General features: G+C 44.9%; 1 protein-coding gene across 1 annotated transcript; it reads right to left on the bottom strand.

The window, feature by feature from the left end:
- Positions 1-18,642: 18,642 nt before the first annotated feature.
- Positions 18,643-124,835, bottom strand: ALDH6B2 (aldehyde dehydrogenase 6B2). The gene is made up of 19 exons (XM_086510364.1): positions 124,588-124,835; positions 91,950-92,047; positions 78,536-78,610; positions 78,190-78,351; positions 78,039-78,117; positions 41,761-41,915; positions 41,610-41,673; positions 41,153-41,232; positions 40,999-41,064; positions 21,916-21,966; positions 21,679-21,830; positions 20,555-20,645; positions 20,328-20,408; positions 20,080-20,157; positions 19,971-20,006; positions 19,833-19,876; positions 19,666-19,744; positions 19,506-19,596; positions 18,643-19,108 (listed from the first exon to the last, which is right to left on the bottom strand). Exons 1-19 carry the CDS (start codon positions 124,667-124,669, stop codon positions 18,999-19,001), a joined length of 1,674 nt encoding a protein of 557 aa, XP_086366490.1. The 5' UTR covers positions 124,670-124,835; the 3' UTR covers positions 18,643-18,998.
- Positions 124,836-134,262: the final 9,427 nt, after the last annotated feature.

Below are 134,262 nucleotides of genomic sequence, written 5' to 3'. Positions count from 1 at the left end.
CTGAGTCCGAAAAAGCATGTAAGTTTGGCGGCAATGATCCCCCCTTGGGTTAAAACAAGCCAAGATGTAAAGTTCCACTAAGGTAGCGAAAAATCCTCTTGAAAACCTACCAATGCTTAGACCCTGGGCTATGCATAAATCTGCTGACATGTGAGACCGCAAACTGAATATTCGGTCTTGTGTTTCATACATAAATGAGGTAGCCAATAGCAATTTGGTAAAGAGTGACATCAGTAGGATCACTAGCATCATGTAGACTTAATTTCAAACACATTTCCATGGGAGTGGCAATAGGCTTGCAATCCTCGAGTCCAAACTTACATAGCAATGTCTCTATGTAACTTTTTTGACACAAGGCAATACCACCATCGCACTGCTTCAACTGTAGACCCAAGTCATGATGCAACAGCCCCAAATCTTTCATCTTGAAAGTTGCATTCAAATCAGCCTTAAATTCAGCAATATGTTTCTCATTTGGTCCAGTGATCAACAAATCATCGACATAAAGAACCACGATGAGAAATACATCACCCTCACGCTTTACATACAATGTGCTTTCTGTTGGACTGTTAACGAAAGCCTTGTTTAACCAAATGAGTGTCAGCTTTGTCATACCAAGCACGAGGAAATTGCTTCAACCCATACAAAGCCTTCTTACATCTGCACACTTTGTCCTCTTGTCCTTTCTTGACAAAACCGCGAGGCTACGTTACATAAACTTCCTCAAATATGTCACCATTCAAGAAAGCAGTAACAATGTCTAATTGATGTACATCCCAACCAAATTGAGATGCCAATGCACATAGAAAACGCACAGTAGTCATAGGACAAGTGGGAGCAAAAGTCTCTTCATAATCTATGCCTTTTTGTTGTGCATAACCCTTTGCAACAAGTCGAGCCTTATGGCGATCGATCTCACCATCTAGCTTGCGTTTCAACTTATAAACCCACTTCGTACCAATGGCCTTTTTGCCAGAGGCAAATCACATAAAGTCCATGTGTCATTTTCTATAAGTGCATCATATTCTGATTGCATGGCAGCCATCCAATTTTTTGAATTTTGTGCTTCATCAAAAGATAGAGGTTCCTCAACATCATGTAAGCTAGACACAGCCAAAGCATAACAATCTGATGCATAAGATGCATGGCGAGAGCCTGAACAAGTACGACTAGACAAAGGGTGCATCCAATTTATTGCCACGCAATGTATGCACCAGCCATTTTGGCATACCTCTAGCTTGCTCATTTTCAGCCCTTTCCTCATCAAGTACATCATGTACATCTGCATTAGTAATAGGCTGATCTGTAACATTTTCAGAAACCCCCATAGGCTGTACATTTGCCTCGTTGGAATTTACATTCGAACTTCCACCACTGAAAAGAGGCAACAAAGTGTCATAAATGTCATGTGAGCTTACATTACTGTCTCTAGTACATGGCAGCAAGGGCTAAACAAAATCTTCCACAAACACTACATCCTGTGAAACCAGAATACGCTTTGTTTGCGGATGATACAACCTTTAACCTTTGCTTTCAGCACTATAACCAACAAAGATACATTTGACAACCTTATCATCCAATTTTCTACGATGTGTTTGTGGCACCAAAGCATATGCCAAACAACCAAAAACATGCATGTGCTCAATAGAAAGCTTTCTATCATGCCATGATTCATATGGAGTAATAGACTGCAAAGCTTTCGTAGGACACCTGTTAAGTACATAAGTGGCACACATGATGGCCTCAAGCCAAAAAAGAATGCGGCAAAGCTTGACTTTTGACCATACATCGTGCCATTTTCGTAAGTGACCTGTTTTTCGTCTCAGCAACACCATTTTGCTGAGGTGTATAAGGCATTGTACATTGGTGTTTTATACCACGACTAGCCAGAAATGCATTAAATTCATGAGACATATACTCCCCCCCTCGATCGGAACAAAGGGTGCCCATAGTACATTTTGAGACATTTTCAGCCATAGCCAGAAATTATTTGAAGCACATAAAAACTTCGAACTTCGCTTTAAGCGAAAATACCCATGCATGCCTGGAGTAATCATCAATGAAAGTCATGAAGTACAGGTAATTGCCCAAGGACGGAGTTTGCATGGGCCCACAAACATTGCTACGCACAAGCTGCAACTTGAATGTGGCCCTAACTGAACCATCCTTTGGAAACTTAGAACGCTACATTTTACCCAAAATACAGCCTTCACAAACATGTTTGATAGGTGCTTCAAGAGGCGGCAAAGAAGCAACCATATCAGATTTTTGCAAACGTAGTAAACTGGCAAAATTCAGATGACCAAAACGTGCATGCCAAAGTTTTGCATTTGAAATAGCCCTTGAATCTGCAACTGCATTTGCAAAATTTTGTCCACACTTGTAATACAAAGTGAGCTTATACATCTCACGGCACAAAAGCCCAGATGCAACAATTTCATCACCAAAACTGAGATCATGAACTGTACATTTGTCATCCACAAATTTAACTACAAGTCCAAGTCTAGCAAGTGCAAATACAGACAAAAGATTCTTCTTTGATCCTAGGTATATAAAGTGCATCAACAAGTGTGAAGGAACTACCATTTGCAACAATAAGCACAATCTTTCCAACTCCCTGAACCGGATAAGAGGCATTGTTGGCACAAGTGACTGAATTCCCATGAGGGACAGACTCGAGAGAGGTGAACAAATCACGATGTGAGGTAATGTGCTTTGTAGCACCACTGTCAAAATACCACACATGTGAATCTGCAGCAAACTGACATGCATGCATCATGGACATTAGGATTATAAGTCCACTCTACACTAAAAGCCCATTCTGCATCAACATCAGCATCAAAGTCTCCTTTGATAGAAGACTCAACAATGGCTGCATTTGTAGTGGAAGCAGCATTTGCAGTGGAACCACCCTCTTTCTTCTTAGCCTCTTTGGCCTTCAACTTAGGACATTGCGTGATCAAGTGATCATTAGCTTTACAATAATGGCAACGCATCTTCTTTTTACCCTTATCACCATAATTTCCAGACGAATTGCTGCCAATAGAAGCATTAGGAACAGAAGTTTTTCCACTCACAGCAAAACCATAAGAAGTGGTTGCATTGTTGTTACCACCCTTTCTTTGAGAAGCAATAAAAGCATGTTCAACTGCACGCTGCCTAGTCTTGTTTTTTTTGGAAAGTGACTCTTGCAACAGCAATGTGCATAATGCATCAAACTTGACAACTTTAGGATTTCCTTGGGTCATAAGTCTCCAAGTACTAGTAAAAGTCTGGTAAGAATCTGGTAAGGCATCAAGAATAGTCTGCACGAGGGAACTGTCTGAAATGACTTCACCTGCAAAAATAAGTTGCTCATTGATATCCTTGACACCAGCAAGGAAAGTGTCCATATCATCTTCCTCATGCATAATCTTCGATTCTAGCTCTTTACGCAGCAAAGCAATTTTAGCCTCCTTGCGGCTTGCATAAAGACCTGCTACAATATCCCAAGCCTGTTTTGCAGATTTTGATGAACGAATGTGAGGAACAATGGTACGCTTCACAGACAACGCAATCAATGCATGAGCCTGCGCATTCTTTACATCCCAACGAGATTGTTCTGCCGTAGGCAAAACAACTCTAATAGCAGCAATCCTTGCAGCAAGACCTATAACATCCTCAACATCACCTGCATCCTCAGAACCAGGACGTACATCAATGCCTTGCACAATATTCCAGACGCCCTTTGACACAAGAACATGTTGCATCATGTAAGCCCACATAGGGTAATTGTCCCCATCTAACCTGTCCTGAGCAGCAAACATCTTGAACACATCTGTGTTGTTGTCAGCCATGGTAAATGTTGCTCCTAATGTGAAAACTGCCCGTAAAGAGGAGAAACGAAGCGAGAACAACACGTGCTATATAGCACAAACCGTAGAAGACTGTGAGACACCTGTTATGCAGAAAACGGCACTGACAGAAATTCTACACAAAATGACAAAATTGCCTGTGCAGACCTGCCTGTAGTGGAAACGGAGGCTGAAATGAGCCCAAATCAGAAAAATGAGCAGACTGAGCTCTACAAGTTTCCCCAAAATATTTGTCGACTTGCGAACGTTTTCCAAAGCTCACAGAAATCGGAGAAAGTGAGCAGGCATGTGTTGGGCTGCTAGCGACTAAGCCTGGGAGGATGCAACCTGCTCTGATACCAATTGTTGGAATTAGGGTTGCAGAGAAACACACACAGCTTGGAGAAGATGAAGGAAGCTCAAGGCACACAACTGAGAATGTATTACTTGGTGTGCAATGGAAAGATAGATAGCCCTAGAGTGATGGGTGTATATACAATGCACGGGGGAAAAAACCTCCTAAAGAGGGAAAAAATGCCTCGACGGTCCTAGTACTACCACATGTATATGGTAACAATATCGTTGTTGTATTCACAAAGATTCACTCTCCCAATGTTTCTTGGAGCTATAGATGTTCTTTGGTAAAGATTGGTTTTTTCAAAATTTCTTAAGAGATGGATGTTATTGACAAGTTGTTATGATTCTGTCCGCCCTCTTGAGCGATTAACTGGGAAAGCTATAAAAAACGTTGTGTGGGTGTGGTCTAGCATCATCATGTAAATAGAGATAGTTGGACTTGTTTATACTTGCTTGTTGTTGTTGTGGTTAGGGGTTAGTAATGTGTGGATGAATGAATTGCACATTGAAACTTAAAGAGGTTTGTGAAGCAATCTCACATTTTGTCACAATTGCCGTCATGGTCGCCACCCAATAACTTACTTTGGAATAGCTTAGTGTAGAAATAATGCTCATATGGTGGATGTGGATTTTTTTTTTTTTATAGCATTCAAATATTTTCTATACCACTTGATAACAGCAAGCATTCAACTAGATAATGAATACACTACCTTTGGTTAGATGGTACTTTGTTAAGAAATTTTTCATACTCCCTCCATGATCTTGACAATATTGCTCAAATGGTCACCGTGTATAGTCCATGGGTAACTGTTGACACGTGAGATCACTTGTATGCGTATAGGGAATAGCTAGACTTGTACAATGCTACTTGATTGTTGTTCTACGTTGGTGGTTGATTAATTATGTGACATAATTGAAAAGTAAAAGGTGTTTTCAAAAAAGCAAGAGGAAGAAGATATTTCGACCCTCATCTTGTGTCGTCTCCATCTTCTTCTCTCACTGAAGTTTCTATTTATGGTTATGCAATTGTCTTCGTGTTTAGATTTGATTACACTTTTAAAATGATGTTATGAATCTCTTATTCAACTATGTGATGGATGATGATCGTCTATTTCTTCCAAAATTCGTTACAATTGTATTAGAGATTAAGCTAGTTTCTCCTTCGATGAAGTGGCCCAATATAAGAAACTTTTGTTAAGAAATTGTTTGTGCTCCTTGTGTGATTTTGGCAATATTGTGAGGATGGTCACCAAGTATAATTTATAGGTAATTGTCAACACATAAGATCGCTTCTATGCGATTTGAAATAGTACAATGGTACTTTATAGTTGTCATATGTTAGTAATTAATTAATTGTGTGTCATATTAAAAACAAAAAGTGCTTTTCAAAAAGCAAGAAGAAGTCAATTTTGCGATCAAGAATCTATCATCGAGTGTAAACTTTGTGAAAGTTAAGTGCTCACTTTTTAAGTTTAAATATTTTGCATGGTTTTTATAGCATGTAGGCTAAATTGGGTTTAAAAAAATGAGAGAAGCCTATTGAATTAAGCCAAAGCTCTAAAAAGAGAAGTCTAGGGAAATCTTGTATGTAGAGGATCAGAGAAGTAGGTTGCCGCGTATGTAAGATAGCCCTTTAAAAGAACAATCATAATTTGAGCTCTGATTGTCAGAATTCTACAACCGAAAATTCAAAAGAAATCTCTATTTAAGCTCTATGCATTCATGGCATCAATATTATGTATTCATAATGTCTAGTATTATTCGCATTAGCATCTTTGATAGCCATTTATTCTCACCGGTCTTGGAGAAGAAGATGAAGAAGTTATTGTTCATGCATGAACCACCCCTGGAGCACGATAAGTAAAACTCTTCTAAAGAGAAGTATGTACATGTTTTTGAGATCATTTTATGTTTTTTTCATGCTTCTACAAGATGAAGAAAATACGTTGAAGGAGGAGGAAGATGATGCTTCTTCACTGAGACGAGTCTGTGAGTTTATGTTTCTGATTCGAGGAGGCCAAATTTGTTGGCGTGATTAGAGAAGGCCATTATGTTGGCATGATGAAAAGCTATCTTCTTGTCAAGATATTGTATCATGATTGTATTTAGCTTCATTGTAAGCTTTCGTAACACAAAAGTCCTATTGTGGGAGGGTCGACCATTCTGACCCTCATGTTGTGGTTCTAGGCAAAATGTCTCCTATATAGACTATAACATGCTTCGTGTGAGGACATGGGTCCAAGCACAGCCTAGCAAGGGGTTTACGAACTCACATGGATTGGGAGAAGGGGTCTTGTGTAGCATGGCTACATAAAAGTAGAGTGGGAGAAGAATTCTAGGCCAATTCCCTTTGTCTTCAAAATGGTATCAGTGCCAATAAAAATTTTAAGGAGAGGATCATGGATATTCACTTTCCAAAAGAGGAAAAAAGGTCCACTTTTGCATATGCATGAAGGGAAACTAAGGGTTGAGGAGCAAAGTCAGCAAGAGAGAGTGGTGGACAGCCAATGAGTATCCGCGGGCATGAGGTGCTACAGTCCGGAGCGAGGCGTGCCTACAAAATACATTGAAAAAACCTGCTACTAGCAATAAATCAATAGATCTACATGCATGAAAAATTGCACATATGCATAATTGAGAACAATGCACGATCTGAGAGAGAGAGAGAGAGAGAGAGAGAGAGAGAGAGAGAGAGAGAGAGAGAGAGAGAGAGAGAGAGAGAGAACAGAAGAAGAGCATGTGCAGGTGCACCTCCTAGAGGAGAGTGCTACATTGGCACGGCGAGATAGGAGAGATGAGAGGAGAGAAAATGAACATAGACACTAGGTGCAATCTCCCCCCATGCAAGAGTGAGCATTTTCTTTGCACTTATTTATTTATAGGTTTTTTGAATGCTCAAAATGAATACAATGTCCGTCTGGACATAATAACAACGATAGCTCATAAAGAGCACTTAAATAATGAAATACTCATAAATGTGCTATTTTGTCGCATAGTCCATAGTTCACTTATGCTTTTTCCATCTGTCAACTGCAATAAATAACTATATAACAATTTTCATTACATACCTCTCCGTTAGGAAGCAATGGTCCTCAGTTGCAAAGATAGCAATCTTCAAACCATACTTGTCAAAAACAATGGTTAACCTTTTGTGTCAAAAATATCATATATCGAAGAAAAATTCATAAACTTAAACAATTGAACATGCTTATGCCTACCGTCATCCACACACTGCATATTCTAGTGACCCATACCACTAGAATAACCAGTCTGTGTATATCCTAAGGTATTAAGATATCATTTGTCACACTCATCATTCAGTAATCAATTCTCATAAATTTCAAATCCAATATCATAAACTTATCGCAACAGGAGATCATCATATAGAAAATTCAATCCCAATCCAAATCCAATGCAAATTCGAATTCAAATTTCTTCCATTATATACTCGAGTAACAAAATCATACTGAGAATAGTGATGGCTAACCATTGCAGCATGATTTTGTGATCGGTGTTGCCTAAATCATCAAATTGACACCAATTGAACGTGTTGTCTAAATCAACAATATACTCTTATGCTGCCTAAACAGACGAATTTGCACTAATATTGTTTAAACTAGTAAATATGTTGTTTGTTGGTTGTGTTGTGAATCTACACAATTAATTGTTGTTGCCTAAATCAACAAATCTACACCGAGTGTCAGGCCTAGGGTAAGATCGAGCAAGATTTGGTCTAGGAATGTGGAAAACATTAGTGTTCTTATAAAGATACAACCACTTTTGTTTTCAAGGACAAAAACGCTTCTCCAAGGGGGGAGTAATGTCAGTCCTACGGTAAGACCGGACATGCCAAGGGCCAGGACAAAGCAATGCGATCAAGGGGCCCCTATTATTAACAAGGCAGGCCCTATATAGGGCATGCATGGGTGGAGAGTTGCAAGCTCTAGTCCCCTCATGCTTATACTGGGAGAAGCATATACACATTTCCAAATCGGCAAATCTGCGTGCATGTGACGAATGGAATAGACAAAGCTTAAAAAAGAAGAAAAAATTACTACTTGTTTGACACCACATCGGAGTATAGGTGAGTAGCAAAATACTTACAATTGTTGTTCACTAACCTCAACTCATGTAAGTAGCTGCATAGCTTAATGTCAAATGGCCTCAATAGCAATTCCATTTCAATGTAAGTACAACCATGATGTTAGAAATTGCTGATTTGATCGCTCATAAGAGAATGTAGGTACATAAAAGAGATTTGTCTTTCCGATGGTATTCTTTTTTGTTGCAAAACTGTTTGGGTTTGCCCTGTTAGGTATAACTTCAAAGAGAGTCATTTAAAATACATTTAAAAAATCGAGCATTTATCAAGTGAAAATATTAAACTGGAGGATTTTTTTGTATAAAAATTATCCTCCTCATTTGAGCTTAGTGATCCAATTAAAAACGATCTGCTAGATGTACATGGTTGGGATAATCTTTAAACCAACATAACTAGAGATTCTAGGGGTTACAACCAATAAAAGAAGATAATGACGTAAGGCAGGCATATGGAAGTCTTTTGAGGTATGAGAATATTCTGTAAGAATGCAAACTACGATCTAATATTTCAAGTATGAAAAGAGGGAGCATTAATATTTAGTTAGTAAAGAAAAAAAAGGATGAGAGATAGAACAATCATTGTATGAGTGTATGGCTTAAAATTATACCTTTGTGTAGTTCCTTGTTTGTAGCTATCTTAGAATATGCATTGTTCAAATAAGGTTAAGCATGGAGAAATATACAAGTTTTGATGATGACTTTGAGTTAACTCATGTATTTAACTTTATGTACAAATGTGTTTCTCAAAGACAAGGCATTGGATATTATTTCTTTATCCAAGGATTTGACATAAAAATAAAAATAAAAGAGATATAAAATTGCGGAATGGCAATTTACAAAGATGGGCAACCAATGTATATTGGGCTTGTGTTAAAGTGGTACTGATGAGTACAAACAAGAATTCCAAACGAAAGTCTAATCATGGTGCAAAGCTAATCCACAAATTATTTGAGCACAAGATTAAATACACAAATATATGATGTTGAATGATCACATGTTTGAATATATAAAAATGAAGGTTCAAGATGCAAAGGGTTTGGTGTCAAATATTGGCATAAAAGTCAGTACCCTTAATAACCCTAGTCATTCAAGTGGAATATTAGAAATGGTATCAAAGCAGGTTAAGTAGGGATCACTGATTTATAAAAAAGTAAAAGATATGCATGGCTTGCAAAAAATGTAGAATATTAGCTAAAGCCCCATAGCAAAGTGATGTTCTCCATTAAAACCAAGTTCTTAGTGCATTGGGCAACAAACAAATCCTCACAATGAAGTGATATAATTAAAAGCATTGATGCAAAACATTTTGCTGTAAGAAAACCTCAGCATCAAAGAATACACTCCCATAAGGACAAGAGTTTGAATATCGTGAACCTCAGTTATATTAAAAAAAAAACTTGGATTTCAATTTCCACACCTGTTAAATAATCTCTATACTCCAATTTTGTTATAGCACACGGAACATAGCCCAAGGAGTATGAATTGAGAGGGAACCTCAACTATTACTGCTATAGATATAAACAAAAAAACGAATGCCATGATGATACTCCCAACATAAACGACTTGGAAGTTGTTCCTTCTATTTTATCTTGCAAGAGGGACGACCATGGGCCACAATATGCACATGATCTCCTTGATCAATTCACCTTCATGCTTGGGGTTTGGAAGGTGCCATAGTTGGAGTGGATGGAAACACCAAATGCACCCAACACCATCTTTCCCATCCTATCGCATAAGTAGGTCAACTTCCCCATCATACCCATTTCATTATCTTATGTTAATCATGATTACTCCGATCTTTGTTAGCATCTCTTGTGTGATTTTCACCATCGTGTTGATCGTCGCGTTCATTTTTGCTATCAAGTCAACCATCATCACTACATATGTGTTGTTTTGTCTTCTTGAAACTTTGAATGTGAGCTACGGGGTAAAGTATCTTCAGAAAGCTATGTGAGGGATATAGATGATTCCATCATCTGATTATCCTTGAGTTTGGTCTTTTAGGTGCTTGTCGTGCTGTAATATTATATAAATTTAATGTTGTAGGGTATGCATTGAGGAGTAACATGTATGTCACTGCTGCACAAAATAAATAAATAAATTTATAATGCTCTAAAACAACCAAGACGTAGGTGCAGGGTTAAGGGTTCATTGAGTTGTTGTAAGGGATGATGAGGGAACTTTCGTTGTGTGTGTGTGTGAACGTGGGTTGGACGGTTTATGTATTTGGTGGTCACTCTCAATTTGTCGAGAAAAAGTGACAAAGTGGGCCACACATGTAGACCTTGAGGTGAAGAAAGGAAGGTGTAACTTCTAGGTATCTCATGGTTGCATGTGTGTAGTGTGTGTGTGTGTGTGTACTATGGCCACAAGAAATGTAAACCCAAAAGAACGCCGCACTTTTCAATTGAAGAAGTGGGTGATGGGTGGTTGGGCTTCAAGGGGCTCTTGATTTGCATGCACCACTATTTTAATCACTGAAGTATTTGTGATGGATTGTATGATTAGCTTGCTCACGTGGTGGTTGTTTGTTGCCATTGAGCGTGAGCCCAAACAAGTGCTATGTCAGAATCGTCACCTCACCTGCAATAGTTGGAAACTTGGATGGTAGGTAGCTGCTTGTTGAGAAGGGTGGTTGGGGTGAGTCAGTAATTAGCGCCAGTGTTAGAGAGAGAGAGAGAGAGAGAGAGAGAGAGAGAGAGAGAGAGAGAGAGAGAGAGAGAGAGAGAGAGAGAGAGAGAGAGAGAGAGAGAGAGAGATTTAGTGGTCGACAACTTTTAATGCCACTGCATGTGGATGGGGAGGGGATATGAAAAAAGCCGCCAAAAGGGTGGGCTGGTACCCCATGGTCCTCCAGTTTGCATGCATGCATGGATGGTGCATGCAGGGTAGGAGCTGGCATTCTTGCATGACAAGGAAGAAAAACAATTGCGATCAGGAGAGTGGTGTTGTGAGTGTTGCTTCTTGTTGCACCTATAATTGCTAATCATGGCTATGACGGATGGTGGCTGTGTATTGCCACCCTTGGTCTTGTTGCTGCTGCTAAAAAATGATTGTTAGCCATACGTTGCAGATGAGGTTGCTCCACAACTACCTTTTGAGGGTCTGGTGATGGTGTTGAGGGCTTCATCAGTTGAGGCTGTTCTTGTAGTTCCTGACGCCTCGGTGCTCATTGGTTGTGCATGGATTATGGTCTAATTAACATTGAAAGTAAGGGTTTGATTAAGTTCTCTGCCTCTCAACAAGTTATGCTTGGAAGGTTCTTAATAGTCCTTGTAGTCGTTCTCACGAGGTGACAGTCTCATGGGGGTATTTGCTCTTGGGTAAGAGGTCTAGAGTTCAAGATTTGTCAGACATATCTTTGAGGACACTCTAATTCATTTTCTCCTTCCTAATTGAGCTCAGATATGTTTTTCAAGGGTCTCTTGGGATTTGTCATTTGACATTGAACTCCTCTAGGTATAATTCTTCTTCTTCTCCTGAAACAATTGGGTCTCTCTCTAAACCCATCTCTCACTACTCAAATCCAAGCTACTATATTACCAAAATCTCACTTCCTCATAATTATGTTACTCAATTTTATAACTATATCTAACTACGGCTTGCTTAATTGTAAGTAATCAATTCTATAATCCATATGTATAGTTTACAATCATGGTATGAGCATCATTATAATAATCACTGAATACTTTTCATGAAATAGTTACACTAATTTCACCACATATAGAGAAGAAAGTAGATTTTAATTAACCACAAAGGCCTTGGCTATCTCATGCAATTACTATTCATCTACAAACATAAGTTTTATCAGTTAAGAGTATTTGCAGACAGAAAGAAAGAAAAAAATTATCCAAGGTCGATAGTTTTTGGAACGTAGCCTTTAACTCTAATACCATTGCTATAGTCGGGGGCAAGGCGTGCTTGCAAAATACATAAAAACAACCAGCTACTAGCAATAGATCAACAAATCTACATACTTGGCAATTTGCACATACGCATAATTGAGACCAATGGACGATCTGATAGAGATAGAGAGAGGGCAGAAGAAGAGCACGTGCAGGTGCACCTTGTAGAGCGGAGTGCTATACCGACACGATGAGAGAGGAGAGAAGATGAACGCGACACTGGGTGCAATCTCCCCCCCATGCAAGAGTGAGCATTTTCCTCTTGCATGCATTTATTTATAGATTTCTTGAATGCTCAAAATGAATACAGACTGTCTGTTCGGACATAATAATGACCATAGCTCAGAAAGAGCATTTAAATAATGAAATGTCCATAAATGTGCTATCATGTCGCATAGTCCATAGTTCACTTATGCTTTTGCCACTTTGTCAGTTGTAATAAATAACTATATATCAATTTCCATTACATGAGGCCTTGCACACAAGAAAGGACGGAGCTCGACCTACACAATATGAATTGCAAAGGGCATCAATAGGGGTGCCTTAGGCCTGCGAGCAATACCAACATACAAATGTTGCTAGTAGGGGTGCCCTTGGCTGCTACAATCTCTCTCTCTCTCTCTCTCTCTCTCTCTCTCTCTCTCTCTCTCTCTCTCTCGGTTTCTATGTGCAATGCAACCATGGTTGGGAACTCATAATTCATATTAACTTGTGTTATTTGGTGCTCAATGGGTGCCAAGGGCCACCACAAGGGGCCTATCCCACATAAGGTTGAGGGTTTTAGAGCCTGAAGAGGCTTGAAGATTAAGAATTCAAACCAAATCAAGGAGTGCAAAAGGCTTTACATAAATGGTTTCGCTTGCAGATTTTGTAGAATTATCAAGTGGAGGGCTTGAGAATTTGGCAAATTCAAAGGGCATACAAATTCTTGAAGGGCTTCAAAGCACTTCGACATTCAAACCATACAACTTGCATATGCACAATCAAAGATCCATTATGGTCCAATCAAAGTAAAACAAAAGGGATCAACAAGATTGGGCATAACTCAATGAGTTCCAAATTTAGAATTCAACTCAAGGCAATTGTAATCCACAGGTGCAAGCAAGCAACAACGGATTCAACCAAGGGTAGTAATGCCCTGAGAAAATTGAGGATTTGACACAAAGATCGGATGCACATGCAAAACTTGTAGCGACAAATGGCTTTTCGACTTGCATCTAGGAGGTCGATTTTCTACTACTACAATTGTTGATGAAACATGCAAGGCATGCAGCTGCATCAAACGTAAATATTCATGCAAGAAGACTTTTATAACACTTCCAAAATTACGTACGACATTATAGCTAGGATGCCATATGCTAGATTAAGGTAAGTCAATTTTTTTCTAGCAGTTTACATGTGTGGCATGGCACAAGATCTTCCAGAAGGCCATAAATTTGATTTCAAATATCACTCTCTTAATTGCCAACTAGTGCAAGACCCTCCTGATGTGTCTATGAGGCATGCCGACGATGATCCACCATTGGCTAGTGATCTTGGGTTGGTTGATAAGCACGATTTTGATCGCTTGTTGACTTGCCAAACCACATCAAAGCATAATTTTGCATTACTGAATGCTAATGTCACTGCATGAACTACACTATTGAATTAGTTTATGGCAATATGGTTGCACAGAGTGCACCACCACCAATTCCATTTTTTAGTGGGCAAGGGCAAGGGGGTCTAAGAGTTTCTGGGCAAGGGCCTCGGCCTCAAGGAGTTTCCCCTGCACCTACTGTTGATGCACCACCTGAAAATGTGCTTCCCTTTTCTTCATAGATGTTAGCAATAAGCTTAAAATCATATCAGTACAAATTTACACAGAGGAAGAGCGTGAACAAAATAAGGGTTCCATAAATACCTTCTCCATAAGTGGAAGGATATTCACAGGCTCACGCATACACCCAGAGAGGAAAAAGGGTTAGAGACAAGTCCCTCTCTCAAGCACAAGGGCTACAAGTGGTGGATGAGTCTCAAGAGGTCTCATAAGCCGAACACTTAGGCATCTTTTGAGACTGCATTTTGTAAGAAATTCCTTTCGGAGAAGAGCAAAGATTGGAATTGGAATGCCTGGTGTGTGATGGACAATCTCACACTTACTTTTAGTACATAGCCAATTATCAGGAGATTGTACTTAATTTGGAAGGTATTGATGAGTTTCATAAGGTGTGAAGCTTATCCATGGGCCTGATGTAGAGTATGAGGCTAAGGTTAAAAGCCACCATGATAAACTTTTGATCGAACCTATTTAGCATGCCCATATCTATGTGATATTGTGCATAAAAAGCGAGCAAAAATTGTAAGAATAAGACCCTAGCACAAGCATTTGCCAATTGCTTGTATCTAAGAAGAAGAAGAAGAAAAAAAATTACTCCTTTGAGAGAATCCTCCAAGAGAGCCAAGGGCCTCAATGAACTCAAATGAAGAGTTTGAGAGAGCCAAGAAAGAGAAGGTCTGCTTTAATTGTCTTGGCAAGCATGAAAGGAAGAATTGTCCACAATGAAAATCCCAAGAAGCAAATATAAGAAGAAGGGAAAATGCAAGGCCTTGGACATAGTGTAGTTAGTGCCCTTAAACTCCTCTTCCAAGTACTCTTAGGTGGAGATTTCTCACATGAGGATCTCCATGAGTGTTGCTTTACTGCATTGTGGCAACCTTCTTTGGGACCTGATGGGCTTGTGTGTCTGCATGGAATTATTCATGGCACACGTGTGTATTGATTGATGATGGTGCCACACACAATTTCTTGAATTATAAGCTAGTTAAGAAGCTTAACCTACCACCATGTTTGTCCTTGATGAATGGGCCATAGGTAACATGGGTGGTCTTCTTCTACCACATCTAGCTTTGCTTTGACTTTGGGTTCTCTCATCTTTGTCCTTGTGAAAGCATTTGAATGATGGATGATTATCTTTCCATAATGAGAGCAAGGGAACCGAGGAAAACCTCTTCTTCCTCATTTGATGTAGCAATACTAGAGGTTGATACCTTAGTTGTCTTCTTGCTCTTGAGGATCTTCTCTTCTTGCTTCAAACTATTGATGACATCCTCAAGTTGTGGAATAGCCTCCTTTTGCATAAGAACAATGACTAGTGACATTAAATTCAAAAGAGAGCCAAAGAAAGCAGAGCCAAATCTTATAATTCTTGGATTTGGCCCCAAAAGGCTTCTCCATCTTTTGCCAAGATTCAAAGCGCATACTTTGATATGTATGCCATAATATGTATCTATCATGGTGACTTCCTACAAATTTTGTTGTAAAAAGAGGTAGATACGTCCATCATCTCATAGGGTAAGACCTTCGCTCCTCACGATGGACATCACTAATGGGTATCCCAAAGCTCAAAGGATTTGTGTTTCATACTTGTTAGGTAAAGAAAAGAGGCTGCCTCATGAAGAATTTTTTTTGGGATGTTTCTAAACCCATAGGGACAAGAGGCTACCTAAGCACAATTTCAATAAAGAGATGAACAAGCACTTGGAATTGTCCTCGCTGCTATGAATGAAAAATTTGTTTATCACTTGGATGCTGCCAATACGACCAGTGAGGCACAATTATAATGCTTTATAAACATCAATTGATGATGTAATTAAGCATTAAAATGTTGTTACAGTATCTAGTATGTTGCACTTTACAAAAGGGTAGAATTGCAAGGTTTAGAGGGGACATCATAGAGCATCATTGTATGAAAGGTTTTAGGAGGATGCAAATGCCATAGTTATGCAAGTCATCCTCAAAAGTCTCAGGCTACTTTACATCACGCCTAGAGAATGGGAATATATTTTTTTGACAATGGTATGTAATTTTCAACCTTTGTCTTGTTCCTTTATTCCATGTCTCATCAGATAGAATCCCAACGCATGACATAGTTTTAAATTGTCTCGCAACTTGTCAACCTTATCCAACACATGCCACCAATAGATGGCTTTCAATCACCAATAGAATCCATACATATCTTCCCAATTGTAAGATCAATCCTCCCCTCCTTCACATTTTGCAATATGTCACTACTAAAACTTTTACAGGCTTTCATGAAACATCACCTTGTTATCATCCTATGAAATATGTCATCACTATTTTTCACTTAGCGTAGAAGATTCCATTTTGCTTGCATTTTACCCCTCATAATAGTCCACTATTTTGAGCCTTGAGGAAGTTTTTTAATCTTAAGAAAGTTTCACATAAGAACAAGTGGCATCAGCCATAAGAGTGAAGAAGCATTTTGCATGCTTATAGGGGTGTATCATGTAGGCTCTTCCTTCAAGGGCCGACTTAGAAATCATTACTATAGATGCTAATCACCCATGAATGGAGAATTCATGAGCAACACTAATTTTTGGTGCCTCACCCTGCACTCACACCACGAATGTATAACCCTACACCACTCACAAGTTGATTGGATACATCACTAGTTCTCATTGTCTCAACCAACATAGAAAGTGTTACATTGTCGGGAGCTCCCTTGGAAAATTCACCTTTGTGTAATTAAAGCTTTGCCTATATCGTGGGGGTTAAGTGAAACCATTAATATTTAGCCCTCATGTATACTATATGTTGTAGATGCTCTAGATATGCATGGACATAAAAAACTTCCAAAACACATCAATATGGTTCAAATACAAGAGAGCAACATGAGGTGTAGAACACTTTACATCTTATAGAGCTAAAATTTATAGGCTTCTTGTTGACAAGCCAACCCATACAACTTTGGCGAAGGGTGGAGATCCTGCTTAATGTCTTTGCCATCACGCGCTCCTGCCATTTGTATTGGTTCCTTAAGTATCATTGTGGCTTTCTATTGAGCACGTCCCTTGGCATTAAGACTACATAGTCACTTTTTGATGGTGATTTATGTATATTTTTGGGGGGGTCTTTTTGCTACAATAGTGGGTAACACTTCTTGAAAGAGCCACGAGAGGTGCAATTCCACTAACAACATTGGATCTCCAAAGCCAAATGACATTTTGAACTTTGCTTGGTTCTCTCTTTGCTAAAAAAACTCCCTTCAAGTTTGGTAGAGCTCCACCAAAAATTTATATATTCTTGAAATCACATAAAATAATTTGCAAATTGAGGTGCAAATTAGAGTCAATTATGTATTATGGCCCCAAACTGACCTTAGCCAAGGTACAACATGGTGTCATTTATATAGTGGCCTCAAACTAGCCAAAGTTGGTCCAATTGAGATCTACTTTAAGTAAACTACTCTCCGTCCACCCACACCCTAGGTCTTTACACAATAACTTCATCCTTCCGTGGAAATAGCTACAAGAACATATGATGCTCCATGTGTGATAAGTAATGTTGCCATGGTTAGTGTGAGCCTTTAATAGATATGATTCTTACTATTGGACGGGCATATAATCATATAGCATCATTGTGATGATTAATGTGACTCTTAAAAAGGTATGATCAATAATTGGACAATTGTATGACGCTATAAAATGGTTGTGCAAATACCACTTGTATAAAATTGTACAACCCCACACTAAGCTTCTACGTGCTTCATAGAATGTCCATGTGTGAACAATAGCACATCTTGCTAGTAAGTTATAATACACATGCAACTATGCACAACTTGATTTGCAATAATAGACTAGGACGCATATATCTAGCTTCTAGTTGGAAAAGGGAGGAAGTTTTCAATCAATTTAGCAAAAAGTTACTTGGAACACCTTTGTGTCATAAAGGTGAAGTCATGGTGGCTTTGCAAGAATTCAAACTCTTATTGAGAGGGCCACACATGATGTTCAAATAGTGATATTGTGACAGCAAGATACACTAGTTTGTTGTTTGTGATGGTCCAGCATAGAGTCTCTAAGGGTAGTTTCTGTGGTATTTATTATTGATCTCTCATTTTTAGAGCTAATGGACAAATTGCTGTGTTTATGAGTGGAGTTATCATTTACGACCTTGTATAATCAAGGCCTTGTATTAGATTGGATAATGCAAGTTAAGTTGTTGGATAGTTTCTGCAGTATTTATGATTGACCTCTCATTTTTAGAGCTAATGGACCGTTTTTCTGAATAGTCTCCCTACAGAATTTCGTCAAATTGTCACGATTTTGAATTCTCTCTCATAATACTCCCGCCATTGTTATAAGATATTCTTGCCCTCTTTGTCTCAAGTTTCATCCTCTTTCACAAAACTCAACCATCCGAAGTGCTCTCCTTGTTTTCACTATAGCATGCATGGAACCCTCTAGCTTGTTCAATAAACTTCTGATATTGCAGCTCATCAGATTTACCTCCCGTGGTTCTCCCTCTCTTGTTTCAGTTCTCTCACACCTTAGATTAACAACTTTGCTATGCTTTTCAATGCCTCCCCAGTGTCATGCAAATGCCATGGCCATTTGAGTTACCCAAAATATCATGTTGGTCAAACAGCACAATCTAATGCCATATAGGTGCTTTGAGGTTTCCCTATAGTAAATCAGCATTATAAAGCTCAAGTACACCAGCATTTTGTTCAATAGTCAAGGATCATGTAATAGTACAATTCTACTAAATGTATCCAATAGTTCCACTGAATTTTTTGTTTATCCAAGTTTAAGGTCCAATGTGAGAGCATGAAACAAGTGTTTTATTATTCACAATATGCACAAACCAACTTTTTCACCTATCACAAGACAAAAATTGCCTTACATACTTCTTTATTATTCACAATATGCACAAACCATCTTTTTTCGCCGTATCACATGGCAAAAATATTGATGCTTTTATTGCCATATGTACTTCTTTCTGAAGGTTTCTTTTGTATACCTAAGCCTTCTGCGACGTAGGCATAACTGTGGTCAGCCCCTGGCTTGAGGAGCTCTTCCATTGTGCAGTCACAGTTTTGATCTGTGTGAAGAACTGAACACCAGCTTTTCCTGCGGAAAAGGGAGGGCAAAAGAATGATGAATTCAAAGATTGCCACTCTTCTATCTTGGGACTTTTGATTCAAATTCAATCTAAGTAGCAAGCTTGTGAGATATCAAAACGTTCATCTCTAGAAACTGAACAACTATCATGAAATGCTCCAAAGACAAAATCATGGACCTTTTCTCAAAATTTAATTTACAGTACCAAACTATCTCTAAAGTGGTCTAAAAAACACATCAATCTCTAATCCTTGATTGTGACTCATAACTTGACAAGCAGCCACAAAAGGATACCCCTAAATTCCCTCCCATTTCATCTATGCATGGTGCAGATACTCTTTAGCAGCCTTGAGAGGCACTCTTTAAGAAAGAGTCAATATGGCAACAATATTTTCAAACAACGTACCATAGAAATTCATGTCTCCTGCAAAAGAGCCCCTCCAACCAGTGAAAGAGAAGAAAGGCAGGGGGACAGGTATGGGTACATTGATGCCGACCTGCACGCTCAACAAATTAATTCCAAAATTGGGTTAATGTGTGGCAATGTGCAGACCAAGCTGACTTACCTGGCCCACATCAACGTCATGCTGGAAAGCCCGAGCTGCAACCCCAGAAGTAGTAAAAATGGCAGTCCCATTTCCATATCTAAAAATGAGGCACATTCAAAGAAGATCAACACTTGCTGGAGGTCGCTATTCAGTTACATGATAATATTCTCACAATATGATCAAACCTGTTCTTATTCACAATTTCAATTGCCTCTGACAGGCTTCCTGCCTGTGTAATGGGGGGGAAAGAAAAAAAAGTGAGTAATTCAAGATTTGATGAGCTAGGGGTACATACATATATTTCAAAATGCTTGAACCAGTACCTTCATGCAGAGGAGAACAGGCCCAAAAATCTCTTGCTGGAGAACAAGACCCAAAAAACTTCAGCACTGAGGTGTGGACACAAGCTTCATTACTGGCAAAGTGGTGTACCTTGTAGCACTCCATATCTGGAGTAACATCAGAGAGGATGGTTGGTCCTATGAAGTTCCCCTTGGAGTAACCAGGAACCTTTACAAAAAGACTATCAATCAGTGTTTAAAAGCACCTCTAATATATTAAACAACTTTGTTACAAATACCAAAGGTCCTCAAGTTGTGGGGTAGATACTTGTAGGTAAATTTGCTGATCAATCAGAAGACAAGAAAGACATAGTACTTAATTTTACAACAAAGTTGAACCTGTACATCTCGACCATCAAGCACCAGCCGTGCTCCACTTTCAACACCACTTTGGACTAGATTGCAAATACGATCCTTGGCCTATGGAAAGAACAGTTTCATGAGGACTTCGGTTGCGTCAGAAAACCAAGTCAGTCACTGACATGGACACAGTCGTGTCCTTGCACTGAGTCCCAACTTCAATCCTTAATAACAAACATTTTTGAATGACTCGAAGCCACTTGCACCTGTTTACTGATAACTGGGCCAACATCTGCTTGTGGTTCAGTGCCTGCTGTCACTTTCAATCTTTTTGCCCGTTCCACCAGATGCTCCTCCCTGGTAGCATGTAACAAGGTGACACTTCATGACAAAATCATCTCAAGCCAGAGACATTCTTCGCATTGACAGATCCATTGAATATGCTTTTCCCACAGAATCTTACCTTCAGTAAATACCTTATGTCTGAAGAAAGATAAAATTTGAATCTAGCCTGGGTCATACTTTACATTGGGTGAATTACTAGTCAAAAGATGAAACTTCTAGTCTGATCTAAACCAAGGTCATGTTTGTGCATGACGCTACAGTGCTCGAAATAAACCTAGGTTTAGCATAGTCCCACCTACAAATTTTAAGATTTATCTCTAAATTTTAAATCTGAAGGTGAGGAAACTACAAAAATTTTAAGAAATCTAGTGTAAAAGCCTTCAAATATAGTCAATTTACGTCTAAAATTTCAATACGTAGAGTTACCAAGGTTTTACAAAAAACTTTACTTTGAGCATCGTGCTACACCTTCCAAATACTCTTATTCAACCATAATAAAAAGAAAACATGTGTGTTCAAATACCCAACATCTGAAACAGTACTTTCACGATCTGACAGGCAGGAGTTTTACAGAACTTTGCACCTAAAGGGAAAAAAAGGCATTCTGCTAAGATGCTGCATTGGGCTGAGCCTTCTCTTTCCTTAACAGTTCCATTTTCAGAGGTAGCAGTAGCCACTTGAACCATAGATACGGCTTATAAACTCTTGAACATTTGAAGTACAACTTTCTACCGTGGGGTCAACACAATTTGTTTCTACATATGCAACTTCAGGCTCCTGCAGCTTTGGAGTGTTGATCCAAACACAAATCTCATTGACCTAGCCTGAAGGGAGTTTAAACATCCCTCCTCCTCCCCTCAAAAGCACCTATGAGGAGGTAAAATGCTGTACTTAACCAAAATTGGAACATAGTTCATGCAGATGACCTTGAGTTTCCTTCAAATAATCTTCATGAAAAATACACCCAACAAGTCCCCCATTGAAAGAAAAACATCCTCAAACTGTCTAAAGTAAAAGTCCTCTAGCTTGCAAAGCAAAACTTTACCAAGTTCGTGTATCCCCAACAAATACAGCAGTACTAATTGCCATGCATCGCTGCCCTGCTGCTCCAAATGCAGCACCCACAAGACCATTTGCAGTCAAATCAGCCTCAGCATCTGGCATCACAACAGCATGGTTCTTGGCACCCATGTTGCACTGCTCAGGGGCAATGGTAAATTATCAGCAACAACTGTAAGCCCATGGAGATTTATAAAAAAACCACAAGTAGAAGGCTCCTAACTTGAACCCGTTTTCCTGTCGAAGCAGCCCTTGAATATATATGCGAACCAGCCTGTGGCATATTAACTCTCTCTTCTCTCTCTCTCTCTCTCTCTCTCTCTCTCTCTAAGGTCTCTTGGGATAGTTCCCTACGACGTTAAAACTCTCTTCTTCTTCTTCTTCTTCTCTCTCATCCCAGAGACAGATTACAGATTTCTTTTCACTGCAGAGCTCGGCCCGCACTCATTCGACCACTATTCGCACTCTCATCGACCGAACACTGGAGCTATGGAGATCCAGACGGCCACGATTAAGGAGAGGGGCTACACAACATCGACGGAGACTACAACAGAGGATTCGAGCCATAGTCTCTCGACATCCAGAGTGCAAATGAGGATGGATTCTAGTAGTAGTATCTTTGTTCTAGTTCTTTTGTACCCAGACATGGTATTAGATTCACCATTTTGTAACAGATTGGCCTCATAGGTCATTTTGGCCTTTTAAAGACGTTAATACAACATTTCATTTCATTTCTCTCTCCTGCACCCGCTGCTCTACCTCTCTCCCGCTGCCCTGCACCCGCTGCACATGCTCTGCCTTGTGCTCTCCTGTCCCCTCTGCACACCCCCCCCACCCCCCCCCTGCGCGTTGCGTAGAGAGAGAAAGATGAAATTTTTTCAAGCGTAGAGAGAGAAAGGTAGAGAGAAAATCTGCGAGCGTAGAGAGAGAAAGAGCTTGCACACGTATAGAGAGAGAGAGAGAGAGAGAGAGAGAGAGAGAGAGAGAGAGAGAGAGAGAGAGAGAGAGAGAGAGAGAGAAGGCGTAGAGAGAGAAAATCTGCGAGCGTAGAGAGAGAAAGAGGTAGGAATTTTTTTAAAAAAAATAAATAAAAAATCTATCTCTCCCTCTCCTTTTGTGGCCTTCAATCATGAGAAAACAAAATGGCAAGGATGACGAATGCCATTCAAAAATGCAAAGAAGAAATGAGCGAGTCCATCAGCAAGATCAATCGCCACCTCCTAGGTACTATTAACGCACTCGACGAGCACGTGGCGGCACAGGAAAGCACGATACATACACTTGAGGATCGTGTATGAGGAAATCGCACTACTCAAGAAAGAGCTTGCAGGGTGCGATGTAGAATGTCCTCGAAGAGGGAGACCCTTAGTAATTGAAGAGCTTAACACGATTAAAGAACAAGTGCGGGCCATCAAAGAAGGTGGGGAGCAACAAAAAGAAATGACGACCTCGTGGGTAGATGTCATCACAAAGACCCAACAAAAAGCCAAAAAGGCCGAAAAATGGATCGAGATTGTCAAGAAAGGAAAGGGCAAGGAAATAACCCCTACCCCCACACCAACCATCATTAACTTGACACTAGAATAGGAGCAAAGGAGACGTGTGCGGACCTTACACGTAAGGATACGTGGCCTCAGAGACCAAGATAATGTGGATGAAGAGGTGAAAGAACTCATGACTTTGTTGGGGTTTAACGAGCAGACGCATACGAGGGCCTGGAGAGTGGGTAGTAAGAAAAGTGGGAGCAACGGAGAAACCTCGAAAGAAAGGGCACTCATCCTCCGTTTCCCTTCCATGGAAGCGAAGAAGGACTTCTTGAAGAAGAGACCGAATCTAAAGAAGACTGGCATCTTTCTTGGAGATGAGTTCACCCTCTTGCAGATTGCTCATATGCAAGAAGTAATGCCGGAAATTAGAGCAACAAGGGAGAGGGGGAAGATTGCTTTTTACAGGGATGGAAGGGTGGCGATATTGGAGCGATGCTCCGCATGACGGTGCGAGACCTATGGGACCGCACCAAAGATGGCAACCTCGAATTGTAATGGGTCACTTTGCCTTGATGTAGATGCCTTTGAGGATAGTTTCACAGGAAGAGACATCATTTTCTACTCTGAGACGCATCAAGCCCCTGGGCAATCCATGCCACAGGTGAGCGGATATAGGTGGGACACAGCTTGCAGACAGGAGACCAGATCGAAGCATCGAGAATGGGGTTCAGGGGGAGTGGCAGTTCTATTCAGGGAGGAGTTGCAGCCATTGATATATATAGCGTGTCACAAAGTGATGACGTGGCGGACAGCAGAAACCCTAATTTCTGCCAGAAACCCTAAAATTCCTGCAAACCCTAATTTTTGCCAAAAACCCTAAATTCCGGAAATCGCGGAGGCGGATTATTAATTTTTTTTTTTTTTTTTGGAAAATGATGAGCGACGCGAATTTTGCTTTTGCTTTTTTTTATAAAAAAAAAGAGAAAAGACTCTCTAAGAGAGAGAGAGAACTGATGCTTCTGATTTTAAAAGCTTTTGGGGCTCTGCTTTTGGGCATCCCTTGTAACCTTTAAATTAGTGGTGAGGGCCTCACTTCTCAGAGCATCTGGACGCAGAGTCTGAGAGTGAAACCCTAACCGCTCTCTTGTACTTTGATGATTGATTAATACAAAAAGAAATACCGAAAGGGGCGCCAGTCTTTGGGGCCAATATCTCTAGGCACGGAACTCCGCCGGGCCAGTGCAAATCTATTGTGATCTGTGAATTGTTTTGAAGTGGTTATTTGGTGCTGTCGCGGTTGATTCTTGGCTTGGAGTGTCCAAGTTTGTTACAGTGGTATCAGAGCACGGCCGATTTCTCTTCTACGGGAAATCCGATCCCCGAATTTTTTTTCCGCGGCACCTATGGCTTCAGGCAATGATCAGTCGACTCCCTCTGCATCTGGAGATGCGGGCTGGGATCACAACGAAGATTCTGGCAGAGAGTATGGCCCGCCTTGGCCTACTTAGGCGGAGCGGCGAGAGATAGAGCGTCGCCAGTTGATCAGCGAGGCAACAATGATGATGCTCAATTTTGCCAAGGACCCGAAGATGGCAAAATATATGAACCAGACCTCTTTGGAAGAGGTACAGATGGAGTGGCAGAGAACCACAACACCACTCCCGAAACCCGCTCTCAAGAAACCTTCTGTCTCCAAGAAATCTACGAAGAAGGAACTGGAGAACGTGGTTGATGCACGGATTGTTCAGCTTTTCAACGTGCAAAAGAAAGGCAAAAAGCACGGCAAAAAGCAGAACAAAGGTACTGACTTCCCGGGATATTTGGGTCGTCAATCGACATTCGACAAAGCAAAGAAACAGAAGAAGCGTGTTCGATTTGAAGGAGTACCCAGTTATTCTTCTTCTTCTTCTTCTGACAGTTCTTCTAGCTCCTCGGATTAGAGCGAAGAAGACAGAAAAAAGCAAAAAGCGAAGCAAGACACAAAGCTTCGGAACGGGCAAGAAAAAGGCAAAGAAGGCTACATCTCGCCCAGAGACTGACAGTTCTACTGAGGACTCGTCTACAGACAGCTCAGATTCCGATGACGGAAAGTTTTATGCGAACAAGAAGAATTTTTACAAAGCCAACCAGTATGACTTTCTCGAAGATAACAGCAAGAAAGTCCGAGAGTTTAAGGAAGGTGGCCACTCGATCAAGTTTGATACTTTTCAGGATACTCAGATGCTTCGAAGGCTTTGTCTCTTATACAACAGTTTGACATCGCTTTCGCGGGAGGACGCTATTCAGAGCACTCCAAGATTCGGAGAGCTGCCTCTTACTCTGAGGGGAATGCTCGTACTTGGTGGTCCACGCTTCTATTAAGCAAGACTGTGCCAGTTACATGGCTGAAATTCAAGAGGCTTTTTATTTCTTCTTGGTTGACTCAAGAGTTTGAGCGAGATATACGAGCTGCTTGGAACCATCTCCGGATGACCAAGAGCGATACAGTGAATTCTTATTGTGAAAGATTCTGGAGCTCTTTTCTACCCGCCTCTTCATTCAAGAAGATCTCGTTCAGAGAACAAATTGAGCGGTTTACCTTGGGTCTACCTACAGAGATCCGAGATCACTGCTTGGAACAGAAGTCAGCTTCTATTCAGGAGTTGATGAGTCATGCGAAGCGGGGCTTTGCCATTCACTCTGGCAGTCTGACCTACCCCACAGATGAGGCCATGACACAACGAGCCAAACAGACTTCTGGGAATGAAAGTAGAATGAAAAAGAGCAACCCAGAGAAAAAAAAAGGATGCACGACCCAAGCTTACTCCTGAGGAGAGAGCTCGCTTCATCAGAGAGGGGAAGTGCTTTGGATGCGGGAAACATAGACATATTTCCGAAAAGTGTCTTGATAAGGCACAGAAAGAACAGAATGATAAAGACGACGACAGGTCTGAGAGTTCGAGAGCAGCTGAGGAATGTGGCAGAAAAGGCAGATAGAAAAGCAGAACTGGTACCACATGGCGTGGGACTTGCACCGAATCAAATGAATGAAAGTACAAACTTTGCCGTTTTTTTTTTTGGGGCAAAGTGAAGGATCAAGAAGCTCTTTTGAAGGAGCCAAGGCCAACTTCTTTTCACTTGGAATTGGCGGCTCGATTTGGAACTGCGCCCGACAGACTGACGCCACTGGCGGAGGTAGTTCAACTGGCACCCGGATGGGATGTTGCCATTACACCGAGCATTGGCAAACTTCGTTTGCAATGACAGGGGTGTTCAGGGCACGTGAGTGACGTTCTACTCGGGATCCCTTGGTACCACAAGAACTACGCCGTGGTTGACTACCGGGCCGAGAAAGCGACTTTGATAAATGAAGGGCTTAGAGATTGTACTTGATGAACTTCAGTTTTCTTACTCATTCTTTTGGGAGAACTGAACCATGGATAAAAGTTGAATATGTTTTGACCTGAAGAAAAGAACGCCAAGATTTTTTTCTCCATGCTCATGCCGATTGCTTTTGAGAGGGCCTGAAGATCATACCATTGATCTGATATCTGGAAGCACACCACCGAATCGGCCACCTTATTGTGTGAGCCGAGTACAGAATGAAAAGATTATGAACTCAGTGAAAGACCTCTTGGAAAAGGGTCTTGTCCAGCTTAGTACTTCACCGTATTGCTCTCCAGTGTTGTTGATTTTGAAGAAAGACAGATCTTGGAGAATGTGCATCGATTATAGCACTCTCAACGAAATCACCATCAAGAACAGATTTCCGATTCCTAGGATCGATAATATACTCGACAGGTTACAGGGATCCTCGTGCTTTAGCAGGATTGACTTGAAGAGTGGATATCATCAGATCAGGATAGCGCCAGGAGATGTATACAAGACAGCTTTTCGGACGACTTTTGGGTTATTTGAGTTTTTGGTGATGCCTTTTGGCTTAACCAATGCTCCTGCGACATTTAACCGGATGATGGACAGGATTTTTCGAGAGTACAGGCTATTTGTTGGCACTTTCTTTGACGACATCATTGTTTTCTCGAAGAATGAGGCAGAACACAGAGATCATCTGCTTCAAGTCTTTTAGGCATTACGAGATCACACGCTAGTGATTAATGCAAAGAAAAGTGAATTTTTTCCTACCATGGATACACTTTTTGGGACACATTGTGTCAGCAACACAACAGGAGTGCAAATGGACCCGGCCAAGATAGAGACTATCCGTGATTGGCCCGATTTGAGGAATGTCCATGAAGTTAGAAGCTTCTTGGGACTATGTTCATACTACAGGCGGTTCATACGAAAGTTTGCAGAGGTTGCTTCCCCTTTGCATATCTTGACACAGAAAGGAGTACCTTTTTCGTGGGGACCCACAGAGGTGACTGCCTTTCAGACATTGAAAGAGAAATTGACTACGGGACCTATTTTGACTTTGCCGGACTTGCAGAAGTCATTCGAAGTATATTGTGATGCTTGTGGTCGTAGTCTGGGTGCGGTCTTGATGCAAGAAGGCCATGTCATAGCTTACGAGAGCCGTTTGTTCTCTAGGCCGGAGATGACAGCACAGATTTATGAGAAAGAGCTTTTGGCGGTTATCCATGCTCTTACTCAGTGGCGGCATTACCTACTCGGAGCGGATTTTACTGTCTTTACAGACCATCAGAGTTTGCGCTACTTCTTGTCACAGAAGCAGCTTTCGGAAAAGCAGATGCGGTGGGCGAACATCTTGTCACAGTTTCACTTCCAGATTGTCCATGTGCAGGGACAGAAGAATGTGGTGGCAGATGCTTTGTCTCGGAAATCGTTGGTTCTGGCTATTTCCGCGTTACATCATAGGAGCTTCGAGGATATGGTCGATCAGTATGCCACAGATACAGGTTTTGCAGATATTTTCACACGGATACGGGATGGGGAGACAGTAGCTGGATACACCCTTCGGGAAGGCTACTTGATGAAAAAGACTATGTTGTGCGTTACACAGCCGTTGAGGGAAAAGGTTATGACTGATTGCCACTGTCCACCTTTTACGGGTCACCGCGGCATTGCTACCACCATGAAAGGGGTAGAGAGAGATTTCTTTTGGCGGAGACTGAAGAAGGATGTGGAAGAGTTTGTGCGCAGTTGCTTGGTATGCCAGAAGGTCAAGTTTGACAGGCATAAAGCACAGGGATTGTTACAGCCTTTACCCATACCCACCCGCCCCTGGGAAAGTATTGAAATGGATTTCATTTTTTTTTGATCTCCTGAGAATACAGAATGATCACGATGATTTTCCGATTACATGGCACGCCTGAGACGATTGTCTCCGACAGAGACCCCAGATTTATGAGTTTGTTTTGGAAGGCAATTTGGGAGAACATTGGCACGCGGTTGCAGTTCTCGTCATCGTTCCACTTGCAGACTGACGGGCAATCTGAGATTGCCAATTCAGTGATTTTAGATTTATTGAAGTCTTGTATCTCGCATCAGAAGACTCAATGGGAAAAGAACTTACCTTTGGTGGAATTTGCCTACAATAACACGATACACTCTTCGACGGGGAAGACGCCATGAGAGATTGTTGAAACTGCTGCGAAGGTTCCATCCTTCCTGAGCACGAAAGATTAGAAATTTGAAGCGGATGAATATTCGCGAGATTTGGATACGACTTTTGCCAAGGTTCGCGAGAATTTACAGAAGTCTCAAGAACGACAGAAAAAGGCAGCGGATCGCCATCGTCGCGACTTGAAACTGAAGGAGGATGATTGGGTGCTCTTACTTTTGAGAAGGCACGCCTAAGAAAGAAGAAGGGAAAGGAGAGGCTTTTTCCAAAGCTTAGTATGTGATACTACGGACCTTTCCAGATTACTGACAAGATAAATGATGTCTCCTTCCGATTGGAACTGCCAGATACTTGGAGGATTCATAATGCGTTGCATGTGAGTCTCTTGAACCCTGTTAAGGGTGATGTGCCTGATGATGGGGAGCCTGATGAGCAACCCGAAGTGGAAGAAAACGAGGAGATCCTTGTTCCTGAACAGATTTTGGCACATAAGGATACGAAGAAAAAGGGTAAAGTCCGAAGGCGGTTCTTGGTTAAGTTCAAGAACTTTCCTGCATTTGATGCGAAGTGGATGGAGGAGGAGGACCTAGCAGATACTCCTCGGATTGTGAAACTTTACCTCGATGTTTTTGGTTTAGCATAGTCTACTCCAAACAGAACCCAGAAACTCAGCTTGGCCGAAGATCTGGTGCAGTGGGATGCACAAGAGGGGAGTCGCTCCACTCCTTTGTCAACAGATGCCTCGATTTTGATACTAAAGTCACTGATGTCTCTTTGAGCTTCAGGGATACTGAGAGCTGACAGTATTCTGCTGGATGACTTTATGAAATGGAATTCCTGATTATGATACTGATTTGTTCTTGACTTCTTGTGAGTGCAGGAACTGACAGTCGAAATGACTGCAGCATTTGGTCTGATTGATCTCGAATAGACATGGTTGCAATAGGGGTTAGTCAATCGGACATCGATGAGGTCCCGATTGGACCTAGATGTGATTGCTAGCTACATTGCCGATAAATCATGGTCTAAGATCCGAATGAATGTTGAATGTCATGTGATGTCCTGTGATGTCTGGTGATGTCCTGTGATGTCGTGTGATGTGACTGTCGATTTTGTACATGTGCTAGATGTGTGTTCCTAGTACGTAGGTACTAACAGTCAGTGTCTGCTAAGACGGTTTATGGCTTTTGTCGGTTTTGCAGGCGTAATCGCGGTCGATTACAATGCTTTCAAGAGGGGGGTATGTCACAAAGTGATGACGTGGCGGACAACAGAAACCCTAATTTCTGCCAAAAACCCTAAAATTCCTGCAAACCCTAATTTTTGCCAAAAACCCTAAATTCCGGAAATCGCGGAGGCGGAAATGATGAGCGACGCGAATTTTGCCTTTGCTTTTTTTTATAAAAAAAAAGAGAAAAGACTCTCTAAGAGAGAGAGAGAACTGATGCTTTTGATTTTAAAAGCTTTTGGGGCTTTGCTTTTGGGCATCCCTTGTAACCTTTAAATTAGTGGTGAGGGCCTCACTTCTCAGAGCATCTGGACGCAGAGTCTGAGAGTGAAACCCTAACCGCTCTCTTGTACTTTGATGATTGATTAATACAAAAAGAAATACCGAAAGGGGGCGCCAGTCTTTGGGGCCAATATCTCTAGGCACGGAACTCCGCCGGGCCAGTGCAAATCTATTGTGATCTGTGAATTGTTTTGAAGTGGTTATTTGGTGCTGTCGCGGTTGATTCTTGACTTGGAGTGTCCAAGTTTGTTACATAGCGTGCAAGGATGAACAGGCTAGGTATAGGTGGGTGAGGCTCAGGGCAGATACCTCTACATTGCTATCTGTTACTTTCCTCTAGTACGTCAGTATATGCATCACCTAGAGGACAGTCCCCCTTTACTACTTTGGATAATGACATATGGGAGTTTTCTAAGGATGGTGACATTATCATACTAGGGGACTTCAATGCTAGGAGTGCCCACCACCAGACAATATTTTATGATACTTCCGAGGAGATGCTTAGGGAGCTGGACTTTACAGAGATGGGCCTATCCAGACTATTACAAGATGAGGAGTACACTGAGTATGGCACATACTTGGTAGATATGGGAACTACACATAGATTGGCCATTTTAAATGGCCTACAAAGATTTTCAACAATTGGAAGTTTTACTTGCTTTCCACACCGACATGGTGCTAGTATAGTGGATTATGTAATGGTCGAGCTAGGTCTCATTCCATTCTTTCAGGACTTCATGGTGGGCACTAGGCCACTTGGAGTGGCGGTTGATCATGCTATCCTGTCTTTCACCCTGACGTTTCAGTTCAGCACAGCTCCATTAGGAGAGGTCCCCACACACACTCGGTATACCTTCATGAGGGAGACGGATACTGTGTATATGGATGAGATATACAGGCAGCTATGCACTCAAGAGCCGGGACGGCCACTAGCTGAACTCACTCAGATATTGACAGAGACGCTCCATGATGCAGCATCAAAGGCATACCCCCACAGTCAGCCTACACGAAGACGGTCTGGGAGCATGCCCGAGAACAGTTGGTATGATGAGGAGTGTAGAGAGACGAGGATCAAATTACAGAGGGAAGTGCTCATGGGTATTACCACACATAGATAGTCACGGATTATCTTTTGTCGCCTAGTGCGATGAAAGAAAAGGGCTTATTTATCTCAGCTAGAGCGGGATCTGTATCAGCTATTTATGAGTCAAGACCCAGGCGAAGCATGGAGGCTATTCCATGAGCATTCACCACCACCAGCGGTCACCTCCACAGAGACGTCGGGGGAATATGCCACATCCCTCTACACAGCATTAGGGCAACCACCTTTGCCGGACCCACTAGAGACATGCCCGGAGACATGTACTTTCTTTACTGCCACAGGGTAAGGAAAGCCATTGACAGGATGAAGACAAGGAGAGCACATGATCAAGATGGTCTCGTAGCAGAGCACTTCATCCATGGCAGAGATATGCTTGCAGAGCTTCTTGCTATGATGTTTAATCGAGCAATGTATGAAGCTTTCCTGAGACTTCGAGTATGTCTACGATTGTGCCTATTTTCAAGTCAAGAGATCCCATGATTCTCGGGAATTATCGCACCATCATGGTTGGTCACACATTGGCAAGGCTGTATGCATCCGTTCTTGAGCAGGAGCTGAGTAGATGGGCAGAGCGAGAAGGCATACGAGTTTCTCCACTCTTGCCCAGATTTTGACACTCAGAGCTATTATTGAGGAGGGTAGACACCATGGCAAGAGGATCTACTGTAGCTTTGTGGATTTCCGCAAAGCTTTTGACACAGTGGCGAGAGCCAGACTTATACGTAGACTACAGGACATGGGTGTGCCTATAGAGCTGATATGGGGTATTTTGGCTTTATACAGGACAGTGATGGGGCGGTACACACTACTGAGGGAATGCCTGACATGGTCCACTCCACTATTGGAATGAAGCAGGGATGCCTCCTATCTCCGACTCTTTTTGGGATGTATGTGGATGAGTTTTCAGACTTTGTAGTGCGTCAAGGAGATAGAGGGGCTCAATAAGCAGGGACATGGATTCCGTTGTTACTTTATGCTGATGATATTGTGTTGATTTCTGACTCTCCACAGGGGATGCAGCGTCACTTAGATGCTTTGCATACATTTGCTCATGACAGTGGATTGTCTGTCAACCTTGGGAAAACCAAGGTTATGGTGTTCAACCCCACACCACAGTGGGTCGGAGGTCAGCACCTACGTATGGCCAGGAGACTGTGGAGTACACAGATGCATATACCTATCTTGGGGTAGCTTTCAATGGACGAGTGTTTTCACTGAGGAGAGCATCAGAGACTAGACTGACGAGAGGATATGCAGCCTTGGGAGGACTGGAGAGGATGTGTTCGCAAGTTCAATTTCAGGAACCGCGAACAAAGCTATGGATTTTTGACACTCTAGTGACCTCAGCAATGCTCTACGGAGTTCAAATATGGGGACCCTCAATAGACCATCATGGGAGATCTGGCGACATAGATGGATGGAGATGTATGGAGAGGCCTCTAGTCTCTATGATCGCTCGGATGATTCGTGCTAAGGCCTCAATGCCGCATGAGATTATCCGAGCCCAGCTAGACACCCCCCCCCCCCCCCCCCCCCCCCCCCCCCCCCCCCCTGCCTCTCGGTTGAGGCATTGACTAGATCAACATCCTTTATCAACAGTTTATGAGATCTCCCAGAGACTGATATGCTCGGCTTGCCCTGGAGTCATCTCGACAACTAGCACTACAAGGCGATACATCATGTTGGTATGGATAGATGACAGCATGGTTTCAATCACATAGTTTCAGCATGGATAGATTGCCTCAGTTTCAATACTCCCTGTCTCTCACACGGACAGAGATCACCAGACTCATATGCCACGATCTCATTCAGCTAGATACCAAGAGCACATGGATACAGCCGACATAGGAGTTGGGAACGAAGATGGCCTTTTACAGAGAGCATCTTCACCAACTCACGGAGGACGGTTTTGTGACTAGGCCGGCATACATGGATACACACTTATCTCATGGGATACGATGCGCTATTGGGCAGATACGCACATCCTCACATCAACTCCAAGATTGGCCGATTTCGAGGGGTACTAGCAAGGGCCAGGATATGTCACCTATGTCACTTAGAACCAGAGACAGAGTTGCACTACACGTCATTGCCCAGCGTACTATGAGATATACGGCCGCTTCCACTTTCTATTCAGAGAGGGTTTCGGGCCATTTTCTAGAGTCATGAGAGACGAGGATCAAAGATGTCTCCGATTGTTTCTGCTAGAGCTACGCAGACTTAGGAAGAGCTTGCTGAGGACATCAGGGGAGAGACAGTCTCAGAGACGAATCGCATATTTCTTTACACAAGCCAGGGGAGAGGCAGAGGAGCAGTCACCACAGCAGATCTCAGAGCCCACCCACACTAGAGGTACGTTGATTGACCAAGCCATTGAGCTAGGCAGACCCAGATGCCCATGACCTCGAGGGGTCTCCCACCATCAACAAAGGCTGCAGCAGAAGATACAGATCACTCTAGCTCGACATGCAAGACGCCCAACCAGAGTACTGACCATGAAGGATGTTAATGAGATTCGACAGCGATCGATGAGAGATTTCATTTGAACCCACTAAACCCCTTCCCCCCCCCCAAAAACAAATAAATAAAAAATCTTGTTTCAATTCCAAATCAGCTTCAGATTCATTTCCTTGATGTTTTAGTGTTAGTTCTTTGTACTTTCCGTACTCAGACATGATATCAGATTCACTAACTTTTTGGTCTCATAGGTCATTTTTGGCCTTTCGAAGACGTTAATATAACATTTCATTTCATTTCATTTCTCTCTCTCTCTCTCTCTCTCTCTCTCTCTTTGCTGCTTGCCTTGCTGACGCGCTGCCTCCTGCATTACTCATGCGCTGCTCCTGCTACCACCCACGCTGCTGCTGCTCGCGCTGCTGTTCACCTGCTGCGCCACCCCCAACACCCCCCCCCCCTCCCCGCAGGTAAAGTGTCTGTCTGTCAAAAATCAGCCGAGAAATGGATAGAAGTCGCTAAGAATGGGAACGGGAAAGAAACCACATCTGTCCCCACTCCTATAATCATCAACATGACTCTAGAAGAAGAGCAACGAAGGAAAACTAGAGCTTTGCATATAAGAGTAATCGGTCTAAAAGACCGAGATGATGTGGAAGGGGAAGTTGAAGAACTTCTTCGCATGATGGGTAGTGAGGCTACTCACACAAAGGCATGGAGGGTGGGGAAGAAGACACAAGGCAATGGGGAGACTTCAAAAGGGAGAGCTTTAATCATCCGTTTCCCATCCATGGAGGCAAAGAAGGACTTCTTGAAGAAGCGTCCTACACTAAAGAAAACGGGCATATTCCTTCGAGATGACCTCACTCTCACACAGCTTGCGCATATGAGAGAGGTAATGCCAGAGATTCAAGCGGCAAGGGAGAAGGGAAAGACGGCCTTCTACAGAGATGGCCCGGGGGTGATTGTAGAGCAGCGCTCCACATGACGGTGCGAGACCCATGGGACCACACTCAAAGTTGCCACTTGGAATTGTAATGGATCTATGCGACTTGATGTGGGCGCTTTTGAGGATAGTTTCACGGGAAGAGACATCATCTTCTACTCTGAGACACATCAAGCCCCTGGCAGTCTATGCCTCACATTAGTGGATATAGATGGGAGACAGCCTGTAGACAGGAGACACGATCAGAGCACAGAGGGCAGGGATCAGGAGGAGTGGCAGTGTTATTCAAGGAGGAGTTGCAGCCATTGATACATATAGCCCGCAGGGATCTGCAAGCTAGGTACATGTGGGTGAGATTGAGAGCAGAGACAAACAAATATCTTTACATTGCTATTTGCTACTTTCCCCCGAGCACGTCAGTGTATGCACCACCCAGAGGATAGTCCCCCTTTTCTATTTTGGATGATGACATATGGGAGTTCTCTAGAGATGGTGACATCATCATTCTAGGGGATTTCAATGCTAGGACTGCCCATCATCAGACAGTATTTTATGATACTTCAAAGGAGATGCTAAGAGAGCTGGATGTTGCAGAGACAGGACTATCCAGACTATCACAAGATGGAGAACACACTGAGTATGGACGACATTCGATAGACATGGGGACTGCAGATGGATTGGCCATCTTGAATGGCCTACAGAGATTTCCCGCTACGGGGGGTTTTACATGCTTTCCACACAGACATGGAGCCAGCACAATGGATTATGTTATGGCACAGCCGAGCCTCATCTCTAGTATCCAGGATCTCACGGTTGGACCTAGAACTGTTGGTGTGGCAGTGGATCATGCTCTTGTGTCGTTGACCATCTCTTTTCAGTTTAGTGTAGCAGACAGGCTACGGACAACAGCCCCTACTCGCTACACCTCCACACTGGAGACTGACTTTGTATACATAGATGGGATCTACAGACGCCTGTGCACAGAGGAGCCAGGGCGACCTCTGGAGGAGCTTACTACTATATTGACACAGACACTACATGATGCAGCAGCAGAGGCATACCCACATACCCAGCCTGAGCAGAGACGCCGCTCGGGGAGCATGCCCCAGAACAGTTGGTATGATGAGGAATGCCGGGACACTAGAGCTAGACTTCAGAGGGAGGTGCTTTTGGGGGACATCACTCACAGACATCTCTGTACACAGTCCCTGAGCAGCCCCCCCTTCCTGACCCCCCCGATCCATGCCCACACACGTGTTTTTTTCACCGTTGAGATGGTGAGGAAGGCCATTGATAGGATGAGGATTGGGAGAGCATACGATCATGATGGCTTAGTGGCTGAGCATTTCACGCATGCCGGAGATCTACTAGCAAAGCTTCTAGCAGTTATGTTTGACCGTGCCATGTGTGAGGGCTTGCCTGATACTTGGAGCCTATCCACTATTGTACCTATCTTCAAGTTGGGAGACCCTATGGAGCCTGGGAATTATCGCACTATCATGATTGGACACACATTAGCACGGTTGTACGCATCTATTCTTGAGCAGCCAGCTGAGTAGATGGGCAGAGAGGGAGGGGATACGCGCAGTCAGACAAGCAGGGTTCAGGAGGGGTTTTTCTACTCTTGACCATATCTTGACACTCAGAGCCATCATTGAGGAGGGCAGATCGCGTGGGAGACGGATCTATTGTAGCTTTGTGGATTTCCGCAAAGCATTTGACACAGTGCCCAGAGCTAGATTTATGCGTAGATTACAGCAGATGGGAGTACCCACAGAGCTCATTTGGGGGGTCATGGCATTATACAGGTCAGTAGTGGGGCATGTACGCACCTCAGAGGGTCTATCCACACCAATTCACTCCACTATTGGGGTGAAGCAAGGCTGCCCGCTCCCTCCTACTCTATTTGGTATGTATGTGGATGAGGTTTCTGACTACATTGACAGAGATGGTGATAGAGGTGCAAAGCTGGCAGGGACATGGATTCCACTATTGTTATATGCTGATGATATTGTGTTGATCTCCGACTCTCCGGAGGGGATGCAACGTCACTTGGATGCTTTGCATAGGTTTGCTCAGGAAAGTGGTTTGTCTGTCAACCTTGATACAACCAAGGTCATGGTATTTAATACCACCCCACAGTGGATCAGGAGGTCAGCGCCAGCATTCACATACGGCCAGGAGACAGTGGAATATACAGATGCTTACACTTACCTCGGAGCATTTTCATTGAGGAGGGCAGAAGAGACTAGATTGACCAAAGCCCATGCAGCATTGGGTAGATTGGAAAGGATGTGTTCACAGGTTCAGTTTCAGGAGCCTCGGACGAAGCTCTGGCTGTTTGACACTCTGGTGGCTTCTGCATTGCTTTATGGAGCTGAGATTTGGGGACCTTCATTGGATCATCACGGGAGGACAGGCCGCAATGATGGATGGGGGGACATGGAGAAGCCTCTGGTCTCTATGATCTCGCGGCTCATTAGAGCCAAGGCTTCAGTACCACGTGCTATTGTCCTAGCAGAGCTAGCTGCCCCCCCACTAGTGGTTGAGGCGCTCACCAGATATGTCTGCCAGGGCGATACAGCATGCTGGTATGGGGAGATGACATCATGGTTTCAGGCGCATGGGTTCGGCATAAACACATTGCCTCCCTTCCAGTACTCACTGGATGCACCCTCTCTGACTCTTACACATTCCGAGATCGCCAAGCTCATCCGCCAAGACTTGACTCAGCTAGACACCAGGAGGACATGGATACAACCAGCACAGGAGCTGGGCACAAAGATGGCTTTCTACAAAGAGCATCTCCTCCAGGTTACTATGGATGGTTTTGTGACGAGACCCAGATACATGGACACCCACTTGTCTCATGGGATACGATGTGCTATTGGCCAGATACGCACATCTTCACACCAGCTGCGGATTGAGACTGGGAGATACAGCGGAGTACTAGCAGAGGCCAGGACATGCCCCCTGTGTGACATCGAGCCTGAGACAGAGTTGCACTACACATGCCACTGCTTCGTCTACTACGAGATACGAGGCCGCTTCCATTGCTTGTTCAGAGAGGGCTTTGGACCATTCTCCAGAGTCATGCGGTACGAGGATCAGAGATGCTTGGGCTTGTTTTTGCTCGAGCTGCGCAGACACAGAGAGAGCTTGATGAGAGGAGAGGCTAGCCAGTCTCAGAGACAGATCACAGACTTCTTTAGAGCTGCCATTGGACACCCAAAGGAGTTACTACCACAGTAGAGCTCGTCGCCTCACACTAGAGGCACATTGATCGACCGAGCGATTGAACTGAGGAGATCCAAACACCCACGACTGCGGAGGATTACACAGCATCGACGGAGGCTGCATTAGAGGATTCGGATCACTTTGGCCTGACATGCACGACGCCTGGTCAGACTACTGACCATGGAGGAGATTGATGAGATCCGCCAGCGACCGATGCTGGATCTCTTGTGATCTAGCTATCCCAGCTAGCTGCTTAGTTCACACCTAGCAGTTTAGGATTCCATAGTAATTTATTTTGTCATTCTGTCATTTCATTTTTGTCATCTTGTTACTTTGACTTTGTATCATATCTACCACATTGTAACTTTCTGGTCTCATAGGTCACTTTGGCCTTTTGAAGACGTTAATATAACATTTCATTTCATTTCTGTGTGTGTGTGTGTGTGTGTGTGTGTGTGTGTGTGCGCAGCCCTGCCCCCTCGCGCTCTCCCCCCCCCCCCCCCCCCTGCAGCCCCACCCTCTCTGAGACGGATATGCTAGACCCTTGAGTCTTCGAGACAGTTAGCTCTTGAGGGGGACACTTCATGCTGGTATGCACAGATGACATCATGGTTTCGGAGGCAAGGCTTCACCATGGACAGGCTGCCCCCTTTCCAATACTCTTTTCAGGCACCCACAACGTCTCTTACACGGGTGGAGATTACTAGACTCATTCGTCAGGACCTCATCCAGCTGGATACAATGAGGATATGGATAGAGCCGCCGCAGGAGTTGGGCACGAAGATGGCTTTCTATAGAGAGCATCTTCTCCACCTCACAGGAGATGGGTTTGTGATTCGACCTGACTACATGGACACACATATGTCTCATGGTTTGCGGTGTGCCATTTGTCAAATACGCACATCCTCACATCAGCTGGAGATGGAGACTGGTAGATTCAAAGGGATACTAGCAAACAACAGGATATGCTGCTTATGCCAGCTAGAGCCAGAGACAGAGCTACATCACATATGTCATTGCACAGTGTACTATGAGATACAGGGCCGTTTCCACTGCTTATTCAGAGAGGGTTTCGGGCCTCTATCTAGGGTCATGAGTTATGAGAATCAGAGATATCTTGGGCTATATCTACTTGAGTTACACAGGCATAGAGAAACTTTACTGAGGAGAGCTGAAGAGAGACAACCCCAGAGACAGATCATAGATTTCTTTACACTAGATATTGTACATCTAGAAGAACAGATGTAGGAGCAGCCAACAGTGGAGAGGTCTGCCCGCGCGCGCACGCACGCACGCGCGCACACACACACACACACACACACACACACACACACACACACACACACACACAGAGAGAGGAGAGAGAGAGAGAGAGAGAGAGAGAGAGAGAGAGAGAGAGAGAGAGAGAGAGAGAGACCCAAAGACAGATTACAGATTCTTTTTCACTAGATATGGGACAGCTACAGGAGCAGCCATCACTGCAGAGCTCGGCCCACACTCATTCGACCACTACTGGCACTCTCATCGACCGAGCACTGGAGCTACGGAAATACAGACGGCCACGATTGAGGACAGGGGCTACACAGCATCGACGGAGACTACAATAGAGGATTCGAGCCATACTCTCTCGACATCCAGAGTGCAGATGAGGATGGATTCTAGTAGTAGTATCTTTGTTCTAGTTCTTGTGTACCCAGACATGGTATTAGATTCACCATTTTGTAACAGGTTGGTCTCGTAGGTTATTTTGGCCTTTTGAAGACGTTAATATAACATTACATTTCATTTCTCACTCTCTCTCAAAATGACCTATGAAATGGAAGAAACATGTCATGTGTTGTGCATGGAGCTCAAAAGTCTCTTATTTGACCTATGCAATTTAAAGAAGACATCATATGGTCTGTATGGAGCTCCTAAGTTTCTTGAGGCTCAAGGTTGTGGAGATAAGAGTCCCAATCAAGAGTACACATCATGGTTGGAAATTGGAAAAGATGGAGAAGTACCGTGCAAGCCAAAAAGAACGAAGCTACCTTAGGAACTTATCAAGGGAGGGTCTGGGACATAGCAAACAGGCACGAGGAGTGCTGCATTGGAGAAATCAAAGAAGCTACAACTCCAGAAAGTGGAGCTAAGAGTGGAAGAAGGCCGCTATGGAGAAGGCTCAACGGCTGGAGACCTGGTGCTGGTGACCTCCAGTCCAGCAAAGATGTATGTGTATCTGTGGGATCACATTGGGGACATTGTATGCGTGATCATGGCACCTTGGTTTCCGGCAAGGCTATGTGGGTTTCCTTGCAGATCGGAGACACTTTAGTGGGCATTTTGTGTGTGTATGCCCCGACAACAGCTAGTGCTTCGGCTCGGTTCTGGGAGCAGATTGTGGATTTCTTGCGTACTGTGGACTCGTAGATTGAGGGCGGAGATGTCAATAATGTTTGAGACAACGGAGGATCGGCGAGCTGATGAGCCCCTTGCCTTCCCATCCATTGCTCAATCAGAGAGACATGCTTGAAATTGATTTCTATTTGCCGTTTCTGACGTGGATGCCTGGCATGGACCTTCCTTGACTCGTACCCCTTGGCCACTGCATTTCTCTTGGGGATGCAGTTGGACACATTTTACTTTCAGGGGATGCAGGGAAGTTCGCACAGTAAGAAACCGAGTCTTGATATCAACATGAGAATGTGTTTGAATGGCAAGGAGAAACTTTTCCCGCGGACATCTGAAATCAGGAAGCCCTCATAACTAAAGCTGCCTTGACTGATACAAAATTTAGCAAAGAACAGCAATCTTTACATCAGTTTTTCCTTATTTGCTCCTGTAAGACACACCCAATACTCGTGCAGCACCTGATGCCATCAGGAATCCAAGAGCCTATATTCAAAACTGAAGGCAGTACAGGTTGAGAAAAGGAAATAATAAAACATATCATAAGTAGATAGCCAATGGATAACTATGATCTAAATTCATATAGCATACTCTTCTGCCTTTTCATAAACAGAAACAAGAGGCTCAACAGCATGGTATGATAATGTGGATGATAGATTACCACATCTGAACCCACGAAAGAAACAGCTTTAATATCTGGGTGATCACAGATAAGGTTCACGACATCCTGAAACATATAAGCCTCCCATAAGAATCAAAGGAAACACCAGTAAGGTTTACTAGTTTCACCCCTCTGAAAGATCAAAACTACATACATGAGTCCCATGGACTATATTCAGCACACCAGGTGGCAGGCCAGCTTCTGCTGCAAGTTCTGCCAGTAGGATGGATGCTCCTGTAATAAAACACATCAATACAGACAAATTACTTATGCTGATGATTGACTTCTGATGGAGCTCACTAGCTTGATAAGGGGATATATGGGGATCCAACAAGTAATGTTCCCTATCTGCTTGAAACATTTACTAACAAAATCTACAGATTTAGAACCAAAAAAAAAAAGCTCACTGCCTTGCTGAGGCAGATAAATGGCAAGCACTGGCTTATTAAAGCAAGAACAGGCAAGTTAATCATTATGCGGGCATTGCCTCATATGTTCAATCGCATCTCTTCGGAATCCAGAGCATTTCTTGCAATGAACAGTCACATTGAGCACAAGGCAGGCAAAGTAACTGAATGCAAATGTTGACACTTGCTTAATGTAAGACTCACCTGGATCCTTTTCTGAGGGCTTAAGTATGAAGGTGTTCCCACAAGTAACAGCAATTGGGAACATCTGAAAAATTGAAATTAGGAAAACACGCAGAGAACAGAGTATAACAAGTTAAACTGCAAACTAAAGAGCCAGCGCCTTAAATCTTACCCACAAGGGAATCATGGCTGGAAAATTGAAGGGGCAGATGCCAGCACAAACACCCAGGGGTTGTCTTATACTGTATGTATCGATTCCCGTGGATACATTTTCCACAAATTCACCCATTTGCAAAGTAGACATGTTGCAAGCATGTTCCACAACCTCTGCACCAATATGAAGCTAAATTTAGTAAGAAATCTCTCTCTCTCTCTCTCTCTCTCTCTCTCTCTCTCCTTCTCGGGTGTGGGTGTGGGTGTGGGTGTGTGAGCTAATAAAAAGAGGAAAATGGTATAACCTTTCTATCACCCAAGTGTGGTAGATTGGTTATGCCATTTCCCTCTTGAATAACAAGTCTTGAGTTCAACTCTCCAGCTGGATCTCTAAGGTCTCTTGGGATAGTTTCCTACAACATTAAAATTCTTTTCTTCTTCTTCTCTCTCTCTCTCTCTCCGCACCCCCCGCCCCTCGCCCTCCCCTCGCCTCTCGCCCTCCCCCTATCTCCTCGCCCTAGCCCCTACCCCTACCCCTCCCCTCGCCCTCCCCCTATCTCCTCGCCCCTCACCCTTGAACCTACCCTCGCCCTCGCCTCTCGCCCTCCCCTATCTCCCGCCCTCGCCCTCTTCCCATCACCCTCGCCCGTGGCTTCCACCGCCTAAAGCAAACGCTAAAGCACAAATTAAATTTCTTTAAATTTCCCTGCGAAAAGCACTGCCCATCGAAAAGCAAAAAGAAAAATAAAAAAGGCCAATTCTCCTACAGGTGCTAGAACAGGAGCAGACCCAGGGCTGCGTTGGTTGTGTGGGACAGCTTCGGATTTGTGGTGTATGCAGGATAGCATTAGACAGGTTTGGGTTCAGGACATTGGGCGCAAGGCCCCTCCATTATTTTGGCTTTAAGGCTGACGCCCGCAGTGGGCTGCGGTTGTACCTTTACCCGCCGTGGAATGCTTGATGCGGGAGACAATGTATGCATAGTGTGGATGCATATGTGCGCTTAGTGGCTCTTTTCCGGACAGTGATTAAGCATGAGGAAGCTGAGTGATAAAGCCGACCCCCTAGAGGATGCCATTCAAAAGTGCAAAGAGGAAATGACGGAGACTATTACCAAGATGAACCGCAATCTATTGGGCACAATAAAAATGCTCGAAGGACGCGTCCTGATCCAAGAAAGCAAGATAAACGCACTGGAAGACCGAGTGACGACTCAGGACGAAGAGATTGCGTCACTCAAGAAAGATCTCGCCGAAGCACGATCAAGCAACACACCGGAAGAGGGTGAATTGCAACCCTCAATAATCGAAGAAATCAACACGATCAAGGAGCAAGTACGGGCCATCAAAGCGGGAGAAGAGCAACACAAAGAGATGACGACTTCTTGGGTGGATGTTCTTACAAAAACTCAACAGAAGGCGGATGAAGCCGAGAAGTGGATCGAGGTGGCCAAGAAAGGAAAAGGCAAGGAGATAACATCCACGTCCACACCCACTATCATTAATCAGACACTAGAGGAGGAGCAAAGAAGACGTGTGCGCGCTTTAAATGTGAGAATTTGCGGTCTTAAAGACAAAGGCAATGTGGACGAAGAGGTAAAAGAACTCATGGCCTTGATGGGGGTTCATGCACACAAGAGCCTGGAGGGTAGGCAACATGAAGAAAAATGGAAGCAGTGGGGAAACCTCAAAAGAAAGGGCACTCATCCTCCGTTTTCCCGCCATGGAAGCGAAGAAGTCCTTCTTGAAGAAAAGGCCAACTCTTAAAGAGACGGGCATTTTTCTCGGGGATGATCTTACCTCTCGCAGATCGCTCATATGCAGGAAGTAATGCCGGAGATTAGAGCGGCAAAGGGAAAAGGCAAGATTGCATTTGATCGAGATAGAAGAGTAGTAATACTGGAGCGACGCTCCACATGACGGTGCGAGACTTATGGCACCACACTCAAAGTGGCGGCCTGGAATTGTAATGGATCCATGCGTCTTGATGTGGGTGCTTTTGAGGATAGCTTTACTGGAAGAGACATCATCTTTTACTCTGAGACACACCACGCCTCTGGGCAATCCATGCCTCATATCAGTGGATACAGATGGGAGACAGCTTACAGACAGGAGACACGCTCAGAGCACAGAGGACGGGGCTCGGGGAGAGTGGCAGTGTTATTTAGAGAGGATTTGCAGCCATTGATACATATAGCCCGTAGGGATAAGCAGGCTAGGTACATGCGGGTGAGATTGAAAGCACAGACAGGCGGATATCTCTGCATTGCTATTTGCTACTTTCCCCCGAGTACGTCGGTCTATGCATCACCCAGAGGACAGTCCCCCTTTTCTATTTTGGATGATGACATATGGGAGTTCTCTAGAGATGGTGAAATTATCATTCTAGGGGACTTCAATGCTAGGACTGCCCATCACCAGACAATGTTTTATGATACTTCAGAGGAGATGCTAAGAGAGCTAGATGTTGTAGAGACGGGCTTGTCCAGACTATCACACGATGCGGAATATACTGAGTATGGGTGACATGTGATAGACATGGGCACCGCACATGGACTGGCCATCTTGAATGGCCTACAGAGGTTTCCTGCTTCGGGAGGCTTCACATGCTTCCCACACAGACATGGAGCCAGCACAGTGGACTATGTCATGGCACAACCGAGCCTCGTCTCTAGTATCTAGGACCTCACGGTTGGACCCCGACCTGTTGGTGTGGCAGTGGATCATGCTCTTGTATCGCTGACCATTTCTTTTCAGTTTAGTGTAGCACACAGGCTACGGGCAGCAGCCCCTACTCGCTACACCTTCACGCGGGAGACGGACTCTGTATACATAGATGGGATCTACGAACGCCTGTGCACAGAGGAGCCAGAGCGACCTCTGGAGGAGCTTACTACTATACTGACACAGACACTACATGATGCAGCAGCAGAGGCATACCCACATACCCAGCCTGAGCAGAGACGCCGTTCGGGAAGCATGCCCCAGAAAGTTGGTATGATGAGGAATGCCAGGACACTAGAGCTAGACTTCAGAGGGAGGTGCTTTTGGGGGACATCACTCATAGGCAATCACAGATTGACTTCCGACGCCTAGTGCGGCGGAAGAAGAGGGCATTTTTGGCTCGCCTAGAGCAGGATCTATACCAGCTATTCTTGAGTCAAAACTCACGTGAGGCATGGATGCTCTTTCATGAGCACTCCCCCCCCCCCCCCCCCCCCCCTACCATCACTTCTATAGAGGCCTGGGGCCAGTATGCATCATCTTTGTACACAGTTCCTGAGCAGCCCCCCCTTCGTGACCCCCTCCCCCCCGATCCATGCCCACACACATGTGTTTTCTTCACCGCTGAGATGATGAGGAAGGCCATTGACAGGATGAGGACTGGGAGAGCATATGATCATGATGGCTTAGTGGCTGAATATTTCATGCAAGCCAGAGATTTACTAGCAGAGCTTCTGGCAGTTATGTTTAACCATGCCATGTGTGAGGGCTTGGCTGATACCTGGAGCCTATCTACTATTGTACCTATCTTCAAGTCAAGAGACCCTATGGAGCCTGGGAACTATCGCACTATCATGATTGGACACACATTGGCACGGTTGTACGCATCTATTCTTGAGCAGCAACTGAGTAGATGGGAAGAGAGGGAGAGGATGAGCGCAGCCGGGCAGGCAGGTTTCATGAGGGTTTTTCTACTCTTGACCATATCTTGACACTCAGAGCCATCATTGAGGAGGGCAGATTGCATGGGAGACGGATCTATTGCAGCTTTGTGGATTTCCGTAAAGTATTTGTCACAGTGCCCAGAGCGAGATTGATGCGCAGATTACAGCAGATGGGAGTACCCACAGAGCTCATTTGGGGGTTCATGGTATTATACAGGTCAGTAGTGGGGCATGTATGCACCCCAGAGGGTCTATCCACACCGGTTTACTCCTTTATTGGGGTGAAGCAAGGCTGCCCGCTCTCTCCTACTCTATTTGGTATGTATGTAGATGAGGTTTCTGACTACATTGAGAGAGATGGTGATAGAGGTGCACAGCTGGCGGGGACATGGATTCCACTATTGTTATATGCTGATGATATTGTTTTGATCTCTGACTCTCCGGAGGGGATGCAACGTCACCTGGATGCTTTGCATAGGTTTGCCCAAGAAAGTGGTTTGTCCGTCAACCTTGGTAAAACCAAGGTCATGGTATTTAATACCACCCCACAGTGGATCAGGAGGTCAGCGCCCGCCTTCACATACGGACAAGAGAAGGTGGAATATACAGATGCTTACACTTACCTTGGAGTGGTTTTTCGTGGGCCAACATTTTCATTGAGGAGGGCAGCAGAGACTAGATTGACCAAAGCCCATGCAACATTGAGTAAATTGGAAAGGATGTGTTCACAGGTTCAGTTTCAGGAGCCTTGGACGAAGCTCTGGCTCTTTGACACTTTGGTGGCTTCTGTATTGCTATATGGAGCTGAGATTTGGGGACCTTCACTGGACCATCACGGGAGGATAGGCCGCGGTGATGGATGGGGGGACATGGAGAAGCCTCTGGTCTCTATGATCTCGCAGCTCATTAGGGCCAAGACTTCAGTACCACGTGCTATTATACGAGCAGAGCTAGTTGCCTCCCCACTAGTGGTTGAGGCGCTCACTAGATCTGTCTCCTTCATACACCGCATGTGGGAACTTCCTAGAGACAGATATGCACGCCTTGCACTTGAGTCCTCTCGAGAGTTAGCCGTGCAAGGAGGTACAACATGCTGGTATGGGGAGATTACGCCATGGTTTCAAGCGCATGGGTTCAGCATAGACAGATTGCCTCCTTTCTAGTACTCACTGGATGCGCCCTCTCTGACTCTTACACAATCCGAGATCACCAGGCTCCTTCGCCAAGACTTGACTCAGCTAGACACCAAGAGGACATGGATACAGCCAGTACAAGAGCTAGGCATGAAGATGGCTTTCTACAGAGAGCATCTCCTCCAGCTTACCGAGGACGGTTTTGTGACGAGGCCCAGATACATGGACACTCACCTGTCTCATGGGATACGATGTGCTATTGGCCAGATACACACATCTTCACACCAGTTGCGGATCGAGACTGGGAGATACTGCAGAGTACCAGCAGAGGCCAGGACATGTCCCCTGTGTGACATCGAGCCTGAGACAGAGTTGCACTACACATGCCACTACCCCGTCTACTATGAGATATGAGGCCGCTTCCATTGCTTGTTCAGAGAGGGCTTTGGACCATTCTCTAGAGTCATGCGGTACGAGGATCAGAGATGCCTGGGTTTGTTTTTGCTCGAGCTGCGCAGACACAAAGAGAGCTTGATGAGAGGAAAGACTAGCCAGTCTCAGAGACAGATCACATAATTCTTTAGAGCTGCCACTGGACACCTGGAGGAGTTACTACCGCAGCAGAGCTCGTCGCTTTACACCAGAGGCATACTGATCGACCGAGCGACTGAGTTGGGGAGATCCTGATGCCCACGACTGCGGAGGACTACACAACATCGACAGAGGCTGCATCAGAGGATCCGGGTCACTTTGGCTCGACATGCACGACGCCCGGTCAGACTACTGACCATGGAGGAGATTGATGAGATCCACCAGCCCCCGATGCTGGATCTCCTGTGATCTAGCTATCCCAGCTAGCTGTTTTAGTTGCTTAGTCCACACCCAATAGTCTAGGATTCCATAGTATTTTATTTTGTCATTTTGTCATCTTGCTACTCTGACTTTGTATCAGATCCACCACATTGTAACTTTCTGATCTCATAGGTCACTTTGGCCTTTTGAAGACGTTAATATAACATTTCATTTCATTTCATTTCTCTCTCTCGCTGCCTAACCTGAGTCCTGTGCTCTGCGCGCTGCCTTACCTAAGCTCTGCCTGCGTGCTGCCTCACCTGAGCCTTGCCTGCGCGCTGCCCCTGCTCGCGCCCCTGCTCACGCCCCTACTCACGCTACCCCTGCCCCATCGCGTAACGTAACGTAAACTGCAGGCAGTTCGTGCGCAACCCACACCTGCCAGCAAATCCCCCCCCCCCCCCCCCCCCGCGCAAGTGCAAGTTTTTCCGAAAAACAGTCTCAGACCCTTTTTTCAGCCCTGCAGAAAATTGAAAACAGAGAGCGCAAAATTCAGAATTTTACTGGGAATTTACAGGAAATTCAAAAACTGCAGAATTTACAAAAATTGCAAAATTGGCAGGTGCAAAAAGCAAATGTATGCCATGTATGCTTAATGTGGGAGCACATGTATGCATAATGTGGTGCGTGTAGGTTGGTCTCCTACTAAAGTCGCAAATTTTCTCTCGTTTTTTGGCGGCAATGAAGCATGAGGAAACAGAATGATAAGCTCGACCGCTTAGAGGATAGAGTTCAAAAGTGCAAAGAAGAAATGACCAAAACCATCAACAAAATCAACCGCAACTTATTGGGCACAATAAAAATGCTCAACGACCGCGTGTTGGCCCAAGAACGCAAGATAACTACACTGGGAGATCGTGTGACGGCCCAAGACAAAGAGATTGCGTCACTCAAGAGGGAGCTAGCTGAAGCACGATCACAAAATACACTTGAAGAAGGAGAATTGCAACCTTCAATAATAGAAGAGCTCAACATGATCAAAGAACAAATGTGAGCCATCAAAGAGGGGGAAGAGCAGCACAAAGATATGACGACCTCATGGGTGGACGTTATTACAAAGACTCAACAGAAGGCAGACGAGGCCGAGAAATGGATTGAGGTTGCCAAGAAAGGGAAAAGCAAGGAAACAACAACGTCCACACCCACCAAGGAAACCAAGGAAACAACAACGCTCCACATGACAGTGTGAGACCTATGGGACCACACTCAAAGTTGCTACATGGAATTGTAATGGATCTATGCGTCTTGATGTGGTGCTTTTGAGGAAAGTTTTAGTGGGAGAGACATCATCTTCTACTCTGAGACACACCAGGCCCCTGGGCAGTCTATGCCTTACATTAGTGGATACAGATGGGAGACCACCTGTAGATAGGAGACACGATCAGAGCACAGAGGGCGGGGCTCAGGAGGAGAGGCAGTGTTATTCAGGGAGGAGTTACAGCCATTGATACATATAGTTCGCACGGATGAGCAAGCTAGGTACATGTGGGTGAGACTGAGAGCAGAGACAGACACATATCTTTACATTGCTATTTGCTACTTCCCCCCGAGTACGTCAGTGTATGCACCACCTAGAGGACAGTCCCCCTTTTCTCTTTTGGATGATGACATCTGTGAATTCTCTAGAGATGGTGACATCATCATTTTAGGGGACTTCAATGCTGGGACTACCCATCATCAGACAGATTATTATCATACTTCAGAGGAGATGCTAAGAGAGCTGGATGTTGCAGAGACGGGCCTATCCAGACTATCACAAGATGGGGAACATACTGAGTATGGACGACACTTGATAGACATGGGGACAGCACATGGATTGGTCATCTTGAATGGCCTACAAAGATTTCCCGATGCGGGGGGTTTTACATGCTTTCCACACAGACATGGAGCCAACACAGTGGATTATGTCATGGCACAACCAAGTCTCATTCCTAGTATCCAGGATCTCACGGTTGGACCCAGACCTGTTGGTGTGGCACTGGACGATGCTCTTGTGTCGCTGACAATCTCTTTCTAGTTTAGTGTAGCACACAGACCATAGGCAGCAGCCCCTACTAACTACACCTTCACACGGGAGAAGGACTGTGTATACATAGATGGGATCTACAAACGCTTGTGTACAGAAGAGCCAGGGCGACCTCTGGAGGAGCTTACTACTATACTGACACAGACATTACATCATGCAGCAGCAGAGGCATACCCACACACCCAACCTGAGCAGAGACGCCGTTCTAGGAGCATGCCCCAGAACAGCTGGTATGATGAGGAATGCTGCGAGACTAGAGCTAAACTTCAGAGGGAGGTGCTTTTGGGGGGCATCAGTCCACAGATTGACTTCCAGCGCCTAGTGCGGCGGAAGAAGAGGGCATTTTTGGCTCGCCTAGAGTAGGACCTATACCAGCTATTCTTGAGTCAGGACTCACGTGAGGCATGCCGGCTCTTTCATGAGCACTCTACCCCCTTGCCATTACCTCTACAAAGGCTTTGGGCGAGAACGCGTCATCTCTGTACACAGTTCCTGGACAGCCGCCCTTTCCCAACCCCCCCGATCCATGCTCCCACACATGTGCTTTTTTCACCACCGCGGAGATGGTGAGGAAGGCCATCGACAGGATGAGGACTGGGAGAGAATATGATCATGATGGCTTAGTGGTTGAGCACTTCATGCATGCCAGAGATCTACTAGTAGAGCTTCTAGCGGTTATGTTTCACCGTGCCATGTGTGAGGGCTTGCCTGATACTTGGAGCCTACCTATTATTGTACCTATCTTCAAGTCAGGAGACCCTATGGAGCCTGGAAATTATCACACTATCATGATCGGACACACATTGGCACGGTTGTACGCATCCATTCTTGAGTTGCAACTAAGCAGATGGGCACAGAGAGAGAGGATACGCGTAGTCGGGCAGGTAGGGTTCAGGAGAGATTTTTCTACTCTTGACCATATCTTGACACTCAGCCATCATTGAGGAGGGCAGATCACATGGGAGACGGATCTATTGTAGCTTTGTGGACTTCCGCAAAGCATTTGACACAGTACCCAGAGCTAGATTGATGCGCAGATTACACGAGATGGGAGTACCCACAGAGCTCATTTGGGGGGTCATGGCATTATACAGGTCAGTAGTGGGGCATGTACGCACCTGAGAGGGCCTATCTACAGCGGCTCACTCAACTATTGGAGTGAAGTAGGGTTGCCGGCTCTCTCCTACTCTATTTGGTATGTATGTGGATAAGGTTTCTGACTACATTGAGAGAGATGGTGATAGAGGTGCACAACTAGCAGGGACATGGATTCCACTATTGTTATATGTTGATGATGTTGGGTTGATCTCCGACTCTCTGGAAAGGATGCAACGTCACTTGGATGCTTTGCATAGGTCCGCCCATGAAAGTGGTTTGTCTATCAACCTTGGTAAAACCAAGGTCATGGTATTTAATACCACCCAACAGTGGATCAGGAGGTCAGCGCCCGCATTTACATACGGACAGGACACAGTGGAGTACACAGATGCTTACACTTACCTTGGAGTCGTTTTCAGTGGACTAGCAGTTTCATTGAGGAGAGCAGCAGAGACTAGACTGACCACAGCCCATGCAACATTGGGTAGATTGGAGAGGATGTGTTCACATGTTCAGTTTTAGGAGCCTCGGACGAAGCTCTGACTCCTTGACACTTTGGTGGCTTCTGCATTGCTCTATGAGCTGAGATTTGGGGACCTTCATTGGACCATCACGGGAGGACAGGTCGCACTGATGAATGGGGGGACATGGAGAAGCCACTAGTCTCTATGATCGCGCGGCTCATTAGAGCCAAGGCTTTAGTACCACATGCCATTATCCGGCCAGAGCTAGCTGCCCCCCCACTAGTGGTGGAGGCACTCACCAGATCTGTCTCCTTCATACACCGCATGTGGGAACTTCCCAGAGACAGATATGCCCGCACTTGAGTCCTCTCGACAGTTAGCCATGCAGGGAGATACAACATGTTGGTATGGGGAAATGACATCATGGTTTCAGGCGCATGGGTTCAGCATATACTGATTGCCCCCCTTCCAGTACTCAATGGATGCACCCTCTCTGACTCTTACACAGTCCTAGATCACCAGGCTCATCCGCCAGGACTTGACTCAGCTAGACACCAGGAGGACACGGATACAGCCAACACAAGAGTTGGGCACGAAGATGGCTTTCTACAAAGAGCATCTTCTCCAACTTACTGCGGACGGTTTTGTGACAAGGCCCAGATACATGGACACCCACTTGTCTCATGGGATACGATGTGCTATTGGTCAGATACGCACATCTTCACACCAGTTGCGGATCGAGACTGGGAGATACAATGGAGTACCGATAGAGGCCAGACATGGAGCGTGAGACAAAGTTGCACTACACTTGCCACTGCCCTGTTTACTACGAGATATCTGGCCGCTTCCACTGCTTGTTCAGAGAGGGCTCCGGACCACTCTCCAAAGTCATGCGATACGAGGATCAAAGAACTGGGTCTGTTTTTGCTCGAGCTGCATAGACACGGAGAGAGCCCGATGAGGGAAGAGGCTAGCTAGTCTCAGAGACGGATCACAGACATCTTTAGAGCAGACACTGGACACTCGGAGGAGCTACTACCACAGGAGAGCTATCGACCGAGAGACCGAGCTAGGGAGATCCAGACGCCCATGACTGCGGAGGACTACACAGCATCGACGGAGGCTCCATCAGAGGATTCATATCACTTTGGACCGACATGCACGACACCCGGTCAGGCTATTGACCATGGAGGAGATTGATGAGATCCGCCAGTGACCGATGCTGGATCTTTTGTGATTTAGCTATCCCACCTAGCCACTTAGCTCACACCTAGCAGTTTAGGATTCCATAGTATTTTATTTTGTCATTTTTGTTACTCTGACCTTGTATTAGATCCACCACATTGTAACTTTCTGGTCTCATAGGTCACTTTGGCCTTTTGAAGACGTTAATATAGCATTTCATTTCATTTCCTCTCTCTCTCTCTCTCTCTCTCTCTCTCTCTCTCTCTCTCTCTCTCTCGTATAGACTTGATGTGGGGGCCTTTGAGGATAGCTTCAGAGACAGAGACATTGTTTTCTACTCAGAGACTCATCAGGCTCCAAGACAGTTGATGCCGCACATATTAGGATACAGATGGGAGACAGCTTGTAGGACATGCACCAGAACTGCACATGGGACTAGAGGATCAGGAGGTGTAGCAGTTCTTTTCAGAGAGGAGCTCCAACCACTATTGCGCATAGTTCGGAGAGATGATCAGGCCAGATACTTGTGGGTGAGGTTGAGGGCAGAGACTGGACGTTTCTTGTACATCGCCATATGCTATTTTCCTCCCAGCACTTCAGTATATGCTTCACCCAGAGGACAGTCTCCTTACTCTGCACTTGATGATGATATCTGGGAGTTCTCCAGAGATGGAGACATCATACTCCTGGGGGATTTCAATGCCCGTACAGGCAGCTCACAGACAGTCTTCTATGACACATCAGAGGAGATGCTTAGAGAGCTAGAGCCAGAGGAGTTGGGACTTGAGAGATGCTCACACGACAGAGAGCATACAGAGTATGGGAGATACCTGAGAGAGATGACGACTACTCACAGTTTAGCCATACTGAATGGCTTAACGACTTTCCCATTGTCTACAGGTTTTACTTGTTTTCCTCATAGACATGGGTCCAGCACCGTAGACTATGTTCTGACACATCCGAGCTTTATCTCTCACATTCAGGATTTCACAGTGGGGCCCAGGCCAGTTGGGATAGCAGTAGATCATGCACTTTTAACATTATCAGTCTCCTTTGAGTACAATACATCTCAGGCCTCACGGGGTGGTGGACATACACGCTATACTTTTACACCAGAGACTGACTCAGTCTATGCAGAGGAGATACGTAGGCTTTTATGCACATCAGAGCCAGTATACACAGTGGAGGAGATCACATCTATGCTGACAGTGACATTACATGGGGCAGCGACAGAGGCATATCCACACACTCAGCCGGGGCAGAGACGTCTTTCTGGACACATGCCTCAGAACAACTGGTATGATGAGGAGTGTAGACAGAGGAGAGCTCAGATACAGCGGGACCTTACATTGGGAGTGATCACCTATAGACAGTCTCGCATTGCTACACGACGACTAGTGCGGCGGAAGAAGTGAGCTTTCTTGGTCCAGATGGAGCAAGATTTATATCAGCTCTTCCTTAGTAGAGATTCAGGAGAGGCTTGGCGTCTATTCCATGAGAAGTCTCCCCCACCAGTGATTACTTCTACAGAGATATGGGGGCAGTATGCAACATCTTTATACACTGTACCTGGACAACCACCATTACCAGACCCACCACAGCCATGTCCGGATACGAGCACCTTCTTTACCACTGAGATGGTAAAGGAGGCCATTGACAGGATGAAGACCAGACGGGCACAGGATCATGAGGGTTTGGTAGCAGAGCACATTATACATGCTGGGGATTTGTTGGCAGAGATGCTTGCACGGCTATTCAACCGTGTCATGTGTGAGGGTCTCCCTGAGTCTTGGAGATTATCTACTATTGTACCTATCTTCAAGACAGGTGACCCCACAGTGCCGGGGAATTACCGTACTATCATGGTAGGACACACATTGGCACGGTTATATGCATCCATCCTCGAGCATAGGCTGAGCAGTTGGGCAGAGATTATGGGCATACGAGCACCTGGGCAGGCTGGTTTCAAAAGGGGTTTCTCCACACTAGATCATGTCTTTACACTCAGAGCTATCATTGAGGAGGGTCGAGCACATGGTAGACGGATATACTGCAGCTTTGTGGATTTTCGCAAAGCGTTTGACACAGTGCCGAGGGCCAGATTGATGCACCGGCTTATGGAATTGGGGGTACCCACAGAGCTGATGTGGGGGATCATGGCATTGTACAGTTCAGTGATGGGTCATGTATGCACATCAGAGGGGATATCCGACATAGTTCACTCCACCATCGGAGTGAAACAGGGATGCCCACTGTCCTCTACTTTATTTGGCATGTATGTTGATGGGGTCTCTGATTATATTGACAGAGGAGGAGATAGAGGTGCTCAGCTTGCAGGGACATGGATCCCTCTTTTATTGTATGCTGACGATATCGTGTTGATATCAGAATCGCCAGAGGGTATGCAGAGACATTTGGACGCATTGCATAGTTTTGCAGAGGATAGTGGATTGTCTGTCAACCTTGGTAAGACCAAGGTCATGGTATTTAATACCACGCCACAGTGGGTTAGGAGATCAGCACCTACTTTCACATATGGTCAGGACAGTATGGAGTACACTGATGCATACACATATCTTGGGGTGGTCTTTAGTGGACCGAGGTTCACACTGAAAATGGCAACAGACACTAGATTGACTCGTGCCTATGCAGCCCTAGGTGGTTTAGAGAGGATTTGTTCGCAAGTTCAGTTCCAGGAACCTCGAACAAAGCTCTGGCTTTTCGATACTTTGGTCGCTTCAGTTATGCACTACGCGGTTCAGGTTTGGGGACTATTGACAGTGCTGGATGGACTAATATGGAGAGACCCCTGATATCTATGATTTCTAGGCTGATTAGAGCCAAGGCCTCAGTCCCACATGACATCATACGAGCGGAGCTGGCTGCCCCACCTATGGAGGTTGAGGCACTCACCAAATCAGTATCATTTGTACACAGCTTATGGGACACCACTAGGGACAGGTATGCCAGGCTTGCTCTCGAGTCATCCAGACAGCTGGCATTACAGGGAGATACATCATGTTGGTATGCACAGATGAGCTCATGGTTTCAGAGGCATGGTTTCAGCATGGACAGGCTGCCCCCTTTCCAATATTCTCTTGATGCACCATCCTTGGCTCTTACACGGATGGAGACTACTAGACTCATTCGGCAGGATCTTATCCAGCTTGATAGCAAGAGGACATGGATAGAACCATCACGGGAGTTGGGTACGAAGAGGGTTTTCTATAGAGAACATCTTCTTCAACTCACGACAGACGGATTTGTCACACGGCCTAGTTACATGGACACACATCTATCTCATAGGTTACGATGTGCTATTGGCCAGATTCGCACATCTTCACACCAGCTTGGGATTGAGACAGGTAGATTCAAAGGCATACCAGCAAACAGTAGGATATGTCAATTATGCCATGCAAAGCCAGAGACAGAGTTTCACTACATATGTCGCTGCACAGTCTACTATGAGATACGGGGACGCTTTCATTGTCTATTCAGAGATGGTTTTGACTCGTTAGACAGAGTCATGAGATATCAGGATCAAAGATGTCTCGGATTATTCCTACTTGAGATTCAGAGACATAGAGACGCTCTATTGAATGGGCAAAGACAGAGACAGTCCCAGAGACGCATCTCAGATTTCTTCAGTCTGAGTACCACAGAGTCAGAGGGGACACCACCACCAGAGAGCTCGGTTCCCACCCATACACACATCAGCGGTACTCTCATTGATCGAGCTACAGAGTTAGGGAGATCGAGACGACCGCGACTGAGGAGGGGAGCCACGCAGCACCGGCGGAGATTGCGGCAGAGGATCCACAGGATTCTAGCACGACACCCAGAATGTCGATCGGGATAGGCTTCATGCTACTGTTATATTGTATCATGGTGACACTTATCCCCACTTTGTACCTTTATGGTGATACCATTGCTCAACCTACCAGCCACCCATAGGAGTCGGTAGCACTCCTATCAGTTCTTTGTTTGTAGTTTTCTTGTTTGTACCCAGACTTGGTACTAGACTCATCATTGTAATCAGTTGGTCTCATAGGTCATTTTGGCCTCTTGTAGACGTTAATATATCATTTCATTTCATTTCATTTCATTTCTCTCTCTCTCTCTCAGCTAAATTTGGTACACTTTTACCGGGGAGCCCCATAGTTTTGATGATTCCTTCGTTGAGAGCACATTTTTTGACACAGAGCTCTCTCTCTCTCTCTCTCTCTCTCTCTCTCTCTCTCTCTCTCTCTCTCTCTCTCTCTCTCTCTCTCTGTGTGTGTGTCTCTGTCTCTCTCTCTGTGCGTGCTGGTCTGCCTACGCGCTGCCCCCGTCCCCCTCGCGCTCTCCCCCCCTGCAGCCCCACCCCCCTTGTGCTCTCTCGCTCTCCCCCCCTGCAGCCCCACCGCCCTCGCGCTCCCTCTGCACGCCAGCCCCCCTCGCGCTCTCCCCCCCCCCCCCCCCCCCCTTCTGTGCATAGAGAGAGAGTTGGGAGGGAAATTAAAATTAAGCGTAGAGAGAGAGGGCCCCTGTGCGTAGAGAGAGAGATGCAGAGAGGGAACGTGTAGAGAGAGAAAACCTGTGCGAGTAGAGAGAGAGAGAGAGAGAGAGAGAGAGAGAGAGAGAGAGAGAGAGAGAGAGAGAGAGAGAGAGAGATAATGATGATGATGATGATGTATTTACGTCCTCGGGGGGCCTAAATGACCCATGGGACCCAAAATCTCATATATGAGACTCCCCCCTTCCCATGTGAAGGAGGGGACGTGTCATGATTCTGTGGTGATTTTGTTTGTGAGTGTGGTGTGATGTTCCAGCACTTTGGCAAGATAGATGCCTAGTGCTACTGGAGAGGGATGTGTTCTTGAGAGAAGCTCCTCAAATGTAGTACATCCTTGAATAAGTTGGGGAAAGTCGACCCGAATGTGCGCATATGCTGGACATTCAAGGGTTACATGTGCCTCATTTTCCAATGAATTCAAGTTGCATTGAGTGCATCTCCTCATGTTTGCATCAATATTCAGCCATCCTCCCGTTTCACTTTTGAGCATGTGTGATCTTGTCCGCATCAAGGTGATGGCCCGTCTCGCACGGTAGGACATGGGTGTCCTGATATGTATTTGGGTTTCCCCGGTTTTGTATTCTTCCCAGTATCGCGTGTTTATGTGCTTGCAATAGTATTCAAACTTGGACCTGTGAATTGCATTCTTCCATTTGCTGTGAAGGGCCTCAAGTAATTGGAGTTCAAAATTCAGCTCGTGCTTATGCTCGGTACCTTCATCTACATGCATGTCCACGTATGCTCCCACATTCCATTTAGAGAACCATTTCCTGATGTCCTCAACAAGGCTAGAGGTGAGAAACTTGCTTTTGTGGTTCTTTTGCGGCTTACATCCTACCTCCCATGCTATGTGAGGCAAACGGTTATTAGGCATCAACTTCACCTTCAAGAGATATCTATGCATTCTTTGCAAAGCAAGCATTTCCAACGGTCTTTGTTTAGTCCGCAATAGCATCACTGAGTATGGTGTTGTGGTTTTTATCCCCATATGTCTACATAAGAACTTTTTCTGAATTTTCTCAATGTCATTCCATGTGCTGGCCGGAATACTTGGTCCCCATACCTCTACCCCATACAATAACGTTTGGACCACACACGCATTGAAAGCCATGGACTTTATTTCCCACCTTCTAGTGACACTTTGTTTGCACATGTTTTCAAACTCGTAATACCTTGCTTGTCCTGCCTCAATTCTTGTTTTTGCACATTGCCCCCATCTATGGTTCGAAGGTATAATGATGCCCAAGTATTGAAAGCTGTTGACTGCTTGAATCTCTCGCCCATCATACGTAAGGGCGGGCTGAGCCTTTGATTTGTGTGTACAAGTCGCCATACATTTTGTTTTTGTGACATTCACTGAGAGTCCTGTAGCTTCACAGAAAGCATGTACCACATCCAAAAGTTTTTGCAAAAGAGACATGCTATGCGCTAAAAGAACCACATCATCAGCATAAATGAGGAGTAGCAAAGTAATGAGGCCTATGTTTGGTGCATCTTCATTATCTTGCATCGTTTGGCATATAAAGTCCTCAAGCTCATCTATGCATAGCCCAAATAATGTTGGGGACAAAGGACATCCTTGTTTGACGCCTATTGTGCTAAAGAACTCTTTGGAGAAGCCTGTTTGCATTTTCAGTTTACATCGAACCGCATGGTATAGGCGTGCCACCGCAACCCTCAAATGTATGGGAACCCCAATGGTCTCCATGCGGGACCATAACCCATGACGAGATACCGTATCAAACGCTTTCTTGAAGTCCACAAAACAGCAGTACATAGTTTCCCCTTTGAGTCGCGCCTCTTCCATCATAATCCGGATTGTATTCAAGTGGTCTATGGTACTATGTTTTGGTCTAAAACCTGCTTGACCGATAGCCCTCTTTCCACTATTTTCAGCCCATGTGCTAATATCTTTTTCTATCAGACTCCCAAAAAGTTTTGCCATGCAAGAGCCCACCATGATGGTGCGGTAATTCGTGGGTAGGTTACGGTCTCCTCCTTTAAACAAAGCTTTGACCCAATTCTCTTGCCAATCTTCAGGCATACCTTGGTGGATAGCTTGATTCATCATGCAGTGTATCCGTTTCTAGGAGTTGAAGTGCAAAATGTCAGAGGCTTTCCCAGTGGCTAGTTTTTTCAAACCTCGCAAAGCCGTTGCAAAAGTTATAGGTTCCTTAGTGTCAACCGGAATTTCAGCATTCATCATTATTTGAGCATCGGTGGGAGCATAGAGTGTTTGTGCATATACATACATTTCGTCCATGCTGAAATTTCACAGTATATCCTCCTTTTTTCCTTTCATGTTGCGCCATGCTTTCTTGGGTTCTTTCTTAAATCGAATCACCTCTTGCTCCCCTTTCAAAAGTTCATGCATCCTTCTCTTTTTCCTTTTCAACATTCTGTATTCCTTGGTTGCATTTTCCCACTCCTTCCTGGACTTATTGAAGCACTTTAACTTGCGTTTGGCTGCTTAACACTCTTCATCAAACCATGGGTTATGAGGGAGACCCTTCACTTGTTGGTGGTCTCTTTTAGATCGCCCCATAGTGACCTCTGCTGCCTCTTCTATTGCTTGACGAAAGGTAGCCCAATTTTCTGAAATGTTCTGGGATATGCATTGTCTATTCAATAGGCTGTCCAGAAAAGTGGCATAATCAAATTTCTTTGTGACTTGCATTCGATATGCCCAACTTGTCGCCTTTTGGATGCGTTGTGTAGGCATGTGTGGGAGGTCTAGACATACATGAATTGGAGTATGGTCCGAGTTCGGTGACCGAGCACCAATTTTAAAGTGTCCAATTAAATCCAATGCATTGTGGCTAACTAACGCATAATCATTAGTGCTTCTTCCATGGTTTGATGTATAGCATGTGTATGTTCCGGAGCTTGCAAATTTCTTGGTGCCATTCATGACTACAAGTTGCATAGAATTCATCATAGATATCAAAGCCGAACCTTGTTCATTCATGTGGTGATCGCATGAGCGTCTATCCCACATTGCATCTAATACGAGATCGCCATCTTTGTCTGCGGGATGGATTGAGTAGTCAACCAATTGAACCTGTATGTTGGCTATGCGAGCATTAAGATCCCCGAGTATCATCACTGCCCCCTGTGGTGTGTAGGTTGCAATATCTGCATATAGGTCGGCAAAAGGGTCATTCTTGGAGAGATTATGCAAATCATAGAACGAGGATTCCCGATGTGGGATGTAGCATCCCGCAATGAACATCGATCTCCTAGATGTACATATCTCAGCCCATATGTATCATTTGTGTTCATCTATCTTGCATATCTTAACCTGATTTTGCATTTCCTCCTTGTACATTATAGCAACACCCCCTTGCCCGCGCATCTTAGTACCAGGCCACCAAACCGAGTGTGTAATATATCCTCGAATACTTGGCAATCTACATGTGTCCTGTTCCCACGTTTCAAGTAGAAAAAGTATGTCTGCTTGTAGTAGAACCTCTGTCAATCCTTCCCCTTTGTGCCAAGGGAAACCTCAAGAATTCCAACTTGTGACGTGTATGTTCGTGGTCCCATGGGTTTCCCCCTGTCATGCTTCTGATGATGTTGCCCCTGTGGAGGTGGTGTTCTTTTTCATTTGTTCTTCATATGCCTGTCTTCTTTCTTTTTGTTTCGCGGGTGTCCTGTCTTCACTGATGTAAATTGGGTTGTCCCTTCGATAAATGCGAGCATTTTCGAGGGCTCTTTTACGTGCATCCAACATTGTGCATACAATTGTGCGATTGTTCTCAGGCCTCTGCTTACCCACACGGTGTGCCCCATACACCACTACATCATGCATGTCAAATGTGTTTGCAAGGAGGTCCGTGATCTCCGGATTCAACATGAGTACTTTCTCATTGTCAGATTCGGGTATGCCTCGGATCATAATATTCATACTACGTTTCTCTCGCTCATTATACTCTGTGTCATCTACATTTGCATGCGTCATGTGTCTGCGGCATGGCATTTGGAGTACTTCTTACTACATGTCATATTTCCTGTCGCATTGTCACTCATGTGTGCAAGCTTCTCATCGTGTGTAGCTAGAGTGTCTTGCACATTGGAGACTTGTTTGCTTAATGCGTCTTGCAGGGCCTGAATTTGCTCATCTTGATGTTGCATTTTCAGATTCTGTATTTGGATTGTGTGTTCTCCAATTCCTGATTCTTTAGTGCAAGATTTTTAATGTCTTCACCCTGTTTCATCACCATTTCCTGTAAGGATGAGATAAAGCCCCAAATATCTTGCATCGAGCATATCACAGATTTCTCGATTCTTGCACCTGTGTCTTTACCTATCCCTGTATTTGTACCTGTACCTATATCCATCTTGGATGGGGGTGTTTGTTTATCCTTTGCATTCGTCATGTTTCTTGTCGGTGATGATCGCACGGAAAAACCACTTCTCGAAACCCGCAAATTGACTGGTTCACTCATTCATATGGGTCGGGACCCTTGCTGCAATGTTGTGCACAGGTGTGACCCATAGCAATGCTGCGCAGTGGAGCAGGGCTGGCGAGGACAGTGGCAGGCAGGCAGAGCAGCTCATGAGGTCACGCGCGAGCAGCAGAATTTCATGGCTTGCTGGTGTGCAGGGCTGCGTGCAGGCAAAGAGAGGGAAAAAAATGCACGCGTAGAGAGAGAAAACTTGCGCGCGTAGAGGAGGAAAGAAAAAAAAGATGTGCATAATACGGAAACATATGTGCACATAGTGTGGCTCTCACCGGCGGCGATTAAGCATGAGGGCAGAATGATAAGGCCGACCCCTTAGAGGATGCTATTCAAAAGTGCAAAGAAGAAATGACGGAAACCATTAGCAAGATGAACCGCAACCTATTGGGCACAATAAAAATGTTCGAAGGACGCGTGTTGATTCAAGAAAGCAAGATAAATGCAATGGAAGATTGCGTCACTCAAGAAGGATCTCGCTAAAGCACGATCAAGAAACACACTTGAAGAGGGAGAATTGCAACCCTCAGTAATAGAAGAACTAAACACGATCAAGGAGCAAGTACGGGCCATCAACGAGGCAGAAGAGCAGCAAAAGAAATGACAACTTCTTGGGTGGATGTTATTACAAAGATTCAACAGAAGGCGGATGAAGCCGAGAAATGGATCGAGGTTGCCAAGAAAGGAAAAGTCAAGGAAATAACGTCTAAGTCCACACCCACTATTATTAATTTGATGTTATTACAAAGGCTCAACAGAAGGCGGATGAAGCCGAGAAATGGATCGAGGTTGCCTGTAACCGGCCCGTGGGGCGGTAGGCGTTGGCTTTCACTTGAAATTCTTTACTTTACACACACACACAGAGGACTTTACAAAAAGAACCTACAATAGGAATTAAAACTTGAATACACACACGGCTCGGAAGCTAGAATGCCCCGAGCAGACACCGACAACCTGTAGGCCCCAAAATTGGCGTCCCTTTCGGTATTTCTTTATACTTTGAGAGGGTAAATTTACAAAGTAGAGTACTGGGAATCCTTTGTCTATATCCAACTAGATACCACTTGATTTGGCCAAATTTCGGCACCATAACAACCCCAAAACTTGCGCGAAACCAATTCCCCTGCTGGAACTCACTTCCACTGGCATAAACCGTTTGATTCTTGCCCAAAAACATTAAATTCAACATGCTGTACTTATTGGTTTTTGCCCTGTTTTCAGCCCCTAACTATCCTCTGCCAGTGGGGCACTATTCCCAATGGTTCTGGCGTCCGTATGGCTGAAAAACAGTCAATTTGCAGCGCATACACAGCGCTGAAAACGCACTTGTACGGTGAGGTTATGTGCCTGCTTTGGAGTAGTAGTTAGCTACCCCTGTTGCTGCTCAAGGAGGCTCTTGCCTCAGCACAAAAGCATGAAACCACACAACTGTACATCAGTCAAATGAAGAGCCCTCTTGTGGGGTATCACATAACTGCACATAGGGAAAGAAAGCACTCCATAGCTCTTAACCTGTGTGACACGTTCTCAATGAAGCATCCCCCCAGCATAAATCGAGCGCCCCCTCTGCTGCCCTTGACCTGTAATGCATCTGTGAACAAATAGATGCAAACGGGGAAGATTTCCATGGCTGCCAAAACCTGCGTATCGCTGAAAACGTAGCAAAACAGCCCTGTAAACACGCATCTGATGCCTTCCAATGCTGAAAATAAGCTCCTTAGTCCTAGGTAAGGTCATGGGAAGCTCAAAAATGGAGAGAAATGGCTGAAAATCATAATTATCGGCCTCCAAAACTGCTCCAAAAAGTCAGTTACGAGTTCTCTTCTCCCAGACTTGGTAAATTGGCCAAAAAGTGCCACTTGGCACTCATACATGCAATTTCCCCGCATTGGGATTCTTGCTTAAAAATCTCTCAACTGGTGTATCAGTTGACTTTACAGCAGAGTAATAAAATATTTCCTTGGTCATACCGAAGAACACATTTCACGGCCCAAAATAGCAGTTCCCTAATTTTTAGAGATGCTTCCGTTGGGCTCTCACTAGTCTTTTGACTATCTATCCTCATTGGGACCGCATCCAAAAATGCAATGTGGCCCAACTGTCGGATCTTTTCTACTGATAGTCCCACCTTGACTTTATGCCTTTATTGAGTTCACTTCCTAGTATCCACCAACTTGCTAAGTGCGACGGGGGGACCTATATGATCTTGAACTGAGCCTAGACATCCTTTTACTTTACGAGTTCCAGTGCCGACCAACTTCCCCTCTGCGGGTGAAACTACCGTTCACATTGGCCATACAATGTCCAACCATTTGCAACTTCAAAAAGAGGGTCTCAAAAATAAAACAAAAATTATTGGAAAGAAACCAACAACTAAGGTTAGCAGTTGCCACGTCCTCGTGACATTGCCAAGCAAGGAAATAACGTCCACGTCCACACCCACTATTATTAATCTAACACTAGAGGAGGAGCAAAGAAGACGTGTGCGCGCTTCACATGTGAGAATTTGCGGCCTTAAAGACAAAGATAATGTGGACGAAGAGGTAAAAGAACTCATGGCCTTGATGGGGGTCCATGAACCGATGATGCACACAAGAGCTTGGAGAGTGGGCAACAAGAAAAATCGGAGCAATGGGGAAACCTTGAAAGAAAGGGCACTCTTTCTTCTTTTTCCCTCCGTGGAAGCGAAGGACTTTTTGAAGAAAAGACCAACTCTTAAGAAGACGGGCATCTTCTCGGGGATGATCTTACCCTCTCGCAGATCGCTCATATGCAAAAGGTAATGCCGGAGATTAGAGCGGCAAGGAAAAAAGGCAAGATTGCCCTTTACCGAGATGGAAGAGTGGTAATACTGGAGCGACGCACCACATGACGGTGCAAGACCTATGGGACCACACTCAAAGTTGCCGCCTGGAATTGTAATGGATCTATGCGCCTTGATGTGGGTGCTTTTGAGGATAGTTTTACTGGAAGAGACATCATCTTCTACTCTGAGATACATCAGGCCCTTGGGCAATCTATGCCTCACATCAATGGATACAGATGGGAGACAGCTTGCAGACAAGAGACGCAATCAGAGCACAGAGGGTGGGGCTCAGGGGGAGTGGCAGTGTTATTCAGAGAGGAGTTGCAGCCATTGATACATATAGCCCGCAGAGATGAGCAGGCTAGGTGCATGTGGGTGAAATAGAGAGTAGAGACAGGCAGATATCTTTACATCGCTATTTGCTACTTTCCCTCGAGTATGTCAGTCTATGCATCACCCAGAGGCCAGTCCCCCTTTTCTATTTTGGATGATGACATATGCCAGTTCTCTAGAGATGGTGACATTATCATTATAAGGGACTTCAATGCTAGGACTGCCCATCACCAGACAATATTTTATGATACTTCAGAGGAGATGCTGAGAGAGCTGGATGCTGTAGAGGCGGGCCTGTCCAGACTATCACAGGATGTGGAACATACTGAGTATGAACAACACTTGATAGACATGGGAACTGCATGGACTGACCATCTTGAATGGACTACAGAGATTTCCCACTACGGGAGGTTTTACATGCTTTCCACACAGACATGGAGCCAACACAGTGGATTATGTAATGGCACAGCCGAGCGTCATCTCTAGTATCCAAGATCTCACGCTTGGACCCAGACCTGTTGGGATGGTGGTGGATCATGCCCTTTTGTCGATGACCATCTCTTTTCAGTTTAATGTAGTACATAGTCCACGGGCAGCAACACCTACTTGCTACACCTTCATGCGGGAGACGGACTCTGTATATATAGATGGGATCTACAGACGGCTGTGCATTGAGGATCCAGGCCGACCTCTGGAGGAGCTTACTACTATACTGACACATACATTACATGAGGCAACAACAGAGGCATATCCACACACTCAGGCTGAGCAGAGACGCCGGCATGCCGCAGAACAGTTGGTATGATGCGGAATGCCGCAAGACTAGAGCCAGACTTCAGAGGGAGGTGCTTTTGGGGGACATCACTCACAGAGTCACAGATTGACTTCCGACGCCTAGTGCGGCGAAAGAAGAGGGCTTTTTTGGCTCGACTAGAGCAGGACCTATACCAGCTATTCTTGAGTCAGGACTCACGAGAGGAATGGCGGCTCTTTCATGAGCACTCTCCCCCCCGTCCTGCCATTACCTCTACAGAGGCCTGGGCCAGTACGCTCATCTTTGTACACAGTTCCTAGACAGCCGCCCCTTTGTGACCCTCCCAATCCATGCACACAAGCATGTGCTTTTTTCACCGCCGCTGAGATGGTGAAGAAGGCAATTGACAGGATGAGGACTGGGAGAGCATATGACCATAATGGCTTAGTGGCTGAGCATTTCATGCATGCCAGAGATCTACTACCAGAGCTTCTGGCAGTTATGTTTAACTGTGCCATGTGTGAAGGCTTGCCTGATACTTGGAGCCTATCTACTATTGTACCTATCTTCAAGTCAAGAGACCCTATCGAGCCTGGGAATTATCGCACTATCATGATTGGACACACATTGGCACGGTTGTACACATCCATTCTTGAGCAGCAACACAGTAGATGGGGTAGAGAGGAAGAGGGTACGTGCAGTCCGGCAAGCAAGGTTCAGGAGAGGCTTTTCTACTCTTGACCATATCTCGACACTCAGAACCATCATTGAGGAGGGCAGATCACATGGGAGAAGGATCTCTTGTAGCTTTGTGGACTTCCGCAAAGCATTTGACACAGTACCCAAAGCTAGATTGATACACAGATTACAGGAGATGGGAGTACCCACAGAGCTCATTTGGGGGATCATGGCATTATACAGGTCAGTAGTGGGGCATGTACGCACCTCAAAGGGTCTATCTACACTGGTTCACTCCACTATTGGGGTGAAGCAAGGTTGCCCGCTCTCTCCTACTCTATTCGGTATGTATGTGGATGAGGTTTCTGACCACATTGAGAGCGATGGTGATAAAGGTGCACAGCTGGCAGGACATGGATTCCACTATTGTTATATGCTGATGATATTGTGTCGATCTCCGATTCCCCGGAGGGGATGCAACGTCACTTGGATGCTTTGCATAGGTTTGCCCACGAAGGTGGTTTGTCTGTCAACCTTGGTAAAACCAAGGTTACGATGTTTAATACCACCCCACAGTGGATCAGGAGGTCAGCACCTACATTCACATATGGCCAGGAGACAGTGGAGTATACAGATGCTTACACTTACCTTGGAGTGGTTTATAGCGGACCAGCATTTTCATTAAGAAGGGCAGCAGAGACCAGATTGACTAGAGCCCATGCAGCATTGGGTAGATTGGAGAGGATGTGTTCGCAGGTCCAGTTTCAGGAGCCTCGGACGAAGCTCTGGCTCTCTGACATTTTGGTGGCTTCTGCATTGCTCTATGGAGCTGAGATACACGGACCTTCTTTGGATCATCACAGGAGGTCAGGTCGCACTGATGGATGGGGGGACATGGAGAAACCTCTGGTCTCTATGATCTTGCGGCTCATTAGAGCCAAGGCTTCAGGAATCAGTACCACGTGCCATTATCCGAGCAGAGCTAGAGCACCCCCCCCACTAGTGGTCGAGGCGCTCACCAGATCAGTCTCCTTCATACACTGCATATGGGAACTTCCTAGAGACAGATATGCCTGCCTTGCACTTGAGTCCTCTCGACACTTAGCCATGCAGGGAGATACAGCATGCTGGTATGGGGAGATGGCACATGGTTTCAGGCGCATGGGTTCAGCATAGACAGATTGCCACCCTTCAAGTACTCACTGGATGCACCATCTCTCACTCTTACACAGTCCCAGATCACCGGGCTCATCCGCCAAGACTTGACTCAGCTAGACACCAGGAGGACATGGATACAGCCAGCCCATGAGCTGGGCGTGAAGATGGCTTTTTACAGAGAGCATCTTCTCCAGCTTACGGAGGACGGTTTTGTGCCAAGAACCAGATACATGGACACCCACCTGTCTCATGGGATACAATGTGCTATTGTCCAGATACGCACATCTTCACACCAGCTGCGGATTGAGACTGGGAGATACAGCGGAGTACCAGCAGAGGCCAGGACATGTCCCTTGTGTGACATAAAGCTTGAGACAGAGTTGCATTACACATGCCGCTGCTCCGTCTACTACGAGATACGAGGTCGCTTCCATTGCTTGTTTAGAGAGGGTTTTGGACGGTGGACCACTCTCCAGAGTCATGGGGTACGAAGATCAGAGATGTCTGGGTTCGTTTTTGCTCGAGCTGCGCAGACACAGGGAGAGCCTGATGAGAGGAGAGGAGAGGCTAGCGAGTCTCAGAGACGGATCACAGATTTCGTTAGAGCAGGCACTGGACAACCGGAGGAGTTACTACCACAACAGAGCTCACATTTGTCTCACACCAGAGGCAATCGACCGAGCGTTTGAGCTGGGGAGATCCAGACGCCCACGACTGTGGAGGACCACACAACATCGACGGAGGCTGCATCAAAACATTCGGATCACTTTGGCCAGGCATGCACGACGCCCAGTCAGACTACTGACCATGGAGGAGATTGATGAGATCTGCCAGCGACCGATGCTGGATCTCGTGTGATTTAGCTATTTAGCTATCCCAGCCAGCTGCTTAGTTCACATCGAACGGCCTAGGTTTCCATAGTATTTTTATTTTGTTTTGTTATGTTGTTATTGTTGTTATTTTTGTTACTTTGACTTTGTATCAGATCCACCACATTGTAACTTTTTGGTCTCATAGGTCACTTTGGCCTTTTGAAGACGTTAATATAACATTTCATTTCATTTCATCTCTCTCTCTCTCTCTCTCTCTCTCTCTCTCTCTCTCTCTCTCTCTCTCTCTCTCTCTCTCTCTCTCTCCAAGAAAAAGGGCTGTAATCTGTGTACATAAGAGACCTTGGGAGATGCTCAATGGCCTATCACCCGGAGGACGTGAAAAAGAGGAGCTACAATGGGTAGGCTACGTAACCATCAAGGTGATCTGTTCAATGAATGTAAAATGAACCATTGTGGGGGTGTTGTGGGGGTGCATAATGCCATTTGATGTATCCCTCATCCTGATGGAAAAGAACTGAGCACTGATGACCGCGCCCATGTGTGAAGAAAGATGCATCCACGCTGCTCCGCTGCCCTAGAAGAGTCGACTGAAGAATTCCACTGATTGCAAAGAGTACGCAGCTTGTCGAGCCTTCCACAGGGTCCCAAGCGAGCTGCTGCGTATCGAGGTGAAAACTGTCTCTCGCTGGCAGAAATCCAATTGGTGACTTGCATTTGGGATCATCTGTAGAGTGCCCGGGTCTGTAGCCCAAGGGAGTAAGCAGGAAGACTGGATCTGTCGACAAGCCCTAAAAAAAGGTGGGTGACCCTGGAAATTGCAAACGCCATGCAGCTTCTCCCACGTCACAAACCCATCATGGATGCCCACTCTAATCAATAAACAACAAACTGCCATCCACACTGGCTGTGCATAAGGACAAACCCAGAAACAATGCCTCAAGGACTCAAGCTCTGAAGTACATCTCTGACAAGTTGGATCATGGCCGGTAACTACCGACCAAGTATCAACAGGCAATCTTGCATGTGCTATCATCCACATTAGAAAACATATCCTGCAGCTGATCTGGAGGGTCCATATGCATGACCAAAACTGTCTTTGGAAAGCATGGAGGATGTGCTAATCCTCCCATACCTCTGACTTGAGTCTGAGGTATGCGGAGGGTGTCTTGAGTCTGCAAAAGAAGCCTCCTCCCAAGGGAGACAAAGTACTCAAAAAAGGATAGAGGGGCTCCATCATTGCTCAACGAAGGCCACTACCACTCACCAGGATTCCAGTCCAATTGAACAAGTGGCTTTCCAAATTCCTTGCACAGCCTCCAAAGTGGTGCCTCCTCACTAGTGAAAATAGGGTGAACACATGACCTCTTCTGGAAAGAGCCTACCACTCTAACAGGCTGCAATGGGCAGTCAACTGCTGATCAGGTGAAACCTCACCCTGAAACTCCAGTCTGATGTGATGTCCATGATAGCTAGTCTCCGCGATGCTAAAGACGAGTCCCTAGCTGAGCAGCAATCCGGTCTCCCGAGTGAGGATCGAAGTACACCCACCATCTGTGATGAGAAGGTAAAAGAGTCTGCACCCCGATGAGGGCGTGCCAATCGGGTGGAATAGCCTCATCAATCTCTCTTATACAGGTAGCAACCCCTCTGCGGATCCCATAGGTAGCTCCAATCACCTTTGCCCCAACCAAGGAAGCATCTGATGTTGGGTTAAAGGCCCGTGTGCCCGGCTGCCCATTGTTCAGCCGCCCATGTACAGCCATTCATTTACTCATTCATAATAACTATACTCATAACTACACATTGTAGTGTGAGTACCACCCCGCCACACACTGTGTCTATCTCCTTCTTCGTGTTGGCTCTCTGTGTGTGTGCTCTCTGATCCCAACAAGTGGTATCAGAGCTTGGTAGTGAGAGCATTGAGAGCTTCATCATCATTGTTGAGTGTGTTGAAACTTGCTGCTGTTTCATTGCCGTTTTTCGGTTTCGCGCACGCGCGCATTTCTAAAGAGCAGAAGGTTTTTCTGAGCTTGGCATTGGAAGGTTCAGCACTCCGCGAGTATTTTCATCAAGCGTCCTGGAGTTTAACCCCCCTTTCGGAGCCATTCGTGCCATCAGAAATCCCATCCGAGCTACAGACTAGGAGCTGCGTTTTTCAGCTCTCTTTGGTAGTTTTCTGCTGCCAGAGCTTCCATAGCCATTACAGGTGCCATTGTTGTAGTGTCTTCCACTTACGTGAGCCCACAGCTCATTTGAGAGTGTGTAGCCTCTTCTTGGAGTGGCCTCATACACACAGAAAGAGTGGGAGTTTTGGCGACATTGTCTTCTTCGACTACAGGTACAGGTACAGGTACAGGTACGGGTACAGGTTACAGGTTACAGGGAGCTTTGGATACAGGTCTCTTCTGTGGTTACAAAACATGTATTTTGACTGTGGGACAGCCATGTATATGGTTGTGGTTTGAGTGGGAGCTTCTACTCTTCTCGGCAGTCTGTTTATGCGTGTTCTTGAGCTACAGGTTTACATCATCTATGTATGTTGATGGATGTGGATATGGCAGTTTGACAGACACTCTTTATGCATGATATTGTGGAGATTTGGTTCACTTATACATAGAGCGGGTTTGCTCTTGCTTGCAGTGTTGCGGTTTGAGTACGGATAGGTACTTGGTTGACAGTAGAGATTGGACTTCGTTGAGCTTGTGCATTGGTTATATGCTCACTTGGATCCATTTATGCTCACGGATTTGTGTAAGCTTGGTCAGCTTATGTCTCTATTGTGGTTATTCAGACATGGAGTATGTTTATGCCTCTATGACAGCTCATTGTTGATGCATTTTGTGGCACAGTTTGCCTAGGCCGGTTGAGTTACAGGTGTCACGGGTTTATGCATTTGTTTGTGGATTTCTACGTACGTTTTTTGACCATATTATGGGCTGATTTATACTCTATGCGTTTGCTCTTTGATTGAGCAGCAGGTGTTGTCAGATTTGCAACACTACTTTGTTGTGGCAGTTTGTTGGTTGGTTACAGGTTTCTCATTGTTGCATTCTTGTTGTAATGGGCACTAAAGAGGACACAGTTTTCAATATTGAGAAGTTGGATGGTGCTAACTTCTCATATTGGAAAGATCAGATTTGGGATGTCTTGGTGCAGAAGAAACAGATTCGACCTCTAAAGTTGCAGGGAGTTAAGCCAGAGAACATGGAGAGGGATGATTGGGAGGAGTTGGATGAGATGTGCACGTCTACCATTAGGCTTTCCCTTTCAAAGTCTGTTTATTACAATGTGAAAGATGCACAGGGTGGAGCTTATGAGCTATGGCAGCGGATTTGCGATATGTATGATAAGCATTCGGCTGCTTCTATGGTGTATTGGATTAAAAAGCTTATTGATTTGCGAATGGAGGAAGGTGCTTCCATGAATGCGCATTTGAATGAGTTCAATACAATTTTCAGCCAACTTGCTACGCAGGAAATTACGTTTGAGGAAAATGTAAAAGCTATGTTTTTACTTGTCACGTTGCCTGAGTCATGGGACACATTTAGGACAGCCATAAGTAACTCGGTTCCTGCGAATGAGTTGACAAGTACTAATGTGGAGTCTAGTCTTCTCACGGAAGAGATTAATCGAAAGAATAATGCACGTAGTAAGTCTTCTAGTGCAATGGTTGTCAGAGGCAGGACTATGGACAAGTATAAGTCCAACAGGGGTAAATCTAGAAGCAAGTCCCGTGCAGGCACAAGTAAAAAGGATGTGGAATGTTTTCATTGTGGTAGAAAAGGCCATTTCAAAAAGGATTGTTACAAGTGGAAAAGGGAAAATGGAGATGGTAAGAAGAAAGACCATGATGCTAAGGACAAGCCTAAATCCAATGTCAAGATTGAGGAGTTAAATGCAACACAGGGAGAGTGTAGCTCTCAAGATGACCATGTATGTGCTCCGACTAGTGCTACTAGTGAAGAGCTTGGTGATGTGTTGCTTGCATCCTATTTTGATGACGCTTTTCTTCTCACTCATGAGCGTAGTATGCCTATGGATTGGGTCATTGACAGTGGTGCTTCTTTTCACGTTACGCCTCATAGGTCGTGGTTTCATGACTACGATGCTTCGAGCACAGGTACTGTCAGGATTGCCGATGGGCGTTCTATGCAGATTCATGGCATTGGGGATATTCATTTGGCTATGCCAAACTCTACTACGTTTGTCTTGCAGCGTGTGCGTCATGTGCCAGCTCTTGCAAAAAGCTTGATTAGTGTGGGTCAGTTGGATTCACTTGGTTTCAATGTATCTTTTGGTGATGGAGGTTGGAAGATCACTAAGGGCAGCCTTGTTTTGGTTAAAGGTGCTAAGAGGAATACGTTGTATTCCCTTTGTGTAGCTAGTGTGGCTGATCACATTGTGGGGATCACTGAGCAACCTCCTGCTTCTTTATGGCATCAGCGTTTGGGGCATATGTCACTAAAAGGTTTGAAGTTGTTGGCACGTGCGGATTACATTCCCGTTTCAGATTTTGGTGGTTTTGAGTTTTGTGAGCATTGCCTTTATGGTCGACATGCTCGGTCTTCTCATAAGAAAAGTGTTCCACACAGATCTTTGGAAAAGCTAGCTTTGGTGCATAGTGATGTATGTGGGCCGATGCCCAATGCTTCTCTTGGAGGTGCTATGTACTTTGTTACGTTCATTGATGATGCTAGCAGGAAGGTATGGGCATACCCCATTCGTAAGAAGGATATGGTGTTTGATATATTTAAGCAATGGTTGGCTCTTGTTGAGAACCAATCAGGTTGTAAGTTGAAGTGCTTACGTACGGACAATGGGGGTGAATTTATGTCTCATGCTTTCACAACATTATGTGTTGAGAAGGGTATACGGCGCGAGCTTAGTGCTCCCTATACACCTCCTCAAAATGGTGTGGCAGAGCGCATGAACAGGACTATACAGGAAAAAGTCCGTAGTATGCTTTCTATGGCTGGTTTGTCAAATGGATTTTGGGCTGAAGCTGTTGCCACTTCTGTGCATTTGATAAATCGTTCACCTAGTGTTCCTTTGGGCTTCAAAGTGCCTGAAGAGGTATGGACAGGTTTGCCACCTTCGTATGGTCACCTTCGTGTTTTTGGCTGTGAAGCTTATGTACATGTACCTAAGGCAAAACGCAGCAAATTGGATCCAAAGAGCAAGAGATGTATCTTCTTGGGTTATGGTAGTTCTGGTGAGATGGGTTATCGATTGTGGGATCCTATTGACAGGAAGATTGTGCGCAGCCATGATGTTGTTTTTCATGAGGACTCTATGTATAGAGCATCACCGCGAACGGTTGAGGTTCGGCGTGTGATATTTGAGGAGGATGGTCATCGGTATGATGGTCCCATGGCTGCTCGTGGGCAGCCCATTGACCCTCAAGTGGGAGATCAGCCCTTGTTGGGAGATCATGTAGATGTGGGACAGCCAGATGCACCTCCTGCACAGTCTTTGAGGCGTTCAGAGCGGCGTGCAAGACAGCCTCAGCGTTTTGTGCCTGTGGGACAGCCAGATGCACCTCCTGCACAGTCTTTGAGGCGTTCAGAGCGGCGTGCAAGACAGCCTCAACGTTTTGTGCCTTCTATGGATTATGTATTGTTGACTGATTGAGAGGAGCCATCATGTTATGATGAGGCCATGTCTAGTGTTGACAAGCTCAAGTAGGAGCAGGCTATGCAGTCAGAGATGGATTCGTTGATCCAAAATAAAACGTGGGAGCTTACTCCTTTGCCAAAGGGTAAGAAGGCACTACCATGCAAGTGGGTTTACAAGATAAAATTGTGTTCAATGGATGCAAAGCCTAGGTACAAAGCAAGGCTTGTGGCTAAAGGATTCAAGCAACAGAAGGGCATTGATTTTGACGAGATCTTCTCCCTAGTGGTGAAGATGTCTACTTTGCGTATGTTGTTTGCCTTGGTAGCTACAGAAGACATGGAGTTGAAGCAAATGGATGTAAAGACAGCTTTCTTACATCCGGACTTGCACGAGGATTTGTACATGGAGCAACCAAGTGGGTTTGTTATTCATGGTTCAAAGAAGATGGTATGCCGGCTTCTTAAGACCTTGTATGGGCTGAAGCAATCATCTCGTGAATGGTATCGTAAGTTTGATGCATTCATGAGTTCATTGGGTTATGTACGCAGTTATGAGGACCCATGCCTCTATACTCGCAAGGCTACAGATGGTAGTCTTATTGTTTTGGTTTTGTATGTGGATGACATGCTGATCGCAGGGAAGTGTATTTCTGATGTGGATGCCTTGAAACATAGGCTACATGAGACCTTTTCCATGAAGGATCTTGGGGATGCCAGTCATATTTTGGGTATGCGGATCACTCGTGATCGTTCTCGCAAGATGCTCTTTCTTAGTCAGAAAGAGTACATTGACAGGGTGCTTGAGCGTTTTCATATGGAAGGGGGGAAGGCTATTAGTACCCCGTTGCCTCCATATGTAAAACTCAGCCATGATGACTGCCCTCAGACAGATTTGGAGACTACAGAGATGTCTCAGATTCCCTATGCGTCAGCTGTTGGTTCCTTGATGTATGCCATGGTGGCTACGCGTCCAGATCTTGCTCATGCAGTTGGTGTGGTTAGCAGGTACATGTCTAACCCGGGCAAGTGTCATTGGGATGCAGTGAGAGGTATTCTCAGATACTTGAGAGGGACTTCAGAGTTGTCCCTATGTTATGGTGAGAAGGATATGTCTGTTTGCGGATATACAGATTCAAACTATGCAGGGTCAGTGGACTCGAGGAAGTCTACTAGCGGCTATGTGTTCACAGTTGCAGGTGGACCGGTTTCGTGGGCATCACGTTTACAACCATGCGTTGCTTTGAGCACTACAGAGGCTGAATATATGGCTGCCACTGAGGCTGCCAAGGAGGCCGTATGGCTCTCACGACTAGTGGGAGATCTTGGTATGGCTTGTGATGCTCCGATTCTACATTGTGATAGCCAGAGTGCCATAGCATTGGCACGGAATCCTGTCTTCCATGCGAAGACAAAGCACATTGAGGTGAGGTATCACTTCATACGAGAGGTGCTAGAGGACAAGCGCATAGAGCTTGTCAAGGTACACACTGACGATAACCCTGCTGATCTACTCACGAAGTCGTTAGCCTCACAGCGGTTTGCACACTGCAGATTGCTGATGGGTATGGCTTGACTTCTTTTGCTGTACTTTGGCCACTTTAAAGGCACACTGCCTTTAAGTGGGAGATTGTTGGGTTAAAGACCCGTGTGCCCGGCTGCCCGTTGTTCAGCCGCCCATGTACAGCCATTCATTTACTCATTCATAATAACTATACTCATAACTACACATTGTAGTGTGAGTACCGCCCCGCCACACACTGTGTCTATCTCCTTCTTCGTGTTGGCTCTCTGTGTGTGTGCTCTCCGATCCCAACATCTGACAAAAGATGTAAAAAGCCTGCTGGTCTATACATAACTTGTGCTCTTGCACAAGGAGTATATCCACATCCCGGTCTACATGAGAACACAAATCTCTACGAAGCAAATTCTGTCTGGGACCATGATGCTAGTGTGAAGCAAGCCATTAACATTCCAAGTGACAATATGTAAATCCATGTGTCAACCAATGATGAATCTAGGACCTCAAAGGCATACATCAACCATGCCAACAGCTACAAGACTTAGAATCAATGCCGAGCTCTCTTGGCTATAACCGGCCTGGGCATGCACGTCCTGCTAGAGGCTCACAAAGGTGCCAGGCTAGGTCCAAAGCTAAGACTGACGCTAGACTGTAGCAGAACAGAGACCAAATGAGGTGCAGGACCAACCTTCGAGTACACAGCTACCCGAGCCTCGACCCACGAGCTCTTCCTTCTTCACAGCAAAGATGGTCGAGAAGGCCATCCACCGCCTACAACATCGATCATCTTCAAATCATACAAGATTACAGAGTGAGCACCTCATTTACGGAGACGCCACTATAGCCCCGTTGATTGCACATGCATTCAACAAGGCTACAGGGGAGGGCTTCCTAGAGGAGTGGACTCGGTACACCATTGTGCCAATCCACAAATCTGGAGACACCTTGACCCAGGGAATTACAGGACTATCATGATTGGCCGTACAATGGCTACACTGTACGGGGCAGTACTTGAGGCTGAGCTCAGTTCATATGGAGAGACTGAGGGCCTACGGCTCCTGGCCAGGCTAGGTTCAGGGGGACCTTGTCCACCATCGACCATATCTTTCTTCTACGTTGCCTCATTGATGGGGCAAAGGTGCTAAAGAAGAAGTTGTATTGTTGCTTTGTGGATTTTTGCAAAGTGTTTAACACAGTTTCACGGGAGAGGCTCTTTCGGGGACTTCAGAGTCTGGGGATACCATTACAGATGATATGGGCCATCTATGTTCTCTATGACAGAGTGACTGGGAGAGTTCCATGTTCAGGCGGCCTCTCAGAGTCTATTCCTAGCACCATTGGTGTTAAGCAAGGATGCCCCCTCTTCCCGACCCTCTTTGGATTCTACATCAACGAGACCTCCAACTCCATCTTACGAGCGGGAGGGGCAGGACCTAACCTAACAGGTACTCCAATCCACATTATGCTATTTGTTGATGACATTGTTTTGATTTCAGAATCACTCCAGGGCTTACGGAGTCACTTGAGCGCCTTGGATGAGTTTTGTACACATAGAGGACTGACAGCAGAACCTTGGGAAGACCAAGGTCATGATCTTCCACGCCTCCATATCAGTCCGGCGAGCAGCCACAATTAGAGCAGCAGGAGGACCAATCGAGGTGGCCACCTCCTACCTCTATCTGGGAGTCGCCTTCACCAACAGATAGGGACCCTTTTTCATGGCACAGGTTGCCACTGACAGACTCACCCGAGGATATGCAGCTTTGGCCATGCTAGAGCGGAGATGTCATCAGACACACTTCCAGGAGCCCCGCACAAAGGGGTGGCTATTTAATACATTAATCACCCCAGCCCTGATGTACGCAGTAGCAATGTGGGCACCCGGGTTGATAGACAACCAATGGGCATGGATCGAGAGACCACAGGTATATATGATCTCACGCTTGTTTTGAGGCACACAGTGCCACAGGACATCATCAAGGTAGAGCTTGCTACACCCACCCCCCCCACCCCCCCCCCCCCCCCCCCTTCAATGGTAGTGGAGGCACTCTTCTAGACGGTTTGCTTTATCCAGTTTGTCAAGTCTTGAGTCTTGTGCCATTTTAAAAGAGATGGCTTTTCTTTCTGACACTATCCTACAATAGTACCAGTGATATGAACTTTGTAGTGGAAATCCCTTGGAAGAGCTCTCCTGTGAGCTCCCTACCTTGGAGCACTACCTAGAACTGAATGTAAGTAGGCGTCGTACCCCTCTCTTGAAAAAACTTTCCTCTGAAGAGCTCTTTACATTGGAGCACTACTTAAAATTGTCCACCCAACATAGGAGTCCCATGCTTATATAATCCTGACCTGGCAGTTCACACTTGGACAGACATGACCCAAGCCTACGGTGTGCGAGGCTACACACCTATGTGGCCGTCTAGGCCTCCTCAAATCCCGTGTGACTCCACCCTTGAGCTCTGCATACACAATGTTCTCTACGCATCTATCCATGCATACTATATGTGCTCCATGGTCCCAATGCTATAGATGATGTGGCATGAGAGCACCAAAAAAGTAGAGCAAGCCTCCAACACTGAGGAAAAACATGTATAGGCGGGAGAGGCGGCGCTTATTTAGCTCTAGTACCATGTCAGAGTGCATTAGCAAAAGGGGAGAGAACACAATGGAGCAATGAGGGAACAGTTGGAGGGAAAACAATGGAGCTCAAGATTAACACTAGACCAATGCACAAATGCTAGATAAGATGGTGAAATCAGAAGCTTGAAGCAGTGGGTAACTCCCGTACCAGCAAGCTCTGCAGAAGAGCATGGAAGAGGGGCATCGATAAGTACTAGTAACGATAAGGTCTGCCAGCATAACATCCCATAAACATACCCAGAAAAGACCAAAAAATGGGGGGATTGACAAGTATGGGGCACCTACACATTCTTGAGGGGACTGTGGGAGCTAAATGAAATCTAAAAGAACCTCTGTTGCATTGCCTTAAGATGTAACTACAAGAAAGAGGACTGATTGACCAAAATGGAGTTATCAAGGGGACTGTAAAGCAGGAGAAGGTATAGACCTGGAGCTACTATAGCCAAGGATTATTTAGTTCGACAAATAGCAGAAATAATAAAATCAAATTCACAAGGAAATGAGGACATATGGAGACAAACCTAAACCACGAAAAACATCACCACGTGCATCTGCTAAAGTTTTTCCTTGCTCCATAGTAACATTTTGAGCCAGCTTGTCCTGCAATGAGATATTGAAAAGGTGACTCCAGGGAAACTGTATAAAATAGTTCTATCTTAAAGATTTACTTACCATGTCTCTCCGTATGAGCTCTTGAAATTTTAGCATGATCCGCTGTCTAGCTGTCACTGGAGTGTCCCTCCATTTTGGATATGCTTGCTTGGCGGCCTGCACTGCTGTTTCAAACTCCTGTGCTGTTGTTAAAGGTACCTTGGATACAACATCTTGTGTTGCCTGTTCAGCCCACGCAATAAATCATTGCCTCACCAAAGCAATTTGGCAATACACCTTACAAAGCCCAACACTCAAACTGCGTTTTGTGTCTAACTCTATGTCAGCCTACACAACTTGAATGGATCATCCAAAAATAGTACAGCAAAAAGGATAGGATAGACAAAAACTGAGTGTCTTAACCAACCGGATTAATGACATCAATCCATTCCTCTGCTTTAGAGTCGAGAAAACTTCCTCCTATCAGTAGCTTCACCCTGGGCTGCAGTAAACGAACCCAAAAAAGTTCAGCACAAAAGCAACAGAATATTGAAGAAAGTTGATGTTCAAACAAACAAATTTCGGTCAAACAAGTTTATTTGCAAAGTGTACAAATAAACTGTGTATACCTTCTCAATATCAAAAAGGTTATTAACAAAGAGAAAGAATAAAACACTTGCACTCAGCACATATCAAGCAACACATTGAAGAAGGAAGCTTCACAACAGAATTCAGTAAAAGATTAATTTGAACTTTAATTTAGTATCTTTTTGAAACAAAAAATACATTTGAAAAAAACATAGGACATGAGACAATGCAAAGGCATACTTCCTAAACTTCAATATCTTAAAGCACAAACAAGAGACGAAAACCCTTAAATCCTAAGCTAAGCTTAAATAAAATAAACCTCTATAGCATAAGGACGTATAATGAGGGAGATGCTATAACCTTAATTGCTTGTTCTGATAGGAAATGAATTACCATACCATTATCATGCATAGCTTAGCAAATAGCTATTGCGTCCCTACTCAAAAGCACATGAAGTACCATCAAAATTTCATTTTGATGAGTCACAAATGTCAATTAGGCATCAAAATATAACTTAAGAGGGCAAATTTTTTGAAGAGTCCGACATGCTTTTCTAGAATCAAAACGGCCAATGAATGTGGAATGGCTTTGATGAATATCACACAGAAGCAGGAGAACATAGCGCACGGGATAAGGGTATCAACCCAAGCTAATCCGCACAGCCCAAAATCATTCCCAAATAGGTGGGGTCAAACCACAAAGGGGAGAACCTGGTCTTTTCATGCGGGGGTTTTTGCCACACCCTGTACCGCAGATACTGTGTCGTGCTCTCTACAGTGGGTGCTCCTCAGTGCAATGTGCGTGACAATCCCACTCAAAACAGACTGAAAACAAAGAAACAATAGACAACAACTGAGCTCAGAGAGACACAACAGCAATAGTAGACCACAACAAATGACTCGACTATCTCAAAGAACTGATACAGATCTGGCGTGGCAGCACACTCAGCTCCAGCCCAAGACTCTCAGGTACAATGGGGTGTCGAGGCTCAGATGTGCAGGCATGGTGAATAAGTGCTCTGTGTATAGACACCCTCTAAACGACTCCGTGAAAGATGCCGATGACCAAACCGCTACTACTCATATATACAACCATAAAGAGCCACCAACGGCTCATAAATGACAGCACCTTAGTCTATCTCCACTGAGTGGTGGTGGTGACTTGGCCAGGATGTCCACTAGACCACCGTATCCCTGCCACGTGTCACTGCCCAGCGAGTACGTCCAGTGTGTACCGACCAACCAAAGACCAACTGTAAAGTCCAAACTGTACTAACTGTCCTGTGAAAGTGACATTGTAGCCTGCCACAAGACCGCTCACTGTCTCGGTGAGAGGAAGACTGAAAAACTGTAAAAGAAAACTACTAGCTACTGCATATGTACAATGGTGAGCTCCTGAATCTGTCAGCCAAGAGATAGAGTGGTGGCCATTGCTGCACCCGCAATATCAGCTTCTGGAGGTGGAGCCATCAAATCAATTGTGGGGCCTGCTGTATGTGAGCTCTCCTGTCCGTAACTGGGCCCCCTGGGAAGGGACCAACCACCTCTGCTGGGCAGATGGTAGCACCTGTCTTGTAGTGTACTGAGAACGTCGAGTAACACAGCCATGGCAATGTGCTCCAGCAATTCCGTCATACCAAGTCACATTTTGCATCTGAGGCAATGGGTGACGACTGAAACCCCTGAGGAGGATACTGTTGTTGTTGATTGTAGTACTGAACTGGAGTCTGTGAGTAAAGTCCCATAAATTGCTGAGAAGGACCCGTTGCTGCATGCTGCACTGGTGTACCTGCTCCAGTTCACCCATACCCCATACCCATCATCGTAGGCTGGGTTGTCCTATTTTCATGTAAGAGCAATTCTCTAAATCCTTGTACTTGATTTTGAAGGTCACTAATCAATTGTGACTTTAACTTCAGGGCCTGTTGGAGTGCGAAAATAGTGGCATCCCTATCGGCGATGGCGCTCTCAGCAACCGCAGAGATCCCTCCATAGCTGCGTAAGTAGTTGCATGACGTGGGTGTGTAGCCGCTAACCGCTCTGCTTCAAGCCCAATGGTGGCAATGGCTTGCCTAAACTCTTGCAATATATCTTCAGATAGCCGAAAAAGTGATGTAGAGTCCGACACTGTGGAAGGTCCTGTAACAGTGTCGGGGTGAAAGAGAGCTAGCAAGTGGTACAACTAGTGGGACTGGTGTGGCAAGTGGCACTGCTCTTGGTGGACTGGGAGCATGCCTCTCTGTCGGAGTAGACATGGTGGAAGTGGTTGCAGCAGGACTAGGCATAGGAGAAGAAGCAACTCTCACTGGGACTTGGGAGCTAGTCACTGTGGTAGGGGTAAAAATAGTAGCAGTAGAGAGAGGAACACACTGTAGAAACCACAGCTGTGACATGCATAGTGTGATCTACAGCACCTGAACTTACCATCGAATCGGTAGCGGAAGTATGCGAGGAACGTTGAGCAGGTTGCTTCACTCGAACCTGCAGGCTTTCCGAAATTGGCAGTGATACTAAAGATTCTACTGTGTCCTTCACTACCTTTGCCCTCTTTTTCTTTGGCTTCCCAGGGAGATCCATTGTCTGTTCAATATCTTTCCCTTTTGCCTTAGAGCTTTTACGCCACATATCCGCATCCACATCTATAGGACTAACAGGTATGTTAATGACCCAAGCCAACATGGGAGCTGCAAAGCATTGAAAGCTAGATTTCACAGATTGTACCTGAGCTCTGAATCTTTTTGCCCGCGACTGTAAAGAGGTAAATAGAATTTGATTAAAGGCACACGGGATGGTGTGGATGAGGCAGTATAGGCCTTCGCAGTGCGAGAATATAGTAGGCACGTCACATCTGCCCTTGCTTACTTTAGCAGCTCTGACCAAAAAGTAGTACTTGAAAATGGCCCAAAGCTTTTTATTCCTTGCATAGTCAGCATGACTCATACTAAGTAGCTCTTTGCATGCCTCGATGGTCCCATCTTTCGAAAGTTGTGAATAGGTTCCTATAGCCGGTTTTACTGCAGGAAAGGTTGTCATCCCCAAAGCGTGCCCAATGCGTGTAGCAGTTAGTGGGTGTCCTCTGACTTTGGGAAAAAACTTGAGAACCTCATGCACCATATCGATGGGAATATCAAAAGCAGATCGGCCTCTGCTACTGCTGACAGACCTAGCGTATGTAGCTGATCTTTCGATAAGACTTCTTGAAGAGACGGATGAGGCTGCTGCAGATGGAAGTTCAAAGTGAATTTGGTTTGAGTTTTGGACGAAGGAGGCCGAGGAATTTGATGGCTCAGTACCTGCGTGATTGCTTTCCTGGCTTTCCTCTTCTTTTCGTTTTTCACAGCATATTCACGTTCCTCATCTTCCTCTTCCTCTTGGCTAGAAGACTTTGAATCAGAGTCAGAAGCAGAGCCAGGGCCCGAGTCACACGCTTTGTAATTCTCATCATTGTGATCAATGGAGGACAGATCGGTGAGGCCATGGCTAGAGGTATCCACCTCCTCTTCCTCTGCAGAACTTTGGGATGTTTCAATTGGCCTCTGTCGAAACAAAGCTTTCTTCTTCCTAACTTGTTTGCTTGTACCAACCATCGTGAAGTGTGCTTGAAAATTTCAAACCTGAAAAGCGTCAGTTGGTCCGAAAAGCTAGCTGCTTGGCCAGTGTGCAGGGTGAACTCAACTCCCAGATTCAAAGATGTAGAGCTGCACTTGGAAAAAGCTTGATTACGCAGGAAGAAGAGTCAGCCGGTATCAAGGAGCAGATGCAGGAAGAAGAGGGCGATATAAATTCGAGGGAGGGTTGGTTAGGGACGAAGTTAAAATTAGATTGGGTAGGGGAGGCGAATATGTTGGGCAGGGTACGTTGAGTAGGGACGAGGGGTATGCTGGGTATGAGTGAGGGGATTGGTGAGGGGCGAGGGGGTTGGGTAAGGGCGAGTACGTGCGAGGGGAGTAAGGGGATGGTAGGGGCGAGGGGAGTAAGGGGAGGGTAGGGGCGAGGGGAGAGGGTGGGTAGGGGCAAGGGGGTGTGAGGGGAGGGTAGGGGCGAGGGAAAAGTGTGCAGGGGCGAGGGGGGAGAGGGTGGGTAGGGGCGAGGGGGTGTGAGAGGGTGGGTAAGGGCGAGGGTTTAAGGGGAGGGTAGGGGCGAGGGGGTGTGGGGGGAGGGCAGGGGCGAGGGGGTGTGAGGGGGAGGGTAGGGGCGAGGGAAAAGTGTGTAGGGGCGAGGGGGAGGGGTTGGTTAGGGAGGTGGGTTATTTTAGGGGTAGGGGCAAGGGAAAGTTGGTTCGGCTAGAGGCGAGAGGGAAAACAAGTAGAAAGCAAGCAGTTCCCAGAGGCTGATCAACAGAAAGAGTTCGGTATTGAGCTCCAGCTCCACTTAGTAAACGGAAGCAGAAAGCGGTAACAACAAAAGGAAACTTTCTAGGTAGGTAGGGAGTAGGCACTAGCGTGCCCGCAGTTACACCAACAGCTTCAGGTTCTGTTCTCCAGAGATGCCTTGTGATACAACGGCAGTAACAACAAGAGAAGGTAGAGAGAGAGAGAGAGAGAGAGAGAGAGAGAGAGTGTAGATGCTGAAGAATTAATGGCCGATCAGGACTTCCACATGGATAGAGACATAGTGTACAAAGAGGAGTGGAAACATAGAGGAAGGATATTGTGGAGCAGGAGCTTTGTTTTGGAACTGTGTGTGTGAGCACGTGTGAGAGATACGGGACAGACAGATAGAGATGCACCAGAGTAGTGCTAGGAACAATACCAAGAAAAGTCCGTTCTTTATCCGACTAGAGTTATACCACGGACATTTTGAAGAAATCCACAGGGACAGAGAGAGAGAGAGAGAGGGCAGTATAGTGAGAGCTGTAACCTGTAAGGACTAGAGATAGAGATACAGATAGACACGGATACGGAAACAGGAGGAAGATGATTATCCAATCTATGAATGGATTCAACTAATTAAAAAGAAAAAGCTGGATCGTAGTTGGAATCCAACCCGAATTATATGAATGAGATGAAATAAGATGAGAAGCAATTTGATGCATGCAACTAAGATGAGAACTTGACATAAGGTAAATCTGAGAACAGGGAAAATGGAAAGCCGAAGAGAGCCGAGGATTGAGGACGAGACACTGAGGACGGGATAGTCATAATGTTGTAGGTGGGAGTTATAACATAACCAGATTCTAAAGAGTCAGGCAAGGGAGTGATAGCACTTTATTCTTGATCCATTTACCAGTGGCAAAGGAACGCCTGCCAGAGTGACTAACTGGACAGCCCCTTGTGGCAAAATCTCTTGTACGATGAATGGCCCTTGCCAGGCTGGGACCAGCTTCTTAGCTTTCTTCAGATACTTAGCTTGATAGAGTAGCACCAGGGAACCCTACGTTATTTTTGGCTTTCGAAGATGGCGATCATGCCACGCTTTGCGACGAAGTTGCTCACCTTGGAGAGCATGTGAAGCTAACCTCCTGCTTTCTTCTAACATTGAGAGACGGGAGAGGCTTGCTGAAGCAATCCCCGCTGTGACAAGAACACTTCCCACTCTTGCTGAACCTGAGTTGAACTCATATGGTGCAATTGCTTCTAGGCCGAAAGCTAGCTGGAATTAGTGGTTGCCTTGAAGGAGGTGCGATAAGCCCAAACTGTGCCGAGGATAACCTGAGCCCAAGATGTTGGATGCAGGTGACAAGCTTTCTTGAGAAGCGCGATTAGCACTTTGTTAGTGCTTTCAGCCTGCCCATTTGCTCTAGGATAGTAAGAGCAAGACTTGCGATGAAAAATCTTGTAATTCGTGAGGAGTGTGGAGATCAGGTCGTTGACAAAATGACTACCTCGATCACTGGTGACTTTCAGAGGGCACCCAAACCTGCAAAAAATATTTTCATACAAAAATTTTGCGACAGTGGCGGCTGTACAATCGATGGTAGCCACCACTTCGGCCCATTTTGTTGCATAATCTGTTGCTACCAAGAGATACTTACGATTGCCTAGTTGAGCAGATGGAGTAACTGGACCAACAAAGTCCAAGCCCCATCTCTCAAAGGGCAACCACGCCATAAATACCTGCAGAGGGCGATTTGATTGCTTGCTAGGCTTGGGTGCACATCGCTGGCAGACATCACAAATCCTGACATGAGCAATAGCATCTCTAAATATATAGGGCCACCATAAGACTGTCTCTAAGATTTTTTGCGCCGTGATGTGACCAGGGTAGTGGCCACCTGTAGGACCACTGTGTGCATCCTCCAGAATGTGGTCTACTTCATGAGGGGAGACGCACCTGCGCAGCACACCATCTGGCCCAGATTTATAGAGTTGTCCGCCAATCAAAGAGAACGGTCTAGACTTCAGCAAGAGTCTTCTTTTTTGCAAGGGAGAAGCATTCTCAAGATATAGGCCAGTAGAGAGTAGATGTAACACATCTCCATACCATTCTGGAGTTGTGTCCACCTTAAAAAGATGACTATCAGGAAAATCATCATCAACCCCAGTATTGGGCTCACCTGTGTGTATGCGAGAGAGATGGTCGGCCATGACGTGCTGCTTGCCTAGACTAAGAACTACTTCGAAGTCGAACTCCTGGAATATCAGTAGCCATCTCCAGACTCTTCTTGCAACTTGGGGTTTATTCAGAAGATAGCGTAGCGTATGATGATCTATGATGATAGTAAAGTGAACCCCTAACAGGTAATGACGAAACTTTTGTAAAGAATACACCATAGCCAACCCTTCCCTTTCTGTGGTGCTGTAGTTGCACTCTGCTTTGGTGAGCAGGCGACTTGCATAGTGAACAGGGCGATCCAGGTTGTACTCTTTACTAAGCTGAGTAAGCACAGCCCCCACAGCTAGTTGACTGGCATCTGTATGCACATGAAAAGGGAGAGACCAATCTGGAGCCACTAAAATAGGTGCTTCAGTGAGGCGCTTTTTGAGGTATTCAAATGCTTCAGCCTCACGTTTTGACCATTTAAAGGGTATTGTAGCACTAGTGAGTCGGGTCAATGGTTGAGCCACCTGTGCATACATTCGTATGAACCTATGATGATATCCTGTGTGGCCTACAAAGCTCTGAACACCTTTCGGGTTGATGGGAGGTGGTAACTTCAAGATTGCCACGATCTTCTCTGGGTCAGGTGCTAAACCTTTGGCAGACACCACATGGCCTAGAAGTGTACCCTCAGTGACCAAAAAGTGACATTTGTTAGGATTGAGTTTTAGCCGTGCCTCTCTGCACCTGAGGAAGACAATAGAGAGCTGAGCGAGGTGCTCCTCTAGATTTTCCACTGGGGTTGAACATTGGGCACCTGAGAAAGTCGAAAAATCGTCCATGAAGATGCGAAGATGACCCGTAAGTAAAGGACAGAATATAAGATATACTGCTCGATTGAAGGAAGGTGGAGCGTTTTTCAACCCAAACGACATCCTAGTGTAGATAAAAATACCCCAGGGAGTCACAAAGGCCGTTCAAAGGCCGTTTTAAGCTGATCACCTGGATAGATGCCCAACTGATTGTATCCACTGAACCCATCCATAAAACTGTACAATATATGCCCTGCTACATCTTCGAGCACACACTCAGTGAAAGGTGTGGGGAAACCATCTAAGATAGTTACCTTGTTCAGAGCGCGGTAATCTACGCACACGGATTTTATTGGACTGCTTCTTGGGCGCTATCACCATGGGTGATAATCACTTAGAGTGCTCCACCGGTATAATGATCCCTGCCTCTTGCATTTTTTCGAGCTCTGACTTGACAGACTCTGCATACTTTGGGTTGAGCTTGTAAGCTCGGCCTAGCCCCTTCAACCAGAGGGATAGTGTGGAGACCCAATTCTGGTGGGATCCCTTCCAAATCCTTGTAGGACCGAGCAAAAACATCCTTAAAAGAGTGTATGAAAGAAACTACCTGATCAAGTAATGCGGGATGCTCCCATAACCAAGCTGCTAAGAGGACGTGCTGAGGGTTGTCAAGGTCGCCCACGTTGTAACTGTGGAGGGTACTTCAGAAGTTGAGAAATGAGCTGCCTCTTGGAGCTTCGAGACATCATGTGCTGGCGTTTGATGAATTGGAAACTCCGCATACTCTTCTTGTAACCATCCTGGTGGAAGCTCATCGAAGGGTAAATCTTCAGACAGAGACATAACAAAGTGTTTTTGAGTGAGCAGGGCGTCCGACCTGGGAGATGTTAGAGGAAGGGGGGAATCATTGGCCAGTTCATGCAGAGGAGATTTTTTCCCCCTTCGGTGATGTGTTATAGGTTCCCCGAGGCCGAGAACTTCCATAGGAGGATCATCTGAATCATAAGAATTTGGGGTTGACCCACTTACTTCTTTGACTGGTCCACTGTTTGTTGTAGGACTTGGGACATTTGTGTCCGCCTGAGGAGTTGGGAGAGAGTGTTACCGGCACATGTGAGTTTTGAATAGAGACCAAATAGCATGCCATCGAGGCGGTAGCTTCCAACCACTGCAGCAGGTCTTCGTCTGATCCGTCAGGTGGGATGGGCTGCTCAGGGTCGAGGTTGGACTGTACTGACAATGAGCTGTGATGAACCATTGGACCCATACCTCCTTCGAGCCGAATTGGTTGAATGGAAGAGCCAGGAGTATGTATCCACATGGCGTCGTTTCCCCAATCATGAAGTGCCTTGGTATGCCGCAACCATGGTCTACCAAACAGCAAAGGAAATCCTCCCTCCACTTGAGGAGGACTGACCACCACAAAATCTAAGCTAAATGTGAAGTCTTGGACCATCAGAGGCACCTTCTCTACTATGCCCACAGGGTAGACTGTCCTCTGGTCTGCCAATGTAAGAGTGAATGGAGCAGGGCGGGTAGGCTGCAGACCTAAGGCCAACATAGTAAATTCTGGCATCAGATTGATCCTAGATCCACCATCCACTATGACGCCTGAGAATTGATGCCCAAGAATAGACACAGTGAGACAAGGACTTTTGTAGTTGGTGAGGGGAGCAGCTGGATATGAAATCATGTAGGACTCCAAGGGCTACACAGGTAGGTGCCCGCCACTAGGCCCTGCACCAAGATACAGAGACTGGATGATGGAAAGGGTGTCACTTCTAAAATTTGCATCAAGTCGAAGCATGTCGTACAGTGACACTTCGTACAGTGACACTTGCTGAAAAGTGTTTTTCAAGATAGACTCTGTTGTGAGCTTGTTTCCTTTGATTAGATCTTGCTCTGGTATCTTAAGCTTCGCAAGTCCTCTACTACTTCCATGAAAGCACCATCAATATCTGATAGAAGCGAGGTAGGTTGGCTCTTGACACTACCTGTTGGTTTGTCAGCTACTAATGGAGTTTGACTCATTTGTGTAACAGGAGATGGAAAGATTGGACTGCCAGGGAGGCCGAGGCCAAGAGCAGCTCTCTGTGCCCGTGTGAGCACACCGGCCGGCTCTTCCACTTGCTTCGACCCATCTCGAGAGGCAACTACAAGAGTGGAAGGCGGGGCCTGTGGAATGGAGTTTACTGTGATGAGGTTAAGCTTTGGGAATGTAAACTCCTGCTTGTTCTGGCTTGTGCTTACAGATGTGGATGCTCGTTGTTTTGGGCAATCCTTACTATAGTGATCCTTAGCTTCAGGGCAATGTCAGCAAGGAGGGGACCCTTCTCGTAAGGGACATTTGCTCTCATAGTGTCCATACTCCCCGCACCTGTAGCACAAAATTGGCCTATTTGAGGGGCGAGGTGGTCTCAGCCCTTGCTGCATGGGACCGGATGCTGACGTGTAGAAGCTTTGGGGAACTGAAGGAGTACTAGCATGATAAAAGCTGGGGGATGTAAAGTTGTTGTGAATACCTTGCATAGGAGGTGTTGCCAGTAGAGGTGGCATCGGGTTCTGATGGCTATATGGTGACACCATGTTTGATGCAGGTGCTAGCCCTTGTTGGAGAGAAGGACCTACACTTTGTTGTATCTGCCGTGATCCCTTGATATAGTAGCAATCCTTGTCTTCATGCCAAGACTTCTCGCAGAAGTGGCAATAAGCCCGAAGGGGACAGACCTGTGGAGGATGTCCTAGAGAGCGACACGAGTTGCACCATACCATAGCCTTAGTCTCCTGTTGAGACCGAAGCTCTTCTAGCTCTCTCTTGATTTGATCCAAAGCCTCAAGATGTGGGGGTTTCTCCTGGCGAAGAGAGATATTTTTCTCCTCTTGAAGAGCGCGTTGTAGTTTTAGGGCTTCAAGTTCTCTACGTAAAGAAGTCAATGGGTCAGCACGACTTTCCGAAAACAGAGAGGGGGTCTCTATGTGAGGGGAGTTGTTGAACAGCTTCCTAGCCCCCTCTATCCTAGTAGCAGCTGCGATGAACTCCTCCAAAGTGGCGTCGGGTCGGAGACTCTCTCGGAGTTTTTGCTGAGAAGTTTGGGAAGCGCATTCTCCACCCACTTCTCAACCATGAATTCACCGGGTTGCTGGGAAAGCTTGGCAACCAGAGACTTGGTCTTAGTCATAAGCTCTGCAAAAGTCTCCTCTGGATGGAGCACAATGTTGGCCAACTCATCCAACACCTTCTCCTGGTAGTCACCTGGCCTGAAAGCTGCACAGAACTGTTGTCTTAAGGCTGTCCAAGTTGCAAAATGGTTCTTTGCAAACTGGCTGTACCATTTGTCTGCTAAGCCATCCAAGGTGGATGGAAAGAGTACCAAATAAGCATCTTCCCTGTTAAGACCACGACCCCTACAGAGAGATACAAACCTCCTTGCATGGTCGTCAGCATCTTCTGAAGAGAGTCCTTTGAATGTAGGGAACTTGATGTTTACCTTGGCCAAAACGCTAGCCAACGGCTCCATGGCCCCTTGTTGACCCTGTTGCTCAGTAGCCTGCTGTAGTAGAATAGGAGAGAGATTTACTGGAGAAGGTGATTTGGAAGATGTGGAACCGGAGGGAGAAATGGGTGATGTCGTATGTGGAGGTATGGGTGACGAGGTTGATGGACTTCTACTAGGTACCAAGGGTCGTATTCTATTGTAGTACTTCAGAGGACTCAATAGTGCGCTTCGACGCTCGACTGACCTCCTTGTATGTGTCATGCAACGACCACCAATCCAACCAAGCTTTGGGCAAGAAAACCTTGAACTGGCTGAAGACTGGTCTAGACTCTACTAGACCAGGTAAGTGACTAGACCGGGCTGGACCAAGGACGAGGACTAGACCACGGTCGAGGAGAACTAGACCAGGGACGAGGACTGATTGGACCAGGCTAGAGAGACCAAACCAATTGGACCAGGGCGAGATAGGACCAAACCAGATGGACCAGGGCGAGAGAGGACCAGACCACTACACAGTGCCAGGCAAAGTAGGCGAAGCTAGATAAACCCAACTAGCTTCAAGATGTGCACCTCACAGAGAGTGACTTCAGTTGAGGTCCCACCCTGATCGCCAAAATGAGAGCACCTGTAGCGCACATAGTGTGTCGTGCTCTCTACAGTGGGTGCTCCTCAGTGCAATGTGCGTGACAATCTCACTCAAAACAGAATGAAAACAAAGAAACAATAGACAACAACTGAGCTCACAGAGACACAACAGCAACACTAGACCACAACAAATAACTCGACTATCTCAAAGAACTGATACAGATCTGGCGGGGCAGCACACTCAGCTCCAGCCCAGGACTCTCAAGTACAATGGGGTGTCGAGGCTCAGATGTGCAGGGATGGTGAATAAGTGCTCTGTGTATAGACTCCCTCTAAACAACTACGTGAAAGATGCCGATGACCAAACCGCTACTACTCATATATACAACCATAAAGAGCCACCAACGGCTCATAAATGACAGCACCTTAGTCTATCTCCACTGAGTGGTGGTGGTGACCTCGCCACGATGTCCACTAGACCACCGTATCCCTGCCACGTGTCACTGCCCAACGAGTCCGTCTAGTGTGAACCGACCAACCAAAGACCAACTGTAAAGTCCAAACTGTACTAACTATCCTGTGAAAGTGACACTGTAGCCTGCTACACAGCCATACAAGCAAGACTGCGTACTCAGCTTCCCTCTAGCTCTCTCTCCTCTTTGGAAGCACTCTCAGCTCTCAGAGCCTTGCGTCCGTCAATGGAACCCCAAATCGGTTTCTGCCCATAATTTTCGTGCAGCTGATCTTTTGAATTGCAAACTTTTAAGCCTTCACAATCGGATACAAACAAAATGCTACTATCTTATACTTGACAGAGAGAAATCTGGTAATCATCTCTGAGATAGGATCGTCTTTTACAAGAGTGTTTCCAAATTGTCTATAACTGAGTGTAAAACGCCCATCCATACCTCCCATAAATGACGTCACATGATTTTCTTCATGTCTTCTTTGAACTAGACTATATATATCCATTCGTACACAGCACCCACGAAGGAGAGTGCGAGTTGAAGACTCATGTTAGTCATACACAATACAATATGAACCTCAGCTCCATCATTCCATAGTGACGACAAAACACTACATCCCCACTAATGTCATCAATAGCCAATAGTAGGTATAGAACTAGGAACCAATGGATGTTTCTGTATACAGACCCTTCAAAGACACCTCTGATCAAGATAGTTTGGATCTGCTAATCTGTGTAGCTTATGAGAATCCCTGTATGGTCTAGATACTCCTTTGGGTCTGCTGAGGTTGACCCCCTCTAAAGAAATCGGTGACCTGCCTCTGCGTCAATACTCTGACTGGAGTTGAACTCCGAAATAATGTCTCTCTGTGTCTGCGTATCTCCAGTAGGAAAAGCCCAAGATACCTCTGATCGAGGTAGTCCACCGCTCTAGCAAGAGGACTGAAACCCTCTTTGAATAGAGGGAGAGAAAGAGAGAGTGCCCAAGAGCAATCTCTGATCGATGTAGTCCATCACTCTAACAAGAGGACCGAAACCCTCTCTGGATGAGAGAGAGAGAGTGCCCAAGAGCAATAACGAAACTCTAAAGAATGCTCATATAATGGATAATGAGAATGAGAGGGGACATTTATATTCATAAAGGAGACCTAGAGAGGTCCAAAATGGGGGCGCCCCAAGCTCCCAACTAGGACCAAATCTGGAACTAAAAACAAGGCACCCAGCTAATAAAAGAGCCACCTCACAATAAGTGGGGCAATTGGACCAAAAATGGGTCAACTAACTAATAAAAAGTTCAAAGCAATTAAAATGGACCAAAGTGGAGTAAAATGCATTCGCAAGGCCAATTTGACCATACAACCATGCTTTTCCGATCGAAAGATTCAAAACAATTTTTCCAAAGAAGAATACATACAGGGAGCTCCATATGAGAAGGTTCAAAAGCAGGCTCCACAGAGAAAGAGCGCACGAGTGATGTAAGGCTGGACTTATCAACCCCATATCCTGAAATGTCTGTAAAAGCAATCAGAATCATTATGTAAGCAATCATAACAGCAGAGTACAAAGTTTAGACTTCGAAAATCACAAAATCACAGTGTTTTCAGGTATTGTAGATACTAGAAAAAGTTTATATATACCTTCATAAGTTCAGAATAGTCTGAACTCACGAATTATAAGAGGGAATAAAGCACTCATAAAACTATAAAAGCAAGGGACACACGAAAAGAAAAGAAAAACAAAAACAAACAAACTAACTAACTAAATCACTTTGATTGCTTCGAAACAAAACTAGATAAAACAAAACATTATTAACTTAAAAATGTTTTCAGAAAAGGTATGTGTAAAATAAGTTGACGCAACTTACTTGGCTTAAAACAAGTACTCAACTTTAAGCAAAAAAAGGATAAGACATCTTAAAAACTTAATCCTAGAAATCAAACTTCACACAACAACCTATAACGGAACACATTCTTAAGTCCTCGGGTAAGCTAAATATGAAATCGAAAAATGAATACTACTACAAACCTACGAAGAGCAAAGAACCAAACTTGACAATATGTGATCTCAACTTCACTGCTTGTCCAAATAGGAAGAATAAGATTATCACCTTTATCATGCATAGCTTGGACAACAGCTATGAAATCCCTACTCACGTCGTCAGTGCCCAAGAGTAGGTGCAGGTTTATATAGAGGTCATTCATGCTTTGAACGTACTCTACAAAACCAACGAGCTGAGTTTCTATCACCCTCCGGAGGTGATGGGCATACTCAGCCATGATAAAGGCTAGCAATTGTCAAGCTATAGTGAAAATACTAGAAGCGCTAAAGATCAAAACAACAACATACGGTGTTATTAAGTCAAACAATAAGTGGGCTTTTTAGCTCCTCACTTCTATTGAATTTACTACTGATTATCTTGAACATTCCAAAGGAAGAAACACTAAAAATAAACTTACTACGATGCAAAAATGAACGAACTTTTTTCATGATTCTTTTGAATGAGTATCCTTTTTCAACTAGTAAAGAAATAAGATGGCAAGATTGAACAACAAAAGTAGATTTACTAGAACAAAGACGAGAAAATCTAAATAGTTGAGAGCAAATGACACTGTACTTAGCTAAAAGAGAAATGTTCGAAGAAATGTGAGGCATGCGGATGATTTTTAGATTGGCATATTTTGGTTCAAGGCGCTTATCATAGATATCTACTTCTAATCCCAAGGGAGTCTGAAAAATCTTAAGGTCTAAAAAGGCACAACAATCACTATTTGTGGTACAGTTAAGTTCACAAAACTCCTTGGGATAAATCCCTCCGCCTACAGAACTCGAATTCAAGTACATAAAATCTTGAAAAGAAGGAACGTCAGGGACAAAAAGATCATCTACAAAGCGTCTTACATTGCACAACTTGTGTAAAAATATTGGGCAAGTGTTAGCAAGGACAAGACGCTCCATAAAATCAAACTCATAAGTAAAAAGATAGAAATTAGCAAGAAAAACAGCACAATTGGTACCCATAGGGATACCAATTGTTTGCTTGAAAAGAGAGTCGCCGATGGTTATATATAAATTGTCCAAAAGAAAATCTAACCAAGATATGATGTCAATGTCATCTACAATCCTGGTGAATCTCTTTCTTCCTTTGTCTACATCTACATTCTTATTTTTCAGCCATAAGAAGTCAAAGTTCAAGGCTGACTTTTCTACTAGCAATGCCTTGTACCTATCCTTCTCAAGCTTGTACGCAAAAACTTTTGAAATAAGAAACTTGACTCTAAATTTAAGGTCCTTCAAATTTAACTTCGTGTATAGCGTTGTAAAGTCAAAAGTTTGGAGACATAAAGGAGAAGATTTCTCCTTAAGGCTACTTGAAGAGTTCAAAAACTTTAAAATAGGAATCACACCTACTGAATCATTTAAAATCCAACTTGAATCGGTAGGTACGTCTGCTTCCTTTAGCATATTATTCCACAATTCATTTACGCTAGGTAAAATGGCTTTCAAACAATAACTAAGTCATTTGGAAACCTCGGTCAAAGAGGTGTTACAAGAAGCAGCTATAAATCTAGGCTTTATAGGGTTCTTGTGGAACTTCCAAACGGTATATAAAAAAGGTAATTTAGGCTGGCACTTAAAACCAAAAGACTTACAAAAGTCTTGATGTTTCAAGATAACCTCTTGCATTGAAAGATCACAATCACTGTAAGTCTGAGAATTTACTTCACCTAACAAGCATTCTAAATAGAACTTTTTGCACGTAACAACAAAGTTATTAGAGCACTTATCTACATAAGAGATTACAAAATCACGATGAAATTTCCTAAGAGCATCACGATCAGAAGAAGATAAGCTGTTCCTTCCTGAAGAAACGTTCCGAGAGCAAGATGCTAATTTCAAAGAAGCTTTCTTGAGGATTACAGACTTCCAATGGATAAAAATACCTTGAACTCTTAAAGACTCCTCAAACTTTACTACAAAACTAGAAATTCCTTTTTCTATGGCTTTGAGAAGGCAAGAGTCGTTTGAGGAAGGGAGCCTATATTTAGTACCTCTTGAGAAAAGGTCTTTCAAAGAATCCGAAGGAAGGATAGAACAATCGGCAGTAACTACATGACCCAAAGCTCCATTTACGTAAGAAGAAAAGGCAGTTTTACTACAAGGGCAATCAATACTTGAGATTGCAAGCCTCTCTTGCTTTTTAAGATTACGTCCTATGTCACTATAGTTGAAAGCTTTTTGTCCTAAAGTTTTCACATATTTGAAAGCTACGACAGGATGGTTCCATACCTTTCTCACACAAGGAGGGAGAGCATCCAAAGCTTCTTGAGATCTCAAAATAGAGCTTAATCCAATCTTGTCTAAGTCAGGGGAGGTAAAGATAGTTATCAACAAATCTTTCTTTCCAACCAAGGGATTTTTCAGACTAGGACATTTGGACTTCAGAAATTTGCCTAACAGTACTCAAAGTTGAGTACTATGAGACTCTCTTAGCTCCAAATCTTCATAAGAGTAGTTCTCAAGGGTATACAAGAGCTTAAAATAGGATCCTTATATTATACCTTTCAAATATTTTATAAGAAAAAGAACCCAATTCCATGGCTCTAGATAGGTAAATCAATCTCCGTTTGAAATCTCTATAAGCAAAAATTCTATGGTTAGAAGGGTCATCACTCTCAATTCTAGAGCTAAAAGCTAATGCTCTCCATGAAGAGAACTATATAGCATTTAGAGTAGGCTTTCATGAATATGAAGATTAACACTCCTATCTCGTATTGAGGATTACTTTGGCAGATAAATTGAGCTTTTTTTGCTTTGTCTCTTTCGTAGCTCCTTCAAATTCTAGAAAACTTTTCATTTCTAACTTCATTGTCTTCCATTGTAAGCCTACCAGCATAATCTCCAATGCGTATCAATAGCATGAAGTTGAATTCTTAGCTTCAATTATTTGACACACACTGGTATCAATTGATCTGTAAAACAACAGGTTGAGAAAAAGATCCTCCCATTAGTTAAGAAAAAGATCTTTTTTTTTTGAGAAAAAGATCCTCCCATTAGTTAAGAAAAACTACCCAGATAATACCTTTTGACGCTCGCTGCTGCCCTCGCCCTCTCCCCCTGCGCACATACTCCCCCCCCTTCTCTCGCCATCGCCCCCCCCCCCCCCCCCCCCCCCAACTGGTCTCGTGCTAACCTGTCCTGCCCTGCCTGCTACCTACCCGCTACCCGCAGTCATCACCAGCACGCAGCCTGACCAGCACCCAGCCAGCCCCACCTCGCAATCCCGCTCTCTCCGCATTGCCACTCTCCCCTCCACCCCTATTTTCTGCTCGGCTGAAGTCGTCATCTCCTTCGACGTACTCGGTTGCAGAAGGCCACCACTCGTCAACGACTCTTCGCCCTTTCTTCATGGCAGCAAACACTGATGGAGGCTCATGCTCCACCTCAGAGGGACTCTCAGGAAGCCCCCTCGCCCGACCCTGCAAAGCCCACCATCCGACTTGCTCTCTCACCGACACAGCAAGCGAGCCTTGCAACAAAGGTGGAACGCCTTCAAGCGGTTTCCTTCATCTGCAAAATTCTCGGTACCAGACCCAGTAGAGGAGAGGTGCGTGATATTCTCCAAGCCCGCCTTCTCGCAGAGGTTTGGATGTTCAATTCCTCGGACGCGGCTACTATCAGATAGAGTTCGAGACCTCCGATGGTGTCCAAGGTCATCGCAACGATGAGCCCCTTGGCCATCTGAGCAGTTCGAGCCCACTTTCGACAGTGGAGGCATGGTTTCGATCTGGCAACTGATGTTATAGTAGAGGAGGCAGACCTACCCATCTCCGTATGCTTTCCCAATTTGAGGAGGGAGTACTTGCCACTTTTGTACAGGATAGGCTCAGAGATTGGGACTGTCCTGGAGACACCTCGCATGCAACCTCTATAGCTGCCAAGGCGGCCGGCATCCCCACAGTACGTGTTCTGGTTCGGGACACCCACACTCTTTCGAAGGTCATCCTACTACCTCGGGTGAGTGGTGGTGGTTCCGTCAGAGCGTTGAGTATTCGGGCCTCTCAAATAAGTGCTTCATTTGCAGACACATGGGCCACTTGGCAAAGGCCTATCCTCACAGGAGACCTCGACCCACAACGCATGCCCAGCCTTCCAAGGCTGAGCATGCCCAGCAGCCAGACACTCAGGACACACATGCTGGTACCTCGACTGAGACCAGCGATCAGATAGCTTCACGCAGTTCCTGGGCGACTCTTCTCCTGACCTGGAGGAGGCTTGCTTTTGAGTCCACCTCCTCTTTCTTGCAGCTAGAGGCATTGAGGCTTTGGACACAACGATAGGTTTCTCCTTTCCGATGTGCGGTAGGGATTCCACAGAGTGGACCCAGCACACAGTTCTGGACTGGCTCCAAATTCAGGCTACTGAGTTCTCACACCACACACGGAACTTAGGGGGGGGTGACAGATTTGGTGCAGACACTTTGGCCTCTCGCCAAGTTCAGCGTGACGCCTCCTAATGCTTCGGGTTGCAGGCACATTGTGGTGCATTTGTTTGCAGGCACTCAGTGCCCTCCCTGTTATGTATTTGTACATGAGGATTCTTGGATAGAGAATGTAGCCCTTTGGGTTGCACGCTCGGCTTGGGCCTGGGTGGGACAGTCACACTTATCTTGCTTGTCTAGAGGTCGTTTAGATGCGGATTACTCCCAATCCAAACCGCCTCAAAGATAGCGAGGTTGGTTGCTGTGGCACCAACTGTTTTCTCTCACCGACTCCATGAGGATCATCTCATGGAATGTGCAGGGATTAGGAGGGCCCTAGTTTCACCGTCAACAGGGTCAGCTGCGTTAGGAGCTTCAGAGATGCCTTGTGGGTGGTGAGATTGACATTCTTATGCTACAGAAGTATCATTTTTGTGAGAGCCGCATTCGACGATGTGGTCAGATTTTGTGTGGTCACTATGAGACGTTTTGGTCAGCTGCATTTGGACCTGGAGGCATCCAAGTAGGGGTATGTATGACTATTGCGGACTCTTTGTAGCAGGCCATAGTGGGCAGAGGGATTATTGTGCCAAGCAGGGCTCAGTGGATCACTATGCAGGTTTAGGGTTGCCTCATGGGCTTCTTGAACATCTATGCGCCCAATGTGGCGAGTGCACGTGTAGAGTTTTAGTCTCATATTGTTGAGTCTCTGCCGCAGGCAGAGCAATGGTGCATTGGGGGTGACTTCAACATGTTGGAGGATCCCTCTGACAGGATTGGAGGTAGCCATACTATTGTGCATGGAGTTGAGTTGGCAGCTTGGGAGAGGTTTTGTACGACTCTGCGGGTTTCACATGTGTGGTAGCATTCTAGCATTGTGAGGCCCCCTGATAGTTTGGCCTTCTCTCGTTCGGCGAACCGCAGAGTGGGAGGAGTGAATCTATCTCGGATAGATCGCTTCTATACTAGTGACCACTTTTGTGACTTGGGTGGGACAGTTTGCATTCTGGCTGGTACTTCTTTTTCAGACCATGCACCAGTGATCCTCACAGTGACAGATAGACAGAGGAGGGAGAGCACGATGCTTCATTCTTGAGAGGGTTTTGCTGGACTCTACGCTTAGAGAGACAGTGGTGGCTCTTTGGACAGAGAGCTTAGCCGTGGAGGACTCTCTTGCTCTCAGGGTGGCCTTTGGATTTCAGTCGGCTTTTTCTTCAGGAGTCCATAGCCCGCCTGGCTGCAGCGAGAGAGGAGGAGCAACGCCTACGACGGGGCGTTGCTTCCTTGCAGAGGATGCAGGAGCAGCATCCAGACAATCCTTGGTTGGAGGAGCAGTTGCAGCAGGCTCGTCAAGAGCTTGCCTGCGCAGAGGAGAGGCGCCATAAGTTTGCCTTCCATCGACAGGCATCTCAGTGGACCCAAGTGGGTGATAGAGTGACAGGGGCTTTCTTTGAGGCAGTGAGACCCCGGCATACGCATACCAGGCTCAACCAGTTGAGGAGGCCTGACGGGTCAGTTGCTTCTAAGCTTGAGGACATGCGAGCAATTGCTACCGACTTTTACCATGACCTGCTTTTAGCAAAGCCTCAGTCAGACCGTCAGGATGCTTGCATAGAGCAGGTTTGGGCACAGATGCCTTGTCTTGTGACTGAGGAGATGCGCCAGAGACTTAAGCAGCAGAGCTCCGTGTGGCCCTCAGAGCAGTTCCCCGTGGTAGCTGTCCACGTTAGGATGGTTTGACTCCCAGTTTTTTCTTAGAGTACTGGGACGTGCTTGGCTCAGATCTCTGCAGCGCTTTTCAGTACATCATGCACACAGGAGAGATGCCTGACAGCATGAGTGAGGGCCTCATTTACCTCATTCCCAAGGAGGGTGGCTCCTTGGATGAGATTCGACAGTGGTGGCGCATCATCCTCAACTCAGCCTACAAAATTCTTGCCAAGGCTCTGAGTTTGAGGATTCCGCCACTTCTAGAGAGTATTATACATGGGACAAACAGTTTTTGTCAAGGAGCGTAGTATCCTTGACAACATCTTTACGTTTGGGAGGCTTCTGCCCTCGCTCACCTCCGTGGTGAGGATCTAGTGATACTCCTTCTCGACTTTGAGAAGGCCTATGATAGAGTTGATTGGGACTTCTTGAACGGAACTCTACACAGGATGGGCTTCTCATGCTTGGATCAGAGGTGTGTCAGCTCTCTACAGACGGGCACACAGTCGGGTACTGTTGGCAGGTGGCAGAGGAGATCGCTTCATGCTCACACGTTCGGTCAGACAGGGCTGCCCTCTTGCCCCCTTTCTCTTTCTGTTCTATGCTGAGGCAATGAGCAGATTTTTGGTTTTACAGCATGTTGGTTTACGTGGCTTAGCGCTCCCTGTTCGGGGCGACGAGTTGCTAGATGCTTAGTTTGCAGACGACTCAGCTTTATACTTGGAGGGCCAGGAGGCCAACTTTCACAGGTCTGAGCAGGCTTTTGAGGCCTTTTGTTGTCCATCAGGCGCACGAATCAACTAGAGAAAGCTGTGGCTTTCTCGGTTGGTAGTGCCCCTACGCCAGATTGGCTACCAGGTGAGGGTTTCAGATGGATTCCCCCCGGGATTGCAGTTCGATACTTGGGTTGTCAAGTTGATTTAGACTTGTCCCCTGAGCAGCAGATTGCTCCCCTCCTCCTATCCATTAGGAGGAAGCTGTTACACTGGAGTTCGGTACGTCTTTCCTTGGCAAGTAGAGTTGTAGTGGCCAACCAGGTGTTGTTAGCTACTATGTGGTACATCACTTCTTGCTGGATCTTTTCGAGTTCCTGCATCAGTCAGGTAGAGAGGCTGATCAGGAACTTCTTGTGGTCAAGGTGCGACACTCAGATAGCCCGGGCCAAAGTGGCCAGGCAAGTCATCACTCTTCCTTGTTCTCAGGGAGGGTTGGGGATCACAGATCCAGCACAGCAAAGCAGAGCCCTTCTTGGGAAGTTTGTTGTCAGAGGATTGCTTCCAGGGGAGGAGCCCTGGAAGAAGTTTTTGCTTCAGCGGCTTAGTGCTAGGGTGCCCTAGGCTGGAGGCCCCTGGCGACCTTCGACCATATGGATCTTCACAGAGATGCGTAGAGTTGGCTTGAGCAGGAGACCGGAGGACCATTTCGCTGTGAGTCTTCTCCGCTCCTGGGAGCAGTTGGGGAGAGGCCTGGAGCAACATAAGCCTACTTGCACGGAGGAGCGCTTGAGGCAGCCCCTTGTTTGGAACCCCATGGTTAGCACTTAGAGAGGCCACTTGGTTGGTAGTAGGCCTCATGTTTCTTGGAGCCCCATGGCAGAGGGTCCAGCATGCACTCTAGGTGACTGGTTACAGTTCTCAAGCTTGCTTCAGAGCATCCAGCTTACAGGGCATGAGAGGGGTGCAGAGCATGTGTCAGGTCATCAGAGAGGCAATATAACTGTGTGGCTGACACCTCTTGAGTCAACAACGCCCAGATGGATGGGGGCCTTCACGCGACTAGAGGTTCTCATCGCAGTTCAGGCTAGCTTAGAGACTGTACCCTCCCCGTCTGTGAGCTACAAGGTGAGGGTCGTTTACATCAAGTTTCAGTAGAGGCCCCACAGGAAGCTTTTGAGTTTTGAAGGCTTTTCATGTAAACTGCTTTTGGGGCCCAGGGCCTTTAAATATGAGGCCATGGGCTCATTCTCTGGCATGCTCCTCGGAGAAGGTGCAGAATTTGGAGCACCGGTTTGTACAGATGCAATATAAAGAAACACCGAAAGGGGCTCTAAGGTTTGGGGCCAATACTCTCTGGGGTGGAATCCCGCCACTCCGGGTCGCGTGTCCTCTCTCTGTCTCTCTCTCTCTCTCTCAGTTCAGTTGTTATTGAAGTGCTAAAAGTTTGTTCAGTCTGTTCTTTTTTATTGGCACGTGGTGCCTGGCTTATGACAAGCCCTGGGCGCCAAACTTCAAAGTCGCAGGAAAGCCTCTCTGCGCTCTCGCATGCGGTCAGAGCTGCCCTGAAGTCTCTCCAACTGACCCCTGAGAGTATGGAACAACTCCAACCAAAAGTCACGAACAGTCTCCGTTGGTGGGACAAGGTGAGCCTCAAAGATGCGGAAGCAACGGGCCCGCCAAATGAACCAGAGTGTCAGGCCACTCCGAACACACCTCTCTCACTGCACCACTCCTAGGGGGTAAGCTCTATAGCAAGCTGAAGTGTAGATCGACCCCCTGGATCACTATCATCCTGTTGGTAAAAGATAGCTCAAACTAGAGCACAGGGCCCGTGAGGGTGGACCGGAAGCAGCACCCCAAGTGTATTATTGCACTATGGAAAGAGCTGGCAGCGGCCGAAGAACTTGAAGACAAACCTGTTGTGCCATGGGGGAGTCCCACAGACAGTGACGCTGACTCTCCAACGGATGGTCACAAGCTGCATAGGCCGCCAAAAGGCCACTATGTACCAACCAGCTCCCACCTCCTGTAGCTCTGTGTGGAACTAGCCACTGGAACAAAGTGACTTGCCTCAGTTGTCTGGAGTCCCACAACCGCTCCCAAAAGCCTAACAAGAACTCAGTTGTGAGACCCTCCTCCTGCCAATGAAGTTCTACAGCAGGACGAGCCTCTCTCCGTGCTGCTAGTATGTGACGCCCCAATCGACAATGTACTGAAAGAACAAGGTGGTCGGCTGAAGAGAAGGGGTCTCTCCAAAACCACTCTCCAAGGTCCCACTGCACTCCTGCCAGAGGGCAGCTCTCCCAAGCCCAAAGCCTCTAGTGAACTGTCTCAGATCTGCTGGGTCAGGATCTGTGACATAGATGCACACTACTCGTATCCTTTGAAAACAGCACTCTACAACCTGTGGAGCCTCTATTGAGACTCTGTGTAGTCGACCCTCGCCTTGGGTCTCAAAGAACATGGAGGGGACGGCGGACTCTGAGCACGCGCGAACTGCAATGAGGACCTCCAATCGTGTGAAGGTCCCCATCCATCTGGGAGCTGCAGTCTCTAGAGGAGTGAGCCACTCCGCCGGTAAAGCCTTTGTGATGTGTTGGCACATGCTCTACACCCCTCTCATGCCCTATAGGTGGATGCTCTGTACCTCCTCTCGCAAACCTGAAAACTGAAGCCAATCGCCTAGAGTGCGTGCTAGACCCTCTGCCATGGGACCCCAAGAAACATGAGGCCTACTACCAACCAAGTGGCTTCTCTGAATGCTAACCATGGGGTTCCAAACAAGGGGCTGTCTCAAGCGCTCCTCCGTGCAAGTGGGCTGGTGTGCTCCAAGCCACTCCTTAGCTGCTCCAGGACCGAAGCAGGCTCACAACAAACCGGATCTCCAAACTCATGCTCAAACCAACTCTGCGTATCTCTGTGAAGACCCACCTAATGGAAGGGCTCCAAGGGCCTCCTGCATGAGGCACTCGAGCTCAAAGTTGGTGAAGCACCATATCCTTCCAAAGCTCCTTCCCTGGAAGCAGTCCTCTGACAACAAACTTCCTAAGAAGAGCTCTGCTCTGCTGTGCTGGGTCAATGATCCCCAACCCCCCCTGAGAACAAGATAGCGTGATAACCTGCCAGGATACTTTGGCCCGGACCTGGGCTAACTAGGTGCCGCGCCCTGACCAAAGAAAATTCCTGATCGGCCTCTCTAGCTGTCTAATACAGGAGCTCGAGAAAATCCAGCTAGACATGATGTACCACATAGTAGCCAACAACATTTGGTTGGCCACTACTACTTTGCCTGCCAAAGAGAGCCGTGCCGAACTCCAATTGCAACCACTTCCTCCTAATGGACAAGAGGAGGGGAGCAGTCTGCTGCTCAGGGGACAAGTCCAGGCCAACCAAACAACCCAAGTAACAAACTGCAGTCCCTAGGGGAATCCATCTAAAACCCTCACTTGGCGTCCAATCAGGCGTAGGAGCACTGCCAACCCAGAAAGCTATAGTCTTCCTCCAATTGATCAGTGTGCCTGATGCACAGCAGAATGCCGCAAGGGCCTACTCACACCTGTACAAATTGGCGTCCTGGCCCTCAAAGTACAAGGCTGAGTCGTTGGCAAACTCACGAACCCGTTTCATAGTTCTGTCATCAGGACAAAATCACTTTTTCTTCAAGAAGGGAGCCTTGGTTGGTTTTCGATGAAGACACAAAGCACAGGAACTTGAAATTACACTATGACTGACTAGACAAATGACACCAATGAAGGTTCCTCTTCACAGGACAGACAGGTTGTTCCTCCAGTGTTTGAGGTGGGCGAGAGTTCATGGCCACCACTGTCTGTCCCTTTCATTGATATGAATGCTCCACAAGTTCAAGGGTTTATGACTCGGCAACTAGATGAGGATGCGTTCAAGACACATCTGGTTGCTACCGTGAATGTGTTTTCTTGGTTGGTGCAGAATCCCACGTTTATGGAATTACTGCAAGCTCCACCAGTGTCATAGCAGACGAGGCAACTTTCTCATGCAGTCTCAAGAGCTTACTAAGGCTCAAGCCGAGGTTCCTTATGCGTCTCAGCAGGGCAGGCAACACTCGCATGTTGCGGAGTCAGTTGGGGCTCCAAGACAAATTCTTTCTGTCCATGAACAAGTGGTTAGAACGCCAATTCTACCAGTTCAACTGGCCACCTTTCAGAGTCCAAATGTTGCATTAAATGGACAGGAGTTAATTTCCAGGCTATGCATCTGTTTTTCCACCACACACGGTACAACATAGGTATTTTGGGGTGGATCTGTGTTTCAAAGCATGGCTATTTATGCGCTTGGAAACCAGCAATACATGCCAAGAACAGTCTTTGGGGGTATGCAAGGCATGATGCCAAAGCCCAGCCAGGGTTTCAATGAGATCAGGGCCAGTTTGGGGTGCCACGGGCCGCTTTTGGTATGGCTATTCTTTTGAATCAGCAGGCAAATATGGCACCAAGAAGTCAATATCCTAATGGCCAAGGGGCACAAATGATTCCTACCATTGTACCCATGTTGCAGACACTTCCCTATGATAATTTGGGAGTGCTGAAAAAGCAAGAACCATACAACTAAGGTGGTGCAACTGTGAAGTTTGATACTTTAAGCGATTTGAGGACAAGACGAAGGCCCTTACTTTCCTCCAACAGTTTGATATATCTTATGCAGGGGGGAATTTTACAAAGGCCTCCAAGGTCAAGAAAGCTGTCACTTTCTTGAAAGGAAATGCGCATTCATGGTGAACGATATTGTTGATGCAAGAATAGGCACCGGTCACATGGGTTTAGTTCCAGAAAATGTTTCCATCTGCATGGCTATCAAATAAATTTGAAGCCAATGTCATGACAAATTAGCACCAACTCAATGTAGCTACTTGCAAAAGCCTAGAGGAGTGCAATCGGAAGTTTTATAAAGCGTTGCTTTCAGTACCTTCCTACAGGTTTGTACCATTGACAAAGCAGATTGAGAAGTATTGTTGTGGGCTACCTAAAGGGCTTAGAAACTATTGTACAAAGAACAAAGTGGCCATACTTATTCAGCTTATGGAAGTTGCCAACACTGGTCATGCCCTGTTGAAGAGAGAAGATAGTGGATTCCAAGGCAACGTGGAAGGGGGCCAACCAAAAAAAAATTCAACAAAGAAGCCCTATAAAAGTGACTCCTGAAGCGTCCGAAGGGTCAAAAAATGCAGAGAAAGCTAAGAACTCAGCCGAGACATATGGAGGATAGGCTAGAAACAAAAAAGGAAGCCTTTTCAACGAAAGTCTTTTGAAGAGAAAAAGGCTTTGATGGCTGAGAACAAATGCTTTATTTGCAAGCAGCCTGGACATTTGCTACGATAGGCCAAACTCGGATGCCAGTGAGTTATGCAGAGCGTGGGGTAAAGTTAGGGATCAAACAACGCTTGTTTTCTTTGATCCAGGTGCTAAGGCAACCTTTATCTCACCAGAGTTAGCTATCAAGTTGGGCATCAAAGCTTAAGAGATTGGGTAAATAGCAAAGGCAGGTTTGGCATGTCCTGGCCATTCGGAGTGTGTTACTCCCATCATTGGAAAGCTACGTCTGCATATTCAGTCGTATTAACAGTGCCCCAATATTATTGCCACACGCATCACACTGGACCACAAATGAGTTCTTGAGATCGTGTAAATCAATTACTGGATCCGAAGTCATCTTTTCCTTCACTAGATTGAAAGCTGAAATCTCTTTTTGTGTCCATTTGAAAGTGACCTCTTTCTTTTGCAAAGCATGTAGGGGTGAAGCAATCTCGGCAAAGTTCCGGATGAACCTTCTCTAGTAAGAACATAATCCCAAGAAGCTATGGACATCATGCACAATCTTCAAGTTTGGCCATGTCTTGATTGCTTCAACATTGTCAAGATCCATTCGGACACCATCCTTTTACAATATGTGGCCTAAACAGTGGATCTCTTCCAAGAAGAATTCACTTTTCTTGGGGTTGATGAGCAACCTGTGGATTGCGTAACTCTTTGAACACAATGGTCAAGTGACGTGTGGCAATAATATTGGGGCACTCTTAATGCAAAATGATTGGCAATAGCTTACGAAAGTAGAATCTTGCAAGGGCCAAAAAAGACTATGCAAACCTATGAGAAAGAGCTACTGGCCGTGATTCATGCGCTTTCTAGTTGGAAACACTACCTGCTAGGTGTTAATTTTGTTGTCCAAATAGATCATCAAACCTTGCGATACTTCTTGACACATTCAAAGTTATCTGAAAAGCATATGCGATGGGCAAACATTCTCTCTATGTTCCACTTTCAAATTGTGCATGTGGAAGGCAGGAAGAATGTTGTGGCTGATGCATTGTCAAAAAAGCCACAAATTTCACCTGTGTCAATTCCTTATCATCATGAGCTTGATGACATGAAGGAACAATATGCTACTGATGAAGATTTTGCAAGGATTTTTGAACAGTTGCAAGATGGACAACGCCAAGAGCACTATCTCCTCAGGGACGGCAAACTGTCACAAATCAGCCCTAAAAGTGAGGCACATAACACAAATCAACCCTAGCAAGTGGATGCCCTTCTTTTTATAAGCCAAGGGATTGAACAAATGAAAAGCCAAATGTCGGACAAATGAAAAGTCAAACGTCGAGCAATTGAAAAGCCAAGGGTCAAGGGCACCCAAAAGGCTAGGCTTTTACCTATATAAAGACCTCTTGACGGCGTTTGTGGGGATCATCAGTTTTTGGGCGATCTCTCTCTTTGAGCATTTCTTGAAGATGAGAGGCTTGAGTCTTGTGAAGATCAAGACGGCTTTGAGACAACAACTTGTATTGGCCATCTTTTGCAATATAAAAGAAATACCCTTCGGGGGCGCTTGTCTTGAGGGCTTCTAGGGAAGGAATTCCGTCTTCCTGTGTCTAATTTTCTCTCTCTCTCTCTCTCTCTCTCTCTCTCTCTCTCTCTCTCTCTCTCTCTCTCTCTCCCCAAGTAGAAGTGTTTGCTATTGTGATTCACCTTTTGTGCTTAACCTACATAAAGGTTTCAGTGCATCAGAGCCCAATTGATTGTTCTTCTACGAACAATCCAATCCTTCCCACAGTAGTAGAGCACGATGGTTTCAAAGTCTACCTCTCAAGAAAGTAAAGAGGAGAACAACAATGAAGAAGTAGAGCTCGGGAACGACATCAAAGAGAAGGATCTTATAGAGGATATTTTCTCTGAGGCGGATGATGAAGAAGTAGCTAAAACAGAAACCATGCAATTTATGCAACAATTTCTTGTTGCTACTAAGGATCCAAAGCTTTCAAAGTTCATTCCGGCAAAGGATCTTGATACGGCGGTAAAGCAGTGGAAGGCAAACAATTTACAACTTTTGGCAAGGACGAGCTTTATGTGAGAATTTGGGAACTACATTGAAGTTCGCTTCTTCTTTTCATCCACAAACAGATGGGCAGTCAGAGATTACAAATTCAGTGTAAAATGTTATGTTTCAGATCACAAATTGTTGTGGGACAAATATCTGCCATTGGTGGGAGTTCGCCTAAAACAATACGGTCCATACATCGACAGGGAAGGCCCCATTTGAGATTGTTGAAGGTGGCAAGAAAGTTTTGCCTATCTTGTGCACCAAAGATAATATTTTTGAGGCAAATCGCTTTGTGGAGGATCTTGATACCTCATTTCCAAGACAAAGGAGGCTGTGCAGAAGTCTCAAGAAAAACACAAAAAGGCAACCGATAAGCATCATAGAGACATGCAGCTTAAAGAGAATGATTGGGTGCTACTAAAGTTGAAGAAAGCACGCCTCAGAAAGAAAAAGGGCAAAGAGAGGCTTTATCCAAAGCTGAGTATGCGATACTATGGTCCTTTCCAAATCAATGATGTTGTTTTCATATTGAAACTGCCAGATCATTGGAAGATTCACAATGCTTTTCATTTGAGTCTTCTGCATCCTTTTGAAGGACAAGTGCCAGATGATATGATTGCTGACGAGCAACTTGAAGTTGAGGAAACAGAGGAAATCCTTCAACCTGAACATATATTGGCACACAAGGAAAGAAAGATTAAAGGAAAGCTAATCCATAAATATTTGGTCAAGTTTCGGAATTATCCAGCCTTGGATGCCAAATGGATGGAGGAGGAGGACTTGGCAGATACTCCTCAATTATTAGAGCCTTACCTTGAGGTTTTTGGACGGGCTCCTACTTTGCCACCAAGAGTTCAAGATGATTCAGCGGTTGAGTCTGGTGCAGGACCTTTTGCATAGAGGAGAGATCCTCCACTCTCTTGTCACAGATCAACACAAATGATTGATAGTGGTTTTTACTGACTAGTTGTTATCCTTTCAGGGGTATTAAGATGACAGCACTCTACCATCACTATGTATTTCGATGAAAGTTGCAACAAGAATGATTTACTCTTTCGTTTTGACTAATGTCTTATTATTTGAGTATGATTGGATGGAATGTCTGCAGCATTCTATCTTGATGATGTACTAAGTCATCAGAGACATCCGTAAAGTTCGAGTTAGGACTGGGATGCGATGATTAGTATGGATAAATCTAGTGCATTGAAAGTTCCAATTTGGATGAGATAAACCGGGTATGTGGTTTTAGTGCATCAAGACATCCATCAAAGATCAATGAGATCATCTCGATGTGATGGCTAATATTGCTACTCTAGGATATCAAAAGTTCTAATGAGGATGAGATGGTTGAATAGAAATTTGATTGATTCTAGTGCATCAAAGACATTCATGGAGTTCAAGATAAGAATTGGATGTGATGACTAGTCTGATTGATTTTAGTGCATATGGAGTATCTGAGAGTTCGAGATTGAGCTAGATGATTATGCCTAGATACATGTGATGCATGCCATGTGGTTTTGTACCATTCATGCATGTACATGATTGATTGACTAATTGATAAATATTATTGCGTTACCCTTGTTCTGTTTTGCAGATGTAATCGAGGACAATTACTATTTTTTCAACAGGGGATATGTCACAAATCAGCCCTAAAAGTGAGGCGCATAACAAAAATCAACCCTAGAAAGTGGGGTGCCCTTCTTTTTATAAGCCAAGGGATTGGACAAATGAAAAGCCAAAAGTCGGACAATTGAAAAGCCAAGTAGGGCACCCAAAAGGCTAGGCTTTTGCTTATATAAAGACCTCTTGGGGGCATTTGTGGGGATCATCAGTTTTTGGGCGATCTCTCTCTTTGAGTATTTCTTGAAGACGACAAAGGATTGAGTCTTGCGAAGATCAAGAAGGCTTTGAGCACTTGTAACAACAATTTGTATTGGCCATCTTTTGCAATATAAAAGAAATACCCTTCAGAGGCGCTCGTCTGGAGGGCCAACGCTTCTAGGGAAGGAATTCCGCCTTCCTCTGTCTCACGTTTAGTCTCTCTCTCTCTCTCTCTCTGTATTTTTGTTCTAGTCTTTTTGTACCCAGACATCGTATCAGATTCATAATTTTAGAACAGTTTGGTCTCATAGGTCACTTTGGCCTTTTGAAGACGTTCATTTCATCTCTCTCTCTCTCTCTCTCTCTCTCTCTCTCTCTCTCTCTCTCTCTCTCTCTCTTCAAGTAGACGTGTTTGCTATTGTGATTCACCTTCTGCTTAACGTACATAAAGGTTTCACAGACTGTGTCACTAGGCCATTAAGACATAAGGTCATGGTAGAAATTCATGTCCCACCATATGCAAGGAATCGTGGTATATAGATGCGACAGTGAAAACGGTCGAGACATTCTTTTATTGGCCCAATTTAAGGAGAGATGTGAATGCCTTTATGCGAGCATGTGTGATTTGTTGGCACCTGCACATCTAATACTATGTGCATGTGGACAAGTTGTAACTCCTACTTCTAGGGTTTAGGACAACCTAGGAAGTGTTTTGGCACCTTTGTGAGCCTATACGCAAGACGTGCATGTCCAGGCACTTAGAGTAGCTGTATACCCTCTGATTGCACAACCCATTAGCATTAGCATCAGTACCTAGCACCAAGCATAAGCATTTTCACCGCATGTGAATCTTTTCCTACCGTGCGTGAACCAACTCTTAGCAAGGCAATCTTATTAGTTAGATAACTCTTCAAATTCTAGAATCGTGGGATTTTCAGCATGTTGCTTGACCAAGCCTTATGCAACTATATATGCAAGCCTTGGGGCACCAAGATCAGCCAAAGGAGCAAAGAAGCAAAGCCTCTCAAGTACCAGCAATACCAAAGTTTTTGCACCCCTTGCATCAGCATTTTTCAGCCAGCTTTAGCCCTACCCTCGTTGTCGATCTCAGCCCCATTGTCAGCAGATCCCCAGCGTTTTTGCATTCAGCCTGCTGGCACTTATGCATTCAACCATGCCTCCCCGTACAAGCACCTCTACCAAGCATCGTTGTCGCCCTCGTCAACCTTTAGCCTCGAAGTACCCCAGATCCGCAAGCATCGTCATCGCCGTCGTCGTCATCAAGCATCCCAGCATCTAGAACCATTGTACCAGACTTTGTGCAATCTAAAGCAAATACCTCTCTAGCAATAGAGAGGGGGGCTGGTCTGTCTCTCTCTCTCTCTCTCTCTCTCTCTCTCTCTCTCTCTCTCTCTCTCTCTCTCTCAGCACTTTCTCTCACAGTTTTCCATTCTCTCTTGTTTTGGTCCATTGCACAATCTCTCATTAAGTTAAGGGGGGCTCTCTCTCCCCTTTAGTAGAAGGAAGCTTGAGTACGTACTAAGCATACACCATCATTCACTTTCGCTGCACATTACATTGGTATCACAGCTCTTTGGCAGTGTTCGGCATCATCACTCAAGGAAAGAAGCACAAAGAACCACAAAAAAAATTTAGCTTGTTGTGGTCGCACGTAACCCAAGACCACTTGGGCGTGTGAGGAAAAATAAAATTTAATAACCCCTTCTGCTCCACTCACGTGACAATCACATAATTATTAAGTGACCCCCCCGAGCTACAAGACTAGACTATTAAGCTTGTAGAACATCTCTTTTAGTGGATTTTGAACTTGAAAAGGAAAAAAGCATTTAGGTGAAAACTTAGCATAACTCTTTTGATGAATGGTTCGATTTATACTCACCTTCCCAACATTTTCCATAGTGCGCTTTAAACGAGCTTTGGGAAACTTGAGTACCTAGTCATCCTCTTTGAACTGAAGAGTTCTTTTATGCATATCAATAACAGCCTTATGCTTTTGTAGTGCAATAGATATGACTTTTTTGGTCTTTACAAAAGCATCACATAAGTTATGACTATATTCATCACCCTACTATTTCCCTAATCTGTGTTTTGAAGAGTGGCAGGTAACCCAGAAAAGAAGGGCTTGTCCAACCTCCCCTCGTTCCTCTTTTCCACTCATTCAGAGCGGACCTTGCACTTAACGACAGGCCAATCGACGTGAGGTGGAAGCAACCTTGGTGTGAGCGCAAGGCCGCCGGAAGGAGTTGAGCTTGGGTAAGAGAAAAGCCTTCTTAAACGCAGATTGCAAGCAATAAGTACCCAAGAACCCAAGTACCCCAAGAACCAAAGAACCTCCGTCTTTGTCATTAATCTCACTCTCATGTTTTGAAAGAGGATAAAACATGCAGTGTCACGTCACACATCCAACCCTATGTGTTCGAGGACAAGCTACAGCACGACAAGGGTTCAATCAGTCCAGTCAGTCTAGATTAAGAAGTGATCTGGCACTTTTGTGAGTCTATTCGTAGACCGTGCATGCCCAGTCACTTAGTGTAGATGCATATCCTCTGTTGCACACAACATGATCATATAAGCATTCCCATCAGAATCCATTAGAATCCTTCAGGGGAATTTTCCAGTGTATTTAGCCTATTTTCCCTATTTTTGACATTTTTCACTTATTATTTTTAAGTGACTTTTGTTGGAAAGTAGGTAGGGCAAATTGAGTAAGTTTGTATATAAGCAAACCCAGACTAGCACTAAATGGCAGAAGAGGCAACAGGAGCCAAGCTCAACAGGCAACTTCTCAAGCAAGAACTTGGTGGTCTCCCCTCCAAGCAAGACTCAGCACCTAGCGTTTTGCATCATCAAGCATCATCGCCCTAGATCAGCATCAGCCTGGCGTTTTGCATCAAGAGATCATCGCCACACCTACCCCAGCATCTAGCGTTTTGAAGACCTGCAACCCTAGCGTTTTTGGAGACTCTGGCGATTGCAGTTTTCAACAGGTACAACCTCAGCAATGCAGCGTTTTTCAGCCATGAAGCACCTGCAGATTCAGCCCCAAGAGAGTAGCAGATTCAGCCCGAAAGGACCATCAATTTCCGCCCTTAAGAACCTGCAGTTTCAGCCCTAAGGAAGTGCAGATTTTTAGCCTTAAAGATAGTAGGAACCAACGTTTTTCCTAGCGTTTTCAAGCAGGCCAGATTTCAGCCCATAGCGTTTTTGGACAGCAGATAAAAGATTGTAGATTTCAGCCCTTAGGTCGGTTTCGTCATCCCCGTCGTCATCGCCGACATAGCCTAGACGTGCATCAGTCCCATGCATTCAGTTTGTACCAGTTTGTGCAATCATAAGTAGACCACTCTCGCCGACGAGAGTGGGGCCTTCGGAGGAGGGTTTTACAACGTCTCTGGTGGTGTATCTCTCTTCTCTCTCTATCTCTCAGTCTCATACACTTGCACGCACAGTGTCCATTCACTTTGTTTATGATCATTGCACTCTCATTAAGGACGGAAGGCTCTACCTTCCTTAAGAACAAAAGGAACCTTGAGCACAGTTCGGAGCACTCATCTTGAGCAAAGCGGAAACATACATTCCGCTGCACCTAACATTGGTATCAAAGCTTTGGCAGTGTTATGTATCACTCAAGGAAAGAACCACAAGAATCACAAGAATTTTTTTTGCTTGTTGCGGTCGCACGTAACCCAAGTCCTCTCGGGCATGTCGATTCCTAATCGTGTTTTTGAAGAGTGACAGAATTCCCAAGAAAGAAGGGCTTGTCCAGCCTCCCCTTGTGTCTCTTTTCACTCATTGAGAGCGGACCGTGCACTTAGCGGCCGGCCAATCGACGTGAGGTGGGTAAAAAAAGCCTTGGTGTGAGCGCAAGGCCGCCAAGGGATGTGCCCGCGGAAAGGAGTAGAACTCGGGTGAAGAGAAGATCCTTCTCAAACACACATTGCAAGCGAAAGAAAACCTTCAAGAACTCAAGAACTCAAGAACTCAAGAACCCCAAGAACCAAGACCCCCAAGAACCCAAGTTCCTCGTGAACTTAAGACCCCAAGACCACAAGAACCCACGACTTCAGTGGATGGTCATCACTTGAAGCGGAATGGATACTTTGCTTGGAGGTGATGAGCATGAGAGAGGCGAAGAAGAATTTTCCCCACCAGGAGGTTTTCTCCCCCTTCCCCATCTACGTCAAGGATTGCACTAACTCCTATGGATGAGTTAGACCAGTTGTTTCTAGAAAGAAAGTTAGAACGCGAAGAAAGAGAAGCAGAAAGAAAGGCCTACGAAGAAGAAATGGCCGCCATAGAACGTCAGTACGACTTGGAAGAAAAAGAAAGTCAAGCAAGATTTGATCGCGAGAACAAAGCAAGAATGCAAGAGTTCTTGCGACTCTTTTCTCAAGTGCCGGCACACATGCAAGAGATTCAGGAGACGGAGACTCTCTCAGTCTCTTCTTCTCCACAACATGATACACAAGATTTACATGATGATAAGCATGATGAATTGAATGATAATGATAAGCATGATGATTTGGATGACAATGACGAGCATAATGATTTGCATGATCAAGATGTGATTTCTCACAAGCATGATGAGTTGCATGAAGATAATGTGATTGTTCACAAGGATGATGTGTTAGTGGATGCTTTTTCTAGCGAAGCTAACCTTGTTGTAGATTCGATCAATCACAAAGAACCGATCTTTGCTTTCGAGTCGAGGTCCAAAGAACCCCCACAGGATGATTCGATCATTCAGGAAGAACAGATCTTGGCTCTCGAGCCTAGGTCCAAAGAACCCTCACAGGAAGTATTATGTGTTCGCATGATTAGTACGCACGCATTATTCGAGTGTTTCATTCGTGATCGTTTCCTGTATTTTAGTCAGCGTCTTTATGTGATCCCTTTTCCTAGGCATGACATATTGTACGTTGAGCACGTTTCCCTCATGAATGAGCACGAATGTATGCCGATTTTTCATGAAAAGCTGAAAAGTATGCATTCAAGGAAGTCACATTCCTTGTCTCTTCCTTGGCATGACATAGTTGTGGAAAGAGCACATGAAAGTATGAGCACCAAGCATGGGCATTTCCATTGTGAATTGCCAGAGTTGATTGATTTAGATCAGCATAACAAGTATTTGATCTCATTGTTTGCGTGTGTGTGGTAAACGGTTAGACACTCCGTCTCTTTGTTCATCTACATTGCATGCACAGTCTATTAGGACGACACGATTTTTTCCAATCACTTTTCATGGAATAGGTATGTTCATGTTTTTGTGTTGGAAGTGGTTTCAAGAATTTTCAGCCATGGAGATTCTTGAAGAAGAAAGAAGTATGACTCTCGACAAAGTTGAAGCATCGAAGGAGCCACAGAAAACTGTCGCTTTCGGCGCCACCCAAAGAAACAAGCGTTGCAGACCTTTATGAAGCTCAAGTACCGCACGACCCACACATCAGAGTGGGCTGGCGAAGAGTCCCTTCCAGGATTTTGGATGCTATTGCGATCTCCCTCGACGCCATACAGTTCGGTACTAGTACCTCACTTTGAAAAGGAGGGGATGTCACGTGACACATCCAACCCTATGTGTCCGTGGACAAGCTACAGTACGACAAGGGTTCAAGCAGTCCAGTCAGTCTAGATTTAGAGGTGATCTGGCACTTTTGTGAGTCTATTCGTAGACTGTGCATACCCAGTCACTTAGTGTAGATGCATATCTTATGGTTGCACATAGCATAATCATATAAGCATTCCCATCAGAATCCATTAGAATCCTTCAAGGAATTTTCCAATGCATTTAGCCTATTCTCCCTATTTTTGACATTTTTCACTTATTATTTTTAAGTGACTTTTGTTGGAAAGTAGGTAGGGCAAATTGAGTAAGTTTGTATATAAGCAAACCCAGACTAGCACTAAATGGCAGAAGAGGCAACAGGAGCCAAGCTCAACAGGCAACTTCTCAAGCAAGAACTTGGTGGTCTCCCCTCCAAGCAAGACTCAGCACCTAGCGTTTTGCATCATCAAGCATCATCGCCCTAGATCAGCATCAGCCTGGCGTTTTGCATCAGGAGATCATCGCCACACCTACCCCAGCATCTAGCGTTTTGAAGACCTGCAACCCTAGCGTTTTTGGAGACTCTGGCGATTAGAATCCTTCAGGGAATTTTCCAGTGCATTTAGCCTATTCTCCCTATTTTTGACATTTTTCACTTATTATTTTTAAGTGACTTTTGTTGGAAAGTAGGTAGGGCAAATTGAGTAAATTTGTATATAAGCAAACCCAGACTAGCACTAAATGGCAGAAGAGGCAACAGGAGCCAAGCTCAACAGGTAACTTCTCAAGCAAGAACTTGGTGGTCTCCCCTCCAAGCAAGACTCAGCACCTAGCGTTTTGCATCATCAAGCATCATCGCCCTAGATCAGCATCAGCCTGGCGTTTTGCATCAGGAGATCATCGCCACACCTACCCCAGCATCTAGCGTTTTGAAGACCTGCAACCCTAGCGTTTTTGGAGACTCTGGCGATTGCAGTTTTCAGCAGATACAACCTCAGCAATGCAGCGTTTTTCAGCCATGAAGCACCTGCAGATTCAGCCCTAAGAGAGTAGCAGATTCAGCCCGAAAGGACCATCAATTTCCGCCCTTAAGAACCTGCAGTTTCAGCCCTAAGGAAGTGCAGATTTTTAGCCTTAAAGATAGCAGGAACCAGCGTTTTTCCTAGCGTTTTCAAGCAGGCCAGATTTCAGCCCATAGCGTTTTTGGACTGCAGATAAAAGATTGTAGATTTCAGCCCTTAGGTCGGTTTCGTCATCCCCGTCGTCATCGCTGACATAGCCTAGACGTGCATCAGTCCCATGCATTCACTTTGTACCAATTTGTGCAATCATAAGTAGACCACTCTCGCCGACGAGAGTGGGGCCTTCGGAGGAGGGTTTTACGTCTCTGGTGGTGTATCTCTCTTCTCTCTCTATCTCTCAGTCTCATACACTTGCACGCACAGTGTCCATTCACTTTGTTTTTGATCATTGCACTCTCTCATTAAGAACGGAAGGCTCTACCTTCCTTAAGAACAAAAGGAACCTTGAGCACAGTTCGGAGCACTCATCTTGAGCAAAGCGCAAACATACATTCCGTTGCACCTAACACGCAGTCTCATAGTCTCTATTAGTACACAATCCCACAGTCTAGAAACGAGTCAGTTAGTGCATGACAAGGAACCTCTCTATGTCGTTCATTCTCCTAAGCATGACACGCATTTTCTGCATGATAGAGATTTGATTGTTCGTACGGATCATCAAGCCTTCAAGTTGCTCCAGTCTGTACCGAGTACATCTTGGGGTGACCATCAAGCTAGATGGTTCCAGTCTTGTGAGCAATTTGGTGGTTTGATTGATTGTGTTCCTAGTAAAGCTAACCCAATTGCAGATACGATCAATCACGCAGGACCGATCTTGGCTCTCGAGTTGAGGTCCACACTACCCAGTTAGGACATATCTTTTGTTCGCATGAGTTAGTCAGTATGCCTTGTTCGAGTCTCTCATTCGTGACGGTCTCTCTTATTTTCGTCACCGTTTTTATGTGTTAACTTCTCATAGAAACGCCATATTGGATGATACACATGATTCACTCAAGGATGAGCACAGACGCAAGAGAAACTTTTTGCTTGGAAAGCCGTTTCGGCTCATCTTTCATGGCATGGCAAACAACCACCAAATGGGAATCCGCTCCGCTTGGAAAGCATTCACTGGAGTAGGGCATTCTCTCTGTAACAGACTTGGACACTCCAAGTCAAGAATCAACCGCAACAGCACCAAATAACCACTTCAAAACAATTCACAGATCACAATAGATTTGCACTGGCCCGGCGGAGTTCCGTGCCTAGAGATATTGGCCCCAAAGACTGGCGCCCCTTTCGGTATTTCTTTTTGTATTAATCAGTCATCAAAGTACAAGAGAGCGGTTAGGGTTTCATTCTCAGACTCTGCGTCCAGATGCTATGAGAAGTGAGGCCCTCACCACTAATTTAAAGGTTACAAGGGATGCCCAAAAGCAGAGCCCCAAAAGCTTCAAAGCAAAAGCAGATTCTCTCTCCCTCTCAATGAGAGTCAGTAAAAAGCAAGTTCTCTTTTTCTCTTTCTTTCTCCCAAATCAAAGCGAAAAGCTGAGATTTGCGTCGCTCAAAATTTTCCCAATATATATATATATATATATATATATATTCCGCCTCCGCGATTTCCAGAAATTAGGGTTTGCTAGGGTTTCTGAGAAATTAGGGTTTCTGCTATCCGCCACGTCATCACTTTGTGACATACCCCCCTCTTGAAAGCATTGTAATCGACCGCGATTACGCCTGCAAAACCGACAAAAGCCATAAACCGTCTTAGCAGACATTGACTGTTAGTACCTACGTACTAGGAACACACATCTAGCACATGTACAAAATCGACAATCACATCACACGACATCACAGGACATCACCAGACATCACACGACATCACATGACATTCAACATTCATTTGGATCTTAGACCATGATTTATCGGCAATGTAGCTAGCAATCACATCTAGGTCCAATCGGGACCTTATCGATGTCCGATTGACTGACCCCTATTGCAACCATGTCTATTCGAGATCAAGTAGACCAAAATGCTGCAGTCATTTCGTCTATCAGTTCCTGCACTCACAAGAAGTCAAGAACAAATCAGTATCATAATCAGGAATTCCATTTCATAAAGTCATCCAGCAGAATACTGTCAGCTCTCAGTATCCCTGAAGCTCAAAGAGACATCAGTGACTTTAGTATCAAAATCGAGGCATCTGTTGACAAGGGAGTGGAGTGACTCCCCTCTTGTACATCCCACTGCACCAGAGCTCCGGCCAAGCTGAATTCTGGGTTCCGTTTGGAGTAGACTATGCTAAACCAAAACATCGAGGTAAAGTTTCACAATCCGAGGAGTATCTGCTAGGTCCTCCTCCTCCATCCACTTCGCATCAAATGCAGGAAAGTTCTTGAACTTAACCAAGAACCGCCTTCGGACTTTACCTTTCTTCGTATCATTATGTGCCAAAATCTATTCAGGAACAACGATCTCCTCGTTTTCTTCCACTGCGGGTTGCTCATCAGGCTCCCCATCATCAGGCACATCACCCTTAACAGGGTTCAAGAGACTCACATGCAATGCATTATGAATCCTCCAAGTATCTGGCAGTTTCAATCGGAAGGAGACATCATCTATCTTGTCAGTAATCTGGAAAGGTCCGTAGTATCACATACTAAGCTTTGGAAAAAGCCTCTCCTTTCCCTTTTTCTTTCTTAGGCGTGCCTTCTCAAAAGTAAGAGCACCCAATCATCCTCCTTCAGTTTCCAGTCGCGACGATGGCGATCCACTACCTTTTTCTGTCGTTCTTGAGACTCCTGCAAAGTCTCGCGAACCTTGGCAAAAGCCGTATCCAAGTCTCGTGAATATTCATCCGCTTCAAATATCTAATCTTTCGTGCTCAGGAAGGATGGAACCTTCGTAGCACTTTGAACAATCTCACATGGCGTCTTCCCCATCGAAGAGTGTATCGTGTTACTTTAGGCAAATTCCACCAAAGGTAAGTTCTTTTCCCATTGAGTCTTCTGATCCGAGATACAAGACTTCAATAAATCTAAAATCACTGAATTGGCAATCTCAAATTGCCCGTCAGTCTGCAAGTGGAACGATGACGAGAACTGCAACTGTGTGCCAATGTTCTCCCAAATTGCCTTCCAAAACCAACTCATAAATCTGGGGTCTCTGTCGGAGAGAATTGTCTCAAACGTGCCATGTAATCGGAAAATCATCGTGATCATTCTGTATTCTCGGGAGATAAAAAAAAATGAAATCCATTTCAATATTTTCCCAGGGGCGGGTGGGTATGGATAAAGGCTGTAACAATCCCTGTGCTTTATGCCTGTCAAACTTGACCTTCTGGCATACCAAGCAACTGCGCACAAACTCTTCCACATCCTTCTTGAGTCACGGCCAAAAGAAGTATCTCTCTACCCCTTTCATGGTGGTAGCAATGCCGCGGTGACCCGTAAAAGGTGGACAGTGACAATCAGTCATAACCTTTTCCCTCAACGGCTGTGTAACGCACAACATAGTCTTTTTCATCAAGTAGCCTTTCCGAAGGGAGTATCCAGCTACTGTCTCCCCATCCCGTATCCGTGTGAAAATATCTGCAAAATTTGTATCTGTGGCACACTGATCGACCATATCCTCGAAGCTCCTATGATGTATCGCGGAAATAGCCAGAACCAACGGTTTCCGAGACAAAGCATCTGCCACCACATTCTTCTGTCCTTGCACATGGACAATCTCGAAGTGGAACTGTGACAAGATGTTCACCCACCGCATCTGCTTTTCCGAAAGCTGCTTCTGTGACAAGAAGTAGCGCAAACTTTGATGGTCTGTAAAGACAGTAAAATCCGCTCCGAGTAGGTAATGCCGCCACTGAGTAAGAGCATGGATAACCGCCAAAAGCTCTTTCTCATAGATCTGTGCTGTCATCTCCGGCCTAGAGAACAAACGGCTCTCGTAAGCTATGACATGGCCTTCTTGCATCAAGACCGCACCCAGACTACGACCACAAGCATCACAATATACTTCAAATGACTTCTGCAAGTCCGGCAAAGTCAAAATAGGTCCCGTAGTCAATTTCTCTTTCAATGTCCGAAAGGCAGTCACCTCTGTGGGTCCCCACGAAAAAGGTACTCCTTTCTGTGTCAAGGTATGCAAAGGGGAAGCAACCTCTGCAAACTTTCGTATGAACCGCCTGTAGTACGAACACAGTCCCAAGAAGCTTCTAGCTTCATGGACATTCCTCAAATCGGGCCAATCACGGATAGTCTCTATCTTGGCCGGGTCCATTTGCACTCTTGCTGCTGACACAATGTGTCCCAAAAAGTGTATCTCTGGTAGGAAAAATTCACTTTTCTTTGCATTAATCACTAGCGTGTGATCTCGTAATGCCTGAAAGACTTGAAGCAGATGATCTCTGTGTTCTGCCTCATTCTTCGAGAAAACAATGATGTCGTCAAAGAAAGTGCCAACAAATAGCCTGTACTCTCGAAAAATCCTGTCCATCATCCGGTTAAATGTCGCAGGAGCATTGGTTAAGCCAAAAGGCATCACCAAAAACTCAAATAACCCAAAAGTCATCCGAAAAGCTGTCTTGTAGACATCTCCTGGCGCTATCCTGATCTGATGATATCCACTCTTCAAGTCAATCCTGCTAAAGCACGAGGATCCCTATAACTTGTCGAGTATATCATCGATCCTAGGAATTGGAAATCTGTTCTTGATGGTGATTTCGTTGAGAGTGCTATAATCGATGCACATTCTCCAAGATCCGTCTTTCTTCAAAAACCAACAACACTGGAGAGCAATACGGTGAAGTACTAGGCTGGACAAGACCCTTTTCCAAGAGGTCTTTCATTGGGTTCATAATCTTTTCATTCTGTACTCGGCTCACACGATAAGGTGGCCGATTCGGTGGCGTGCTTCCAGATATCAGATCAATGGTATGATCTTCAGGCCCTCTCAAAAGCAATCGGCATGAGCGTGGAGAAAAAATCTTGGCGTTCTTTTCTTCAGGTCAAAACATATTCAACCTTTATCCATCGTTCAGTTCTCCCAAAAGAATGAGTAAGAAAACTGAAGTTCATCAAGTACAATCTCTAAGCCCTTCATTTATCAGTCGCTTTCTCGGCCCGATAGTCAACCACGGCGTAGTTCTTGTGGTACCAAGGGATCCCGAGTAGAACGTCACTCGCATGCCTTGAACACCCCTGTCATTGCAAACGAAGTTTGTCAATGCTCGGTGTAATGACAACATCCCATCCGGGTGCCAGTCGAACTACCTCCGCCTGTGGCGTCAGTCTGTCGGACGTAGTTCCAAATCGAGCCGCCAATTCCAAGTGAAAAGAAGTTGGCCTTGGCTCCTTCAAAAGAGCTTCCTGATCCTTCACTTTGCCCCGAATGCGGCAAAGTTTGTACTTTCATTCATTAGATTCGGTGCAGGTCGCACGCCATGTGGCACCAGTTCTGCTTTTCTATCTGCCTTTTCTGCCACATTCCTTAGCTGCTCTCGAACTCTCAGACCTGTCGTCGTCTTTATCATTCTGTTCTTTCTGTGCCTTATCAGGGCACTTCGCGGAGATATGTCCATGTTCCCCGCATCCAAAGCACTTCCCCTCTCTGATGAAGCGAGCTCTCTCCTCAGGAGTAAGCTTGGGTCGTGCATCCTTTTTTTTTCTCTGGGTTGCTCTTTTTCATTCTACTTTCATTCCCAAAAGTCTGTTCGGCTCGTTGTGTCATGGCCTCATCTGTGGGGTAGGTCAGACTGCCAGAGTGAATGGAAAAGCCCCGCTTCGCATGACTCATCAACTCCTGAATAGAAGCTGACTTTTGTTCCAAGCGGTGATCTCGGATCTCTGTAGGTAGACCCAAGGTAAACCTCTCAATCTGTTCTCTGAAAGAGATCTTCTTGAATGAAGAGGCGGGTAGAAAAGAGTTCCAGAATCTTTCACAATAAGCATTGATTGTATCTTTCTTGGTCATCCGAAGATGGTTCCAAGCAGCTCGTACATCTCGTTCATATTCTTGCGTCAACCAAGAAGAAATAAAAGCTTCTTAAATTTCAGCCATTTAACTGGCGCACTCTTGTTAAAAGAAGTGTGGACCACCAAGTACGAGCATTTCCCTTAAGGTAAGAGGTAGCTCTCTGAATCTTGGAGTGCTCTGAATAGCGTCCTTCCGCAAAAGCGATGTCAAACTGCTGTATAAAAGACAAAGCCTTAAAAAGTATCAAACTTGATCGAGTGGCCATCTTCCTTAAACTCTCGGACTTTCTTTCTTTTATCTTCAAGAAAGTCATACTGGTTGGCTTTGTAAAAATTCTTCTTGTTCGCATAAAACTTTCCGTCATCGGAATCTGAGCTGTCTGTAGACGAGTCCTCAGTAGAACTGTCAGTCTCTGGGCGAGATGTAGCCTTCTTCTTGCCCTTTCCGAAGCTTTGTTTCTTGCTTCGATTTTTACCTTTTTTGTCTTCTTCGCTCGAATCTGAAGAGCTAGAAGAACTGTCAGAAGAAGAAGAAGAAGAACTGGGTACTCCTTCAAATCGAACACGCTTCTTCTGTTTCTTTGCCTTGTCAAATGTCGACCGACGACCCAAATATCCCGGGAAGTCAGTGCCTTTCATCTGCTTTTTGCCATGCTTTTTGTCTTTCTTTTGCACGTCGAAAAGCTGAGCAATCCGGGCATCAACCACGTTCTATAGTTCCTTCTCCGTATATTTCTTGAAGGCAGAAGGTTTCTTGAGAGCGGGTTTCGGGAGTGGTGTTGTGGTTCTCTACCACTCCATCTGTACCTCTTTCAAAGAGGTCTGGTTCATATATTTTGCCATCTTCGGGTCCTTGGCAAAATTGAGCATCATCTTTGTTGCATCGCCGATCAACTGGCAACACTCCATCTCTCGCCGCTCCGCCTAAGTAGGCCGAGGTGGGCCGTACTCTCTGCCGGAATCTTCCTTGTGATCCCTGCCCGCATCTCCAAATGCAGAGGGAGTCGACTGATCATTGAGTGAAGCCATAGGTGCCGCGGAAAAAAAAAATTCGGGGATCGGATTTCTCGTAGAAGAGAAATCGGCCGTGCTCTGATACCACTGTAACAGACTTGGACACTCCAAGTCAAGAATCAACCGCGACAGCACCAAACTTCAAAACAATTCACAGATCACAATAGATTTGCACTGGCCCGGCGGAATTCCGTGCCTAGAGATATTGGCCCCAAAGACTGGCGCCCCTTTCGGTATTTCTTTTTGTATTAATCAGTCATCAAAGTACAAGAGAGCGGTTAGGGTTTCACTCTCAGACTCTACGTCCAGATGCTCTGAGAAGTGAGGCCCTCACCACTAATTTAAAGGTTACAAGGGATGCCCAAAAGCAGAGCCCCAAAAGCTTGAAAGCAAAAGCAGATTCTCTCTCTCTCTCAATGAGAGTCAATAAAAAGCAAGTTCTCTTTTTCTCTTTCTTTCTCCCAAATCAAAGCGAAAAGCTGAGATTTGCGTCGCTCAAAATTTCCCATATATATATATTCCGCCTCCGCGATTTTCAGAAATTAGGGTTTGCAGGAATTTTAGGGTTTCTGGCAAAAATTAGGGTTTCTGCTATCCGCCACGTCATCACTTCGTGACACTCTCTAACTCTTGCTGACCAATCGCCACACCAGACATACTTCCTTTCTTGTTGTGGCATACGCACGGTGAATGATGTGGTTGACACGTTGTTGCGTGCATTTTGGACACCCCGTTTTTTGTAAATTTATACATATGTCCATGACGCCATGTGTGAAAAGATAGTGTGGGCTTTCTTTTTGTGGGATTTTTTGCTTTAGCAAGCACATTTACATGCATTGCAAGTCGCTAGTGTAGTGCCAGTTGTCGGGTTGCCTTGTCGGGTTGCCTTGGGTGCCCATAAGTGAGTTTTTCTAAGTGTCACTTATATATAACTAAAACTCATGAACAAACATAAAAATATTCAACCAAAGATCAAAAAAAAATTTGCAGGTCTTGGGTCGTTGTGTCTCCTCCATGCTTTTTGATGCAGCCTTTTACCCTCGACTAGCCTTGCCTACGTGTAGTCGTGCTCGGACAGCTTGCTGTTCACACCAATTTTGCACATAAAGGTGCATAGATTTGAAATTTGTGGTCTTCAGAGCTTTTGTTGCAAATAATACAGAGAAATTTAAAGGCTTGAAACCTTTTTTTTGAAGTTGTGATTTGGGAGATACAGTTTCTTAAGTGTATTGGTTCGCGTGTGTTGTAATTCCATGCTAGGGGAGGTGCTTCCTATTTCTATGGTGGTCTGTTGGTTGGGCGTGTGCTTGTAAATTGCCAAGGAATCACTGGTCTTTGAGTTATGGTGTCGTGGGAGTTCTTTTGATACAGTGTGTAGTGCTGACTTTGTGTCTCGAGCGTTAATGGGAGACATTGCTACAGAGGTGTCTCTTGCTCTTGTATATTCTTCGTTTTCCTCTCACAACTTCTTGTTTTGGTTTGGGCGTGCATTTTTGTTAGATTTGGGGCGCACTTGAGCACATGTTGGTTGCTTTCTTGCCCATTCCATCACTGGTCAATGAATGTCGTACGTTGGATTGGACTTTATGGGACACCATTTGTCGCTATTTTTATTCGAAGCATTTATGCTTCTCTCCTGCATGAGTCATGGCTAACTGACCATTGTAATGCGCTATTGTCTTTGCATAAATCTGATCAATGGTGGAGAAAGGTTCTTACTGCAATTTGGAAAAGCCATTTGCCTCTAAAGGAAATCTGTTTCTATGGTGTTTCTTGCTGAGAGTTCTCCCTGTTGGAACTCTCCTTAGTGCGCGTCACATCAGCTCTTCTCATTGTGTCAGATGTTTAGCCTGTGATGAGACTGTCAGACACTTGCTTTGGGATTTTCGCTTCACCAGGGCCTTCCTTGACCGCATATCAGCTTGTATGTGCCTCCACTTTCCCTCGGCAGTTTTCCACAAATGGTTCAGGTTCCATTCAACAATTTGTGGTCTTCTTCACATGGTCAAATTTTGGTCTCTATGGTCTTTGTGGCGCCAACGCACTTTTCCAATGTTCCATCAGTAGATTTCACTTAGACAATCCTACATTTTGCCCTTGATGTTGGGGACATATCCTTGGATATCCTTCATCTCTCCTATGTATGCTTTTAGAGCCTTCATGGATATCCATCTTTCCTATGTATGCTTTTAGAACCTTCACATTACGGAACACTTCTGTGTTCTTCCCTTTGAATCTGATGGGTTTTCCTCACTCACTTGTAAATTAATCAAAAGAGATTTACAAAAAAAAAGTGTGTGTGTCTCCAGCTTGTTTAAGAGTTGCAAGTAATTTAGAAGAGGAGGATATTTGGTTACTTGATGCTACCTGTTTTATTTCGATGAAGACCGGAAGCAGTAGAAGCCGCACGATGCCAGACCATCGCCCTTCTGCACGCTGAGCGGAGCATGATTGCCTGCGTTATATGTAACTTCTCCGTGTGTGTGTGTGTGTGAGATTAGAGAGAGAGAGAGAGAGAGAGAGAGAGAGTTGTATAAGTAGTGTGCGCGCGCGCGCATCGAGTTCCCAGCTCGAGTAAGGTGTCCTTTTAGACGAGGCAATGCATCTTTCAATTTTCAAACACACTTTAGTGCATGACTCTTGAATACCAAAGGCAAGAATTAGCCAAAAACTGAACATGGATTGACCTTGAATAGCTTCAATAACATGGTACATGATCTGCATGGGAATGAGGCGGTATGTGGCTTGCAAGTGGGAGGCGGCCTCAAGGGGCATTGTCTGAACTTAAACTTTTGCCCCATTGACTATGTTGCCCTGGTATGGACCTCCCTTGTTGTTGGTTCCCTAGCCACTCCCTTCTTAAATGCCCACCATCACTTAGTGTCAAGGCTTGAGGTACATAGGGTAGCCGACACCGTACATTTTACCTACTCATGTGAAATTATGGACGTTTCCCAATTGATTGTGAAAAAAAAAACGATCTTATGAGAATCTTTGTTGAAAGAAGATGGATGAATGGACACGATCTTATGAGAATCTTTGTTGAAAGAAGATGGATGAATGGACACATTTGCCTAGCCCCTACATGTGCCCCATAATGTTGCAATAACCAGTTATTGTGCTTCGTTAGTCAATTTTCTACAACTAATGCTTGAGCATTAGATCTACATTGCACCAATATGCGTCCCAAATGACGAGGAATCCCAACCCCCGAGCGAATATTTTCGAGCAAGCAATAATCCGAGCGAACAAAGCTGAAAAGATAAGAACATGTAGTATGGTTGATCATCATCAAGGAAACAAACTTTCCTTGTCAATCTTGGGCCAAAGGATATCCAACATAGCACTTAAATCCACAACTTTAATCCTAAAGAAAAAATTATAAGCATATCTAGTCAACCATATAGATTAGCAGGTCGCTTACAAGGCAAAGCCAAGAGTTAAGATATGAAGCTTATAAACTCTCAAACTTTTGCAATTCAAAATATGGTGAACCCTATTTTAAATACTTTACTACTTAGAAAATTCTCTTACGATGCAAAGGCCAAAAGTTAAAGACATAGTCGATAAGGGCATAGTCACAAAAAGCCTCAATAGGTTCTACCTACGACATGTACAAATGCTCATAACATCATGGACATTAGCAACTAGTGAGAAGGAGAGTGAGGTGCAGACATGAGAGAGAAAAAGAGAGTTGACTGCTTGGCAATCGCCATAGTTTGAAAATTGTGCCTTTTTAGACATAGTAACACAAATGTACCTTTTCAAGTATAGTAACGATTGGAAAGCTCTCTGGTGTTAGAGATGGTCGGGTGATGCAAGTGGGAACCAAGCCTCGCATGACCATAGCCTAAACTCTTAGAAAAACCTCTAAATTATGGCAAAAACCTCTTATTTCACTCTTAAAGGTTTACCAAGTCTTAAAATATATATTTATTTTGAACCTTGTTGACAAAACAATGGTGGGTTAGAGAACCCTTAGAGCACAAGATTTTAAGGCAATCAATTTCAAAGAGCACAAGATTATAAGGCGGATTCTGAGAACCACGGCGAGAGATAAGTGAGATTGTTTTCAAAAAAGCATATTGTCTCTAGAAATTTTTAGGATTCCATTGCAACTTCTCAAGAAAGCACAGTGATAACTCTCTCTCTCTCTCTCTCTCTCTCTCTCTCTCTCTCTCTCTCTCTCTCTCTCTACCATTAAAGATCTTTAACTTACTGAAAATACTCAAAGAGCTAAATACACTTTAGGATTATTTTCAAAATATCTGAATACACTACGGGATTAAACTTGCTCATGCCATCTTTACCATAAACTCGACTAACAAAGTTTTTGGACACAGCATAACTCACAATAAGCTCTCTATAAAATACCAAAGTTTGATTGCCTTTTAAGAGAATGCAAAACCATCCGGTCATTAAATGTAGGGAAAATACCCCTCTAATTTCCCAGAATATCCCTCAAATTTCAAAAATCAAAAATTTCCAAAATACCCTTCTAATCTTTATTCCTTTTTGTCAATTGAGATCTATTTTTGAGTGCTTGGCATGTAATTTTCCACAAATTACCTCGCAAAAAAAGGCGATTATATCTAAAAAATAATGAAATAATTCATCTCCAAAGCCTACATAACCAACTCAAATTATAGTTTTAGCATCTTGTATTGATAGGCATTCAGCCGTCTCATGAAAAGCTTTAAAAAATCATGTTTAGAGAAATTTCATCTCACAACCGGCGTATTTTGGGAATTTTGGTGGAAAATTTGAAGGGCATTCTAGGAATTTGTGACAAAATATTGAGGGTATTATGGGAATTTGAAAATTAAGAGTATTTTAGGAATTTTAATAAAGTTGTCCACTCAAATGAAGTGGTTGATGATAAGGGTGGGAGAACATCAAGAAAGGGGATTCCATGTCACTTGGTGGGTGGAGGTCCAGATTTTTAAAAAACTCTTTACCACTTGCAACTAATCAAACAGCTCTCCTGATTTGTGCAAGACATTTTTACTAATTAAGGCTAGAAAAGCTAGTTATAATCTAGCCTCAATTCAAACCTAGAAATCTAGCCATATGAATTCAAATGGTGAACAAAACTTTTGAACTTGGGCCCTCTTAATGTGTGTGTGTGTGTGTGTGTGTGTGTGTGTGTGTGTGTGTGTGAGAGAGAGAGAGAGAGAGAGAGAGAGACTTCTACCTCTTACTATACTTGTGATTTTTCGCTAACATAAGGTTATATAATTCACACACACACACACACACACAGAGTATGGGTGCATAATCATGTATGGACGTAGTGAAGACGTTGGTGGCGATGTTAGTGTTGTGGGGAGTGGTGGTGTGGGGACAAGGCGCATGCCCTTGGGGCACGACAGTTGGTTGCTATGAGATGGAAAGTTTCTTGGCAGCAGCCAAGGATGAAGATGTTGAACCCAGTGAAGACTGATGCTCCAAGGTGGTGGAGATGGGTGCCTACCCAGACTGCCTCAGAGCAAGTTCTTTAAACAGCGCTTCTTCCTTGTAGGTTGATTGAAGGATGACGTTTGTTTGTTACATTCTGTTACAAAAAGCTCACCTTTGCCAGCCCTGTTAGCGCCTAAATCTCTCTCTCTCTCTCTCTCTCTCTCTCTCTCTCTCTCTCTCTCTCTCTCTCTCTCTCTCTCTCTCTCTCTCTCTCTCTCTCTCTCTCTCTCTCTCACACACACACACACACACACACACACACACACACACACAAAAATTGTCTCAAGCCTGCACAATTGTGGGATTACATTGCATCTGATTATGCTCCCCGTAGCAACGCACACCAATGTGCGGTTGTGGAGGCAAGCCCAACGTCTGTAATTATAGCTAGGGCGGGTGACGCATCTTAAAGTTTGGTTCAACTTGCAAGTATTACAGCGCATACGATTTTATACTCCCATGTAGCAATGTACGCCGGCGCGCGGTCATTGAGACAGGCCCTACATGTGCAATTATAGCCGGGGCATCTTTAATTAAGTTCTTACATTACATCCAATTATGCTCCCTATAGCAACACACGCCAGTGTGCGGTCGTTGAGACAGGCTCTACGTGTGCAATTATAGCCGCAGCGGGGAATGCATCTTTAAGAGCCTCGTCCTGCCTAGTGTTTCGTTTAGCTTGCCGGTATTATAACATGGAATCAAATTATGCTCCATGTAGCAACGCACATCGACGTGCGGTCGTGGAGGCAAGACCTACCTGGCGGTGCTTATATCAATTACTTCCCTCGCAGTATATAAACACGTCAAGCTAAATTATTGGTAGCTTAAATATAGGCTATGCATTGCAAGGGCCATATTTCAAACCGAGGCATGACGTTATGGGTGTAAGAAATGTTTACCAGTCCAAGATTACTGCGGGGCTCTCTTCGAGATGATGAGAGTAATCAACAGCATTGGTCAAGCCTAGCTAGGGCAGTGAATTGTATCATGAGTCATCTCAAGAGGTGTCTGATCAATGTCAGATTATTGAAGCATGAAGAACATAATTAGCAGTTGATCAATATCAGCCACATCGGCGTGCAATTGCGGAGGTAGGTGCCCACTGCAGCAATGCACGCCGACGTGCGGTCGAAGAGGCAGAGGCTACAGGGGAGGAGGCAACTATGACGTGCATTGATGAAACCCAGTTACCCCAGTGATGGAAAGGTAGTGTTTATATTACACGAACGCTCTTTCGGACTTCACAGCTCAAACGAGCTCTTTGGCTTCCTTTGATTGTCGCAGCCCTCTTACGCGTTCTTCAATTTCACATGCAAGCTCTAGCTCCCTCCACAGCTCCTACCTTGTGTTCAACTCTTCATCCTCCAGATAAAAAACGATTGCACGATGTTCTCATTAGTGGCATTTGGGAACATTTTGGTTATGAGGAGATAATCGACATTGAAAGGCATGCTGGATGGAAGAAAGATGTGATTTTTGATGCCAGCATTATGTCCTAGTTTGTAAGAGTTAATACTACTTTAGCATAATCCATAATAAAATCTATAGCAAAAGGTAAAATATTTTTCATAAATGTTTGATGTGACATAAAGGTGGTAAGAGAGGATAGCATGTCAATATACACCATAGCTTAGCATCTTGAATCAACATTAAAATTGTGGACAACATTAAACATAGATGGTGATAGATATGACACAAGAACCTTTATCATGCAGAATGCAATACCCTGAGCTTGGTTCCTTCTACCTAGTTGCCCTTAATTTTGTCTGCAAAGGTCCTGAAATACCTACTAGAAAATAACATCATCGTCAATATATGAGTGCAAATTTTCAATACAAATGTCTAAGGCAACAAATGCTAAAAGGAAAAAACTAGTAGAGCCCGTTGGTACCCTATCTCCCAAAGTCTAATCTTTCTAGTAGGCTGCATGTGTAAGTACCATCACATAAACTCTCGCAAGGGGTGCTTCATCACGCAATCAATCTCCTCCTCTATAGGCTGTAAAGAACTTCATAGGAGCTGCACTCTGCCTCTCAATAATGGCCTAGATGGAGCAATGGTAATGTATTGTTGACGTGATCTGTGAGAGGGATGAGAGTGTCAATGCCTACTTACGTCTACAGTTTTATCCAAGTGAGTACCATAAATTGAAACGTGATAGGTTCTTATGAGATGTATCTGCAAGTCACCTGACAAGGTGGTGAAATAATGCAACAACATTCTAGCTAAACGGTCTCTAGCGGAAACAATAGAGAATGGTAATCCATGGTACCGTAGGATTTGACAATGGTAATCCATACAACATGCCTTACAATTTAGACTATTTCCTCATAACCAAAATCTATCACACTACACTGCAACCCTACTTACTTTACCTGCACTTCCATCGCCTCCCTCACCTCTATAGATATCACTGTCATGAAATGGGTCCTTGATGGAACAAAATCGTAACCAAATTGGCAAAGGAGCATACCCAAAACAATCTGATAGAACAAAGCTCTCAATATGCTTCACCTTCATTAACCCAAATAAACAACAACTCCGCACAAAAAACCGGTTGAAGCATTACATCTGCAAGACAATAACCCCATTGTGGCGTTAAGTATTTCTTGCTCACAAAATAGAACTAACAATCTTTAGTTAGAACCAAAAATTCTATGAAATAATCATGCAACTGAATATTATTATTTTGTTCATGAATTAAATACGCACTAACGTGCAGTCTTGGAGGCAGGTGCAGCAGGGGAGGAGGAAATTGTGGTAGAGAAGGAGGCGACAGCAATAGAAGGAGTCAAATAGAGTGGGGGAGGAGGCAACTGCACCGGGGAAGGAGGCAATTGTGGCACATGGATATCATAGGAGTGCGCAGGGAGGGCCAAGGTAGAGGAACACAGACAATGTTCTTTGAATTCTAGGATTCCAAAAAGGAGCACATGCCGACATGGCATGCGCTCATAAGTGTGCCCAATTTTCTTTTAAATGTTTCATTATCAAAGTATAGGCACATGCAAAGAGAGAGAGAGAGAGAGAGAGAGAGAGAGAGAGAGAGAGAGAGAGAGAGAGAGAGAGAGAGAGAGAGAGAGAGAGAGAGAAGGCATTTGGGTCGAAGAGAAGGATCAAGAAAGAGGGATCGAGGAAGGAACAGGGAGAAGATGGATTTGAAGCAGATAGTGAGGGAATTTGTGGATCACTATTACTCCATCTTTGACACCAACCGGCTAGATTCTTTAGTAAAAACACCAAGGAGACGTAAGAGATGGAGTGACAATATTCATGGTGGTCACAAGCATTATAAGCACCAAGAAGGTGCAAGAGATGGAGTGGCGATATTCATGGAAAGTACATTCCTGACTCCTCTAAGTTGGTCATAAATCAGATCTTTTACAGTTCTCGGCTAAGGGAGCTGACCTTTATAACTTTATCAAGAAACTTTGTGGCCTTGCTTCTTGTTTTGCTACCACCAAATCATTTGATCCTGCTAAGTCTCCAAAAGGCCTCTTTTATGGGGATGACGCTGCTTTGGAAGCAGTTAAAAGCTTTCAACAAGGACTCAGCTCGTCTAGTGAAACATCTCTATTGGATATGGTTCCGAAAGTCTCGAAATGTTTTCCCTTCCTCCCACCGAGGCAGACTGCCATTGAAGGAATTGAGCTTGACCATCAGCTTTGGGAGCTTCAGAATAAAGCTTTTGTGGCACCCATCTCAATCGAGACCTGGGTTATTCTTGCAGCCCTACCAGCTTCCACTAGTGAAGACTGTCGCCTGGAGACCCTCAAAGGAGTTCAGTTCTTGGACAAAGGTGATGTCATAAAAGCATCTTTTAGTATGCACTTCTTGGATTCCAAAAAATGCCTTGTCTTGTCTGGCATTTATGTCAGAACCAAGGGGACAATGACCTTTTCTACACCGAGCAGTGAATTCTATTCTGAATCAATCTGGAACATCTACCACCCCTACATCAAATGTGCTTGCAAAGCTTTAGATGCAAAAGCCGATTGTGAAAGCAACATCCTATGGTTTGATCATGTAATTCGGTTCCTCCTCAACCATCTAGAGGACCTCTTCCCATCACACACTAAGGAGCATTTTCTCCCTATGATTTGTTCTGGCTTGGTGATCAAGCTAAGGAAGCTGTGCGAGCCCAAATCGCTTATCTTCACTTTAGGAATTTCATGTATGAGGCTTTGAAAGAGCTGAAATTAGATGCACCTAGTCATCTGCTTTCTAATCTAAGTGTTTCTAAAGACATTAAACATATCTTATCCCTTATCAAACCTTCACTTGATGCAGAAGAGTCTCCCAACCTTAAAAGGGCTTTGTTAACTAGTTCTGCTTCACACTCTATCACCTCTTTCTTGTCTCCTTCTTCTACACCAGGGTCCTCGGAAGGACGTAGTAAAGCTAGAAGCTATGTCAAAGGAAGAGGGAAGAATCTCCCTATCAAGAAAATATTTAACTCTTAATTGTATTGCTCTTTTAGATCATCGGACTGCTTCTGGAAAGCTATTTTTGTGCAAGGAAGATAACCTACAGAAGTGAATTGTTCATTGCCACTTTTCGAGTCAAATTTTTGATTTGTTTACTCCAAAATGTTTAATACAGTATGCTTTTCAACATTTGTTTAACAATACCTACAGGTTAGATGAATTGAGTTTTGGTTGGAGTTTTGATCCTCCCTTGAAGAACTTTATGTATTCTACATAATTTCTTACTTCAGACAAACAACAATCTTGTATATGCTCTCTCTTTGAAAATTACTATTCTGGTTTCGGTGAATTTGGACAACACATGTGCACTACGGATCTATCTCTAAATTTAGCTGGTTCTTGATTTATGGATTTTGCTTCATCTGGGATTAATGGACTGTATTCAGCCCTGCATATGGTTTGGTTTGGCCATATATCCGATCATTTTAGGTTATTGTAAACTGTTTATGCTTATTCATTTCTTCTCTATATGGTCTATATGGGCTCTTGTTTGACCTAGATATGGTATAACGTTATTAAGCTGGTGGGCCTTCCACTGTTATAGCCAGGATGGAATGCCAAGTGATTGGATCTAATCAGGTTTTTTTACAGAGCAAGTGGTGTTCGGCTAAAAATACTGATCGGTACGGTATCTCTTGTAATGCTTGTCGATACGATATTCTCTAGCCTTATGTGTATTTATCTCTCTCTATATCCGCGTTTTACGAGCTCTTTTTGGCCTAAACTTCATTGGAATATGGCTTAGTTGGCTTTTCGAGGTTATTGTCTGGATGGGAATGATAACTACTAACTATTTTTGGAATGTAGAAAAGACTTCTTCCTTATGCTTAAGGAGATACACCCACACCTTTTTGGTAGAATCATCTATGAACGTGAGAAAGTAGTCCCCCCCCCAGAGTCTTATGTGGCATTGAACCACACAAATCACTGTGCACTAAGTGTAGGGGTTTGCCTAGTTTCTTATTCTATGGTGAAGATGTCAACCTAGTCTATTTGTCGTATAGACAATGCTCACACAATGGAAAATCAGTGTAATCTAACACAGGTAAGTAGCCAAAACACTAAAGTGTTTTCATTCTCTTCTGGCTAATATGCCCTAGCTGGCTATACCACAACTCAGTAGACGGCAGCTCGACAACATAGATAGAGTGTTCATTGACATTCAATACAAACATAGAGTACAACAATCCATTTTTACAACCTTTCACCATGACAAGGTTGTTCTTGCGGATTACCAAGAACTATTACTAGATACTGTAGTGTAACCAAGGTCATCCAATTGCCCTATAGAAAGCAAACTCTTTGTAAGCTTGCGCACATGTCAGACACTCTACTTCACAAAAGTAGTGCCATTATGCATCTGAAGCTTCACATCACCAATGCCAATAATGTTAAGCTCATAGGAATCACCAAGCTTGACTATGCCCTGCATGGACGCATAAGAGGAAAACCAATCTCTATGTAGTGTGACATGAAAACTTGCACCAAAATCAAGAATCCAATTTTGCACATAACCCTCATCCTCTGCAACCAAAGCATCTTGAGTGAGATCTGAAGTGAAAATGAAAGCATCTGAGGGATCTACTATCACCTCTGCACGAATCACTGATGGCATAACATTCATCACTGGAGGAGGAGCATCCTCTACAGGAGTGGTAAGCATGGGAGACTCAACCAATTGATCTCCTCAATCTTTACCGTACTTTTTTCTTTGCCATAATTATCTTTTTGCATGTTTTTTTGGTCTCTTAAGAAACTACGACAATCCTTTTTGTAATGACCCTTTTTATGGCAATAGTAACACTCGACATTTTTGGCATTTGCACTCTCTACTAAAGTTCCTGTTTCTGCTTGGACTACGAGGATTTCGCTCTCTACTTTTGCTTTTGTTCTTGTTCTTGTCATGGCCTCTTTGCTTCGTTGAGTTGCCATCCATATATGCATCTCCATGACTAGCATCTTCAAGAGATTTACGCCAAATCTCTTAAGTGAGCAATGCATTTGTGACATCATTGAACACTAACTTGCCATTCGGAGCTGAATCTCTAATGGTCGTGAAAAATATGTCCCATGAATTGAGTACAAAGTATAA

The sequence above is a fragment of the Adiantum capillus-veneris genome, chromosome 4 (genome assembly GCF_014529385.1).
Source record: "Adiantum capillus-veneris isolate H3 chromosome 4, ASM1452938v2, whole genome shotgun sequence".
NCBI classification, from domain to species: Eukaryota; Viridiplantae; Streptophyta; class Polypodiopsida; order Polypodiales; family Pteridaceae; genus Adiantum; species Adiantum capillus-veneris.
Note: the sequence above shows the minus strand (reverse complement) of the source record. Positions and strands in the feature narration are given on the sequence as shown.

Coding starts and splice junctions, on each gene's coding strand:
- ALDH6B2 (XM_086510364.1), bottom strand. CDS start 124,669: ATGCTCCGCTCAGCGTGCAGAAGGGCGATGGTCTGGCATCGTGCGGCT. Junction 21,831..21,915: donor CGACAGGAAAACGGGTTCAA/GTTAGGAGCCTT, acceptor GCCCCTGAGCAG/TGCAACATGGGTGCCAAGAA. Junction 20,409..20,554: donor GCCCAGTTATCAGTAAACAG/GTGCAAGTGGCT, acceptor TTCTTTCCATAG/GCCAAGGATCGTATTTGCAA.